Here is a 138,593-nt window from a genome sequence, read left to right as displayed (position 1 = left end):
CAGTATTATAGTAGTTATATTCTTGTACATAGGGGGCAGTATTATAGTAGTTATATTCTTGTACATAGGGGCAGCATTACAGTAGTTATATTCTTGTACATAGGAGCAGTATTATAGTAGGTATATTCTTGTACATAAGGGCAGTATTATAGTAGTTATATTCTTGTATATAGGGGCAGTATTATAGTAGTTATATTCTTGTACATAGGAGCAGTATTATAGTAGTTATATTCTTGTACATAGGAGCAGTATTATTGTAGTTATATTCTTGTACATAAGGGCAGTATTATAGTAGTTATATTCTTGTATATAGGGGCAGTATTATAGTAGTTATATTCTTGTACATAGGAGCAGTATTATAGTAGTTATATTCTTGTATATAGGGGCAGTATTATAGTAGTTATATTCTTGTACATAGGGGCTGTATTATAGTAGTTATATTCTTGTACATAGGAGCAGTATTATAGTAGTTATATTCTTGTATATAGGGGCAGTATTATAGTAGTTATATTCTTGTACATAGGGGCAGTATTATAGTAGTTATATTCTTGTACATAGGAGCAGTATTATAGTAGTTATATTCTTGTACATAGGGGGCAGTATTATAGTAGTTATATTCTTGTACATAGGGGCAGCATTACAGTAGTTATATTCTTGTACATAGGAGCAGTATTATAGTAGTTATATTCTTGTATATAGGGGCAGTATTATAGTAGTTATATTCTTGTACATAGGGGCTGTATTATAGTAGTTATATTCTTGTACATAGGAGCAGTATTATAGTAGTTATATTCTTGTATATAGGGGCAGTATTATAGTAGTTATATTCTTGTACATAGGGGCAGTATTATAGTAGTTATATTCTTGTACATAGGAGCAGTATTATAGTAGTTATATTCTTGTACATAGGGGGCAGTATTATAGTAGTTATATTCTTGTACATAGGGGCAGCATTACAGTAGTTATATTCTTGTACATAGGAGCAGTATTATAGTAGTTATATTCTTGTACATAGGGGGCAGTATTATAGTAGTTATATTCTTGTACATAGGACCAGTATTATAGTAGTTATATTCTTGTACATAGGGGCAGTATTATAGTAGTTATATTCTTGTATATAGGGACAGTATTATAGTAGATATATTCTTGTACATAGGAGCAGTATTATAGTAGTTATATTCTTGTACATAGGAGCAGTATTATAGTAGTTATATTCTTGTACATAGGAGGCAGTATTATAGTAGTTATATTCTTGTACATAGGAGCAGTATTATAGTAGTTATATTCTTGTACATAGGGGCAGTATTATAGTAGATATAGTCTTGTACATAGTAGCAGTATTATAGTAGTTATATTCTTGTACATAGGGGCAGTATTATAGTAGGTATATTCTTGTACATAGTAGCAGTATTATATTAGTTATATTCTTGTACATAGGGGCAGTATAATAGTAGTTATATTCTTGTACATAGGAGCAGTATTATAGTAGTTATATTCTTGTACATAGGGGCAGTATTATAGTAGTTATATTCTTGTACATAGGGGCAGTATTATAGTAGATATAGTCTTGTACATAGGGGCAGTATTATAGTAGTTATATTCTTGAACATAGGGGCAGTATTATAGTAGTTATAGTCTTGTATATAGGAGCAGTATTATAGTAGATATAGTCTTGTACATAGGGGCAGTATTATAGTAGTTATATTCTTGTACATAAGGGAAGTATTATAGTAGTTATATTCTTGTACATAGGAGCAGTATTATAGTAGTTATATTCTTGTACATAGGGGCAGTATTATAGTAGTTATATTCTTGTACATAGGGGCAGTATTATAGTAGTTATATTCTTGTACATAGGAGCAGTATTATAGTAGTTATATTCTTGTACATAGGAGCAGTATTATAGTAGTTATATTCTTGTACATAGGAGCAGTATTATAGTAGTCATATTCTTGTACGTAGAGGGCAGTATTATAGTAGTTATATTCTTGTACATAGGGGCAGTATTATAGTAGTTATATTTTTGTACATAGAGGGCAGTATTATAGTAGTTATATTCTTGTACATAGGGGCAGTATTATAATAGTTATATTCTTGTACATAGGAGCAGTATTATAGTAGTTATATTCTTGTACATAGGGGCAGTATTATAATAGTTATATTCTTGTACATAGGAGCAGTATTATAGTAGTTATATTCTTGTACATAGGGGCAGTATTATAGTAGTTATATTCTTGTACATAGGGGCAGTATTATAGTAGTTATATTCTTGTACATAGGAGCAGTATTATAGTAGTTATATTCATGTACACAGGAGCAGTATTATAGTAGTGATATTCTTGTACATAGGAGCAGTATTATAGCAGTCATATTTTTGTACGTAGGGGGCAGTATTATAGTAGTTATATTCTTGTACATATGAGCAGTAATATAGTAGTTATATTCTTGCACATAGGGGCAGTATTATAGTAGTTATATTCTTTTACATAGGGGCAGTATTATAGTAGTTATATTCTTGTACATAGGGGGCAGTATTATAGTAGTTATATTCTTGAACATAGGGGCAGTATTATAGTAGTTATATTCTTGTACATAGGAGCAGTATTATAGTAGTTATATTCTTGCACATAGGGGCAGTATTATAGTAGTTATATTCTTGTACATAGGGGGCAGTATTATAGTAGTTATATTCTTGTACATAGGAGCAGTATTATAGCAGTCATATTTTTGTACATAGGAGCAGTATCATAGTAGTTATATTTTTGTACATAGGAGCAGTATCATAGTAGTTATATTCTTGTACATAGGGGCAGTATTATAGTAGTTATATTCTTGTACATAGGAGCAGTATTATAGTAGTTATATTCTTGCACATAGGGGCAGTATTATAGTAGTTATATTCTTTTACATAGGGGGCAGTATTATAGTAGTTATATTCTTGTACATAGGGGCAGTATTATAGTAGTTATATTCTTTTACATAGGGGGCAGTATCATAGTAGTTATATTCTTGTACATAGGAGCAGTATCATAGTAGTTATATTCTTGTACATAGGGGCAGTATTATAGTAGTTATATTCTTATACATAGGAGCTGTATTATAGTAGTTATATTCTTGTACATAGGGGGCAGTATTATAGTAGTTATATTCTTGTACATAGGGGGCAGTATTATAGTAGTTATATTCTTGTACATAGTAGCAGTATTATAGTAGTTATATTCTTGTACATAGGGGCAGTATAATAGTAGTTATATTCTTGTACATAGGAGCAGTATTATAGTAGTTATATTCTTGTACATAGGGGCAGTATTATAGTAGTTATATTCTTGTACATAGGGGCAGTATTATAGTAGATATAGTCTTGTACATAGGGGCAGTATTATAGTAGTTATATTCTTGAACATAGGGGCAGTATTATAGTAGTTATATTCTTGTATATAGGAGCAGTATTATAGTAGATATAGTCTTGTACATAGGGGCAGTATTATAGTAGTTATATTCTTGTACATAGGGGAAGTATTATAGCAGTTATATTCTTGTACATAGGAGCAGTATTATAGTAGTTATATTCTTGTACATAGGGGCAGTATTATAGTAGTTATATTCTTGTACATAGGGGGCAGTATTATAGTAGTTATATTCTTGTACATAGGGGCAGCATTACAGTAGTTATATTCTTGTACATAGGAGCAGTATTATAGTAGTTATATTCTTGTACATAGGAGCAGTATTATAGTAGTTATATTCTTGTACATAGGGGCAGTATTATAGTAGTTATATTCTTGTACATAGGAGCAGTATTATAGTAGTTATATTCTTGTACATAGGGGCAGTATTATAGTAGTTATATTCTTGTATATAGGAGCAGTATAATAGTAGTTATATTCTTGTACATAGGGGCAGCATTACAGTAGTTATATTCTTGTACATAGGAGCAGTATTATAGTAGTTATATTCTTGTACATAGGAGCAGTATAATAGTAGTTATATTCTTGTACATAGGGACAGTATTATAGTAGTTATATTCTTGTACATAGGAGCAGTATAATAGTAGTTATATTCTTGTACATAGGGACAGTATTATAGTAGTTATATTCTTGTACATAGGAGCAGTATTATAGTAGTTATATTCTGGTACATAGGGGCAGTATTATTGTAGTTATATTCTTGTACATAGGGTCAGTATTATAGTAGATATAGTCTTGTACATAGGGGCAGTATTATAGTAGTTATATTCTTGAACATAGTAGCAGTATTATAGTAGTTATATTCTTGTACATAGGAGCAGTATTATAGTAGTTATATTCTTGTACATAGGAGCAGTATTATAGTAGTTATATTCTTGTACATAGGAGCAGTATTATAGTAGTTATATTCTTGTACATAGGGGCAGTATAATAGTAGTTATATTCTTGTACATAGGAGCAGTATTATAGTAGTTATATTCTTGTACATAGGAGCAGTATTATAGTAGTTATATTCTTGTACATAGGGGCAGTATTATAGTAGATATAGTCTTGTACATAGTAGCAGTATTATAGTAGTTATATTCTTGTACATAGGAGCAGTATTATAGTAGTTATATTCTTGTACATAGGAGCAGTATTATAGTAGTTATATTCTTGTACATAGGGGCAGTATTATAGTAGTTATATTCTTGTACATAGGAGCAGTATTATAGTAGTTATATTCTTGTACATAGGGGCAGTATTATATTAGATATAGTCTTGTACATAGTAGCAGTATTATAGTAGTTATATTCTTGTACATAGGAGCAGTATTATAGTAGTTATATTCTTGTACATAGGGGCAGTATAATAGTAGTTATATTCTTGTACATAGGAGCAGTATTATAGTAGTTATATTCTTGTACATAGGGGCAGTATTATAGTAGTTATATTCTTGTACATAGGGGCAGTATTATAGTAGATATAGTCTTGTACATAGGGGCAGTATTATAGTAGTTATATTCTTGAACATAGGGGCAGTATTATAGTAGTTATATTCTTGTATATAGGAGCAGTATTATAGTAGATATAGTCTTGTACATAGGGGCAGTATTATAGTAGTTATATTCTTGTACATAGGGGAAGTATAATAGCAGTTATATTCTTGTACATAGGAGCAGTATTATAGTAGTTATATTCTTGTACATAGGGGCAGTATTATAGTAGTTATATTCTTGTACATAGGGGGCAGTATTATAGTAGTTATATTCTTGTACATAGGGGCAGCATTACAGTAGTTATATTCTTGTACATAGGAGCAGTATTATAGTAGGTATATTCTTGTACATAAGGGCAGTATTATAGTAGTTATATTCTTGTATATAGGGGCAGTATTATAGTAGTTATATTCTTGTACATAGGAGCAGTATTATAGTAGTTATATTCTTGTACATAGGAGCAGTATTATTGTAGTTATATTCTTGTACATAAGGGCAGTATTATAGTAGTTATATTCTTGTATATAGGGGCAGTATTATAGTAGTTATATTCTTGTACATAGGAGCAGTATTATAGTAGTTATATTCTTGTATATAGGGGCAGTATTATAGTAGTTATATTCTTGTACATAGGGGCTGTATTATAGTAGTTATATTCTTGTACATAGGAGCAGTATTATAGTAGTTATATTCTTGTATATAGGGGCAGTATTATAGTAGTTATATTCTTGTACATAGGGGCAGTATTATAGTAGTTATATTCTTGTACATAGGAGCAGTATTATAGTAGTTATATTCTTGTACATAGGGGGCAGTATTATAGTAGTTATATTCTTGTACATAGGGGCAGCATTACAGTAGTTATATTCTTGTACATAGGAGCAGTATTATAGTAGTTATATTCTTGTATATAGGGGCAGTATTATAGTAGTTATATTCTTGTACATAGGGGCTGTATTATAGTAGTTATATTCTTGTACATAGGAGCAGTATTATAGTAGTTATATTCTTGTATATAGGGGCAGTATTATAGTAGTTATATTCTTGTACATAGGGGCAGTATTATAGTAGTTATATTCTTGTACATAGGAGCAGTATTATAGTAGTTATATTCTTGTACATAGGGGCAGTATTATAGTAGTTATATTCTTGTACATAGGGGGCAGTATTATAGTAGTTATATTCTTGTACATAGGGGCAGCATTACAGTAGTTATATTCTTGTACATAGGAGCAGTATTATAGTAGTTATATTCTTGTACATAGGAGCAGTATTATAGTAGTTATATTCTTGTACATAGGGGCAGTATTATAGTAGTTATATTCTTGTACATAGGAGCAGTATTATAGTAGTTATATTCTTGTACATAGGGGCAGTATTATAGTAGTTATATTCTTGTATATAGGAGCAGTATAATAGTAGTTATATTCTTGTACATAGGGGCAGCATTACAGTAGTTATATTCTTGTACATAGGAGCAGTATTATAGTAGTTATATTCTTGTACATAGGAGCAGTATAATAGTAGTTATATTCTTGTACATAGGGACAGTATTATAGTAGTTATATTCTTGTACATAGGAGCAGTATAATAGTAGTTATATTCTTGTACATAGGGACAGTATTATAGTAGTTATATTCTTGTACATAGGAGCAGTATTATAGTAGTTATATTCTGGTACATAGGGGCAGTATTATTGTAGTTATATTCTTGTACATAGGGTCAGTATTATAGTAGATATAGTCTTGTACATAGGGGCAGTATTATAGTAGTTATATTCTTGAACATAGTAGCAGTATTATAGTAGTTATATTCTTGTACATAGGAGCAGTATTATAGTAGTTATATTCTTGTACATAGGAGCAGTATTATAGTAGTTATATTCTTGTACATAGGAGCAGTATTATAGTAGTTATATTCTTGTACATAGGGGCAGTATAATAGTAGTTATATTCTTGTACATAGGAGCAGTATTATAGTAGTTATATTCTTGTACATAGGAGCAGTATTATAGTAGTTATATTCTTGTACATAGGGGCAGTATTATAGTAGATATAGTCTTGTACATAGTAGCAGTATTATAGTAGTTATATTCTTGTACATAGGAGCAGTATTATAGTAGTTATATTCTTGTACATAGGAGCAGTATTATAGTAGTTATATTCTTGTACATAGGGGCAGTATTATAGTAGTTATATTCTTGTACATAGGAGCAGTATTATAGTAGTTATATTCTTGTACATAGGGGCAGTATTATATTAGATATAGTCTTGTACATAGTAGCAGTATTATAGTAGTTATATTCTTGTACATAGGAGCAGTATTATAGTAGTTATATTCTTGTACATAGGGGCAGTATAATAGTAGTTATATTCTTGTACATAGGAGCAGTATTATAGTAGTTATATTCTTGTACATAGGGGCAGTATTATAGTAGTTATATTCTTGTACATAGGGGCAGTATTATAGTAGATATAGTCTTGTACATAGGGGCAGTATTATAGTAGTTATATTCTTGAACATAGGGGCAGTATTATAGTAGTTATATTCTTGTATATAGGAGCAGTATTATAGTAGATATAGTCTTGTACATAGGGGCAGTATTATAGTAGTTATATTCTTGTACATAGGGGAAGTATAATAGCAGTTATATTCTTGTACATAGGAGCAGTATTATAGTAGTTATATTCTTGTACATAGGGGCAGTATTATAGTAGTTATATTCTTGTACATAGGGGGCAGTATTATAGTAGTTATATTCTTGTACATAGGGGCAGCATTACAGTAGTTATATTCTTGTACATAGGAGCAGTATTATAGTAGGTATATTCTTGTACATAAGGGCAGTATTATAGTAGTTATATTCTTGTATATAGGGGCAGTATTATAGTAGTTATATTCTTGTACATAGGAGCAGTATTATAGTAGTTATATTCTTGTACATAGGAGCAGTATTATTGTAGTTATATTCTTGTACATAAGGGCAGTATTATAGTAGTTATATTCTTGTATATAGGGGCAGTATTATAGTAGTTATATTCTTGTACATAGGAGCAGTATTATAGTAGTTATATTCTTGTATATAGGGGCAGTATTATAGTAGTTATATTCTTGTACATAGGGGCTGTATTATAGTAGTTATATTCTTGTACATAGGAGCAGTATTATAGTAGTTATATTCTTGTATATAGGGGCAGTATTATAGTAGTTATATTCTTGTACATAGGGGCAGTATTATAGTAGTTATATTCTTGTACATAGGAGCAGTATTATAGTAGTTATATTCTTGTACATAGGGGGCAGTATTATAGTAGTTATATTCTTGTACATAGGGGCAGCATTACAGTAGTTATATTCTTGTACATAGGAGCAGTATTATAGTAGTTATATTCTTGTATATAGGGGCAGTATTATAGTAGTTATATTCTTGTACATAGGGGCTGTATTATAGTAGTTATATTCTTGTACATAGGAGCAGTATTATAGTAGTTATATTCTTGTATATAGGGGCAGTATTATAGTAGTTATATTCTTGTACATAGGGGCAGTATTATAGTAGTTATATTCTTGTACATAGGAGCAGTATTATAGTAGTTATATTCTTGTACATAGGGGGCAGTATTATAGTAGTTATATTCTTGTACATAGGGGCAGCATTACAGTAGTTATATTCTTGTACATAGGAGCAGTATTATAGTAGTTATATTCTTGTACATAGGGGGCAGTATTATAGTAGTTATATTCTTGTACATAGGACCAGTATTATAGTAGTTATATTCTTGTACATAGGGGCAGTATTATAGTAGTTATATTCTTGTATATAGGGACAGTATTATAGTAGATATATTCTTGTACATAGGAGCAGTATTATAGTAGTTATATTCTTGTACATAGGAGCAGTATTATAGTAGTTATATTCTTGTACATAGGAGGCAGTATTATAGTAGTTATATTCTTGTACATAGGAGCAGTATTATAGTAGTTATATTCTTGTACATAGGGGCAGTATTATAGTAGATATAGTCTTGTACATAGTAGCAGTATTATAGTAGTTATATTCTTGTACATAGGGGCAGTATTATAGTAGGTATATTCTTGTACATAGTAGCAGTATTATAGTAGTTATATTCTTGTACATAGGGGCAGTATAATAGTAGTTATATTCTTGTACATAGGAGCAGTATTATAGTAGTTATATTCTTGTACATAGGGGCAGTATTATAGTAGTTATATTCTTGTACATAGGGGCAGTATTATAGTAGATATAGTCTTGAACATAGGGGCAGTATTATAGTAGTTATATTCTTGAACATAGGGGCAGTATTATAGTAGTTATAGTCTTGTATATAGGAGCAGTATTATAGTAGATATAGTCTTGTACATAGGGGCAGTATTATAGTAGTTATATTCTTGTACATAAGGGAAGTATTATAGTAGTTATATTCTTGTACATAGGAGCAGTATTATAGTAGTTATATTCTTGTACATAGGGGCAGTATTATAGTAGTTATATTCTTGTACATAGGGGCAGTATTATAGTAGTTATATTCTTGTACATAGGAGCAGTATTATAGTAGTTATATTCTTGTACATGGGAGCAGTATTATAGTAGTTATATTCTTGTACATAGGAGCAGTATTATAGTAGTCATATTCTTGTACGTAGAGGGCAGTATTATAGTAGTTATATTCTTGTACATAGGGGCAGTATTATAGTAGTTATATTTTTGTACATAGAGGGCAGTATTATAGTAGTTATATTCTTGTACATAGGGGCAGTATTATAATAGTTATATTCTTGTACATAGGAGCAGTATTATAGTAGTTATATTCTTGTACATAGGGGCAGTATTATAGTAGTTATATTCTTGTACATAGGAGCAGTATTATAGTAGTTATATTCATGTACACAGGAGCAGTATTATAGTAGTGATATTCTTGTACATAGGAGCAGTATTATAGCAGTCATATTTTTGTACGTAGGGGGCAGTATTATAGTAGTTATATTCTTGTACATATGAGCAGTAATATAGTAGTTATATTCTTGCACATAGGGGCAGTATTATAGTAGTTATATTCTTTTACATAGGGGCAGTATTATAGTAGTTATATTCTTGTACATAGGGGGCAGTATTATAGTAGTTATATTCTTGAACATAGGGGCAGTATTATAGTAGTTATATTCTTGTACATAGGAGCAGTATTATAGTAGTTATATTCTTGCACATAGGGGCAGTATTATAGTAGTTATATTCTTGTACATAGGGGGCAGTATTATAGTAGTTATATTCTTGTACATAGGAGCAGTATTATAGCAGTCATATTTTTGTACATAGGAGCAGTATCATAGTAGTTATATTTTTGTACATAGGAGCAGTATCATAGTAGTTATATTCTTGTACATAGGGGCAGTATTATAGTAGTTATATTCTTGTACATAGGAGCAGTATTATAGTAGTTATATTCTTGCACATAGGGGCAGTATTATAGTAGTTATATTCTTTTACATAGGGGGCAGTATTATAGTAGTTATATTCTTGTACATAGGGGCAGTATTATAGTAGTTATATTCTTTTACATAGGGGGCAGTATCATAGTAGTTATATTCTTGTACATAGGAGCAGTATCATAGTAGTTATATTCTTGTACATAGGGGCAGTATTATAGTAGTTATATTCTTATACATAGGAGCTGTATTATAGTAGTTATATTCTTGTACATAGGGGGCAGTATTATAGTAGTTATATTCTTGTACATAGGGGGCAGTATTATAGTAGTTATATTCTTGTACATAGTAGCAGTATTATAGTAGTTATATTCTTGTACATAGGAGCAGTATTATAGTAGTTATATTCTTGTACATAGGGGCAGTATAATAGTAGTTATATTCTTGTACATAGGAGCAGTATTATAGTAGTTATATTCTTGTACATAGGGGCAGTATTATAGTAGTTATATTCTTGTACATAGGGGCAGTATTATAGTAGATATAGTCTTGTACATAGGGGCAGTATTATAGTAGTTATATTCTTGAACATAGGGGCAGTATTATAGTAGTTATATTCTTGTATATAGGAGCAGTATTATAGTAGATATAGTCTTGTACATAGGGGCAGTATTATAGTAGTTATATTCTTGTACATAGGGGAAGTATTATAGCAGTTATATTCTTGTACATAGGAGCAGTATTATAGTAGTTATATTCTTGTACATAGGGGCAGTATTATAGTAGTTATATTCTTGTACATAGGGGGCAGTATTATAGTAGTTATATTCTTGTACATAGGGGCAGCATTACAGTAGTTATATTCTTGTACATAGGAGCAGTATTATAGTAGGTATATTCTTGTACATAAGGGCAGTATTATAGTAGTTATATTCTTGTATATAGGGGCAGTATTATAGTAGTTATATTCTTGTACATAGGAGCAGTATTATAGTAGTTATATTCTTGTACATAGGAGCAGTATTATTGTAGTTATATTCTTGTACATAAGGGCAGTATTATAGTAGTTATATTCTTGTATATAGGGGCAGTATTATAGTAGTTATATTCTTGTACATAGGAGCAGTATTATAGTAGTTATATTCTTGTATATAGGGGCAGTATTATAGTAGTTATATTCTTGTACATAGGGGCTGTATTATAGTAGTTATATTCTTGTACATAGGAGCAGTATTATAGTAGTTATATTCTTGTATATAGGGGCAGTATTATAGTAGTTATATTCTTGTACATAGGGGCAGTATTATAGTAGTTATATTCTTGTACATAGGAGCAGTATTATAGTAGTTATATTCTTGTACATAGGGGGCAGTATTATAGTAGTTATATTCTTGTACATAGGGGCAGCATTACAGTAGTTATATTCTTGTACATAGGAGCAGTATTATAGTAGTTATATTCTTGTATATAGGGGCAGTATTATAGTAGTTATATTCTTGTACATAGGAGCAGTATTATAGTAGTTATATTCTTGTACATAGGGGGCAGTATTATAGTAGTTATATTCTTGTACATAGGGGCAGCATTACAGTAGTTATATTCTTGTACATAGGAGCAGTATTATAGTAGTTATATTCTTGTACATAGGGGGCAGTATTATAGTAGTTATATTCTTGTACATAGGACCAGTATTATAGTAGTTATATTCTTGTACATAGGGGCAGTATTATAGTAGTTATATTCTTGTATATAGGGACAGTATTATAGTAGATATATTCTTGTACATAGGAGCAGTATTATAGTAGTTATATTCTTGTACATAGGAGCAGTATTATAGTAGTTATATTCTTGTACATAGGAGGCAGTATAATAGTAGTTATATTCTTGTACATAGGAGCAGTATTATAGTAGTTATATTCTTGTACATAGGGGCAGTATTATAGTAGATATAGTCTTGTACATAGTAGCAGTATTATAGTAGTTATATTCTTGTACATAGGGGCAGTATTATAGTAGGTATATTCTTGTACATAGTAGCAGTATTATAGTCGTTATATTCTTGTACATAGGGGCAGTATAATAGTAGTTATATTCTTGTACATAGGAGCAGTATTATAGTAGTTATATTCTTGTACATAGGGGCAGTATTATAGTAGTTATATTCTTGTACATAGGGGCAGTATTATAGTAGATATAGTCTTGTACATAGGGGCAGTATTATAGTAGTTATATTCTTGAACATAGGGGCAGTATTATAGTAGTTATAGCCTTGTATATAGGAGCAGTATTATAGTAGATATAGTCTTGTACATAGGGGCAGTATTATAGTAGTTATATTCTTGTACATAGGGGAAGTATTATAGTAGTTATATTCTTGTACATAGGAGCAGTATTATAGTAGTTATATTCTTGTACATAGGGGCAGTATTATAGTAGTTATATTCTTGTACATAGGGGCAGTATTATAGTAGTTATATTCTTGTACATAGGAGCAGTATTATAGTAGTTATATTCTTGTACATAGGAGCAGTATTATAGTAGTTATATTCTTGTACATAGGAGCAGTATTATAGTAGTCATATTCTTGTACGTAGAGGGCAGTATTATAGTAGTTATATTCTTGTACATAGGGGCAGTATTATAGTAGTTATATTTTTGTACATAGAGGGCAGTATTATAGTAGTTATATTCTTGTACATAGGGGCAGTATTATAATAGTTATATTCTTGTACATAGGAGCAGTATTATAGTAGTTATATTCTTGTACATAGGGGCAGTATTATAATAGTTATATTCTTGTACATAGGAGCAGTATTATAGTAGTTATATTCTTGTACATAGGGGCAGTATTATAGTAGTTATATTCTTGTACATAGGGGCAGTATTATAGTAGTTATATTCTTGTACATAGGAGCAGTATTATAGTAGTTATATTCATGTACACAGGAGCAGTATTATAGTAGTGATATTCTTGTACATAGGAGCAGTATTATAGCAGTCATATTTTTGTACGTAGGGGGCAGTATTATAGTAGTTATATTCTTGTACATAGGAGCAGTATTATATTAGTTATATTCTTGCACATAGGGGCAGTATTATAGTAGTTATATTCTTTTACATAGGGGCAGTATTATAGTAGTTATATTCTTGTACATAGGGGGCAGTATTATAGTAGTTATATTCTTGAACATAGGGGCAGTATTATAGTAGTTATATTCTTGTACATAGGAGCAGTATTATAGTAGTTATATTCTTGCACATAGGGGCAGTATTATAGTAGTTATATTCTTGTACATAGGGGGCAGTATTATAGTAGTTATATTCTTGTACATAGGAGCAGTATTATAGCAGTCATATTTTTGTACATAGGAGCAGTATCATAGTAGTTATATTTTTGTACATAGGAGCAGTATCATAGTAGTTATATTCTTGTACATAGGGGCAGTATTATAGTAGTTATATTCTTGTACATAGGAGCAGTATTATAGTAGTTATATTCTTGCACATAGGGGCAGTATTATAGTAGTTATATTCTTTTACATAGGGGGCAGTATTATAGTAGTTATATTCTTGTACATAGGGGCAGTATTATAGTAGTTATATTCTTTTACATAGGGGGCAGTATCATAGTAGTTATATTCTTGTACATAGGAGCAGTATCATAGTAGTTATATTCTTGTACATAGGGGCAGTATTATAGTAGTTATATTCTTATACATAGGAGCAGTATTATAGTAGTTATATTCTTGTACATAGGGGGCAGTATTATAGTAGTTATATTCTTGTACATAGGGGCAGTATTATAGTAGTTATATTCTTGTACATAGGGGGCAGTATTATAGTAGTTATATTCTTGTACATAGATAGGGGCAGTATTATAGTAGTTATATTCTTGCACATAGAAGCAGTATTATAGTAGTTATATTCTTGTACATAGGAGCAGTATTATAGTAGTTATATTCTTGTAATTCTGGCAGGAATCTTGTATTTACCTTTTCCCATAGATCGGGAACCAGTTTTGCAGTGATGTTCTGGTACTTGAGAGGCTGAATTACAGTATTTATGTGTGTAGTAGTTAAGTTTCTGTAAAGTTTTACATTACATTTCTCTGCTGAACCTGTATTGCGTTTAGAGTTTTTTCGATCTTCTCTTTTGCTCCATCTACCTGTGCTTTATACAACTTAATGGGATGGACAAAAAAAGGAAGAAAAGGATCCACATAGCCGCATGGATATAAAATATGTACCTTTAGTTCACATGATTAAATAAAATTGTCCAGAAAATAAAAAAAGTATTGCTCATTCTGAAGTACGTTTCTGGACGAAGCCCTTAGTCATAAATTATTGTTATTATGAACAGTTAAGCAAGTTGAAGATGATATGATCTCTAAAAGGCCTAAAGTTAAAGATGACATATTGTATTTTAGACAGATGTGTATATATATATATATATATATATATTTATCTTTTAGATTTTAAAAATTACATAAAAAGAAAATGCAAAGTTTTGGGCACCCTGCATGGATAGTACCTAGTTGCGCCTCCTTTTGGAAGGGTCACAGCTTTTTGTAGCCAGACAAGAATCTTTCAATTCTTGTTTGAGGGATTTTCATCTATTCTTCCTTGGAAAGTTCTCCCAGTTCTGTGAGATTCCTGGGCTATGTTGTATCCTCTGCTATTTGGAGATCTAGCCACGGATTCTCAATGATGTTCAGACCAGGGGACTGTGAGGGCCATTGTAAAACCTTCAACTTGCGCCTTTTGAGGTCGTCTATTGTGGATTTTGATGTAAGTTTAGGATCATTACCCATTTGTAGAAGCCATTTGTAATGACACTGATGATGTCACTGGCGCAGCCTAGGGGGCGCTATCAGAGGGCACGGGAATGAGCGCAGGGAGTGGGGGAACAAGGCACGAAGTGCGCAAGGACCTGCGACTGAGTAGTGAGCACAGGACCTGAAACAGAGCAGTCACGTGATAACAGGGGGTGGAGTCACCATGCGTGCGGTCAGGGAAGGCAGCTGGGAGCGCAGAGTACAGGGCACAGAATGTAAACATAGTCAAAGGAGAGCTGAGGTTCAAAAAACAAGATGGGAGCGTGGTACCTAGGGATTAGACAGAGAGTAAACCGAGAAGAGCCAAGGGGTCAGAACCAGGAAGGACAGGACAGTACAATGCTGGATACAGAGGCAAAAGTCAGGGGAAAAACCAGGTCATACACAGCAAAAACTCACACACACAGAGGCAGAACGATTACGGATGGGTAACCTGGGTCAGCAACCACAAACCGAGTATATGGAAGAGTGGCACCCCAGGGGTTCGGGTACCATAGTGGTACTGCCTTCCTCTTGGGGAGGGTGATGCCATGCTTGTAAGCAAGGAGGATCCCTTTGACAGGTAACCTGGACTTGCAGCATGTTCTGACTCCAGGCCAGAAGGGGAGCTCTAGACCCGATTTCAGGGGAGCTTCCCTAGATATATATGTATTCTGGCTTGGAGGAGGAGTTAGTTCAGTCTAGAGAGACAGTGAAGGAGCACAGAAGTGAGGAGCTGGAGGAAAGCTGCGATTGGGCTTCCTCCAAGCTGAGGCGAAGAAACTGGGCACCGGGAGCCCGAGGCTGTGTGGGACTTCATGCCTGACAGCAGAAACCGGAGGGCAGGAGATTGAAAGTAACTTGCCCACATCTACACCCTGAGGTATAGCAACATCCAGAGCCTGGAGTCCCTGTGGATAGAGACCCCTATAATACGGCTCGCGTTGCCTACCATGCAGGTACTGTCCCAGGACAGAGAGTAAGGAAGGATCTTGAAAGAAGCCATAGGCAGCAAGGGAATATTAAACAGCGTGAAGTGGAAGGCTCCCAATCTGATCTGACAAGGGGAATTCAACTCGTTTTCAGGCTGCCTGGACTCCACCATCACCTGTTGCTGGTACCCTGGACTGTGGCCGTAAACCACCAGTAAACCAGATAAAGAGACTGCAACCCTGTGTCCTCTGATTATTTCCGGCACCACACCATCTTTGCCCCATACACCGGGAGCCCTGGGGACCCAGCTTCACCTGTGGGAAGAAATACCGTCCTTGCTGCAGTGCCATCACTCCCCAGATGACCCCTTTAAGCAGCGTCAGTCACCCCTAACCGAGTACCACAGGTGGCATCATGAATTTTCTTATTTCAATAACCCCTTTAAAGACCATCCCTTTAATTTGGACTCCCAGGGCCATGGACCGGGTCGCTGCCACCATGACCACCCCTTTAATGAGGACCGGACGTGATACCGAGTACCCCTGGGCCCTGTCGGGTGCTCCAGAAGTATCACCGACACCAAAACCAGGAACTACCAACATTAAATAGCCACCCCAGAACCAAAGAGAGTGGACTAGAATTAACCCTGACCTGACCCCGAAACAGCTGTCTGTGGATGGATACCATGCTTGGCATAGGTGGCTTTCCTTCATAGGATGCTGCCCTTCCCGTGGTTGTTCCTTCCCGGGGAAAGGCCTGGCTATTCACTGCTTGCGTCGAGAAACATGTGATGGTGTCTCCGCAGCTTCTTTACATGCATCTACATATTTCCCATAAGGGATGGGGGCAGTGTTCTGGAATCACTGCGTTGAGAAACACGTGATGGTGTCTCCGCGGTGTTGGATGTTTTGGTCTCCCCGAGGCCAATCATCTGTGCCTTTATAGCCTTTTTACTAGGCACTGCTCCTAATAGCCAGATTCCTATTCCACACTGATGAGGGGCAAAAACCCCGAAACAGCTGTCTGTGGATGGATACCATGCTTGGCATAGGTGGCTTTCCTTCATAGGATGCTGCCCTTCCCGTGGTTGTTCCTTCCCGGGGAAAGGCCTGGCTATTCACTGCTTGCGTCGAGAAACACGTGATGGTGTCTCCGCAGCTTCTTTACATGCATCGGCATATTTCCCATAAGGGATGGGGGCAGTGTTCTGGAATCACTGCGTTGAGAAACACGTGATGGTGTCTCCACGGTGTTGGATGTTTTGGTCTCCCCGAGGCCAATCATCTGTGCCTTTATAGCCTTTTTACTAGGCACTGCTCCTAATAGCCAGATTCCTACTCCCCACTGATGAGGGGCAAAAACCCCGAAACAGCTGTCTGTGGATGGATACCATGCTTGGCATAGGTGGCTTTCCTTCATAGGATGCTGCCCTTCCCGTGGTTGTTCCTTCCCGGGGAAAGGCCTGGCTATTCACTGCTTGCGTCGAGAAACACGTGATGGTGTCTCCGCAGCTTCTTTACATGCATCTGACCAGGATGGAGTCGGAACCATCCTGTCAGAGTTATGACACCATCCTCTTTTCATCTTCAGCATTTTTACAGACGGTGTTATGTTTGCATCAAGAATTTGTTGAGATTTCATTGAATCCATTCTTCCCTCCACCCGTGAAATGTTCCCTGTGCCATTGGCTGCAACACAACCCCAAAGCATAATTGATGCACCCCCATGCTCAATGGTTGTCGAGATGTTGTTTTCCTGAAATTCTGTGCCCTTTTTTTTCCACATATACCTTTGATCTTTGTGGCCATACAGTTCTATTTTAGTCTCATCGGTCAACAGGACTTGTTTCCAAAATGCATCAGGCTTGTTTAGATTTTTTTTTTGCACGCTTCTGATGCTGAATTTTATGGGGAGGATGCAGGAGAGGTTTTCTTTTGATGACTCTTCCATGAAGGCCATATTTGGGCAGGTGTCTCTGAACAATAGAACAATGTGCCACAACTCTAGAGTCTGCAAAATCTTTCTGAAGATCTTTTATAGACAAGCGTCGGTTCTGACTTGCCTCTCTAGCAATCCTACCAGCAGCTCTCACTGAAATTTTGCTTGGTCTTCCAGACCTTGTCTTGACCTCCACTGTTCCTGCCATTTCTTAATTACATTTTGAACTGAGGAAAGGCCAACTTGAAAACACTTTGTTATCTTCTTATAGCCTTCTCCTGCTTTGTGGGCCTCCACCATTTTCATTTTCAGAGTGCAGTAGGCAGCCGCTTAGAAGAATCCATGGCTGCTGTTTTTGTGGCACAAGGTTAGAGGAGGCTGGGTTTCTATAAAGTCGGGATATCTGCATCACCTGGCCTTTCCTAACGATGATTGTGAACGAGATATAACCCTAACAGACTAAGTAAGGTCTGAAACCTTGGTCAACGTTATCTGAGCGCACAAATCTCCAAGGGTACCAAAACTTTTGCATCCGCCCATTTACCTTTTTGTAATTTTTAAAATGTAGAAGATGACATTTTTAGCCTAAAATACAAAGGAAATTAATTGTTTGCAACTATAGGCCGTGCTTAACAGTGATTATGGCCGGGGGTGCCCAAATTTGACATGCCACTGTATACATATGATAGTCTGCGCATTGCTATCATTAGTAGCTGGCGCTGCTCTGCATGTGCCCCCGCCAGATGGTGACCTTGTACTTCCATGGACATGCAGAATCCCCTCTTCTCCTGCAGTGTAATGTGTTCTCAGCGTCTCCTTCTGTCTCTGTTTTATTTTTTTCCTTCCTCGGTTCTCTTGTCACAATTCTCTTGCAGATTTCACGCCCTCGTATATTCCCTGCGCAGTTTTCCGTGAGTCATTCGCCCGCTGCTCCCGCCCTCCCTGTCCTGTCTCCCTTTCTCTACACACTTGTCCATAGATCTGATGTCTTCCATCTATTCTTCCTTCCGCCTCCTCTGACTCCCAGAACCGTTCCGAATTCCTTCCCCCCCCCCCTCCAATCTATACATTTGGGACCGATGCCCTGCACCTCGCTGCATACCCCCGAAATATCCTACGTGAGTGCGGCAGTGGAGGGTGGGGGTGACGATCCGCGTCAGGCGACGCTGCGGACCACCTGCTACCTGGAGAGCGTCACATCTGCTGACACTATGCAAATTCTTTATTTGCATCGTTAACATCTGCTTCCCAAACCGCGAGGACGGCTCACGGCACCGCCACGTCTTGGAAAAGTACTGTGGCCATAGGGCTCGCAAATAAAGGTAACCGGGCGAGCGCTGCAGTGTTAACCCCAAATGTGCTGCCTGCACAACCGAACAATAATCACAGTATTTATCAAATGGATATTCCAGATCGTTCTGGAGCTACGGTCACTATTTTCTGGGGCACTGAGTGCACAGCACCCCCTTCTTGTTCACCATCTTGGCTCTGTTCTCCTGGCACCGGCTAGTGCGGCTGAATGCAGGACCTATCATTGTATCCTGCTGGTTCACTGCGAGCAGACTGGAGATGCATGCACCATTTTATAGTGTACTGAGTGCACAGCACCCCCTTCTTGTTCAGCATCTCGACTTTTTGCTTTCTGAAATGTTTTCTTATGACAGCAGCTGTTAATATTATAGTGTATCAATTGCTTCAAGCCCTAATCTCTTACTACATCCTCCATAGCTCCCGACCGTCCCGGATTCAGCGGAATTGTCCGGATTTGGGAGATCGGGCAATGTCCCATCTTTCACTCACACTGTCTGTGTTGTACCCTGCAGAGAAGCCTTCACTCACATCTTCTCTGCATATGTCCATGGCTCCTCTATTGGAGGGCTGGACCGGCATCTGTTGTGAATTCTGTGGCCAAGCTCCCTCCTGTGGTCGAGAGTGGTACTTCGGCTGGTTCTATCTATGAGCTTCCTTTGGTGGATGAGAGTGGTACTGCGGCTTCTGAGTTTCCTTCCTCAGGTGATGAGGTTAGGTCGTTAGGTGCTGCTCTATTTAACTCGCACCAGGAGGATATTCGCTTTCTGGTGTTGCATAATCTGCATGATGTGGTCGTGTTGGGGTTGCCATGGCTACAAGTCCATAACCCAGTATTAGATTGGAAATCAATGTCTGTGTCCAGCTGGGGTTGTCAGGGGGTACATGGTGATGTTCCATTTCTGTCTATCTCATCATCCACCCCTTCTGAGGTCCCAGAGTTCTTGTCTGATTACCGGGATGTATTCGATGAGCCCAAGTCCAATGCCCTACCTCCGCATAGGGATTGTGATTGTGCTATCGATTTGATTCCTGGTAGTAAGTTTCCTAAGGGTCGACTGTTTAATTTATCTGTACCTGAGCACGCCGCTATGCGGAGTTACGTGAAGGAGTCTTTGGAGAAGGGTCATATTCGCCCGTCATCGTCGCCATTGGGAGCGGGGTTCTTTTTTGTGGCCAAGAAGGATGGTTCGCTGAGACTTGTATTGATTACCGCCTTCTAAATAAAATTACGGTCAAATTTCAGTACCCCTTGCCGCTGCTGTCTGATTTGTTTGCTCGGATTAAGGGGGCTAGTTGGTTCACCAAGATAGATCTTCGTGGTGCGTATAATCTTGTGCGTATTAAACGGGGCGATGAATGGAAAACAGCATTTAATACGCCCGAAGGCCATTTTGAGTACCTGGTTATGCCATTCGGACTTTCTAATGCTCCATCAGTATTTCAGTCCTTTATGCATGACATCTTCCGAGAGTACCTGGATAAATTCCTGATTGTATACTTGGATGATATTTTGGTCTTCTCGGATGATTGGGAGTCTCATGTGAAGCAGGTCAGAATGGTGTTCCAGGTCCTGCGTGCTAATTCTTTGTTTGTGAAGGGGTCAAAGTGTCTCTTTGGTGTTCAGAAGATTTCATTTTTGGGGTTCATTTTTTCTCCTTCTACTATCGAGATGGACCCTGTTAAAGTTCAGGCCATTTATGATTGGACTCAGCCAACATCTCTGAAGAGTCTGCAGAAGTTCCTGGGCTTTGCTAATTTTTATCGTCGCTTCATCGCTAATTTTTCTAGCATTGCGAAACCGTTGACTGATTTGACCAAGAAGGGTGCTGATGTGGTCAATTGGTCTTCTGCTGCTGTGGAAGCTTTTCAGGAGTTGAAGCGTCGTTTTTCTTCTGCCCCTGTGTTGTGCCAACCAGATGTTTCGCTTCCGTTCCAGGTCGAGGTTGATGCTTCCGAAATTGGAGCAGGGGCTGTTTTGTCGCAGAGAAGTTCTGATTGCTCGGTGATGAAACCATGCGCCTTCTTTTCCAGGAAATTTTCGCCTGCTGAGCGAAATTATGATGTTGGCAATCGAGAGTTGCTGGCCATGAAGTGGGCATTCGAGGAGTGGCGTCATTGGCTTGAAGGAGCTAAGCATCGCGTGGTGGTCTTGACTGATCACAAAAACTTGACTTATCTCGAGTCTGCCAAACGGTTGAATCCTAGACAGGCTCGTTGGTCGCTGTTTTTCTCCCGTTTTGACTTTGTGGTTTCGTACCTTCCGGGCTCTAAAAATGTGAAGGCGGATGCCCTGTCTAGGAGTTTTGTGCCCGATTCTCCAGGTTTGTCTGAGCCAACGGGTATTCTCAAAGAGGGGGTAATTTTGTCTGCCATCTCCCCTGATTTGCGGCGGGTGCTGCAAAAATTTCAGGCTAATAGACCTGACCGTTGCCCAGCGGAGAAACTGTTTGTCCCTGATAGGTGGACGAATAAAGTTATCTCTGAGGTTCATTGTTCGGTGTTGGCTGGTCATCCTGGAATCTTTTGTACTAGAGATTTGGTGGCTAGATCCTTTTGGTGGCCGTCTCTGTCACGGGATGTGCGTTCTTTTGTGCAGTCCTGTGGGATTTGTGCTCGGGCTAAGCCCTGCTGTTCTCGTGCCAGTGGGTTGCTTTTGCCCTTGCCGGTCCCGAAGAGGCCTTGGACACATATCTCTATGGATTTTATTTCGGATCTCCCCGTCTCTCAAAGAATGTCGGTCATTTGGGTGGTTTGTGATCGCTTCTCTAAGATGGTCCATTTGGTGCCCTTGTCTAAATTGCCTTCCTCCTCTGATTTGGTGCCATTGTTTTTTCAGCATGTGGTTCGTTTACATGGCATTCCAGAGAACATCGTTTCTGACAGAGGTTCCCAGTTTGTTTTGAGGTTTTGGCGAGCCTTTTGTGCTAGGATGGGCATTGATTTGTCTTTTTCCTCGGCTTTCCATCCTCAGACAAATGGCCAAACTGAACGAACCAATCAGACCTTGGAAACATATCTGAGATGTTTTGTTTCTGCTGATCAGGATGATTGGGTGTCCTTTTTGCCGTTGGCTGAGTTCGCCCTTAATAATCGGGCCAGCTCGGCTACTTTGGTTTCGCCGTTTTTCTGCAATTCTGGTTTCCATCCTCGTTTCTCTTCAGGGCAGTTTGAGTCTTCAGAATGTCCTGGTGTGGATACTGTGGTGGATAGGTTGCAGCAGATTTGGACTCATGTAGTGGACAATTTGACATTGTCCCAGGAGAAGGCTCAACGTTTCGCTAACCGCAGGCGCTGTGTGGGTCCCCGACTTCGTGTTGGGGATTTGGCATGGTTGTCGTCTCGTTATATTCCTATGAAAGTTTCCTCTCCTAAGTTTAAGCCTCGTTTCATTGGTCCGTATAGGATTTCTGAGGTTCTTAATCCTGTGTCTTTTCGTTTGACCCTTCCAGCTTCTTTTTCCATCCATAATGTATTCCATAGGTCATTGTTGTGGAGATACGTGGCACCTGTGGTTCCATCCGTTGATCCTCCTGCCCCGGTTTTGGTTGAGGGGGAGTTGGAGTATATAGTGGAGAAGATTTTGGATTCTCGCATTTCAAGACGGAAACTCCAGTACCTGGTTAAGTGGAAGGGTTATGGTCAGGAAGATAATTCCTGGGTCTTTGCCTCTGATGTTCATGCTGCCGATCTGGTTCGTGCCTTTCATTTGGCTCATCCTGGTCGGCGTGGGGGCTCTGGTGAGGGTTTGGTGACCCCTCCTCAAGGGGGGGGTACTGTTGTGAATTCTGTGGCCAAGCTCCCTCCTGTGGTCGAGAGTGGTACTTCGGCTGGTTCTGTCTATGAGCTTCCGTTGGTGGAGGGAAGTGGTACTGCGGCTTCTGAGTTTCCTTCCTCAGGTGATGAGGTTAGGTCGTTAGGTGCTGCTCTATTTAACTCCACCTGGTGCTTTGATCCTGGCCTCCAGTCAATGTTCTAGTATTGGTCTTGCTTCCTCCTGGATCGTTCCTATGGCCTGTCTATCCTGCATAAGCAAAGTTTTGCTTGTGTTATTTTTGCTATTTTTTCTGTCCAGCTTGCTATATTGGTTTTTCTTGCTTGCTGGAAGCTCTGAGACGCAGAGGGAGCACCTCTGTACCGTTAGTCGGTGCGGAGGGTCTTTTTGCCCCTCTGCGTGGTTGTTTGTAGGTTTTTGTGTTGACCGCAAAGCTATCTTTCCTATCCTTGGTCTATTCAGTAAGTCGGGGCTCACTTTGCTAAATCTATTTCATCTCTGTGTTTGTATTTCATCTTACTCACAGTCATTATATGTGGGGGGCTGCCTTTTCCTTTGGGGAATTTCTCTGAGGCAAGGTAGGCTTATTTTTCAATCTTCAGGGCTAGTTAGTTTCTCAGGCTGTGCCGAGTTGCATAGGGAGCGTTAGGCGCAATCCACGGCTAACTCTAGTGTGGTGTGTTAGGATTAGGGATTGCGGTCAGCAGAGTTCCCACGTCTCAGAGCTCGTCCTTTGTTTTTGTTAATTGTCAGGTCACTTTGTGTGCTCTGAACTTCAATGTCCATTGTGGTTCTGAATTACTTGTTCATAACAGGCATCTCTCTGCTAGGTTTAGGCTTCATGTCTGCTTTCTTGAAGTCTGTTCTCCCCGGGAGCCGAACTCTCGACCTGCAACATTGCAGGCAGCAGCAAAACCACTGTATGCATTGTAACGTGTAGGAGAATGGTTTATAGCTGAAAGTGCAATGTACGCTCCATCAATACAGTCTATTGGGGCGCATAGAGACACATGTCTACATACCTGTGCATTTCTATGTGACATGGAGCCTAAATGCTGTGTTTTTCTGCATGTTTTCAGCAGGTGTCTGCACAACACAATACCAATCTGTGTGCACTATTGCATGGTGTTTTATGTATTTTCCCCCTTATTTGATGCATTTTTGTTGCAGATGTGAAACAGCGGTTTCAATGTTTTGATTCTGCACTTAATAACGCAACTGCATTTTTTACATGCATTTTTTAGGCTCCACATCGAAGCCTATAGTGAAGGTAAAAAAGCCCCAAAACCGCTAAGTCCATCAGCACCTTTAGACGTAATGAGGGCGCAGTTTTCCACTTTGCTTAAATAGTTAGACCATGTTCACACATGGCATTCGTCAGGAAATTATTTTGGGTAGTTCTGGATTTTTTCTCGTGGTCTCCACCGAGATTCTAAATGCAGCTCTGAGTCTTACTGGAGACAAATGACCGTACTGTACAATATCTGCAATATCTTCCTTCTCACAGTGTCTTTCTGCTGAATCAATAGCTGCGTTCAGATACCATCTCTCAAAGGAAACATATTATATGAAAATCTACAGTCCAAAAACCTACTTACAAAGCAATTTGTGTAATTCTGAAACCACCACTAGAGGGAGATAAGTAGCTCACTGCATACTAAGTACATTGTGTAAGTTGTATGCATGGAGCTCCCCCTGGTGGTGGCTGCAGGAAGTTACAATTTTATCTCTTCGCAGAGGATTTAGCGCTTTGCATCTGTACAATATCTTTACAACCTACAGTTGAAACCAGAAGTTCACATGCACTATATAAAAAGACACATACACTTCTGATAGGTTTTTTGACAACATCTGAGTTTATTAGAGACACACCCGTGAATGTATTTTAATGCACACCTGAAACACACTGCTTCTTTGTGTAGCATCATGGGAAAGTCTTAAGAAATCACCCAAGATATCAGGAAGAGAATTGTGAACTTGCACAAGTCTGGCTCATCCTTGGGTACAATTTAAAGATACCCGAAGGTACCTCGTTCATCTGTACAAACAATTATACGTAAGTACAAACAAGATGGGAATGTCCAGCCATCATACCGCTCAGGAAGGAGATGGGTTCTGTGTCCCAGAGATGATCATGCTTTTGTCCAATATGTGCAGATCAACCCAAGGACAAAAGCAAAAGACCTTGTGAAAATGATGGCGGAAGCTGATTGTGTCAATATCCACACTGAAATGAGTACTATATTAGCATGGGCTGAAAGGCCACTCTGCCAAGAAGAAGCCATTACTCCAAAAGAAACATAAAGAAGCCAGATTAATGTTCGCAAATGCACACAGGTACAAAAGCCTTAATTTTGGGAGACATGTCTGTGGTCTGAGGAAACTAAAATTGAACTTTTTGAACATAATGACCATCGTTACGTTTGGAGGAAAAAGGGAGAAGCTTGGAAGCCTAAGAACACCATCCCCACTGTGAAACACGGTGGTGGCAGCATCATGTTGTGGGATTGTTTTGCCGTAGGAGGGACTGGTGCACTTCACTGTTGTGAGTTCTGTTTTTGGGCTCCCTCTGGTGGTTACTGATGGTACTGGGTGATTTGTGTTCTGCTGTCTCTGGTGTCCACCTGTTCTATTAGGATTTGGGAGTTTCCTATTTAACCGGGCTTTCTTGTCATTTCCCCGCCGGCTATCAAGGTTATCAGAGTGTTTTGTTACCTCAGCTTCTGGCTTCAGTAATCTTCAGGACAAGCTAAGTTTTTGATTTTCTTGTTCCACGTTTTGCTTTATTTTTGTCTTGTCCAGCTTGCATATTATTGTTTCTTTGCTGCTGGTTGCTCTAGCGGGCTGTAATTGCTCCTCATGTTCCATGAGTTGGAACATGAGTTCAAGTAATTACAGGATGGTTTTTTTGAAGGAAGGGTTTTTTGCTGACCGCGCAGTTTACTTTTGTATCCTCTGCTATCTAGTTTTAGTGGGCCTCATTTTGCTGAATCTGATTTCATACTGTCTATGTGCCTTCCTCTCATTTCACCGTCATTATATGTGGGGGGCTGCTATTTCTGTGGGGTATTTCTCTGGAGGCAAGAGAGGTCTGTGTTTCTTCTAATAGGGGAAGTTAGATCTTCGGCTGGTGCGAGACGTCTAGGATCAACGTAGGCACGTTCCTCGGCTATTGTTATTTGTGTGTTCAGGTTTAGGGTCGCGGTCAGCTCAGGTTCCATCACCCTAGAGCTCGTTGGTGCTTGTCCTTTTGCGATTCCCTGCCATTGGAATCATGACAGTATAGCCGGCCACAAAATGTTTGGGCTGAAGTAGGAGGAAAAGTAGTCTGAGGAAGTTTTTTTTTTTTTTTTCTCCTCTGAGGTTGCTGCCTAGCCCTAATTGCAGCCAGGCTGATTTCTTTTTTTTTTTTTCCTACTCTTAATCCTTGAATGGCTCTGACCTTAGCTGTTTATCATGGACGTCCAGAGTTTAGCTTCCAGCTTGAATAATCTTGCTGCTAAGGTTCAAAATATACAAGATTTTGTTGTACATGCTCCTATGTCTGAACCTAGAATTCCTATTCCAGAGTTCTTTGCTGGAGATAGATCTAGTTTTCTGAATTTTAGGAACAATTGCAAGCTGTTCCTTTCTTTGAAATCTCGCTCTTCTGGAGACCCTGCTCAGCAGGTTAAGATTATTATATCTTTCCTGCGGGGTGACCCTCAGAATTGGGCATTTGCATTGGCACCAGGGGATCCTGCGTTGCTTAATGTGGATGCGTTTTTTCTGGCATTGGGTTTGCTCTATGAGGAACCTAACCAAGAGATTCAGGCTGAAAATGCTTTATTAGCTCTCTCTCAGGGGCAAGATGAAGCAGAAATATATTGTCCAAAATTTCGGAAATGGTCAGTGCTTACTCAGTGGAATGAGTGCGCCCTGGCTGCAAAGTTCAGAGATGGCCTTTCTGAGGCCATTAAAGATGTTATGGTGGGGTTCCCTGCGCCTACGGGTCTGAATGAGTCTATGACTATGGCTATTCAGATTGATCGGCGTTTACGGGAGCGCAAACCTGTGCACCATTTGGCGGTGTCTTCTGAACAGGCACTTGAGACAATGCAATGTGATAGAGTTCAGTCTAGAAGTGAACGGCAAAACTATAGGCAGAAAAATGGGTTGTGCTTTTATTGTGGTGATTCAGCTCATGTTATATCAGCATGCTCTAAACGCACAAAAAAGGTTGATAAGTCTGTTGCCATTAGTACGTTACAGTCTAAGTTCATTCTGTCTGTGACTCTGATTTGCTCATTATCATCCATTTCCGTCGATGCCTGTGTAGATTCAGGCGCTGCCCTGAGTCTTATGGATTGGTCATTTGCCAAGCGATGTGGGTTTAGTCTTGAGCCTCTGGAAGTCCCTATTCCTTTGAAGGGAATTGACTCTACACCCTTGGCTATGAATAAACCTCAGTACTGGACACAAGTGACCATGCGTATGACTCCCGTTCATCAGGAAGTGATTCGCTTCCTGGTGTTGTATAATTTACATGATGTTCTAGTACTTGGTCTGCCATGGTTACAAACTCATAATCCAGTCCTTGACTGGACAACAATGTCTGTGTTAAGCTGGGGATGTCAGGGGGTTCATGATGATGCACCTCCGATTTCTATCGCTTCATCTACTCCTTCTGAGGTTCCTGTATTTTTGTCGGATTATCGGGATGTTTTTGAGGAGCCTAAGCTCAGTTCGCTTCCTCCTCACAGGGATTGCGATTGTGCTATAGATTTAATTCCTGGTAGTAAATTTCCTAAAGGTCGTTTGTTCAATCTGTCAGTGCCAGAGCATACTGCTATGCGGGATTATGTTAAGGAGTCCTTGGAAAAGGGACATATCCGTCCATCTTCGTCCCCTTTGGGAGCAGGTTTTTTTTTTCGTGGCCAAGAAAGATGGGTCCTTGAGACCTTGTATAGATTATCGTCTTTTGAATAAGATTACCGTAAAATATCAGTATCCTTTGCCTTTGTTGACTGATTTGTTTGCTCGCATTAAGGGGGCTAAATGGTTCACTAAGATTGATCTCCGGGGTGCGTATAATCTTATACGAATAAAGCAAGGTGATGAGTGGAAAACCGCATTTAATACGCCTGAGGGCCATTTTGAGTATTTGGTAATGCCTTTCGGACTTTCTAATGCTCCTTCAGTCTTCCAGTCCTTTATGCACGATATTTTCCGTGAATATCTGGATAAATTTATGATTGTGTATTTGGATGATATTTTCGTTTTTTCTGATGGCTGGGAGTCTCATGTTCAGCAGGTCAGGAAGGTGTTTCAGGTCCTGCGGGCTAATTCCTTGTTTGTAAAGGGCTCAAAGTGTCTCTTTGGAGTCCAGAAGATTTCTTTCTTGGGGTATATTTTTTCCCCTTCTACTATTGAGATGGATCCCGTCAAGGTTCGGGCTATTTGTGACTGGACGCAGCCTGCATCTCTTAAGAGTTTGCAGAAGTTCTTGGGCTTTGCTAATTTCTATTGTCGTTTTATAACTAATTTTTCTAGTGTTGTTAAGCCTTTGACGGATTTGACTAAGAAGGGTGCTGATGTTGCTGATTGGTCTACTGCGGCTGTGGAGGCCTTTCAGGAACTTAAGCGCCGGTTTTCTTCTGCTCCTGTGTTGCGTCAGCCTGATGTTTCGCTTCCTTTCCAAGTTGAGGTTGATGCTTCCGAGATTGGAGCGGGGGCGGTTTTGTCGCAGAGAAGCTCCGATTGCTCGGTGATGAAGCCATGTGCGTTCTTTTCTAGAAAATTTTCGCCCGCTGAGCGGAATTATGATGTGGGTAATCGGGAACTTTTGGCCATGAAGTGGGCATTTGAGGAGTGGCGTCATTGGCTGGAGGGTGCTAGACATCGTGTGGTGGTCTTGACTGATCACAAAAATCTGATTTACCTTGAGTCTGCCAGGCGTCTGAATCCTAGACAGGCTCGTTGGTCACTGTTTTTCTCTCGTTTCAATTTTGTGGTTTCATACCTGCCAGGTTCAAAGAATGTGAAGGCGGATGCTCTTTCTAGGAGTTTTGTGCCTGACTCCCCTGGAAATTCTGAGCCCACTGGTATCCTTAGGGATGGGGTGATTTTGTCGGCCGTATTCCCAGACTTGCGACGTGCTTTGCAGGAGTTTCAGGCGGGTAAACCTGATCGTTGTCCGCCTGAGAGACTGTTTGTTCCGGATAGCTGGACCAGTAGAGTCATTTCTGAGGTCCATTCTTCTGCGTTGGCAGGTCATCCTGGAATATTTGGTACTAGAGACTTGGTGGCCAGGTCTTTTTGGTGGCCTTCCTTGTCTAGGGATGTGCGTTCTTTTGTGCAGTCTTGTGAGGTTTGTGCTCAGGCTAAGCCTTGCTGTTCTCGAGCCAGTGGATTGTTGTCACCTTTGCCTATCCCGAAGAGGCCTTGGACGCACATTTCCATGGACTTTATTTCGGATCTCCCTGTCTCTCAAAAAATGTCCGTCATCTGGGTTGTGTGTGACCGCTTTTCTAAAATGGTTCATCTTGTACCCTTGCCTAAGTTGCCTTCCTCCTCTGAGTTGGTCCCTCTGTTTTTCCAGAACGTGGTTCGTTTGCATGGGATTCCGGAGAACATCGTTTCTGACAGGGGATCCCAGTTTGTGTCTAGATTTTGGCGGACGTTCTGTGCTAAGATGGGCATTGATTTGTCCTTTTCGTCTGCATTCCACCCTCAGACGAATGGCCAGACGGAGCGAACTAATCAGACCTTGGAAACGTATTTGAGGTGTTTTGTTTCTGCTGATCAGGATGACTGGGTTACCTTTTTGCCGCTGGCCGAGTTTGCCTTTAATAATCGGGCTAGTTCTGCTACCTTGGTTTCTCCTTTCTTTTGTAATTCGGGGTTTCATCCTCGTTTTTCCTCTGGTCAGGTGGAGCCTTCTGATTGTCCTGGAGTGGACATGGTGGTGGATAGGTTGCATCAGATTTGGAGTCATGTGGTGGACAATTTGAAGTTGTCCCAGGAGAAGGCTCAGCAGTTTGCTAATCGCCGTCGCCGTGTGGGTCCTCGACTTCGTGTTGGGGACTTGGTGTGGTTGTCTTCTCGTTTTGTTCCTATGAAGGTCTCTTCTCCTAAGTTCAAGCCTCGGTTCATCGGTCCTTATAGGATCTTGGAAATTCTTAACCCTGTGTCGTTTCGTTTGGATCTCCCGGCATCGTTTGCTATTCATAATGTGTTCCATCGGTCGTTGTTGCGGAGGTATGAGGTACCTGTTGTTCCTTCGCCTGAGCCTCCTGCTCCGGTGCTGGTGGAGGGAGAATTGGAGTATGTTGTGGAGAAGATCTTGGATTCTCGTGTTTCCAGACGGAAACTCCAATATTTGGTCAAGTGGAGGGGTTATGGTCAGGAGGATAATTCTTGGGTGGTTGCCTCTGATGTTCATGCTGATGATTTGGTCCGCGCTTTTCATGGGGCTCATCCTCGTCTATGTGACATGGAGCCTAAATGCTGTGTTTTTCTGCATGTTTTCAGCAGGTGTCTGCACAACACAATACCAATCTGTGTGCACTATTGCATGGTGTTTTATGTATTTTCCCCCTTATTTGATGCATTTTTGTTGCAGATGTGAAACAGCGGTTTCAATGTTTTGATTCTGCACTTAATAACGCAACTGCATTTTTTACATGCATTTTTTAGGCTCCACATCGAAGCCTATAGTGAAGGTAAAAAAGCCCCAAAACCGCTAAGTCCATCAGCACCTTTAGACGTAATGAGGGCGCAGTTTTCCACTTTGCTTAAATAGTTAGACCATGTTCACACATGGCATTCGTCAGGAAATTATTTTGGGTAGTTCTGGATTTTTTCTCGTGGTCTCCACCGAGATTCTAAATGCAGCTCTGAGTCTTACTGGAGACAAATGACCGTACTGTACAATATCTGCAATATCTTCCTTCTCACAGTGTCTTTCTGCTGAATCAATAGCTGCGTTCAGATACCATCTCTCAAAGGAAACATATTATATGAAAATCTACAGTCCAAAAACCTACTTACAAAGCAATTTGTGTAATTCTGAAACCACCACTAGAGGGAGATAAGTAGCTCACTGCATACTAAGTACATTGTGTAAGTTGTATGCATGGAGCTCCCCCTGGTGGTGGCTGCAGGAAGTTACAATTTTATCTCTTCGCAGAGGATTTAGCGCTTTGCATCTGTACAATATCTTTACAACCTACAGTTGAAACCAGAAGTTCACATGCACTATATAAAAAGACACATACACTTCTGATAGGTTTTTTGACAACATCTGAGTTTATTAGAGACACACCCGTGAATGTATTTTAATGCACACCTGAAACACACTGCTTCTTTGTGTAGCATCATGGGAAAGTCTTAAGAAATCACCCAAGATATCAGGAAGAGAATTGTGAACTTGCACAAGTCTGGCTCATCCTTGGGTACAATTTAAAGATACCCGAAGGTACCTCGTTCATCTGTACAAACAATTATACGTAAGTACAAACAAGATGGGAATGTCCAGCCATCATACCGCTCAGGAAGGAGATGGGTTCTGTGTCCCAGAGATGATCATGCTTTTGTCCAATATGTGCAGATCAACCCAAGGACAAAAGCAAAAGACCTTGTGAAAATGATGGCGGAAGCTGATTGTGTCAATATCCACACTGAAATGAGTACTATATTAGCATGGGCTGAAAGGCCACTCTGCCAGGAAGAAGCTATTACTCCAAAAGAAACATAAAGAAGCCAGATTAATGTTCGCAAATGCACACAGGTACAAAAGCCTTAATTTTGGGAGACATGTCTGTGGTCTGAGGAAACTAAAATTGAACTTTTTGAACATAATGACCATCGTTACGTTTGGAGGAAAAAGGGAGAAGCTTGGAAGCCTAAGAACACCATCCCCACTGTGAAACACGGTGGTGGCAGCATCATGTTGTGGGATTGTTTTGCCGTAGGAGGGACTGGTGCACTTCACTGTTGTGAGTTCTGTTTTTGGGCTCCCTCTGGTGGTTACTGATGGTACTGGGTGATTTGTGTTCTGCTGTCTCTGGTGTCCACCTGTTCTATTAGGATTTGGGAGTTTCCTATTTAATCGGGCTTTCTTGTCATTTCCCCGCCGGCTATCAAGGTTATCAGAGTGTTTTGTTACCTCAGCTTCTGGCTTCAGTAATCTTCAGGACAAGCTAAGTTTTTGATTTTCTTGTTCCACGTTTTGCTTTATTTTTGTCTTGTCCAGCTTGCATATTATTGTTTCTTTGCTGCTGGTTGCTCTAGCGGGCTGTAATTGCTCCTCATGTTCCATGAGTTGGAACATGAGTTCAAGTAATTACAGGATGGTTTTTTTGAAGGAAGGGTTTTTTGCTGACCGCGCAGTTTACTTTTGTATCCTCTGCTATCTAGTTTTAGTGGGCCTCATTTTGCTGAATCTGATTTCATACTGTCTATGTGCCTTCCTCTCATTTCACCGTCATTATATGTGGGGGGCTGCTATTTCTGTGGGGTATTTCTCTGGAGGCAAGAGAGGTCTGTGTTTCTTCTAATAGGGGAAGTTAGATCTTCGGCTGGTGCGAGACGTCTAGGATCAACGTAGGCACGTTCCTCGGCTATTGTTATTTGTGTGTTCAGGTTTAGGGTCGCGGTCAGCTCAGGTTCCATCACCCTAGAGCTCGTTGGTGCTTGTCCTTTTGCGATTCCCTGCCATTGGAATCATGACAGTATAGCCGGCCACAAAATGTTTGGGCTGAAGTAGGAGGAAAAGTAGTCTGAGGAAGTTTTTTTTTTTTTTTTCTCCTCTGAGGTTGCTGCCTAGCCCTAATTGCAGCCAGGCTGATTTCTTTTTTTTTTTTTCCTACTCTTAATCCTTGAATGGCTCTGACCTTAGCTGTTTATCATGGACGTCCAGAGTTTAGCTTCCAGCTTGAATAATCTTGCTGCTAAGGTTCAAAATATACAAGATTTTGTTGTACATGCTCCTATGTCTGAACCTAGAATTCCTATTCCAGAGTTCTTTGCTGGAGATAGATCTAGTTTTCTGAATTTTAGGAACAATTGCAAGCTGTTCCTTTCTTTGAAATCTCGCTCTTCTGGAGACCCTGCTCAGCAGGTTAAGATTATTATATCTTTCCTGCGGGGTGACCCTCAGAATTGGGCATTTGCATTGGCACCAGGGGATCCTGCGTTGCTTAATGTGGATGCGTTTTTTCTGGCATTGGGTTTGCTCTATGAGGAACCTAACCAAGAGATTCAGGCTGAAAATGCTTTATTAGCTCTCTCTCAGGGGCAAGATGAAGCAGAAATATATTGTCCAAAATTTCGGAAATGGTCAGTGCTTACTCAGTGGAATGAGTGCGCCCTGGCTGCAAAGTTCAGAGATGGCCTTTCTGAGGCCATTAAAGATGTTATGGTGGGGTTCCCTGCGCCTACGGGTCTGAATGAGTCTATGACTATGGCTATTCAGATTGATCGGCGTTTACGGGAGCGCAAACCTGTGCACCATTTGGCGGTGTCTTCTGAACAGGCACTTGAGACAATGCAATGTGATAGAGTTCAGTCTAGAAGTGAACGGCAAAACTATAGGCAGAAAAATGGGTTGTGCTTTTATTGTGGTGATTCAGCTCATGTTATATCAGCATGCTCTAAACGCACAAAAAAGGTTGATAAGTCTGTTGCCATTAGTACGTTACAGTCTAAGTTCATTCTGTCTGTGACTCTGATTTGCTCATTATCATCCATTTCCGTCGATGCCTGTGTAGATTCAGGCGCTGCCCTGAGTCTTATGGATTGGTCATTTGCCAAGCGATGTGGGTTTAGTCTTGAGCCTCTGGAAGTCCCTATTCCTTTGAAGGGAATTGACTCTACACCCTTGGCTATGAATAAACCTCAGTACTGGACACAAGTGACCATGCGTATGACTCCCGTTCATCAGGAAGTGATTCGCTTCCTGGTGTTGTATAATTTACATGATGTTCTAGTACTTGGTCTGCCATGGTTACAAACTCATAATCCAGTCCTTGACTGGACAACAATGTCTGTGTTAAGCTGGGGATGTCAGGGGGTTCATGATGATGCACCTCCGATTTCTATCGCTTCATCTACTCCTTCTGAGGTTCCTGTATTTTTGTCGGATTATCGGGATGTTTTTGAGGAGCCTAAGCTCAGTTCGCTTCCTCCTCACAGGGATTGCGATTGTGCTATAGATTTAATTCCTGGTAGTAAATTTCCTAAAGGTCGTTTGTTCAATCTGTCAGTGCCAGAGCATACTGCTATGCGGGATTATGTTAAGGAGTCCTTGGAAAAGGGACATATCCGTCCATCTTCGTCCCCTTTGGGAGCAGGTTTTTTTTTTCGTGGCCAAGAAAGATGGGTCCTTGAGACCTTGTATAGATTATCGTCTTTTGAATAAGATTACCGTAAAATATCAGTATCCTTTGCCTTTGTTGACTGATTTGTTTGCTCGCATTAAGGGGGCTAAATGGTTCACTAAGATTGATCTCCGGGGTGCGTATAATCTTATACGAATAAAGCAAGGTGATGAGTGGAAAACCGCATTTAATACGCCTGAGGGCCATTTTGAGTATTTGGTAATGCCTTTCGGACTTTCTAATGCTCCTTCAGTCTTCCAGTCCTTTATGCACGATATTTTCCGTGAATATCTGGATAAATTTATGATTGTGTATTTGGATGATATTTTCGTTTTTTCTGATGGCTGGGAGTCTCATGTTCAGCAGGTCAGGAAGGTGTTTCAGGTCCTGCGGGCTAATTCCTTGTTTGTAAAGGGCTCAAAGTGTCTCTTTGGAGTCCAGAAGATTTCTTTCTTGGGGTATATTTTTTCCCCTTCTACTATTGAGATGGATCCCGTCAAGGTTCGGGCTATTTGTGACTGGACGCAGCCTGCATCTCTTAAGAGTTTGCAGAAGTTCTTGGGCTTTGCTAATTTCTATTGTCGTTTTATAACTAATTTTTCTAGTGTTGTTAAGCCTTTGACGGATTTGACTAAGAAGGGTGCTGATGTTGCTGATTGGTCTACTGCGGCTGTGGAGGCCTTTCAGGAACTTAAGCGCCGGTTTTCTTCTGCTCCTGTGTTGCGTCAGCCTGATGTTTCGCTTCCTTTCCAAGTTGAGGTTGATGCTTCCGAGATTGGAGCGGGGGCGGTTTTGTCGCAGAGAAGCTCCGATTGCTCGGTGATGAAGCCATGTGCGTTCTTTTCTAGAAAATTTTCGCCCGCTGAGCGGAATTATGATGTGGGTAATCGGGAACTTTTGGCCATGAAGTGGGCATTTGAGGAGTGGCGTCATTGGCTGGAGGGTGCTAGACATCGTGTGGTGGTCTTGACTGATCACAAAAATCTGATTTACCTTGAGTCTGCCAGGCGTCTGAATCCTAGACAGGCTCGTTGGTCACTGTTTTTCTCTCGTTTCAATTTTGTGGTTTCATACCTGCCAGGTTCAAAGAATGTGAAGGCGGATGCTCTTTCTAGGAGTTTTGTGCCTGACTCCCCTGGAAATTCTGAGCCCACTGGTATCCTTAGGGATGGGGTGATTTTGTCGGCCGTATTCCCAGACTTGCGACGTGCTTTGCAGGAGTTTCAGGCGGGTAAACCTGATCGTTGTCCGCCTGAGAGACTGTTTGTTCCGGATAGCTGGACCAGTAGAGTCATTTCTGAGGTCCATTCTTCTGCGTTGGCAGGTCATCCTGGAATATTTGGTACTAGAGACTTGGTGGCCAGGTCTTTTTGGTGGCCTTCCTTGTCTAGGGATGTGCGTTCTTTTGTGCAGTCTTGTGAGGTTTGTGCTCAGGCTAAGCCTTGCTGTTCTCGAGCCAGTGGATTGTTGTCACCTTTGCCTATCCCGAAGAGGCCTTGGACGCACATTTCCATGGACTTTATTTCGGATCTCCCTGTCTCTCAAAAAATGTCCGTCATCTGGGTTGTGTGTGACCGCTTTTCTAAAATGGTTCATCTTGTACCCTTGCCTAAGTTGCCTTCCTCCTCTGAGTTGGTCCCTCTGTTTTTCCAGAACGTGGTTCGTTTGCATGGGATTCCGGAGAACATCGTTTCTGACAGGGGATCCCAGTTTGTGTCTAGATTTTGGCGGACGTTCTGTGCTAAGATGGGCATTGATTTGTCCTTTTCGTCTGCATTCCACCCTCAGACGAATGGCCAGACGGAGCGAACTAATCAGACCTTGGAAACTTATTTGAGGTGTTTTGTTTCTGCTGATCAGGATGACTGGGTTACCTTTTTGCCGCTGGCCGAGTTTGCCTTTAATAATCGGGCTAGTTCTGCTACCTTGGTTTCTCCTTTCTTTTGTAATTCGGGGTTTCATCCTCGTTTTTCCTCTGGTCAGGTGGAGCCTTCTGATTGTCCTGGAGTGGACATGGTGGTGGATAGGTTGCATCAGATTTGGAGTCATGTGGTGGACAATTTGAAGTTGTCCCAGGAGAAGGCTCAGCAGTTTGCTCATCGCCGTCGCCGTGTGGGTCCTCGACTTCGTGTTGGGGACTTGGTGTGGTTGTCTTCTCGTTTTGTTCCTATGAAGGTCTCTTCTCCTAAGTTCAAGCCTCGGTTCATCGGTCCTTATAGGATCTTGGAAATTCTTAACCCTGTGTCGTTTCGTTTGGATCTCCCGGCATCGTTTGCTATTCATAATGTGTTCCATCGGTCGTTGTTGCGGAGGTATGAGGTACCTGTTGTTCCTTCGCCTGAGCCTCCTGCTCCGGTGCTGGTGGAGGGAGAATTGGAGTATGTTGTGGAGAAGATCTTGGATTCTCGTGTTTCCAGACGGAAACTCCAATATTTGGTCAAGTGGAGGGGTTATGGTCAGGAGGATAATTCTTGGGTGGTTGCCTCTGATGTTCATGCTGATGATTTGGTCCGCGCTTTTCATGGGGCTCATCCTCGTCTATGTGACATGGAGCCTAAATGCTGTGTTTTTCTGCATGTTTTCAGCAGGTGTCTGCACAACACAATACCAATCTGTGTGCACTATTGCATGGTGTTTTATGTATTTTCCCCCTTATTTGATGCATTTTTGTTGCAGATGTGAAACAGCGGTTTCAATGTTTTGATTCTGCACTTAATAACGCAACTGCATTTTTTACATGCATTTTTTAGGCTCCACATCGAAGCCTATAGTGAAGGTAAAAAAGCCCCAAAACCGCTAAGTCCATCAGCACCTTTAGACGTAATGAGGGCGCAGTTTTCCACTTTGCTTAAATAGTTAGACCATGTTCACACATGGCATTCGTCAGGAAATTATTTTGGGTAGTTCTGGATTTTTTCTCGTGGTCTCCACCGAGATTCTAAATGCAGCTCTGAGTCTTACTGGAGACAAATGACCGTACTGTACAATATCTGCAATATCTTCCTTCTCACAGTGTCTTTCTGCTGAATCAATAGCTGCGTTCAGATACCATCTCTCAAAGGAAACATATTATATGAAAATCTACAGTCCAAAAACCTACTTACAAAGCAATTTGTGTAATTCTGAAACCACCACTAGAGGGAGATAAGTAGCTCACTGCATACTAAGTACATTGTGTAAGTTGTATGCATGGAGCTCCCCCTGGTGGTGGCTGCAGGAAGTTACAATTTTATCTCTTCGCAGAGGATTTAGCGCTTTGCATCTGTACAATATCTTTACAACCTACAGTTGAAACCAGAAGTTCACATGCACTATATAAAAAGACACATACACTTCTGATAGGTTTTTTGACAACATCTGAGTTTATTAGAGACACACCCGTGAATGTATTTTAATGCACACCTGAAACACACTGCTTCTTTGTGTAGCATCATGGGAAAGTCTTAAGAAATCACCCAAGATATCAGGAAGAGAATTGTGAACTTGCACAAGTCTGGCTCATCCTTGGGTACAATTTAAAGATACCCGAAGGTACCTCGTTCATCTGTACAAACAATTATACGTAAGTACAAACAAGATGGGAATGTCCAGCCATCATACCGCTCAGGAAGGAGATGGGTTCTGTGTCCCAGAGATGATCATGCTTTTGTCCAATATGTGCAGATCAACCCAAGGACAAAAGCAAAAGACCTTGTGAAAATGATGGCGGAAGCTGATTGTGTCAATATCCACACTGAAATGAGTACTATATTAGCATGGGCTGAAAGGCCACTCTGCCAGGAAGAAGCTATTACTCCAAAAGAAACATAAAGAAGCCAGATTAATGTTCGCAAATGCACACAGGTACAAAAGCCTTAATTTTGGGAGACATGTCTGTGGTCTGAGGAAACTAAAATTGAACTTTTTGAACATAATGACCATCGTTACGTTTGGAGGAAAAAGGGAGAAGCTTGGAAGCCTAAGAACACCATCCCCACTGTGAAACACGGTGGTGGCAGCATCATGTTGTGGGATTGTTTTGCCGTAGGAGGGACTGGTGCACTTCACTGTTGTGAGTTCTGTTTTTGGGCTCCCTCTGGTGGTTACTGATGGTACTGGGTGATTTGTGTTCTGCTGTCTCTGGTGTCCACCTGTTCTATTAGGATTTGGGAGTTTCCTATTTAACCGGGCTTTCTTGTCATTTCCCCGCCGGCTATCAAGGTTATCAGAGTGTTTTGTTACCTCAGCTTCTGGCTTCAGTAATCTTCAGGACAAGCTAAGTTTTTGATTTTCTTGTTCCACGTTTTGCTTTATTTTTGTCTTGTCCAGCTTGCATATTATTGTTTCTTTGCTGCTGGTTGCTCTAGCGGGCTGTAATTGCTCCTCATGTTCCATGAGTTGGAACATGAGTTCAAGTAATTACAGGATGGTTTTTTTGAAGGAAGGGTTTTTTGCTGACCGCGCAGTTTACTTTTGTATCCTCTGCTATCTAGTTTTAGTGGGCCTCATTTTGCTGAATCTGATTTCATACTGTCTATGTGCCTTCCTCTCATTTCACCGTCATTATATGTGGGGGGCTGCTATTTTTGTGGGGTATTTCTCTGGAGGCAAGAGAGGTCTGTGTTTCTTCTAATAGGGGAAGTTAGATCTTCGGCTGGTGCTAGATGTCTAGGATCAACGTAGGCACGTTCCCCGGCTATTGTTATTTATGTGTTCAGGTTTAGGGTCGCGGTCAGCTCAGGTTCCATCACCCTAGAGCTCGTTGGTGCTTGTCCTTTTGCGATTCCCTGCCATTGGAATCATGACACTTCACAAAATAGATGGCATCATGAGAAAAGAAGATTATGTGGCAATACTGAAGCAATATCTCAAGACATTAGGCAGGAAGTTAAAGCTTGGGCAGAAATGGGCCTTCCAAATGGACAATGGCCCGAAGCATACTGCCAAAATGGTAACAAAATGGGATAAGGATAACAAAGTCAATGTGTTAGAGCCGCCATCACAAAGCCCTGATCTCAGTCCTATTGGAAATTTATGGGCGAAGCTGAAAAGGCTGGTGAGATCAAGGTGACCTACAAATCTGGATAAATTACACTAGTGTTGTCAGGAGGAATGGGACCAGATTATGACCAACTATTGTGAGAAGCTTGTGGAAGGAGATCCCAAACGTCTTACTGAAGTCATTCAGTGAAAGGGCAATGGTAACAAATAATAATGAAATGGATGGAAACTTTTGACTTTGCAGTAAAGGCAATCTGACTGGACATACGTCTTGTGTAAGAAGCCTTAGGGCCCATTCAGACATCAGTTTTTTTTCTCATGCAAGTTCTGTGATTTTCACAGACAGGTAGGGGTACCTATGATCGTCTGTGGGGTGGTTCACCTCTCTGATTTTTTTCTTGGACTTAAGCACAATCTCAGATCAAAATTGCTAATGTGAATCTATGGCCAGGTTCACACCAGTGTATAAAACATTGCTGTAAAATTTGTACAATTTCTTTTCTCACTTGTCATCCGTGTGATTTTTTTTTAAATTTTACAGCAGCAGCTATTAACCCCTTCCTGACATGTCCCTGACTTTGATGCGGGCTCGCTGGCAGATGATGGCTGATTCGACGATCGCAACTTCCAGTCCCCTAACGGAACTATTAAATACAGTAAAAAGTGGTAGAAAAAATTAAGTTTAAAAAAAAGAGAAAAAACACAATTGTTCAAATCACCCCTTTTTTCACCCCATTAAAAATAAAACAATAACAAAATACACATATTTGCTATCTCTGCTTTCATAAATGTCCACTCTGTCAAAAAATAGCGTAAATTAATCCGATCGGTAAAAGGCATAACGAGAAAAAAAATAAAAAATTCACAATGACAGTTTTTTGGTTGCTGCAACTGGATCGCCCCCAAGGGCCGTGGGGTACTCGGTACCGAGTCCTGCGGTTCACAGGGGGATGTCACGGTGGCTCACCCGGTCCGTGGCCCTGGGACGTCCGCATAAAAGGGAAAGGTCATTAAAGGGATAAAGTTTGTGTTCGTGACGCCACCTGTGGTATTCAGTCAGGATAACCGACGCTGCTTTAAGGGGTCCGCTGGGGTGATGTTATGGCAGCTAGATGGTATACCTTCCCACAGGTGAAGTGTATCCCCAGGGCTTCCCGGTGTGTAGATCGTGGTATGGTGAGAGGCGCAGAGAAGAACAAGGACACAAGGTTGCAGTCTCTTTACCTTTACTGAAGACTTCAGCATCCACAGTCCAGAGCACCAGATCACAGGGCAGGCAGAGTCCGGCCGGTTTGGAGACAAGTCCAGAGTTCCCTTGTCCAGGTGGAAATCAGTAGCCTTCCCTTGCGCTGCGGTGGTGTAGTCCCTTACTGCCTAAGGCTTCACATAAGGGTCTCACAGATGTGGTGTTTCGTTCTCTCTGTCCCCCATATGGAATAGGACAAAACCCATATGACTGGTGACTTGAGCCTGTTTATAGGGTCTCTTAGATAACCCGGCTCTCTAGGTGTCACCGTGCCTCCTGGGTGTAGGTGCGGACAGGTAACCTGCAATTAGCTGTCCTGCCGGTCTCTGAAATAAGGCGTAGAGATCCTTACTCCCTCGGTTTTCTGGCTACCGGGGTTCTGCGCCTCAGAAGGAGACAACCTGAGCAGGGCTAGTCCCCTTCTGGTATCCTCTCCTTTGCCTCGACTTCATTCACGCTTGCGGCAATACAATTCTGCCTTTCAATGTCTCTTTCTGGGAGCTGCAGCTCTGAGGGCATGCACATCTCCTTTAACCTTCCATCCTCCTCAGACTCTGGTCTGGAACTAACAGAACTCCTGTCTGGAGCTCTGTCAGGAACTAACTCTTGCCTGGAACTGACTAACTTTCCCTACAGACTACCAGTTATATATATATATGTGGGGAGTCACCTAATAAATAGGAGCAGAAGCTCCCCCTGGTGGCCTGGAGTGTGAATATGTGGCATGTTTGTGATACCTGGATGCAGTTATCCTTCTTTGCCTCTAAACGTAGCATCACTCTCCTCAAGAGGAAAGCAATACCACTGCGATGACCAGGACCCTGGGGCACCGCACAACATTGCAATAAAATGCAATAACAGATTATATAGGTCGCCAGTCTATATACACAATCAAAAACATCAAAAAATACAGACTCAAAAAGATCAATTTAAGTATGAGGAGAACTTGAGCCATACTGTATCTCAAAATATAAACATTTTATTAACCCTTTTACGCCCAAGGGTGGTTTGCACGTTAATGACCGGGCCAATTTTTACAATTCCACTGTCCCTTGGTTATAACTCTGGAACGCTTCAATGGATCCCGGTGATTTTGACATTGTTTTCTCGTGACATATTGTACTTCATGATAGTGGTAAAATTTCTTTGATAGTACCTGCGTTTATTTGTGAAAAAAAGGAAATTTGGCGAAAATTTTGAAAATTTCGCAATTTTCCAACTTTGAATTTTGATGCAATTAAATCACAGAGATATGTCACACAAAATACTTAATAAGTAACATTTCCCACATGTCTACTTCACATCAGCACAATTTTGGAAACCAAAATATTTTTTGTTACGGAGTTATAAGGGTTAAAAGTTGACCAGCAATTTCTCATTTTTACAACACCATTTTTTTAGGGACCTCATCACATTTGAAGTCACTTTGAGGGGTCTATATGATAGAATATACCCACCTGTGACACCATTCTAAAAACTACACCCCTCAAGGTGCTCAAAACCACATTCAAGAAGTTTATTAACCCTTCTGGTGTTTCACAGGAATTTTTGGAATGTTTAAAAAAAAAAATGAACATTTAACTTTTTTTCACAAAAAAATTACTTTAGCTCCAATTTGTTTTATTTTACCAAGAGTAACAGGAGAAATTGGACCCCAAAAGTTGTTGCACAATTTGTTCTGAGTATGCTGATACCCCATATGTGGGGGTAAACCACTGTTTGGGCGCATGACAGAGCTCGGAAGAGAAGGAGCGCCGTTTGACTTTCAATGCAAAATTGATAGGAATTGAGATGGGACGCCATGTTGCGTTTGGAGAGCCCCTGATGTGCCTAAACATTGAAACAACCCACAATTGACACCATTTTGGAAAGGAGACCCCCTAAGGAACTTATCTAGAGGTGTGTTGAGCACTTTAACCCACCAAGTGCTTCACAGAAGTTGATAATGTAGAGCTATAAAAATAAAAAATCATATTTTTTACACAAAAATGATATTTTGGCCCAATTTTTTATTTTCCCAAGGGTAACAGAAGAAATTGAGCCCCAAAAGTTGTTGTCCAATTTGTCCTGAGTACGTGGATACCCCATATGTGGGAGAAAACTACTGTTTGGGCGCATGACAGAGCTCCGAAGGGAAGGAGCGCCATTTGGAATGCAAACTTAGATGGAATGGTCTGCAGGCATCACATTGCGTTTGCAGAGCCCCTTATGAACCTAGAGAGTAGAAACCCCCCACAAGAGACCCCTTATTGGAAACTAGACCCCCCAAGGAACTAATCTAGATGTGTTGTGAGAACTTTGAATCCCCAAGTGTTTCACTACAGTTTATAACGCAGAGCCGTGAAAATAAAAAATCATTTTTTCCCACAAATATGATTTTTTAGCCCCCAAAATTTTTATTTTCCCAAGGGTAACCAGAGAAATTGGACCCCAAAAGTTGTTGCCTAATTTGTCCTGAGTACGCTGATACCCAATATGTTGGGGTAAACCCCTGTTTGGGCACACAGGAGAGCTCGGAAGGGAAGGAGCACTGTTTTACTTTTTCAACGCAGAATTGGCTGGAATTGAGATCGGACGCCATGTCGCGTTTGGAGAGCCCCTGATGTGCCGAAACAGTGGAAACCCCCCAATTATAACTGAAACCCTAATCCAAACACACCCCTAACCCTAATCCCAACTGTAACCCTAAACACACCCCTAACCCTGACACACCCCTAACCCTAATCCCAACCATAACACTAACCGCACCCCTAACCCTAACCCAACCGTAAATGTAATCCAAACCCTAACCCTAACTTTAGCCCCAACCCTAACTGTAGCCCTAACCCTTACTTTAGCTCCAACCCTAAACCTTACTTTAGCCCCAACCCTAAACCTTACTTTAGCCCCAACCCTAACTGTAGCCCCAACCCTAACCTTAACTTTAGACGTAACACTAACTTTAGCCCCAACCTTAACCCTAACCCTAATGGCAAAATGGAAATAAATACTATTTTTTATCATTTTATTATTTTTCCCTAACTAAGGGGGTGATGAAGGGGGGTTTGATTTACCTTTATAGCGGGTTATTTAGCGGATTTTTATGATTGGCAGCCTTCACACACTAATAGACGCTTTTTATTGCAAAAAATAGTTTTTGCATCTCCATATTTTGAGAGCTATAATTTTTCTATATTTTGGTCCACAGAGTCATGTGACGTCTTGTTTTTCGTAGGATGAGTTGATGTTTTTATTGGTACCATTTTCAGGAACGTGACATTTTTTTATCGCTTTTTATTCTGATTTTTGTGAGGCAGAATGAACGAAAACCAGCTATTCATGAATTTCTTTTGGGGAGGGCGTTGATATAAATGAGGTATCGCTGTAATCATACTGACTCGAAGAATAAAACTGCTTTATTAATTTTATCAAATGTGGAACGGTATGTTCCACATTTCATAAAATTGATAAAGCAGTTTTATTCTTCGGGTCAGTATGATTACAGCGATACCTCATTTATATCATTTTTTATGTTTTGGCGCTTTTATACGATAAAATCTATTTTATATAAAAAATAATTATTTTTGCATCGCTTTATTCTGAGGACTATCACTTTCTTAATTTTTTGTTGATGACGCTTGTTTTTTGCGGGACAAGATGGCATTTTCAGCGGTACCATAGTTATTTATATCCGTCATTTTGATCTTGTGTTATTCCACTTTTTGTTCGGCGGTATGATAACAAAGCGTTGTTTTTTGCCTCTTTTTTTATGATGATCACTGAAGGGGTTAACTAGTGGGACAGTTTTATAGGTCGGGTCGTTACGGATACGGCGATACTAAATATGTGTACTTTTATTTATTTTTTTTATTTATACAAAGAAATGTATTTATTGGAACAATATATATATATATACAGTTAGGGCCAGAAATATTTGGACAGTGACACAAGTTTTGTTATTTTAGCTGTTTACAAAAACATGTTCAGAAATACAATTATATATATAATATGGGCTGAAAGTGCACACTCCCAGCTGCAATATGATAGTTTCCACATCCAAATCGGAGAAAGGGTTTAGGAATCATAGCTCTGTAATGCATAGCGTCCTCTTTTTCAAGGGACCAAAAGTAATTGGACAATGGACTCTAAGGGCTGCAATTAACTCTGAAGGCGTCTCCCTCGTTAACCTGTAATCAATGAAGTAGTTAAAAGGTCAGGGGTGGATTCCAGGTGTGTGGTTTTGCATTTGGAAGCTGTTGCTGTGAGCAGACAACATGCGGTCAAAGGAACTCTCAATTGAGGTGAAGCAGAACATCCTGAGGCTGAAAAAAAAGAAAAAATCCATCAGAGAGATAGCAGACATGCTTGGAGTAGCAAAATCAACAGTTGGGTACATTCTGAGAAAAAAGGAATTGACTGGTGAGCTTGGGAACTCAAAAAGGCCTGGGCGTCCACGGATGACAACAGTGGTGGATGATCGCCGCATACTTAATTTGGTGAAGAAGAACCCGTTCACAACAACAACTGAAGTCCAGAACACTCTCAGTGAAGTAGGTGTATCTGTCTCTAAGTCAACAGTAAAGAGAAGACTCCATGACAGTAAATACAAAGGGTTCACATCTAGATGCAAACCATTCATCAATACCAAAAATAGACAGAAAAACACCTCAAGAAGCCAGCTCAGTTCTGGAAAAGTATTCTATGGACAGATGAGACAAAGATCAACCTGTACCAGAATGATGGGAAGAAAAAAGTTTGGAGAAGAAAGGGAACGGCACATGATCCAAGGCACACCACATCCTCTGTAAAACATGGTGGAGGCAACGTGATGGCATGGGCATGCATGGCTTTCAATGGCACTGGGTCACTTGTGTTTATTGATGACATAAGAGCAGACAAGAGTAGCCGGATGAATTCTGAAGTGTACCGGGATATACTTTCAGCCCAGATTCAGCCAAATGCTGCAAAGTTGATTGGACGGCGCTTCATAGTACAGATGGACAATGACCCCAAGCATACATCCAAAGCTACCCAGGAGTTCATGAGTGCCAAAAAGTGGAACATTCTGCAATGGCCAAGTCAATCTCCAGATCTAAACCCAATTGAGCATGCATTTCACTTGCTGAAATCCAGACTTAAGACGGAAAGACCCACAAACAAGCAAGACCTGAAGGCTGCGGCTGTAAAGGCCTGGCAAAGCATTAAGAAGGAGGAAACCCAGCGTTTGGTGATGTCCATGGGTTCCAGACTTAAGGCAGTGATTGCCTCCAAAGGATTTGCAACAAAATATTGAAAATAAAAATATTTTGTTTGGGTTATGTTTATTTGTCCAATTACTTTTGACCTCCTAAAATGTGGAGTGTTTGTAAAGAAATGTGTACAATTCCTACATTTTCTATCAGATATTTTTGATCAACCCTTCAAATTAAACGTTACAATCTGCACTTGAATTCTGTTGTAGAGGTTTCATTTCAAATCCAATGTGGTGGCATGCAGAGCCCAACTCGCGAAAATTGTGTCACTGTCCAAATATTTCTGGCCCTAACTGTATATATATATATATATATATATATATATATATATATATATATATATATATATATATATATATATATCATTATTAAGGATTTTTTTTTCCACAAGTGTAAATATTTTTTTTTTACTTTGTAACATTGCCCCAGGTGGGGGCATCATGTTATAGGGTCAGATCGCTGATCTGACACTTTGCACAGCACTGTGTCAGATCAGCGATCACACAGGCACTGAAGGAGGCTTGCCGGCGATGGATATGTAAGAAGAAGGACCGCGCTGCGGATACCTGTTCTGTGTCGGTTGCGGAACTGTCGGCGCTGTCTCCTCTGTGTGTCGGGGGAAAGGTTAAGGGACCGGACCAATCCTTGCAGGCGGAAGCAGGGGGTGTGGTTAACGGTACACAGAGTCAACGAGCACTGAAACAGGGAGATTTGGCGGGAGTGCCCGCGAGTATCGGTACAGCGCTGACAGAGGCTGTGAGGAGAGGAGTGCAGTGTGCCCGTTGGTCACCACGAAGCGAGGTGCCAAATGCTCCGGGTCCATGAATACTGTGCGTGTGCCACCTAATCTGTGCCCTGATTCCCCAGTGTATGTCTGCCGGAACACGGTGAGCTCAGTGGCCACGCTCTCCCGGCCATATCAGTATATGGACTAGGGGCTCAGCGGAAGGTACCGGAGACCAACCAGTGCCGCAAGAAGATGGACCGTCGCTGCCTTCAGGACCTCATCGGACAAGCGCTGCTCCATCCATTGTGGGCGCCATCACCTGCTCTGTGATCCACCACGTTTTAAGAAAAGATTGATAGGATAAGTTGACCCAACAAGAACTGTTAATACCTTTTCTACTGTTCTTTAACCCTGCATACTATCTACATTTTGAACTATCTACCCCTCTGGTAACTGTTTATGTAACACCCCAGGTAACCGGTTGTTACAGGGATGTTGCCTTCCCTTTGGGGAGGGTAATATCATGCTCAGAGGCAATGGAGTTCTCTTCAAATGGTAACGCACCAGCATGCAACACATTCCGAATCCAGGCCAGGAGGGGGAGCTCAAGACCCGGATTTAGGGGAGCTTCCCTCAAATATGGATATATGTCCTGGTCTGGAGGAGGAGTAGTTATCCAGTCTCATAGAGACATTGAAGGAGAAGGAAGTCTGAGAGAGCAGACAGAGAGGCCTGGCAGCCACAAGGGAGCTGCAGCCTATGAAAGGACAGATAATCCGAGGGGTGGTATGTGGTGGAGCTTGAGAGGAAAGGAGCAAAGGAGAGGAACAGGGCTCAGAGGGGAACTGTGACCAGGCACCCTCAGAGCCGAAGCGCAGTACCGGGCACCGGGAGCCCGAGGCCTTAGTGAAACTGTAGGACACTTGGCAGAACCAGAGGGCTGAGAACTTTATGGGATTGTCCCACACCACACCTGAGACGCAGCAGCACCTGAGGAGCCCGGGGCATGATATTGTCCCTATAAAAAGGCTCAAACTGCCCGTCACGTAGGTACCTTTCTCAGGACAGGGAGAATAGAGGACTCTACAGGAAGCTTTAGGCAGCAGGGACTTAATATACAGCAAGCGCTAGTTGGAAAGGCTCACGGACCTCTACTGGAACAAGGGAACCCTCCATTGCCTCCGAGCCGGCCGAGCCATACCATCACCCATGCCTGGTATCCTGGACTGTGGCCTGCTAACTACAGTAAGCCAGGTAAAGACTTACAGCTTGTGTCCTTTACTCATTTTACTGGCCTACACCATCATCGTTATACACTTCAGGACCTCTGGGGACCCCGTTTCACCTGTGGGAAGCATTACCATCATTGCTGCAACAACATCCCCCAGAGGACCCCTTTAACACAGCATCGGTCCTGCTATTGACTGAACACCACTGGTGGCTGTTGTGAATTCTGTGGTCAAGCTCCCTCCTGTGGTCATGAGTGGTACTTCGGCTGGTTCTGTCTATGAGCTTCCTCTGGTGGATGTGAGTGGGGCTGCGGCTTCTGAGTTTCCTTCCTCAGGTGACGAGGTTAAGTCGTTAGGTGCTGCTCTATTTAACTCCACCTGCTGCTTTGATCCTGGCCTCCAGTCAATGTTCCAGTATTGGTCTTGCTCTCTCCTGGATCGTTCTTGTGGCCTGTCTGCCCTGCATAAGCTAAGTTTTGCTTGTGTTACTTTTGTTTGTTATATTTTCTGTCCAGCTTGCTTTATTGGTTTTTCTTGCTTGCTGGAAGCTCTGAGACGCAGAGGGAGCACCTCCGTACCGTTAGTCAGTGCGGAGGGTCTTTTTGCCCCCTCTGCGTGGTTGTTTGTAGGTTTTTGTGCTGACCGCAAAGCTATCTTTCCTATCCTCGGTCTATTCAGTAAGTCGGGCCTCACTTTGCTAAAATCTATTTAATCTCTGTGTTTGTATTTTCATCTTTACTCACAGTCATTATATGTGGGGGGCTGCCTTTTCCTTTGGGGAATTTCTCTGAGGCAAGGTAGGCTTATTTTTCTATATTCAGGGCTAGCTAGTTTCTCAGGCTGTGCCCGAGGCGCCTAGGGTCTGGTCAGGAGCGCTCCACGGCTACTTCTAGTGTGGTATGATAGGATTAGGGATTGCGGTCAGCAGAGTTCCCACGTCTCAGAGCTCGTCCTATGTTAGTAACTATCAGGTCACTTTGTGTGCTCTTAACCACTAGGTCCATTGTGGTTCTGAATCACCTGTTCATAACAGGTGGCATCACGACAGACTCATTTACAATTTCCCTTTAAAGACCTATCCCCTTTTATTGGACGCCCAGTGCTGCCATAACATCCCTTTTAAGAGAGACCGGACCCGGTGCCGAGTACCCTACTGCCCTGGTAGGGTGCTCCATTTATCTCCTTGCAAGGAGTATTCCAGTGTTAATTAAAGTTGTTAACCCTTGCTCTACCTTCTGTCCGTCACCGCATCCTGCAACCTGCTCACAGATACATTTGTGTTTTGTCCTGTGTGTTGTGTCCTGTGTGTTGTGTCCTGTGTGTTGTGTCCTGTGTGTTGTGTCCTGTGTGTTGCATTGTATCAGTACATGATTGTCGCTTTGCACCATTTTGGGGTTTGTTTTACTTTCTTACATTTCTTGGCACCTGCTTTTTCTTTGCCCTTCATCTTTACCCTTCATCCTGGGTACCAGAGGAGAATGCCGTCCCGGCCCCCTGCCCCTCATGGATGCCTGATACAGACATTCCCTTTATGTCAGGATCTACAATGCAGGGGTCGGACACGTGCGATCACAGAAAAAAGTGACAGATGAATGATCATGATCTCAGAAGCTGGCATCTCTCGCCATCCATGTGCCCATGTCACGCCGGGCCTCTGAATGGAAGCTGGATGTGGGAGGGATGGAGGGATAGTGAGAGAGATGGAGGGAGGGTGAGAGAGATGGAGGGAAAGTGACAGAGGTGGAGGGATAGGGAGAGAGATGGAGGGATAGGGAGAGGGATGGAGGGATAGGGAGAGAGATGGAGGGATAGGGAGAGAGATGGAGGGAAAGTGACAGAGATGGAGGGATAGGGAGAGAGATGGAGGGATAGGGATAGAGATGGAGGGAGGGTGAGAGAGATGGAGGGAAAGTGACAGAGATGGAGGGATAGGGAGAGGGATGGAGGGATAGGGAGAGAGATGGAGGGATAGGGAGAGAGATGGAGGGATAGGGAGAGAGATGGAGGGAGGGTGAGAGAGATGGAGGGAACGTGACAGAGGTGGAGGGATAGGGAGAGGGATGGAGGGATAGGGGGAGAGATGGAGGGAGGGTGAGAGAGATGGAGGGAAAGTGACAGAGGTGGAGGGATAGGGAGAGAGATGGAGGGAGGGTGACAGAGATGGAGAAAAAGTGACAGAGATGGAGGGATAGGGAGAGGGATGGAGGGATAGGGAGAGAGATGGAGGGAGGGTGAGAGAGATGGAGGGAAAGTGACAGAGATGGAGGGATAGGGAGAGGGATGGAGGGATAGGGAGAGAGATGGAGGGAGGGTGAGAGAGATGGAGGGAAAGTGACAGAGGTGGAGGGATAGGGAGAGGGATGGAGGGATAGGGAGAGAGATGGAGGGAGGGTGAGAGAGATGGAGGGAAAGTGACAGAGGTGGAGGGATAGGGAGAGGGATGGAGGGATAGGGAGAGAGATGGAGGGAGGATGAGAGAGATGGAGGAAAAGTGACAGAGGTGGAGGGATAGGGAGAGGGATGGAGGGATAGGGGGAGAGATGGAGGGAGGGTGAGAGATGGAGGGAAAGTGACAGAGATGGAAGGATAGGGAGAGGGATGGAGGGATAGGGGGAGAGATGGAGGGAGGGTGAGAGAGATGGAGGGAAAGTGACAGAGATGGAGGGATAGGGGGAGAGATGGAGGGATAGGGGGAGAGATGGAGGGAGGATGAGAGAGATGGAGGAAAAGTGACAGAGATGGAAGGATAGGGAGAGGGATGGAGGGATAGGGGGAGAGATGGAGGGAGGGTGAGAGATGGAGGGAAAGTGACAGAGATGGAAGGATAGGGAGAGGGATGGAGGGATAGGGGGAGAGATGGAGGGAGGGTGAGAGAGATGGAGGGAAAGTGACAGAGATGGAGGGATAGGGGGAGAGATGGAGGGATAGGGGGAGAGATGGAGGGAGGATGAGAGAGATGGAGGAAAAGTGACAGAGATGGAAGGATAGGGAGAGGGATGGAGGGATAGGGGGAGAGATGGAGGGAGGGTGAGAGAGATGGAGGGAAAGTGACAGAGATGGAGGGATAGGGGGAGAGATGGAGGGATAGGGGGAGAGATGGAGGGAGGATGAGAGAGATGGAGGAAAAGTGACAGAGATGGAAGGATAGGGAGAGGGATGGAGGGATAGGGGGAGAGATGGAGGGAGGGTGAGAGAGATGGAGGGAAAGTGACAGAGATGGAGGGATAGGGGGAGAGATGGAGGGAGGGTGAGAGAGATGGAGGAAAAGTGACAGAGGTGGAGGGATAGGGAGAGGGATGGAGGGATAGGGAGAGGGATGGAGGGAGGGTGACAGAGATGGAGGGGGCGCTTTTCTTTCTTCCATAGAAGGGGAGGGGAGCAGAGAAGGTTTTCACATTGGGGAGGGCGCATAGAGATGATATAGGCAGAAGCACGGAAACCAGGAGGGAGAAGGAGATAGGAAGAAACCCAAGGACAGACGCCCTCCCTTATCGGTAACACTGCCTATATTCTATGTACCTGCACTGCATATAGGGGGCCGAGCACTGAGTATAGGGATGTGGGGGGGGGGGGGGGGGTATGAGCGCTGGGGGTCCGGGGTATGACACCTGCACAGAGGACAGGCGTGGATCCGGACAGGTGACAGATCTACAAATGATGCTAATATAGCGAGTGTAATAGGAGAAGGTGAGAGCAGCGGAGAGGAGAGGACAGGTGAAGGCAATGTCAGGGGATGAGGTGACAGGGAGGACAGAATATCTGTATGAGGAGGAGAGGTCTGTGTATTAGGAGGAGGAGAGGTCTGTGTGCCCTGATGTCTGTGTATTAGGAGGAGGAGAGGTCTGTGTGTCCTGATGTCTGTGTATTAGGAGGAGGAGAGGTATGTGTGCCCTGATGTCTGTGTATTAGGAGGAGGAGAGGTCTGTGTGTCCTGATGTCTGTGTATTAGGAGGAGGAGAGGTCTGTGTGTCCTGAGGTCTGTGTATTAGGAGGAGGAGAGGTCTGTGTGTCCTGATGTCTGTGTATTAGGAGGAGGAGAGGTCTGTGTGTCCTGATGTCTGTGTATTAGGAGGAGGAGAGGTCTGTGTGTCCTGATGTCTGTGTATTAGGAGGAGGAGAGGTATGTGTGCCCTGATGTCTGTGTATTAGGAGGAGGAGAGGTCTGTGTGTCCTGATGTCTGTGTATTAGGAGGAGGAGAGGTCTGTGTGTCCTGAGGTCTGTGTATTAGGAGGAGGAGAGGTCTGTGTGTCCTGATGTCTGTGTATTAGGAGGAGGAGAGGTCTGTGTGTCCTGATGTCTGTGTATTAGGAGGAGGAGAGGTCTGTGTTTCCTGATGTCTGTGTATTAGGAGGAGAGGTCTGTGTGTCCTGATGTCTGTGTATTAGGAGGAGAGGTCTGTGTGTCCTGATGGCTGTGTATTAGGATGAGGAGGAGAGGTCTGTGTGTCCCGATGCCTGTGTATTAGGAGGAGGAGGAGAGGTCTGTGTGTCCTGATATCTGTGTATTAGGAGGAGGAGAGGTCTGTGTGTCCTGATATCTGTGTATTAGGAGGAGGAGAGGTCTTTGTGTCCTGATATCTGTGTATTAGGAGGAGGAGGAGAGGTCTGTGTGTCCTGATATCTGTGTATTAGGAGGAGGAGAGGTCTGTGTGTCCTGATATCTGTGTATTAGGAGGAGGAGAGGTCTGTGTGTCCTGATATCTGTGTATTAGGAGGAGGAGGAGAGGTCTGTGTGTCCTGATATCTGAGTATTAGGAGGAGGAGAGGTCTGTGTGTCCTGATGCCTGTGTATTAGGAGGAGGAGAGGTCTGTGTGTCCCGATATCTGTGTATTAGGAGGAGGAGAGGTCTGTGTGTCCTGATATCTGTGTATTAGGAGGAGGAGAGGTCTGTGTGTCCTGATATCTGTGTATTAGGAGGAGGAGAGGTCTGTGTGTCCCGATATCTGTTTATTAGGAGGAGGAGAGGTCTGTGTGTCCTGATGTCTATGTATTAGGAGGAGGAGAGGTCTGTGTGTCCTGATGTATGTGTATTAGTAGGAGGAGAGGTCTGTGTGTCCCGATGTCTGTGTATTAGGAGGAGGAGGAGAGGTCTGTGTGTCCTGATATCTGTGTATTAGGAGGAGGAGAGGTCTGTGTGTCCTGATATCTGTGTATAAGGAGGAGGAGAGGTCTGTGTGTCCTGATATCTGTGTATAAGGAGGAGGAGAGGTCTGTGTGCCCTGATGTCTGTGTATTAGGAGGAGAGGTCTGTGTGTCCTGATATATGTGTATTAGGAGGAGGAGAGGTATGTGTGTCCTGATGTCTGTGTATAAGGAGGAGGAGAGGTCTGTGTGCCCTGATGTCTGTGTATTAGGAGGAGGAGAGGTCTGTGTGCCCTGATGTCTGTGTATTAGGAGGAGGAGAGGTCTGTGTGTCCTGATATCTGTGTATTAGGAGGAGGAGAGGTCTGTGTGTCCTGATGTCTGTGTATAAGGAGGAGGAGAGGTCTGTGTGTCCTGATGTCTGTGTATTAGGAGGAGGAGAGGTCTGTGTGTCCTGATATCTGTGTATTAGGAGGAGGAGAGGTCTGTGTGCCCTGATGTCTATGTATTAGGAGGAGGAGAGGTCTGTGTGTCCTGATATCTGTGTATTAGGAGGAGGAGAGGTCTGTGTGCCCTGATATCTGTGTATTAGGAGGAGGAGAGGTCTGTGTGTCCCGATATCTGTGTATTAGGAGGAGGAGAGGTCTGTGTGTCCTGATGTCTATGTATTAGGAGGAGGAGAGGTCTGTGTGTCCTGATGTATGTGTATTAGTAGGAGGAGAGGTCTGTGTGTCCCGATGTCTGTGTATTAGGAGGAGGAGGAGAGGTCTGTGTGTCCTGATATCTGTGTATTAGGAGGAGGAGAGGTCTGTGTGTCCTGATATCTGTGTATAAGGAGGAGGAGAGGTCTGTGTGTCCTGATATCTGTGTATAAGGAGGAGGAGAGGTCTGTGTGCCCTGATGTCTGTGTATTAGGAGGAGAGGTCTGTGTGTCCTGATATATGTGTATTAGGAGGAGGAGAGGTATGTGTGTCCTGATGTCTGTGTATAAGGAGGAGGAGAGGTCTGTGTGCCCTGATGTCTGTGTATTAGGAGGAGGAGAGGTCTGTGTGCCCTGATGTCTGTGTATTAGGAGGAGGAGAGGTCTGTGTGTCCTGATATCTGTGTATTAGGAGGAGGAGAGGTCTGTGTGTCCTGATGTCTGTGTATAAGGAGGAGGAGAGGTCTGTGTGTCCTGATGTCTGTGTATTAGGAGGAGGAGAGGTCTGTGTGTCCTGATATCTGTGTATTAGGAGGAGGAGAGGTCTGTGTGCCCTGATGTCTATGTATTAGGAGGAGGAGAGGTCTGTGTGTCCTGATATCTGTGTATTAGGAGGAGGAGAGGTCTGTGTGCCCTGATATCTGTGTATTAGGAGGAGGAGGAGAGGTCTGTGTGTCCTGATATCTGAGTATTAGGAGGAGGAGAGGTCTGTGTGTCCTGATATCTGTGTATTAGGAGGAGGAGAGGTCTGTGTGTCCTGATATCTGTGTATTAGGAGGAGGAGGAGAGGTCTGTGTGTCCTGATATCTGAGTATTAGGAGGAGGAGAGGTCTGTGTGTCCTGATGCCTGTGTATTAGGAGGAGGAGAGGTCTGTGTGTCCTGATATCTGTGTATTAGGAGGAGGAGAGGTATGTGTGCCCTGATGTCTGTGTATTAGGAGGAGGAGAGGTCTGTGTGCCCTGATGTCTGTGTATTAGGAGGAGGAGAGGTCTGTGTGTCCTGATGCCTGTGTATTAGGAGGAGGAGAGGTCTGTGTGTCCTGATGTCTGTGTATTAGGAGGAGGAGAGGTATGTGTGCCCTGATGTCTGTGTATTAGGAGGAGGAGAGGTCTGTGTGCCCTGATGTCTGTGTATTAGGAGGAGGAGAGGTCTGTGTGTCCTGATGTCTGTGTATTAGGAGGAGGAGAGGTCTGTGTGTCCTGAGGTCTGTGTATTAGGAGGAGGAGAGGTCTGTGTGTCCTGATGTCTGTGTATTAGGAGGAGGAGAGGTCTGTGTGTCCTGATGTCTGTGTATTAGGAGGAGGAGAGGTCTGTGTTTCCTGATGTCTGTGTATTAGGAGGAGAGGTCTGTGTGTCCTGATGTCTGTGTATTAGGAGGAGAGGTCTGTGTGTCCTGATGGCTGTGTATTAGGATGAGGAGGAGAGGTCTGTGTGTCCCGATGCCTGTGTATTAGGAGGAGGAGGAGAGGTCTGTGTGTCCTGATATCTGTGTATTAGGAGGAGGAGAGGTCTGTGTGTCCTGATATCTGTGTATTAGGAGGAGGAGAGGTCTTTGTGTCCTGATATCTGTGTATTAGGAGGAGGAGGAGAGGTCTGTGTGTCCTGATATCTGTGTATTAGGAGGAGGAGAGGTCTGTGTGTCCTGATATCTGTGTATTAGGAGGAGGAGAGGTCTGTGTGTCCTGATATCTGTGTATTAGGAGGAGGAGGAGAGGTCTGTGTGTCCTGATATCTGAGTATTAGGAGGAGGAGAGGTCTGTGTGTCCTGATGCCTGTGTATTAGGAGGAGGAGAGGTCTGTGTGTCCCGATATCTGTGTATTAGGAGGAGGAGAGGTCTGTGTGTCCTGATATCTGTGTATTAGGAGGAGGAGAGGTCTGTGTGTCCTGATATCTGTGTATTAGGAGGAGGAGAGGTCTGTGTGTCCCGATATCTGTGTATTAGGAGGAGGAGAGGTCTGTGTGTCCTGATGTCTATGTATTAGGAGGAGGAGAGGTCTGTGTGTCCTGATGTATGTGTATTAGTAGGAGGAGAGGTCTGTGTGTCCCGATGTCTGTGTATTAGGAGGAGGAGGAGAGGTCTGTGTGTCCTGATATCTGTGTATTAGGAGGAGGAGAGGTCTGTGTGTCCTGATATCTGTGTATAAGGAGGAGGAGAGGTCTGTGTGTCCTGATATCTGTGTATAAGGAGGAGGAGAGGTCTGTGTGCCCTGATGTCTGTGTATTAGGAGGAGAGGTCTGTGTGTCCTGATATATGTGTATTAGGAGGAGGAGAGGTATGTGTGTCCTGATGTCTGTGTATAAGGAGGAGGAGAGGTCTGTGTGCCCTGATGTCTGTGTATTAGGAGGAGGAGAGGTCTGTGTGCCCTGATGTCTGTGTATTAGGAGGAGGAGAGGTCTGTGTGTCCTGATATCTGTGTATTAGGAGGAGGAGAGGTCTGTGTGTCCTGATGTCTGTGTATAAGGAGGAGGAGAGGTCTGTGTGTCCTGATGTCTGTGTATTAGGAGGAGGAGAGGTCTGTGTGTCCTGATATCTGTGTATTAGGAGGAGGAGAGGTCTGTGTGCCCTGATGTCTATGTATTAGGAGGAGGAGAGGTCTGTGTGTCCTGATATCTGTGTATTAGGAGGAGGAGAGGTCTGTGTGCCCTGATATCTGTGTATTAGGAGGAGGAGAGGTCTGTGTGTCCTGATATCTGTGTATTAGGAGGAGGAGAGGTCTGTGTGCCCTGATGTCTATGTATTAGGAGGAGGAGAGGTCTGTGTGCCCTGATGTCTATGTATTAGGAGGAGGAGAGGTCTGTGTGTCCTGATATCTGTGTATTAGGAGGAGAGGTCTGTGTGTCCTGATATCTGTGTATTAGGAGGAGGAGAGGTCTGTGTGTCCTGATGTCTGTGTATAAGGAGGAGGAGAGGTCTGTGTGTCCTGATATCTGTGTATTAGGAGGAGGAGAGGTCTGTGTGCCCTGATGTCTGTGTATTAGGAGGAGAGGTCTGTGTGTCCTGATATCTGTGTATTTGGAGGAGGAGAGGTATGTGTGTCCTGATGTCTGTGTATTAGGAGGAGGAGAGGTCTGTGTGTCCTGATGTCTGTGTATTAGGAGGAGGAGAGGTCTGTGTGTCCTGATGTCTGTGTATTAGGAGGAGGAGAGGTCTGTGTGTCCTGATATCTGTGTATTAGGAGGAGGAGAGGTCTGTGTGTCCTGATGTCTGTGTATTAGGAGGAGAGGTCTGTGTGTCCTGATGTCTGTGTATTAGGAGGAGGAGAGGTCTGTGTGTCCTGATGTCTGTGAATTAGGAGGAGGAGAGGTCTGTGTGTCCTGATATCTGTGTATTAGGAGGAGGAGAGGTCTGTGTGCCCTGATGTCTGTGTATTAGGAGGAGGAGAGGTCTGTGTGTCCTGATATCTGTGTATTAGGAGGAGGAGAGGTCAGTGTGTCCTGATATCTGTGTATTAGGAGGAGGAGAGGTCTGTGTGTCCCGATATCTGTGTATTAGGAGGAGAGGTCTGTGTGTCCTGATATCTGTGTATTAGGAGGAGGAGAGGTCTGTGTGTCCTGATATCTGTGTATTAGGAGGAGGAGAGGTATGTGTGTCCTGATATCTGTGTATAAGGAGGAGGAGAGGTCTGTGTGTCCTGATGTCTGTGTATTAGGAGGAGGAGAGGTCTGTGTGCCCTGATGTCTGTGTATTAGGAGGAGGAGAGGTCTGTGTGTCCTGATATCTGTGTATTAGGAGGAGGAGAGGTCTGTGTGCCCTGATGTCTATGTATTAGGAGGAGGAGAGGTCTGTGTGTCCTGATATCTGTGTATTAGGAGGAGGAGAGGTCTGTGTGTCCTGATGTCTGTGTATTAGGAGGAGGAGAGGTCTGTGTGCCCTGATGTCTGTGTATTAGGAGGAGGAGAGGTCTGTGTGCCCTGATGTCTGTGTATTAGGAGGAGGAGAGGTCTGTGTGCCCTGATGTCTGTGTATTAGGAGGAGGAGAGGTCTGTGTGTCCTGATATCTGTGTATTAGGAGGAGGAGAGGTCTGTGTGCCCTGATGTCTATGTATTAGGAGGAGGAGAGGTCTGTGTGTCCTGATATCTGTGTATTAGGAGGAGGAGAGGTCTGTGTGTCCTGATGTCTGTGTATTAGGAGGAGGAGAGGTCTGTGTGCCCTGATGTCTGTGTATTAGGAGGAGGAGAGGTCTGTGTGCCCTGATGTCTGTGTATAAGGAGGAGGAGAGGTCTGTGTGTCCTGATGTCTATGTATTAGGAGGAGGAGAGGTCTGTGTGCCCTGATGTCTGTGTATTAGGAGGAGGAGAGGTCTGTGTGCCCTGATGTCTGTGTATTAGGAGGAGGAGAGGTCTGTGTGCCCTGATGTCTATGTATTAGGAGGAGGAGAGGTCTGTGTGTCCTGATATCTGTGTATAAGGAGGAGGAGAGGTCTGTGTGTCCTGATGTCTGTGTATTAGGAGGAGGAGAGGTCTGTGTGCCCTGATGTCTGTGTATTAGGAGGAGGAGAGGTCTGTGTGCCCTGATGTCTGTGTATAAGGAGGAGGAGAGGTCTGTGTGTCCTGATGTCTGTGTATTAGGAGGAGGAGAGGTCTGTGTGCCCTGATGTCTATGTATTAGGAGGAGGAGAGGTCTGTGTGTCCTGATATCTGTGTATAAGGAGGAGGAGAGGTCTGTGTGTCCTGATGTCTGTGTATTAGGAGGAGGAGAGGTCTGTGTGCCCTGATGTCTGTGTATTAGGAGGAGGAGAGGTCTGTGTGTCCTGATATCTGTGTATTAGGAGGAGGAGAGGTCTGTGTGCCCTGATGTCTATGTATTAGGAGGAGGAGAGGTCTGTGTGTCCTGATATCTGTGTATTAGGAGGAGAGGTCTGTGTGTCCTGATATCTGTGTATTAGGAGGAGGAGAGGTCTGTGTGTCCTGATGTCTGTGTATAAGGAGGAGGAGAGGTCTGTGTGTCCTGATATCTGTGTATTAGGAGGAGGAGAGGTCTGTGTGCCCTGATGTCTGTGTATTAGGAGGAGGAGAGGTCTGTGTGTCCTGATATCTGTGTATTAGGAGGAGGAGAGGTATGTGTGTCCTGATGTCTGTGTATTAGGAGGAGGAGAGGTCTGTGTGTCCTGATGTCTGTGAATTAGGAGGAGGAGAGGTCTGTGTGTCCTGATATCTGTGTATTAGGAGGAGGAGAGGTCTGTGTGCCCTGATGTCTGTGTATTAGGAGGAGGAGAGGTCTGTGTGTCCTGATATCTGTGTATTAGGAGGAGGAGAGGTCAGTGTGTCCTGATATCTGTGTATTAGGAGGAGGAGAGGTCTGTGTGTCCCGATATCTGTGTATTAGGAGGAGAGGTCTGTGTGTCCTGATATCTGTGTATTAGGAGGAGGAGAGGTCTGTGTGTCCTGATATCTGTGTATTAGGAGGAGGAGAGGTATGTGTGTCCTGATGTCTGTGAATTAGGAGGAGGAGAGGTCTGTGTGTCCTGATATCTGTGTATTAGGAGGAGGAGAGGTCTGTGTGCCCTGATGTCTGTGTATTAGGAGGAGGAGAGGTCTGTGTGTCCTGATATCTGTGTATTAGGAGGAGGAGAGGTCAGTGTGTCCTGATATCTGTGTATTAGGAGGAGGAGAGGTCTGTGTGTCCCGATATCTGTGTATTAGGAGGAGAGGTCTGTGTGTCCTGATATCTGTGTATTAGGAGGAGGAGAGGTCTGTGTGTCCTGATGTCTGTGTATTAGGAGGAGGAGAGGTCTGTGTGTCCTGATGTCTGTGTATTAGGAGGAGGAGAGGTCTGGGTGTCCTGATGTCTGTGTATTAGGAGGAGGAGAGGTCTGTGTGCCCTGATATCTGTGTATTAGGAGGAGGAGAGGTCTGTGTGTCCCGATATCTGTGTATTAGGAGGAGGAGAGGTATGTGTGTCCTGATATCTGTGTATAAGGAGGAGGAGAGGTCTGTGTGTCCTGATATCTGTGTATTAGGAGGAGGAGAGGTATGTGTGTCCTGATATCTGTGTATAAGGAGGAGGAGAGGTCTGTGTGCCCTGATGTCTGTGTATTAGGAGGAGAGGTCTGTGTGTCCTGATATCTGTGTATTAGGAGGAGGAGAGGTATGTGTGTCCTGATGTCTGTGTATTAGGAGGAGGAGAGGTCTGTGTGTCCTGATATCTGTGTATTAGGAGGAGGAGAGGTCTGTGTGCCCTGATGTCTGTGTATTAGGAGGAGGAGAGGTCTGTGTGCCCTGATGTCTGTGTATTAGGAGGAGGAGAGGTCTGTGTGCCCTGATGTCTGTGTATTAGGAGGAGGAGAGGTCTGTGTGTCCTGATATCTGTGTATTAGGAGGAGAGGTCTGTGTGTCCTGATGTCTGTGTATTAGGAGGAGGAGAGGTCTGTGTGTCCTGATGTCTGTGTATTAGGAGGAGGAGAGGTCTGTGTGTCCTGATATCTGTGTATTAGGAGGAGGAGAGGTCAGTGTGTCCTGATATCTGTGTATTAGGAGGAGGAGAGGTCTGTGTGTCCTGATGGCTGTGTATTAGGAGGAGGAGAGGTCTGTGTGTCCTGATGTCTGTGTATTAGGAGGAGGAGAGGTCTGTGTGTCCTGATATCTGTGTATTAGGAGGAGGAGAGGTCTGTGTGCCCTGATATCTGTGTATTAGGAGGAGGAGAGGTCTGTGTGTCCTGATATCTGTGTATTAGGAGGAGGAGAGGTCTGTGTGTCCTGATATCTGTGTATTAGGAGGAGGAGAGGTCTGTGTGTCCTGATATCTGTGTATAAGGAGGAGGAGAGGTCTGTGGGCCCTGATGTCTGTGTATAAGGAGGAGGAGAGGTCTGTGTGTCCTGATATCTGTGTATTAGGAGGAGGAGAGGTCTGTGTGTCCTGATATCTGTGTATTAGGAGGAGGAGAGGTCTGTGTGTCTTGATGTCTGTGTATAAGGAGGAGGAGAGGTCTGTGTGCCCTGATATCTGTGTATTAGGAGGAGGAGAGGTCTGTGTGTCCTGATATCTGTGTATTAGGAGGAGGAGAGGTCTGTGTGTCCTGATATCTGTGTATAAGGAGGAGGAGAGGTCTGTGTGCCCTGATGTCTGTGTATTAGGAGGAGGAGAGGTCTGTGTGTCCTGATATCTGTGTATTAGGAGGAGGAGAGGTCAGTGTGTCCTGATATCTGTGTATTAGGAGGAGGAGAGGTCTGTGTGTCCTGATGACTGTGTATAAGGAGGAGGAGAGGTCTGTGTGCCCTGATATCTGTGTATTAGGAGGAGGAGAGGTCTGTGTGTCCTGATATCTGTGTATTAGGAGGAGGAGAGGTCTGTGTGTCCCGATATCTGTGTATTAGGAGGAGGAGAGGTCAGTGTGTCCTGATGTCTGTGTATTAAGAGGAGAGGTCTGTGTGTCCTGATGTCTGTGTATTAGGAGGAGAGGTCTCTGTGTCCTGATATCTGTGTATTAGGAGGAGAGGTCTCTGTGTCCTGATATCTGTGTATTAGGAGGAGGAGAGGTCTGTGTGTCCTGATGTCTGTGTATTAGGAGGAGGAGAGGTCTGTGTGTCCTGATATCTGTGTATAAGGAGGAGAGGTCTGTGTGTCCTGATATCTGTGTATTAGGAGGAGGAGAGGTCTGTGTGTCCTGATATCTGTGTATTAGGAGGAGGAGAGGTCAGTGTGTCCTGATATCTGTGTATTAGGAGGAGAGGTCTGTGTGTCCTGATGTCTGTGTATTAGGAGGAGAGGTCTGTGTGTCCTGATATCTGTGTATTAGGAGGAGGAGAGGTCTCTGTGTCCTGATATCTGTGTATTAGGAGGAGGAGAGGTCTGTGTGTCCTGATATCTGTGTATTAGGAGGAGGAGAGATATGTGTGCCCTGATGTCTGTGTATAAGGAGGAGGAGAGGTCTGTGTGCCCTGATGTCTGTGTATTAGGAGGAGGAGAGGTCTGTGTGCCCTGATGTCTGTGTATAAGGAGGAGGAGAGGTCTGTGTGCCCTGATGTCTGTGTATTAGGAGGAGAGGTCTCTGTGTCCTGATATCTGTGTATTAGGAGGAGGAGAGGTCTGTGTGTCCTGATATCTGTGTATTAGGAGGAGGAGAGATATGTGTGTCCTGATATCTGTGTATTAGGAGGAGGAGAGATATGTGTGCCCTGATATCTGTGTATTAGGAGGAGGAGAGGTATGTGTGTCCCGATATCTGTGTATTAGGAGGAGGAGAGGTCTGTGTGTCCCGATATCTGTGTATTAGGAGGAGGAGAGGTCTGTGTGTCCCGATATCTGTGTATTAGGAGGAGGAGAGGTCTGTGTGTCCCGATATTTGTGTATTAGGAGGAGGAGAGGTCTGTGTATAAGGATGCGTCCATATCTGCATGAATCCCCAATTATCCCCATAGTTGCACATAACAGTGAGCTCCCTCTAGTGGTGGCTGCAGGACCCCAGAATGTTATTATGTCCTGTTAGTGTGCAGTGTTGTGGGGGTACGGGGTGGTGCGGTGGGATTCTGACCCCTCTGTCCTGGGTGCTGTCACCTGCTTATATTCTCTGGTTGTAAGCTGTCAGCCTTTTCCCAATTTGCAGTATCGTTTCCTGGGAATCAGGTTGGACAATATTCTGGAGGTCCCAGCCTTTTGTGGGGGATGAGAGTGTCAAGAGGCGACATTTGGTGATTGTTGGCAGCGCTGCAGAGCGTGTGTCTGTGGCAGTGTGACATGGTGAGGTGTGGTAGTGTGGGGCGACACATCCCGGGGTTTATGTATTAGTCCGTGGAGGACATAATTATCGTCTTCTGTATGTCATGTGCTGTCCAGCTGCGGCGGGGTGGGGGTGACAGCGGGGTCCGGGTGACAGCGGGGTCCGGGTGACAGTGGGGTCCGGGTGACAGCGGGGTGGGGGTGACAGTGAGGTCCGGGTGACAGTGGGGTCCGGTTGACAGCGGGGTCCGGGTGACAGCGAGGTGGGGGTGACAGTGAGGTGCGGGTGACAGTGGGGTCCGGGTGACAGCGGGGTTGGGGTGACAGCGGGGTCCGGGTGACAGTGGGGTCGGGGTGACAGCAGGGTCCGGGTGACAGCGGGGTCCGGGTGACAGCGGGGTCCGGGTGACAGCGGAGTCCAGGTGACAGCAGGGTTGGGGTGACAGCGGGTTCTGGGTGACAGCGGGGTCCGGGTGACAGCGGGGTCCGGGTGACAGCAGGGTGGGGGTGACAGCGGGGTCCAGGTGACAGTGGGGTCCTGGTGACAGTGGGTTCTGGGTGACAGCGGGGTCCGGGTGACAGCGGGGTCCAGGTGACAGCGGGGTCCGGGTGACAGCGGGGTCCGGGTGACAGCGGGGTCCGGGTGACAGTGGGGTCCCTCCACTGAATCCACATATCACCTCTCACTGTGAACAGATTTCCTCCTCCATCCATATGTCCTTCGTTACTACTGTGTCATCTGTCATTCATTCTCCATCACGCTTTCTATCTACAGTGCTTTGAGAAAGTTTTCATACCCTTTCCACATATTTTCAGATTACTCCCACAAACTCAGTGGGATTTTGGTCTGGACTCTGTAGCTCTGGCAGGATATTTAGGGTTATTGTCCTGCTGGAAGGTGAACCTACGCCCCAGTCACGTCTTTTCCAGCCTCTAGCAGGTTTATATTCCAGGATTGTCCTGCATTTAGCTCCATCAATCTTCCCATCAACTATGAAGAGCTTCCCTGCCCCTGCTGAAGAAAAGCCTCTCCACAGCAGGATGCTGCCACCACCATGTGTGATGGTGGGGATGGTGTTTTTAAGGCGATGTGAAGTGTTAGTTTTCGACCGCACATAGTGTTTTGCATTTCGTCCAAATAGTTCTCCTTTGGTCTCATCTGACCACAGCACCTTTTTCAACATGCGCCCCTACAAGGCTTTTTGCATACTGCAAACAGGACTTCTTATAGCTTTATTGTTTTTTAAAAAATTTCTTCTTGCCATGCTACCGTAAAGATCAGATTTGTGAAGTTTATGTCTAATAGTCATCCTGTAGACAGATTCTCCCACCTGAGCTGTGGATCTCTGCAGGTCCTCCACAGTGACCACGGGCCTCTTGGCTGCTTCTCTAGTTAGTGATCTCCTTGCTTGAGATGTCAGGTTAGGTGGACGGCCATGTCTTGGTAGGTTTGCAGTTGTTCCAAACTCCGTCCATTTTTGGATGATCGATTGAACAGGGCTCCGTGAGATGCTCAGAACTTGGGCTGCTTTTTATAACCTAACCCTGCTTTACTCTTCTCCATAACTTTATCCCTGACCTGTCTGGTGGGCTCCTTGCTTTTCATGATGCTGTTTGATCCTTAATGTTCTCACACAAACCTCTGAGGCCTTCACACAACAGCTGTAGTTACACTGAGAAGAAATCACACAAGGGTGGACTCAGTGTACTAATTATGTGACTTCAGGAGGCACCCAGGATTTTATTTAGGGGCATCAGACTACAGGGGGATGAATATCAATGCAAGTCTCAATTTTCAGATTTATAATTTTAAATAATTAGTAAACCATTTATTATTTCCTTTACACTTCACAAATACTTGCTACTTTATGTTGGTATTATATAAAATACATATAAATTTATGGGTGTAATGTGAAAAAATGTGGAAAGAAGGGTATAAAGACTTTTTCTAGGCATTGTATCTATCTAGCTATTATCTATCAATCTATCTATCTATCTATTATCTATCTGTCTATTATATATCTATTATCTATCTGTCTATTATATACTATCCATTTATTATCTATCTATCTGTCTATTATCTATCTATTATCTATCTGTCTATTATATATCTATTATCTATCTGTCTATTATATACTATCCATTTATTATCTATCTATCTGTCTATTATCTATCTATCTATCTATCTATCTATCTATCTATCTATCTTTTCTCTCTCTTTTATCTATCTATGTTAAATGTCTCTGTTCTGTTATTAATTTGTACTAGAAAACATGAAAAGTCAGTCTGATGAGACACTGCCAGCAGCAGCTGCTTTGTTCTCCAACTTCACAGCATTTCTAATTACCGTACATCAAAAATAGCAGCCAGTAATATACTAACGGTACAGGAAGATATAGAATAATACGTGGGCAATCACTGCAACACTAGGATATAACTAAGTAACAAGCAATTAGTGTTAAGAATATATAGGGATCATGTCACATCCATGTCTTGTACATAGTAGCAGTATTATAGTAGTTATATTCTTGTACATAGTAGCAGTATTATAGTAGTTATATTCTTGCACATAGTAGCAGTATTATAGTAGTTATATTCTTGTACATAGGAGCAGTAATATAGTAGTTATATTCTTGTACATAGGGGCAGTATTATAGTAGTTATATTCTTGTACATAGTAGCAGTATTATAGTAGTTATATTCTTGTACATAGGAGCACTATTATAGTAGTTATATTCTTGCACATAGTAGCAGCATTATAGTAGTTATATTCTTGTACATAGGAGCAGTAATATAGTAGTTATATTCTTGTACATAGGGGCAGTATTATAGTAGTTATATTCTTGTACATAGTAGCAGTATTATAGTAGTTATATTCTTGTACATAGGAGCAGTATTATAGTAGTTATATTCTTGTACATAGTAGCAGTATTATAGTAGTTATATTCTTGCACATAGTAGCACTATTATAGTAGTTATATTCTTGTACATAGGAGCAGTATTATAGTAGTTATATTCTTGTATATAGGAGCAGTATTATAGTAGTTATATTCTTGTACATAGGGGGCAGTATTATAGTAGTTATATTCTTGTACATATGGAGCAGTATTATAGTAGTTATATTCTTGTACATATGGAGCAGTATTATAGTAGTTATATTCTTGTACATAGGGGGCAGTATTATAGTAGTTATATTCTTGTACATAGGGGGCAGTATTATAGTAGTTATATTCTTGTACATATGGAGCAGTATTATAGTAGTTATATTCTTGTACATAGGGACAGTATTATAGCAGTTATATTCTTGTACATAGGAGCAGTATTATAGTAGTTATATTCTTGTACATATGGAGCAGTATTATAGTAGTTATATTCTTGTACATATGGAGCAGTATTATAGTAGTTATATTCTTGTACATAGGGGGCAGTATTATAGTAGTTATATTCTTGTACATAGGGGCAGTATTATCTACTATATAAAGCTGAATGTGTGTGTGTATGTGTGTATGTCCGGGATTGGCATCTGCACCGTCGCAGCTACAGCCACAAAATTTTGCACAGTCACACGTCTGGACCCCGAGAGCGTCATAGGCTATATTGTGAGGCGAAATTTTAACCCTGCGCGTTCCAATTCACCAAACAATTTTGCCCCTATCTACATAATGGGGAAAAAAGTGAAAGGAAAAGTGTTGCAAGCGTCGCAGCTACAGTCACAAAATTTTGCACAGTCACACGTCTGGACCCCGAGAGCGTCATAGGCTACGTTGTGAGGTGAAATTTTAACTCCGCGCTTTCCAATTCACCAAACTATTTTTCCCCTATCTACAGAATGGGGAAAAGTGAAAGGAAAAGTGTTGGAGGCAAATTGACAGCTGCCAGATGTGAACAAGGGGGACTTAAAGAATGAGAGCGATGGCGCCAAAGAGTATATACCGTACAGATGCTAAGGTGGGGCCCCGACATGGGATACTCACCACACACGGGGATATGAACACACACACAAAATGCGCCACACACTACCACGTGCTTGAACACATATACCACCCTCAGCACACATTTCACCACACATACACCAACCTCGCCACATAAAAGTCGAAACACAAAAGTCGCCGCTCAAAACTCACCACGCGCAAAACTCGCCACATGCAAAAAATAGGCTCACGCAAAACTCGCCACAAGTGCAAAACTCACCTCATTGAAAACTCGCCACACGCAAAACTTGCACATGCGGAAAAATTGCCACATGCACAAAATTTTGCAACACATGCTAAAGTTGCCTCACACAAAACTTGCACATACTCAAAAGGCACCACACATAAAACTCACCACGCGCAAAACTCGCCATGCGCAAAACTTGCTGCACACAACTTGCTACACTAACCTGTCACATGCAACTCGACACACAAAAAGTTGCTACACGCATGTTGCCACACAAAACTCATCTCACAAAAGTCGCTACATGCATGTCTCCACACGCAACTCAACACACACAACTTGACAAACGAAACTCGCCCTAAAACACACACAAGTCTGGTATTATCCTTCAAAAATTAAAATCTGATTAATAAGCAGACAAACTACAAGAGCAACAAATGTACCATATAGGAAATACGGCAGCTGTCAGTCACATGACCTGTCTATTATGTGTATGTGTGAGCTAATATATACTGCCAGGGGGAGGGCTTCCTGTTGGCTGGGGATTTATCAGGCTGCCAATTTATCTTACAAATACTGAGGTAAAAATACTGAGCAAATAACGTGTTAACGAGGTCTAATACAGGAGATCACACAGGTATATACTATATACAGGGGAGATGACACACAGATATACACTATATACAGGAGAGATGACACACAGATATATACTATATAAAGGAGGAGATGACATACAGGTACATACTATATACAGGAGGAGATGACATACAGGTATATACTATATACAGGAGGAGATGACACACACGTATTTACTATATACAGGAGCAGATTACCTACAGGTATATACTATATACAGGAGGAGATGACATACAGGTATATGCTATATATAGAAGATGACATACAGGTATATACTATATACAGGAGGAGATAACACACAGATATATACTATATACAGGGGAGATGACACACAGGTATATACTATATACAGGAGGAGATGACATACAGGTATATACTATATATAGAAGGAGATGACATACAGGTATATACTATATATAGGAGGAGATGACATACAGGTATATACTATATATAGGAGGAGATGACATACAGGTATATACTATATATAGGAGGAGATGACATACAGGTATATACTATATACAGGGGAGATGACACACAGCAGGTATATACTATATACAGGGGAGATGACATACAGGTATATACTATATACAGGAGATGACATACAGGTGTATACTATATATAAGGGAGATGACAAACATGTATATACTGAGGTGAAAATGAGAGGTGTGAGGTGAAAATGAAAAGGTGTGAGTGCAAAATGAGAGGAGTGAGGGAAAATAGTGTAGTGATCGGAAAATGACAGATGTGAGGTCGAAATGACAAGTGTTAGGCGGGAATGAGAGGAGTGAGGGAGAAAATGAGAGGTGTGAGGGAGAAAATGAGAGATGTGAGGGGGAAAATTAAAGATTTGATTGGGAAAATGAGAGGCGTGATGGGAAAATAAGAGAAGTGAGGTGCTATAACTAACCACAGATATTTACTATGCCCAGGCAATGCCGGGCTCTTCAGCTAGTAGTAGTTATATTCTTGTACATGGGAGCAGTATTATAGTAGTTATATTCTTGTACATAGTGGCAGTATTATAGTAGTTATATTCTTGTACATAGGGGCAGTATTATAGTAGTTATATTCTTGTACATAGGGGGCAGTATTATAGTAGTTATATTCTTGTACATAGGAGCAGTATTATAGTAGTTATATTCTTGTACATGGGAGCAGTATTATAGTAGTTATATTCTTGTACATAGTGGCAGTATTATAGTAGTTATATTCTTGTACATAGGGACAGTATTATAGTAGTTATATTCTTGTACATAGTGGCAGTATTATAGTAGTTATATTCTTGTACATAGTGGCAGTATTATAGTAGTTATATTCTTGTACATAGTGGCAGTATTATAGTAGTTATATTCTTGTACATAGGACCAGCATTATAGTAGTTATATTCTTGTATATAGGGAGCAGTATTATAGTAGTTATATTCTTGTACATAGGGGGCAGTATTATAGTAGTTATATTCTTGTACATAGGAGCAGTATTATAGTAGTTATATACTTGTACATAGGAGCAGTATTATAGTAGTTATATTCTTGTACATAGTGGCAGTATTATAGTAGTTATATTCTTGTACATAGTGGCAGTATTATAGTAGTTATATTCTTGTACATAGGGGCAGTATTATATAGCAGTTATATTCTTGTACATAGGAGCAGTATTATAGTAGTTATATTCTTGTACATAGGGCAGTATTATAGTAGTTATATTCTTGTACATAGTGGCAGTATTATAGTAGTTATATTCTTGTACATAGGAGCAGTATTATAGTAGTTATATTCTTGTACATAGGGGCAGTATTATAGTAGTTATATTCTTGTACATAGGGGCAGTATTATAGTAGTTATATTCTTGTACATAGGAGCAGTATTATAGTAGTTATATTCTTGTACATAGGAGCAGTATTATAGTAGTTATATTCTTGTACATAGGAGCAGTATTATAGTAGTTATATTCTTGTATATAGGGGCAGTATTATAGTAGTTATATTCTTGTACATAGGGGCAGTATTATAGTAGTTATATTCTTGTACATAGAAGCAGTATTACAGTAGTTATATATTTTTTTCTGTTTCATACATTTAGTTTTTGTCATTTCTTACCTAATACTTGACAACTTGTGATGTCCCATCTTCTGTAACTCTATCTTATAACTACCATATGTTGCCCAATGTATTATTAATGATCTTCTGGATCGCAGAATATTCCAATTTCATTGCACATAACAGCATGAGTTTTACTTAAAAAAAAAAAAGATTACCGGTATGTTCCGAGTTGATTATTCTCTTTATCAGCCGATATGGAAATGTAAATTTCCCTAAATTTTCTTCCTTTCATCCTATGTCCGGAGTCTCGGCCTTGGAATTACTCGTGACCCGTCTTTGTTTGCAAACATTTTAGTATAATTTCCAGGAATTCCAGAAGTTTATTTGCTGATTGTGTACTGTGTCCAGAAGTGTCCTGTACTGTATATTAATGTCTCCGGTGACACTATGTGTATATATATATGTATATTTTTATGTATGTATATGTATATAAACCTGCAGCCAATACACTGAGTGTGAACATAGCCTATCAGCTCTTAGGAAAAGCGTTCCTGCATTTGAGGGTGACGGCAGAGAGAGCTGTCGGGCATTGGACAACTATCTACTGTATATTATTTGGTATAAATGGCAAAATAAACCCGTTATCTAAAACACAGAGACACTTCTTACATAAGATGTAATGTGCATAGATATTAGGTAATTACCTGTGCACAAAAGAAAGAAAATAAAGCACAGAGAATGTAAGACAAAAAGAAAAAGTACATAAAGGACTTTATTATTATTTATTATTATTATACATTTTTATAGCGCCATTTATTCCATGGCGCTTTACATGTGAATACGGGGCAAATATAGACAAATACATTAAACATGAGCAGATAACAAGGCACACGGGTACATAAGGAGGGAGGACCCTGCCCGCGAGGGCTCACAGTCTGCAGGGGGTGGGTGAGGATACACTAGGAGAGGGTAGATCTGGTTGTGTGGTGGTTCAGTAGGTTGAGGATCACAGCAGGCTGTAGGCTTGTCAGAAGAGATGAGTCTTCAGATTCTTTTTGAAGGTTTCTATGGTAGGCGAGAGTCTGATGTGTTGGGGTAGAGAGTTCCAGAGTATGGGGGAAGCACGGGAGAAGTCTTGGATGCGGTTATGGGAAGAAGAGATGAGAGGGGAGTAGAGAAGGAGGTCTTGAGAGGATCGGAGGTTGCGTGTAGGTAAGTACCGGGAGACCATGTCACAGATGTATGGAGGAGACAGGTTGTGGATGGCTTTGTATGTCAGTGTGAGGGTTTTGAACTGGAGTCTCTGGGCGATAGGAAGCCAGTGAAGGGCTTGACACAGGGGAGAGGCTGGGGAATAGCGGGGGGACAGGTGGATTAGTCGGGCAGCAGAGTGTAGGATGGATTGGAGTGATGCCAGAGTGCTAGAGGCGAGTCCAGAGAGTAGGAGGTTGCAGTAGTCGAGGCGGGAGATGATAAGGGCATGCACTAGCGTTTTTGCAGTGTTGCGGTCAAGGAAAGCACGGATCCGGGAAATATTTTTGAGTTTGAGACGACAGGAGGAGGCAAGGGCTTGGATATATGGCTTGAAAGAGAGGGCAGAGTCGAGGATCACCCCGAGGCACCGGGCGTGTGGGACTGGGGATAGTGAGCAGCCATTGACATTGATGGATAGGTCTGGTGGAGGGGTAGAGTGAGATGGGGGAAAGATGATGAATTCTGTTTTGTCCATGTTCAGTTGTAGAAAGCGAGCAGAAAAGAAGGCTGAAATGGCAGACAGACAGTGTGGGATTTTGGTAAGTAAGGAGGTGAGGTCAGGTCCGGAGAGGTAGATCTGCGTGTCATCAGCGTAGAGATGGTACTGCAAACCGTGGGATTCTATGAGCTGTCCCAAGCCGAAAGTGTAGATGGAGAAGAGTAGGGGTCCTAGAACAGAGCCTTGAGGAACACCGACTGACAAGGGGCGAAGTGAGGAGGTGGTGTGGGGGAGGGAGACACTGAATGTTCGGTCTGTCAGATATGACGAGATCCAGGATAGGGCCAAGTCTGTGATGCCAAGAGATGAGAGAATTTGTAGCAAAAGGGAGTGGTCTACAGTGTCAAAGGCAGAAGACAAGTCCAGGAGAAGGAGGACAGAGTAGTGTCGCTTGCTCCTGGCAGTTAGTAGGTCATTGGTGACTTTAGTTAGGGCAGTTTCAGTTGAGTGATGGGAACGGAAGCCTGATTGTAACCGATCAAAGAGGGAGCAGGAGGAGAAGTGGGAGGACAGTTCAAGATGGACGTGTTGCTCCAGCAATTTGGAGGCATAAGGGAGAAGAGATATTGGGCGATAGCTAGACACAGAGGATGGGTCGAGGGAGGGCTTTTTGAGGATGGGTGTGATCTTGGCATGCTTGAAGGATGAGGGAAAGACACCTGTTGTGAGTGAGAGGTTGAAGAGGTGCGTTAGGGTTGGGATGAAGACCGTGGAAAGGTTAGGGATGAGGTGGGATGGGAGCGGGTCAAGCGTGCAGGTGGTGAGGTGTGATCTTGACAGGAGAATGGAGAGCTGATCTTCTGCCATGGTGGAGAAGCAGGTTTTTGAGGAGCAGGGTTGAGCAGCTAAGAGGGGCATTGGGCGCTGTGGGCCAAAGCTTTCTCTGATCGTATCGATCTTCTGTTTAAAGAAAGAGGCGAAGTCATCAGCAGAAATGAGGGGGGAGGGAGGAGGTGCGGGGGGACGGAGTAGAGAATTGAAAGTGTTGAAAAGCTGTTTAGGGTTGTGGGACAGGGAGGATATGAGAGATGAGGACTTAAAAGAAAATACAATAATAAAAAGGAAATAAAAAAATTAAAACGTTAAAAAAAATAAAGCAGCTAGAAGTAATACAAAGAATGAGATGTAAAAACATTTAATCCAATATATCTTCTATATAATTGTCTAAGGGTCACTTCCGTCTTTCTTTCTGTCCTTCTGTCTGTCTGTCACGGATATTCATTGGTCGTGGAAATCCAAGTCGCTGATTGGTCGCGGGAAAACAGCCATGACCATTCCGAAGTCCAGAAGAAAATGGCCGCTCCTTACTCCCTGCAGTCAGTGCCCGGCGCCCGCATACTCCCCTCCAGTCACCGCTCACACAGGGTTAATGCCGGCGGTAACGGACCGCGTTATGCCGCGGGTAACGCACTCCGTTACGGCCGCTATTAACCCTGTGTGTCCCCAACTTTTTACTATTGATGCTGCCTTTGCGGCATCAATAGTAAAAAAAATGTAATGTTAAAAATAATAAAAAAACAAAAAACTGCTATACTCACCCTCCGTTGTCCGCCGAGCCGAGCGCGGCCTCTGCCATCTTCCGTTCCCGGTGATGCATTGCAAAATTACCCAGAAGACTTAGCGGTCTCGCGAGACTGCTAAGTCATCTGGGTAATTTAGCAATGCATCCTGTGAACGGAAGATGGCGGCAGCTGTGCGCGTATCGCAGGAGCTTCGGTGGATCCCAGGGGTGAGTATATAACTGTTTTTTATTTTAATTATTTTTTTAAACAGGGATATGGTACCCACACTGCTGTATACTCCGTGGGCAGTGTTATATACTATGTGGGCTGTGTGATATACTCTGTGGGCTGTGCTATATATTACTGGCCACTGTTATATACTACGTGGCTGGGCAATATACTACGTGGCTCTGTGCTGTATACTACATGGGCTGTGTTATATACTATGTGTGATATACTCCGTGGGCTGTGCTATATACTACGTACCCTGTGTTATATGTTACGTGACCAGTGTTATATACTGCGTGGGCAGTGTTATATACTACGTGGCTGCTATATACTTCGTGGGCAGTGTTATATACTACGTGGCTGCTATATACTGTATGGGCTGTGCTATATATTACGTGGCCAGTGTTATATACTGCGTGGCCTGTGTTATATACTACGTGGCTGCTATATACTGCGTGGGCAGTGTTATATACTACTTGGCTGCTATATACTGCGTGGGCTGTGCTATATATTACGTGGCCAGTGTTATTTACTACGTGGCTGCTATATACTGCGTGGGCTGTGTTATATACTACGTGGCTGCTATATACTGCGTGGGCAGTGTTATATACTACATGGCTGCTATATACTGCGTGGGCTGTGCTATATATTACGTGGCCAGTGTTATTTACTACGTGGCTGCTATATACTGCGTGGGCAGTGTTATATACTACGTGGCTGCTATATACTGCGTGGGCTGTGCTATATATTACGTGGCCAGTGTTATTTACTACGTGGCTGCTATATACTGCGTGGGCAGTGTTATATACTACGTGGCTGCTATATACTGCGTGGGCAGTGTTATATACTACATGGCTGCTATATACTGCATGGGCTGTGCTATATATTACTTGGCCAGTGTTATATACTGCGTGGCCTGTGTTATATACTACATCGCCTGTGTTATATACTGCGTGGCTGCTATATACTGCGTGGGCTGTGGTATATAGTACGTGGCCTGTGTTATATACTACGTCGCCAGTGTTATATACTGCATGGCTGCTATATATCGCGTGGGCTGTGTTATATAGTACGTGGCTGTGTTATATACTGCGTGGCCACTGTTATATATTGCGTGACCTGTATTAATGCATCGGGTATTCTACAATATGTATGTATATAGCAGCCACATAGTATATAGCACAGACCACGTATTATTTATCTGCTATATACTACATGGCTCCTATATACTACGTGGCCTGTGCTACATACTATATGGCTGCTATATACATATATAAATACATATTCTAGAATACCCAATGCGTTAGAATCGGGCCACCATCTAGTCTATATATATATATATATATATATATATACAGTATATATCTATATATATCTATATATATATCTATATAGACATATAAATATATATATATATATATATATATATATATATATATATATATATATATATATATATATATATATATACATATACAGTGGGGGAAATAAGTATTTGATCCCTTGCTGATTTTGTACGTTTGCCCACTGACACAGATATGAACAGTCTATAACTTTAAGGGCAGGTTAATTTTAACATTGAGAGACAGAATATCAAAAATAAAATCCAGAAAATCACATTGTATGAATTAAATAAATTTATTTGCATTTTGCAGTGAGAAATGATTATTTGATTCCTCTGGCAAACAAGACTTAGTACTTGGTGGTAAAACCCTTGTGGGCAAGCACAGCAGTCAGATGTTTTTGGCAGTTGATGATGAGGTTTGCGCACATGTCAGAAGGAAGTTTGCTCCACTCCTCTTCGCAGATCATCTCTAAATCATTAAGATGTTGAGGCTGTCGCTTGAAAACTCAGAGCTTCAACTCCCTCCATAAGTTTTCTATGGGATTAAGGTCTGGAGACTGGCTCGGCCACTCCATGACCTTAATGTGCTTCTTTTTGAGCCACTCCTTTGTTTCCTTGGCTGTATGTTTTGAGTCATTGTCTTGCTGGAAGACCCAGCCACGACCCATTTTTAATGTCCTGTTGGAGGGAAGGAGGTTGTCACTCAGGATTTTACAGTACATCGCTCCATCCATTCTCCCATTGATGCGGTGAAGTAGTCCTGTGCCCTTAGCAGAGAAACACCCCCAAAACATGTTTCCACCTCCATGCTTGACAGTGGGGATGGTGTTCTTTGGGTCATAGGCAGCATTTCTATTCCAAACACTGTGAGTTGAGTTAATGCCAAAGACTTCAATATTTGTCTCATCTGACCACAGCACCTTCTCCCAATCACTCACAGAATCATCCAGGTGTTCATTGGCAAACTTCAGATGGGCCTCCACATGTGCCTTCTTGAGCAGGGGGACCTTGCGGGCACTGCAGGATTTTACACCTTTTAGGCGTAATGTGTTACCAATGGTTTCTTGGTGACTGTGGTCCCAGCTGTCTTTAGATCATTAACCAGTCCCCCCGTGTAGTTTTAGGCTGATCTCTCACCTTCCTCATGATCAAGGATACCCCACGAGGTGAGATTTTACATGGTGCCCCAGATCGATGTCGATTGGCAGTCATTTTGTATTTCTTCCATTTTCTTACTATTGCACCAACAGTTGTCTCCTCACACAGCGTCTTAGTTATGGTTTTGTAGCCCATTCCAGCTTTGTGCAGGTCTATGATCTTGTCCCTGACATCCTTATAAAGCTCTTTGGTCTTGCCCATGTTGTAAAGGTTAGAGTCTGACTGATTGAGTCTGTAGACAGGAGTCTTTTATAAAGGTGACTATGTAAGACGGCTGTCTTTAATGCAGGTAAAGAGTTGATTAGGAGTCTAACTGGTCTGTAGGAGATAAAACTCTTAACAGTTGGTAGGGGATCAAATACTTATTTCTCACTGCAAAATGCAAATACATTTATTTAATTTATACAATGTGATTTTCTGGATTTTATTTTTTATATTCTATCTTTCAATGGTAAAGTTAACCTACCCATAAATTTATAGACTGTTCATGTCTTTGTTAGCGGGCAAACTTATAAAATCAGCAAGGGATCAAATACTTATTTCCCCACTGTATGTGTACATACTGTATATACATAGGAAAACTTGTGAAAATGAAAAAACACAAGATTATCTCATCTGCAAACGATGAAAAAAATGGCCCAAACCTGCTCCCATGGCTGCAGCGTCTCCAGACTTGTCTCCCATCGAGCACATCTGGGACGTCATTGGTCAGCGATCGCATAGCAGCTGCTAGCAGCGGATCTTGATGATCTGTACATTCAGAACCATCCTCAGACGATGATTAATAACCTCATTGATAGCAGCCGAGGCTGGAAGTGTTGGGATTTCTTCTCGTGGCTCAGACTCCATTCTGAAGAAATCCAGAGATTTTTTAAAGTTTATTTCCCTGTTTCCATCATCATGCAACATCTCAATTCTGTGATTTACATCACTCAACAGAGAACAAAGAATTATAGAAAAAAACTAAAAAGGACAAAATAAACTAAAAAAGATTAACACAAATTATAAGAAACGACAAAAAACAATAAAAGGAAAAACAATAAATGAAATTCAATGAATGTAGAATTAATTACCATGTGCCTTCCTTTCTAATGAGTTGGCTAAGTTCAGACCCAACTGTTAATTTGTTTCCGGTTCTGTGAACTGATAATTAGTATATTTTATATTCATGAGATTTTTTTTTTTTTTTACCATTTTCGTGTTTTCTCTGCTCTTCAATTGCCAGGTCTCTTATTTTATCCTATTCAGCCACCACCAAAGTAGAACATCTTGTTCTGAATATTATTTCTTTTTTTTTTTTTTGATCATTTTGCTCAGTTGGCAAATTAATCGACCTCACTTTCAACACCCACTCTCGGATCATAATGAATAAATTAAAAATAAAAATCCCGTGAGGCCACACCGAGAGCTTCGAAAGGTTTATGTAGATAATGTATTCCGTCGCGATCCTCGCGCTCGACACTTCAGTCATTAGGCGGTAGAATATTTAGACTTGTTTACACGATGTCAGTCTTCTGTTAAATATAGTCGGAAAATCATCATGTAGCGAAATCTCATGGTGACAACTAATAATGAAGGTCGTCAATCTCTCGAAATGTCGGTAATTTGTTCTCTACTGAAGAAGAGGTAGATAACCTAAATATCTAATGCATCTTTGATCCAGTTTTTTTTTAACTTTTTTGATAGCCTGTAATTATCATAATTAAAATATTTAAAAGGAAACATGTTATCAGAAAATGATTTACTGTTTAAATCAACTTTTTGTGTTTTTTTTCCATATTGTAATTTAAAAATCAGAAATCTAAAAATGTTCACATTGGACATTGCGGCTTTTTTCTAACAATCGAACTTCCTGTTGTTTCAGGAAACAACATATGTACATGGCCACAAAGGTCAGTCCCTGACACTAGTTTTGTATTGAAAGAAGTAATGCCATTAAAGCTTTTATCCTCTTAATATATTGGAATAATCATATTCTATAGCACTGTGTTCTTAGAATTACTCATTTTTGCATTCGACCCAGTTATTTATGCTTTTTTCTCTGCCCTATGTAGAAACAGAAAGCCTCTTGTACCTGCATGACTCATTCCCTTCTACAACTACTGACCCACTAATGCTCCGCACCTCCCCTACCATAGAGTTTTGCAGTGACTCATGACTTGTGCAGAGAAAATTGACCTCCTGTGTCTACATAGAGCTTAGAAGGATTCAGCTGGTCAGGTTTTAATCACGTGATGTCATAGACCTAATTAAAAACAGAAGAATAAACTGGGTAGAAGGGTAAAATGAGGGACTGTATGTACACAATGCTATATAATATGATGACTAAACTAACTTTGATGGGAGTGCTTATTTCACAAAGATTAGATAAAGTATTTTTAATGGGGCATAGGTAAATAAATTTAAGACTATTTTTTTTAAACTAGCATCATTGCTTCCATCAAAGAAAATATAAGGAATAAACACATTCGAAAAAATCCATAATCTCGTTTTGACTTCTAATGGGGTCAGTTTGGTTCCCATCGCGGTTCCGGTATTTTTAATGGTAAGATTAATGGCGCAGACTTTTACAAAAAGTAATGGATTATAGTAGCAAATTCCAAAGGGGATCCAAACAACTTGAAATATTGTCAGCAATGATAGATATGTGTAAGATAACTAAAACCTAAATTGTAAAGGTAAAAAAAAAAGCTAAGAGGGGCCTGACATAACACATGTACAACCCAACACACACACAATAACGCAAAAATATATACAAGGTGCACAAAAACCACCAGTGCAAGATAAAAATGGTTTGGTCTCACTCTGTTAATGAGTAGAGTCCATAAGTCAGAAACAAGTGAGAATCAACAGGATATTGTAAACTCCCTGCCGTGCCCTGTGTAGAGTCTCCCATTGGCAACACTGCATATCTGGATCACTTCTATCTTAGGCATTGGCACACATACACTTGTCCCCATGATGTTTTTGGGGTCTTTACATTAATATCCACCCATACTCATTCCCTTTATTATCCTTACTCCCTTGCTAAATCCCCAGTTACTGGAGGCCGAAGCGGGGTCGGGAGGGTAATTAGGGACATTTTAGTAGGACAGAACCACATTTGGGCACTGTCCTTGTCTGTATGGGAGACTCTACATGGGGCATGACATCTTGGCTTATGGACGGCACACACTCTACTCATCAAAAGGGTGAGATCAAACCATTTTTTATCTTGCATTGGTGGTTTTTGGGCGCCTCGTATACATTTTGCCTTATTGTGTGTGTTAGTTTGCACATGTGTTATATCAGGCCCTTCCTAGTTTTATCTTTTTACCATTATGAGTTAGGTTTTACCTATCCTACACATATCTATTCCTGCTGACAATGGATCTGAAATCAAGTTAACAAGTCCATTAAAACCAGTGACGTAGCTATGGCTTCCAGTCAAATGTATTAACGAGTATTCGTATATGACCACATAATATTGTATGTCACAAAATCCCATGATTTAATACACTCACTCAACAACGCTCAAACGTGAAAACTTTTAGATTCCCACAGGCTAAAATATTGATTAGACTTCTTGATTAATTGATGTTTTCAAGGCCGAGAGAACAAACATAGATGAGAGTTGTGGCATGACTAGATGACGGAAAATCATCTCTTAACACATAAAGAGGCCATGTAATGTATAGATAAAAATAAAAATCGCTCTGCCATGTCCATGGACTTGGCATGAGTAATACTTTATCATTAACAGTTACACTATTACACGGCATGTTCAAATGTATGAAAAGATCTAGTTGAAAATACACAGTAAAATGTTAATAATATTAAGTATTTTTATTTTGCATACTGTATTTGCTTTTTTTTTTGTCTTTCTGTGACATTTTCTCCATAGATCTCCTGTGATATCTTATTACAAAGATCGATCTTACTCAACATCTCCTCATCAAGTGTCTTCTGCTTGTTTGGCTTACTGGTGGCATTGGTCTCCTTCACCACTTTCGTGGCTTCCTCACTCTCTTTTCTTTGGCGCTCCTGGCTCTTCTGGCCTCCATATGAAGATTGAAGCTATACCCGGTGCTCCTCAGGATGGTGATTTGGAATTTGTGCTAGCCACCGAGAAGGAATTTGAAGAAGTTATCTCTATGTCTCATGGGATCTATGCAGGCCTGGACTATCTGCCAAGTCGATACCACAGTTGGGTCAATGAGAAAGATCGAATGGTTGTGCTAGCCAAGAAGGAAGGAGATGTTGTAAGAAAACACAATGGTTCAAAGAAACCTCTACCTTTCATAAACTTTTTGACCAACTGGGCTTCCATCTTGCCCTACTGGTCTAATATATTGCTTATGCCCATGGGTATATGTTGACTAACACCACTGTCTGCTGTCTCTGTCCATGGATACTGCCCTGTCCCTGAGCTCCTCGCTTCATGCATTGATATGGACTTTAGGACGCCTCAAGGGCCATTCACACAGCCGTTGGTGCCATGCAAAGAACTTGTTGTATGATCCATTGAACTTTGATAATGAATTCGCCCGATTTGCTGTGTCAATGGTCCTTTCCAGTCAACAGGCGCCAGTAAATGGCATTAAACCCAACGAATGAACAGGAAAGACTGAAAGCCCAAATTAATCAACATGAAAAATTGAACGAAAATTGCACTTCCTCAATTTTTCTTTATTTTTATGTCAAAACTAAAGTCATCTGGATTAACAAGGGAAAACTTGGATTCCCTACCCAGCACCAACCACCCTTTTCCTGGTGGAACTTAATGGACTTAATGTAATTATCTATATGTGCACAAAAAAAGGCTCATAAAAATGTTGGTGGTTGGCAAATTCATATTCACCTTTTCATTGAAATATCAACCATGATGGAACATGTGACCATAAAGTTGCGTATATACACGTAGGGTTGATAAAACCTAAAGGGTGGTTCAGAATTTTAACATATATGCTATCTTTGGATCAAGCCTCCGTATCCTGGACACCCCATTGGTCACCAAAAGAATACGCAACACTGTAATGTATATCCTCAATTGCTTGCAGTGCCCTCTACGGGAGAATTAGAGCCATCTTTAATAAATCAGTAAATCGCTTGAATTCTATAGCCTTCCATGGATGGAACATGGACTTAGCTTGGATGTCACCTTTGAATTGCCTCTAGTTGGGAGAAGAGGGTGGCCCACGAAAAGGCGATTCTAGAGTTATATGGTATAAAGGGGTCACAAGGAAGCTTTAGAAGAAAATAATCACCATAATTCTAATCAATCCCATTATCAACCTTTTAGAGTACTAGAGCTTTTGCATACTTTTTAAGAACCAGATTGAAAAAGATTAGATTAGCAACCATTGCGAAAGTCCAAAAGGGGGTATGGTGTACTAGAATCATAAAATAAGGGAGGGGGCACAAATAAAGCATATGGAACGTGTATGCACCCTGTCAACGAGATGTGCTGCCGATGGTTCCAAGTAGTAGCAGCTTGAGTTTATATATACCATTTGAAGCCTCTCCCAAGATGCTGTTATAGGGCCTTAAGAAGATCAGTTTTACATATAACATAGGTCTTCCTGTGTTGCATGGAGATGCTAATTTTTTTCCCTTCCACTTTATCCATAGATTGGCCTCCTTTCCATGTTTGTGGTAGATGGTGGGGAGACTGCTCTACTTGAAGGACTGCGAGTGGCACCATGGGAGCGAGGCAGAGGTGTGGCGGGGGTTCTTCAGAGGTTCTGCTGCCAATTGGTGAAACATCGATACCCAAGTGTCAAAGTCATGAGGTTGACGCGGGATGACAAGCTGTCTCCAAAGGAGCTTAACAAATATAGAGTCATTGATAAACAGGTATGGTCATGACATGTTGGGACATGGCGGTGGTGGTGGACAAGACTTGATGTGTTAAGATTTCTGCTTGGAATTCTGCAGTGGAATATTAACGATACTTTCTCTCTTTTCTTTTTTTCCCTCCTTTCTGTCCATGTTGACATTTACATGCAATCTTACATTCATCACACAGGGCATACTGCTTGTCCGTTTCAATGCTCCCGAGTTTTCCTCTCGTTTGTCCTCTATACCACTGCCTGCCGGGCCATCTCGTTCATCTCCACCTACCCTCTTGTCTCCTGACGAGGTCCATGCAGTTTTCCTGGAACGTGGTGGCCTACTGAAAGACCTACTTCCCAACCAGACTCTAATCCAGGACTGGCAACCATTTCAGGCGCTTCCTGGGAATTATGACCTGCTACGTCGCAAGTCACTTCGTTGGATGACTGATGATAGAGTTCGACCTCGGGTGGCTTCTCTTTGCACCCCACCATTCCCAGTTCCGGCAGGGCCGCTCTGCTTCTACCTCAACATTGATGTCTTTGGTTCTGGTTTGAGAGGGGCCCAGGAGCAGTTATTATCTCATCTAGCTGCTCATGTTCCCTTGCTTCCAGGAGATGTAAAATGTCAGCTTTTCCTGCCCCCAAATATGTGGAGGCCCATGGCTGATTTTTGCACCTCCGTGCTGGGCTTTCAGCTGGAGAAAGGTTACACAGAGCAATATCTTCTAGAAGCAGATATATAGAGGGACTTAGAGGCCCCTAAAAGTCCCACCTTATATAAAATCAGGGTGGGAAGCAAACCCAATCTACATTATAGTAGCCACTTCCTATAGCTGAGCCCACCCATTAGATGTAAAACTCATATAGACCCTTACTCATCACTACAGATATGTTTCCCCTTATATGTGAAAACGAAATCCTATATTACCTATACTTTACTCAATATATATATATATATTGAGCAAGATGGATCATAGGATATTGACCATTATTATATATTGTCCTAACTGGCTCCTCGTGGGTGAGGCTTTAAAGCGTGGGTGTGGCTAAATGTTGATTGGGTAGAGCTTGGGCAGTTCATCCCCAATGTATTGTCGATCTATATGTATATATAAACATATATATAAGCATATATATGTATATATATTTAGAGAGACCTTTCCTTTTCGAACTGTTCTGCTAACATTGCACTATACGTATGAGTGTACGTGTGTGTATATATATATATTTAATGATATATATACACAATATATATTTCTACAGGGGGCTAGGGGGGAGTGTAAGGTATAATAAGGGGAGGGGTAGGGATTTTATACTCTGCACTGAGTTTTTCGAGTGTGTGTGATAAAATATTTCTATATTTATTGCACTTTTTTCAGACGGAGGGTGAGGCCGATGCCATGGACTGTGTATATATACATACACATACACGGTTTATATAGTGTAACCGCAGCTGTTTAGATGTGATACATGAGAGATAGTTAGACTTATGCAATAATTTGCACTGCACATGTTGACGTTAAAATGGACCTGACTTTCTCACATACCGGATGGTTGCCATTTTGTGGACCAAAATGACTTCCGATAAATTAGTAGAGGCAAAGAGATATATTTTAACGCAACTGCCGACAGCTCTGGGGGGGATAATTTGGAGTGTCTACTAACCCTAGGTTTGGGGATAGGCTGTCGGCAGGGGTTATATTATATTGATGGGTAGTATTAGTATAATATATGATTATAGAGTTCATGGTGTACTAATACGCAGTGGCCATTGATGGCGTTCTGTAGCCTCTCAATGACGATACCAGCACTTATTACTCTTTATACTGTAGGTTAAGACCACCGTTTTCAGTTTGGAGGATCCCTGAAGATGCCATCATCATGAGCGGTCACCTTCTTGGGACCACAGCTGCTTTCCAAGCACTTTTTTGCTGCAGGGGTAGGTAAGCAGGGAAACAATGGGTGCCCAGTGGTGGCGTAGCGGGACAAGGCCGGTATTGCTTTATTGTTCTGAGTACTCCCTTAAATCAAATATGTGCCCTTATAAAATTTAATAAAGCCCACCTCAAAAGGGCTGTCCACTGGTAGGACAACCCTTTCTTGAACAAAATGTTTGGCCCCATTTAATAATAAAGCTTATACTCACCTTCTGTGCCTGGGCCTTTCCCGCGGTGTTGGCATTCTATCTCCCAGGGCTCCCGCGTGGTTGTTGTGACCCCAATGGCCAATAACCGCTGGCGTCACTGTCTCTGCCTTCAGACAAATTGAAGAGGAAGTCTGGGCTGAAGAGAAAGTCCAGGCTGAAGAGGAAGTCTGGGCTGAAGAGAAAGTCCGGGCTGAAGAGAAAGTCCAGGCTGAAGAGGAAGTTCGGGCTGAAGAGGAAGTTCGGGCTGAAGAAGAAGTTCGGGCTGAAGAGGAAGTCCAGGCTGAAGAGGAAGTCCGGGCTGAAGAGGAATTTCGGGCTGAAGAGGAAGTTCGGGCTGTAGAGGAAGTTCGGGCTGAAGAGGAAGTCCGGGCTGAAGAGGAAGTCCGGGCTGAAGAGGAAGTCTGGGCTGAAGAGGAAGTTCGGGCTAAAGAGGAAGTCCGGGCTGAAGAGGAAGTTCGGGCTGAAGAGGAAGTCCGGGCTGAAGAGGAAGTCCAGGTGTCACGATTCACACCGTGACCGTCACCCCTATGCCATGGGTCGGGGTGACTTTAGGCCAACAGACGGCTATCACATGTGCAGGGGGGCTTATCTTAGTTATCCCTCCACTCCACAATGTGATGAAAAAACACACACAAGGCTATTGACCTCTTAGTTTACAGCAGAGGCTTATTCTAGGTACCCCACTGCTCTTCAATATACCACAAACTGCAGGGATTTATGTATATCCCGCTTACAGTTCCACTTAAAACTTGCAGCTCTCTGGCGCCCCCTTATTCTCAGGTCAGATTAGGCACTGCACCTGGGGTAATTAGTCGCCAGAAAGGCTGCCTGCTATGTACTGGCTATTGGGCACGCTGCAGCGACACGATAAATTACTCCCACTCAGGCAGGAACCATATTTATCAACGCCGCAGTCGCTACAACACCCAACTACCCAGTACAAAACGTATGCTGCCACCAGCTTCGATTAAACAGGTCCGAAGCTAACCCAAAACAGTAGCGTAATTCCCTTCAGAAGACAGGGTACGTTTTAGAACAGGAGAACGAATCTAGTATATTAATTATTATACTCCATAAAGTTTATGCAGTGTTTTATCAAAATATTTTACAAGGATGTTACAAAAGAGACAATTGCATATATGTACAGGGTAATTATAAAAAAACAAGGATTACGTGAGAATAACACTTACATGTGTTCAAAGCATTGCAGGCAACCAGGCTAGTGGAGTTTCCATCTGTCCCAATGCATGAGATACAGATCTTCAGATCAGACTCACATGTCCTTCCAGCGGCAGACTGACTGCTGGGGTCTGGGCAGACAGTTATAGCTGCAGCCTGTGACATCCCAGAAAGGGGTTGGATCACCTCGCCCCTCCTACCTCTTCAGTAAACTAATTTTACCTTAAATTTGTCTAATTTCTATAACTTCGCTACAAAACATGTCATAGTCATAACAAACCCAGCATTCATCTCGGATTAACGTGGGCATTCTAATGAGATCAAATATGTCCTGGGATACATATTTACAGAGAAATCCCTACTTCTTTACCAGATGGAGTTAGAAGCCCGTGTTTAGAGTGATGGGTAGATCCACCGAGGGAGATTAAGAATATATATTTTCGTGTTCTTAACTTAAATGGTTTGCGTAATATCTTACAAAAACAGAACAAAGAACTTCCATGGATTCTAGAGACTTATAATCCAGTTCTAGCCAGTCACTTTCCACTGCAGGGATGCCGGTCGTAAATACCTTTGCTCTCCGAGCTAGAGGTAATAAACTCTTCTTCCCCCATACCTTGGAAAGGAAAGCTCTTGGCTGAGTGAAAGGGAAGGGGGCTTTTTAGCCCACAGCCTGCTAGCAAGAGAAACTACTTATATGATATTTCATACCATATCGTGACACCGGTCTGAAGTGGAAGTCCGGGCTGAAGAGGAAGTTCGGGCTGAAGAGGAAATTTGGGCTGAAGAGGAAGTTCGGGCTGAAGAGGAAGTCCGGGCTGAAGAGGAAGTCCGGGCTGAAGAGGAAGTTCGGGCTAAAGAGGAAGTCCGGGCTGAAGAGGAAGTCCAGGCTGAAGAGGAAGTCGAGGCTGAAGCTGATCTCTCACTTCCTCTTCCTGCTCAATTCGACAGGGGGCGGAGACAGTGACGCCAACACTGATTGGGCGCCTGCATCACGTGTCACAAAAACCACATGGGAGCCCCGGGAGATGGAGTGCCGACACTGTGGGAATGGCACCACCATATATTATTTTACGGGGACCAAGCGAGGGTTAAAAAAAGAAGTTGTCCAAGTTGTCCAACTTCTTATTTCCTACTTTTTGTCACCTCTGCCCCCCAAAAATTAAGTTTATACTCTCCTAATCCGAACAACCGAGTCCACTTCTCCCCGGAAAGCGGTGCACTGCAGGGACGTCATTACGCTGCCTGCGTGATAAGGGGGAGGAGCAAAGAGAGTTTTTCGAGTGCGCGATGAAATATTTCTAATGTTATTGGAATTTTTTTCTATCGTCGCTTTATTTTTTTGGGGGGGGTGAGGGAGAATTTTGCACCTTTAACAATTTTATGCCTAAGACAACCTCTCCTTTACCCGCCTCCGGTCCCACGCTACGCCATGGGTGCCCACTATCAGTAGTCGAATTCTCCCTGACAGTTACATACCGTCACCTCTAGATGTCAGTACACTTTATTCCTCATGGTAGAAACCACTGACCTTTCCCCAATCCCCGATCGATGACTTTTCTCTCTGATGCAGCTACGTGACGCATTATACTCTATGTGCGCTTGAATATTGTGTTGTTTTGTACGATAATACGATTGTACGATAATACTGATTTACTTGACGTGCTACTAATATATTTTGCTTTGGATCCTTAAGCAGCTATTGCTCTCTGCAATCTCCAGACGGTTTTGTCTTCCAGTCTTCCCACAGAATGGATAGGCTACTGTCCGCAGGAAAATGCTCCCGTCATCCCCAGCTTTTTCTCATGCCCCACCCATTTCCTCATCTCATTTGCGTGGACAGACCATTAAATGGTTTTTCCACCTTAAAATAATGGCACCTTTAACTCTATGAAAATGGTTAAAAAAAATATTAAAAAATTAGCATTATATGCAAATTAGCACTTTTTTTTTAAAGGGACCAGATATGACATAAGCACAGGCCATGTGACATAGAGGTGCCCACCAAAGATTTCCTATAGACTTAGTGGAGATTATACATTTAAAGGGGAACTCCACCCAAAATTGAAAATCCCCAGGCTCTTAAAAAATGCACTTAGTTATGTCAAGTTTACTTGGCTAGACATTTTAATTTTGGTATTCATCAACACACCTCTTAAAGATAAGGAAAAATGAATACAAATTAGGTAAGTTAGGAAAAAAAGTTGTTATAATGGAATAAAATATGGTTATGCTGTATACAATAGGCAGTGCCCTATTGGTAGGTAAAGGAAACCCCAGTCTTTTAATAGCCAAGGTAATTGGCTATAAAAAAAAATAAAAATAAAAAATTGTGGCGCTATTGCATAGGGGCCTATGGAATATTGATGCAAATAATGTAGTGGTGAAAAATGGTACTGCAAGCTGAGTACGAAAACAGAAATGTAAATTGCAATAACTATTGAACGAAGCATTAGTAAGAAATAAAGGAGGACTCATTTTCATCAGCAGGGGGGTATAAAAAGGCAAAAATCATGTCTGTATTAAATAATGATTGTATACTTTGCATTTAGTATAAAGTCTGTTGTAGTGTATTTTCCATATTTCTAAGCTGGCACAATTATAATATTATGTGTAATCGGTAAAATGATTTCTGTCTATTCATCTGCACCGCAATGTCTGTAAACTGCTGTAAGATTGAACCCCAAGTTCTGCAGTAATATAAAACAACAAATCCGGCTCCGCATAATAACTGAATCTGTCCATCTCCTGTGTATGACCCGACCGACCACATAAACCGCCCCTGCCAAACCGGCACCGCTCTAATGGTTCTATCTATATCCATAATATCTATGGTCTGCGAGGCATCATGTGATCAATGATCTGTACAGGTATGTATTACTGACTCTAGGGGACAGTATTATAGTAGTTATATTCTTGTACATAGGGGCAGTATTATAGTAGTTATATTCTTGTACATAGGACCAGCATTATAGTAGTTATATTCTTGTACATAGGGGCAGTATTATAGTAGTTATATTCTTGTACATAGGAGCAGTATTATAGTAGTTATATTCTTGTACATAGGGGCAGTATTATAGTAGTTATATTCTTGTACGTAGGGGCAGTATTATAGTAGTTATATTCTTGTACGTAGGGGCAGTATTATAGTAGTTATATTCTTGTACATAGGGGGCAGTATTATAGTAGTTATATTCCTGTACATAGGAGCAGTATTATAGTAGTTATATTCTTGTACATAGGAGCAGTATTATAGTAGTTATATTCTTGTACATAGAGGGCAGTATTATAGTAGTTATATTCTTGTACGTAGGGGCAGTATTATAGTAGTTATATTCTTGTACATAAGAGGCAGTATTATAGTAGTTATATTCTTGTACGTAGGGGCAGTATTATAGTAGTTATATTCTTGTACATAAGAGGCAGTATTATAGTAGTTATATTCTTGTACATAGGAGCAGTATTATAGTAGTTATATTCTTGTACGTAGGGGCAGTATTATAGTAGTTATATTCTTGTACATAAGAGGCAGTATTATAGTAGTTATATTCTTGTACATAGGAGCAGTATTATAGTAGTTATATTCTTGTACATAGGAGCAATATTATAGTAGTTATATTCTTGTACATAGGGGCAGTATTATAGTAGTTATATTCTTGTACGTAGGGGCAGTATTATAGTAGTTATATTCTTGTACATAGGAGCAGTATTATAGTAGTTATATTCTTGTACATAGAGGGCAGTATTATAGTAGTTATATTCTTGTACATAGGGGCAGTATTATAGTAGTTATATTCTTGTACGTAGGGGCAGTATTATAGTAGTTATATTCTTGTATATAGGGGGCAGTATTATAGTAGTTATATTCTTGTACATAGGGGCAGTATTATAGTAGTTATATTCTTGTACATAGGGGCAGTATTATAGTAGTTATATTCTTGTACATAGGAGCAGTATTATAGTAGTTATATTCTTGTACATAGGGAGCAGTATTATAGTAGTTATATTCTTGTACATAGGAGCAGTATTATAGTAGTTATATTCTTGTACATAGGGGCAGTATTATAGTAGTTATATTCTTGTACATAGGGGCAGAATTATAGTAGTTATATTCTTGTACATAGGGGCAGTATTATAGTAGTTATATTCTTGTACATAGGGGCAGTATTATAGTAGTTATATTCTTGTACATAGGAGAAGTATTATAGTAGTTATATTCCTGTACATAGGAGCAGTATTATAGTAGTTATATTCTGGTACATAGGAACAGCATTATAGTAGTTATATTCTTGTACATAGGGGCAGTATTATAGTAGTTATATTCCTGTACATAGGAGCAGTATTATAGCAGTTATATTCTGGTACATAGGAACAGCATTATAGTAGTTATATTCTTGTACATAGGAGCAGTATTATAGTAGTTATATTCTTGTACATAGGGAGCAGTATTATAGTAGTTATATTCTTGTACATAGGGGCAGTATTATAATAGTTATATTCTTGTACATAGGAGCAGTATTATAGCAGTTATATTCTTGTACATAGGGGCAGTATTATAGTAGTTATATTCTTGTACATAGGGGCAGTATTATAGTAGTTATATTCTTGTACATAGGGGCAGTATTATAGTAGTTATATTCTTGTACATAGGAGCAGTATTATAGTAGTTATATTCTTGTACATAGGGGCAGTATTATAGTAGTTATATTCTTGTACATAGGGGCAGTATTATAGTAGTTATATTCTTGTACATAGGAGCAGTATTATAGCAGTTATATTCTTGTACATAGGAGCAGTATTATAGTAGTTATATTCTTGTACATAGGAGCAGTATTATAGCAGTTATATTCTTGTACATAGGAGCAGTATTATAGTAGTTATATTCTTGTACATAGGGGCAGTATTATAGTGGTTATATTCTTGTACATAGGGGCAGTATTATAGTAGTTATATTCTTGTACATAGGAGCAGTATTATAGTAGTTATATTCTTGTACATAGGGAGCAGTATTATAGTAGTTATATTCTTGTACATAGGGAGCAGTATTATAGTAGTTATATTCTTGTACATAGGAGCAGTATTATAGTAGTTATATTCTTGTACATAGGAGCAGTATTATAGTAGTTATATTCTTGTACATAGGGAGCAGTATTATAGTAGTTATATTCTTGTACATAGGGGCAGTATTATAGCAGTTATATTCTTGTACATAGGAGCAGTATTATAGTAGTTATATTCCTGTACATAGGAGCAGTATTATAGTAGTTATATCCTTGTACATATGAGCAGTATTATAGTAGTTATATTCTTGTACATAGGGAGCAGTATTATAGTAGTTATATTCTTGTACATAGGAGCAGTATTATAGTAGTTATATTCTTGTACATAGGGAGCAGTATTATAGTAGTTATATTCTTGTACATAGGGGCAGTATTATAGCAGTTATATTCTTGTACATAGGAGCAGTATTATAGTAGTTATATTCTTGTACATAGGAGCAGTATTATAGTAGTTATATTCTTGTACATAGGGAGCAGTATTATAGTAGTTATATTCTTGTACATAGGGGCAGTATTATAGCAGTTATATTCTTGTACATAGGAGCAGTATTATAGTAGTTATATTCTTGTACATAGGGGGCAGTATTATAGTAGTTATATTCCTGTACATAGGAGCAGTATTATAGTAGTTATATCCTTGTACATATGAGCAGTATTATAGTAGTTATATTCTGGTACATAGGGGCAGTATTATAGCAGTTATATTCTTGTACATAGGGGCAGTATTATAGTAGTTATATTCCTGTACATAGGAGCAGTATTATAGTAGTTATATCCTTGAACATATGAGCAGTATTATAGTAGTTCATACAGAAGTTGCTGTAGATGAGCAACCAGTGAGGATGTCCAGATAGCATGCTTTTTTTTACCAATTCATTTTTAGGTTTAGTGGTCCTTTAGCTACTTAGCTGTTACGAGTCCTGTTGTCACACAGTCACCCTACTGTGTATTGATATGCACATGCTCTCCCTCTCTCCTCTTCTACTTTCTCCATGTTTTTCTTTGATTTATTTTTTCCTTAGCTATTTTCTTATATCTTGGATGTCTACTTGGTCCAGTAGTGAAGAGAAAGACTTCAACCCTAAAGGAGAGATATCTTAATTCTGAATTACTGAACTGATCTTTGCTTCCATTCTTTTCCATGTAAATTACTGCCTTAAAAAAAAACAGATGGCGTTCTATGGCAACATATGCAATCCTTCATCACAGAACAATTATATTAGTTGATACAAGAGACACCTGAATGAAAGAATCTCCAAGAAATGATGAAAAATAACAGGAGGAAGAAAAGACGAAGAATGTATGCAAGAACGGTCAACGATTGTTTGCCAGTGGTGATATTTGAGGATGGTGATTATCACACATGATGATACATTGATTATGTCAGGGTACTCCAAGGACTGCAGTCTGGGGACTTTTAGATTAGGTGACACTTCAGTCCATATTTTTCTCCCTACCCAACCATGACATATAAAATGTTCCACTTTGATATTTTAAGTTACCCCTCACAAAAAGTCCACAATGTAGTGACAGCCAAGCAATGTCAAAATAATTAGCAGGAAATCGTTTCATATTGAGAAACCTGAGATTGTCTTTTAGGGTTGTGGTGACACAATATCTTGGGGCCAGTGGAGAGTAGAAAAAGGCCTACAAATATAAGAATACAATATAAGAAATCGTTTCACTCTCAATGTGAAAGCAACCTTTCCAGTCTCCACTTTCTGACAAACTTCAGACCATAAAGAATAAAGCACCAAAGACACCATCAGTACATAAATACAGCACCAGAACCATTATTAATACATGAAAACTGCTCCTGAACGAATATAATTGCAAGAATAAAGCATCGTAACCATCAACACTGCATGAATTCAACACTAAGGCTACGTTCAGATTAGCGTTGCGCGCCGCTGCGTCGGCGACGCAACGCACGACGCACGAAAAAACGCCTGCAAACGCGCGCAAAAACGCTGCGTTTTGCGACGCGTGCGTCGTTTTTTGACGAAAATCGGACGCAAGAAAAATGCAACTTGTTGCATTTTCTTGCGTCCGACGCTAGCGTCAAAAACGACGCACGTGTCGGAAAACGCAACAAGAAAAACGCATGCGTCCCCCATGTTAAACATAGGGGCGCATGACGCGAGCGTCGCCGCTGCGTCGCCCGACGCAGCGTCGGGAAACGCTAACCTGAACGTAGCCTAAAACCACTATCAGTGCAAGAACACTGCACTAGAACCATCAAAAGAACATGAATACAGCACCAAAGCCACAAGTAGTACATAAATACAGCACCAGAACCAACATTAAAATATGAATGTAGTATAGTGCTAGTCAGTCTCTTGCCATCAGTCATATAGTACCAGAACCATCAGCAGTTTATGAATACAGCACCAAGCTCATTGCAGCAATCAATTGAAACGTCAGAATGTCTTTATCAATGGTAAGCAGAGATGTACTGATTTGACATTTGATTTCATCAAATTTTTCCTCAAATTTAGATTTATGACAAATAAATTTGTGTGAATCTCAGTACTGGAAAACTTGTAGTTGCTTAGAAAATAAACATGGGGAGAGGAGAGAGAGAAAGCGAACTCTGCTAACCATAAGAGCTTACATTCTATAATCAAGAGAAATGACCCTTCTGACCATAGGAGCATACAGACTACGGGAGAGTTGGAAAGAGATCCCAGCTGACCATAAGATTTTACATTCTACAGGAAAGAGAGAGAGAGAGGGTGGACTCTGCTGACCATAAGTGTGATTGGACCTCGCTGACCATAGAGCTTACAGACTACAGGCAAGAGAGAGAACCCTGCTGATCATAAGAGCTTACAAACTACAGAAGAAAAATAATCCCACTGACCATAAAAGCTTACACTCAACAGGGGAGAGAGAGGACCCCGCTGACCATAAGAGCTTATACTCTACAGGAGAGAGAGGACCCCACTGACCATAAGAGCTTACACTCTACAGGAGAGAGAGGACCCCACTGACCATAAGAGCTTACACTCTACAGGGGAGAGAGAGGACCCCACTGACCATAAGAGCTTACACTCTATAGGAGAGAGATCACCCCACTGACCATAAGAGCTTACACTCTACAGGAGAGAGGACCACACTGACCATAAGAGCTTACACTCTACAGGAGAGAGAGAGGACCCCGCTGACTATAAGAGCTTACACTCTACAGGAGAGAGAGGACCTCACTGACCATAAGAACTTACACTCTACAGGAGAGAGAGAGGACCCCACTGACCATAAGAACTTACACTCTACAGGAAAGAGAGGACCCCACTGACCATAAGAGCTTACACTCTACAGGAGAGAGAGGACCCCACTGACCATAAGAGCTTACACTCTACAGGAGAGGGAGGACCTCACTGACCATAAGAGCTTACACTCTACAGGAGACAGAGGACCCCACTGACCATAAGAGCTTACACTCTACAGGAGAGAGAGGACCCCACCGACCATAAGAGCTTATACTCTACAGGAGAGAGAGGACCCCACTGACCATAAGAGCTTACATTCTACAGGAGAGAGAGAGAGGACCCCACTGACCATAAGAGCTTATACTCTACAGGAGAGAGAGGACCCCGCTGACTATAAGAGCTTATACTCTACAGGAGAGAGAGGACCCCACTGACCATAAGAGCTTATACTCTACAGGAGAGAGAGAGGACCCCACTGACCATAAGAGCTTACACTCTACAGGAGAGAGGACCCCACTGACCATAAGAGCTTACACTCTACAGGAGAGAGAGGACCCTGCTTACCATAAGAGCTTACACTCTACAGGAGAGAGAGGACCCCACTGACCATAAGAACTTACACTCTACAGGAGAGAGAGGACCCCACTGACCATAAGAGCTTACACTCTACAGGAGAGAGGACCACACTGACCATAAGAGCTTACACTCTACAGGAGAGAGGGAGGACCCCGCTGACTATAAGAGCTTACACTCTACAGGAGAGAGAGGACCTCACTGACCATAAGAACTTACACTCTACAGGAGAGAGAGAGGATCCCACTGACCATAAGAGCTTACACTCTACAGGAAAGAGAGGACCCCACTGACCATAAGAGCTTACACTCTACAGGAGAGAGAGGACCCCACTGACCATAAGAGCTTACACTCTACAGGAGAGGGAGGACCCCACTGACCATAAGAGCTTACACTCTACAGGAGAGGGAGGACCCCACTGACCATAAGAGCTTACACTCTACAGGAGAGGGAGGACCCCACTGACCATAAGAGCTTACACTCTACAGGAGAGAGAGAGGACCCCACTGACCATAAGAGCTTACACTCTACAGGAGAGAGAGAGGACCCCGCTGACTATAAGAGCTTACACTCTACAGGAGAGAGAGGACCTCACTGACCATAAGAACTTACACTCTACAGGAGAGAGAGAGGACCCCACTGACCATAAGAACTTACACTCTACAGGAAAGAGAGGACCCCACTGACCATAAGAGCTTACACTCTACAGGAGAGGGAGGACCCCACTGACCATAAGAGCTTACACTCTACAGGAGAGGGAGGACCCCACTGACCATAAGAGCTTACACTCTACAGGAGAGAGAGGACCTCACCGACCATAAGAGCTTACACTCTACAGGAGAGAGAGGACCCAACTGACCATAAGAGCTTACACTCTACAGGAGAGAGAGGACCCCACTGACCATAAGAGCTTACACTCTACAGGAGAGAGGACCCCGCTGACCATAAGAGCTTACACTCTACAGGAGAGAGAGGACCCTGCTTACCATAAGAACTTACACTCTACAGGAGAGAGAGGACCCCACTGACCATAAGAGCTTACACTCTACAGGAGAGAGAGGACCCCACTGACCATAAGAGCTTACACTCTACAGGAGAGAGAGAGGACCCCACTGTCCATAAGAGCTTACACTCTACAGGAGAGGGAGGACCCCACTGACCATAAGAGCTTACACTCTACAGGAGAGAGAGGACCCCACTGACCATAAGAGCTTACACTCCACAGGAGAGAGAGGACCTCACTGACCATAAGAGCTTACACTCTACAGGAGAGAGAGGACCCCACTGTCCATAAGAGCTTACACTCTACAGGAGAGGGAGGACCCCACTGACCATAAGAGCTTACATTCTACAGGAGAGAGAGGACCCCACTGACCATAAGAGCTTACACTCTACAGGAGAGGGAGGACCCCACTGACCATAAGAGCTTACACTCTACATGAGAGAGAGAGGACCCCACTGACCATAAGAGCTTACACTCTACAGGAGAGAGCGGACCTCACTGACCATAAGAACTTACACTCTACAGGAGAGAGAGGACCCCACTGACCATAAGAGCTTACACTCTACAGGAGAGGGAGGACCCCACTGACCATAAGAGCTTATTCTCTACAGGAGAGAGCGGACCTCACTGACCATAAGAACTTACACTCTACAGGAGAGGGAGGACCCCACTGACCATAAGAGCTTACACTCTACAGGAGAGGGAGGACCCCACTGACCATAAGAGCTTACACTCTACAGGAGAGAGAGAGGACCCCACTGACCATAAGAACTTACACTCTACAGGAGAGGGAGGACCCCACTGACCATAAGAACTTACACTCTACAGGAGAGAGGACCCCACTGACCATAAGAGCTTACACTCTACAGGAGAGGGAGGACCCCACTGACCATAAGAACTTACACTCTACAGGAGAGGGAGGACCCCACTGACCATAAGAACTTACACTCTACAGGAGAGAGGACCCCACTGACCATAAGAGCTTACACTCTACATGAGAGAGAGAGGACCCCACTGACCATAAGAGCTTACACTCTACAGGAGAGAGAGGACCCCACTGACCATAAGAGCTTACACTCTACAGGAGAGAGCGGACCTCACTGACCATAAGAACTTACACTCTACAGGAGAGAGAGGACCCCACTGACCATAAGAGTTTAAACTCTACAGGAGAGGGAGGACCCCACTGACCATAAGAGCTTACTCTCTACAGGAGAGAGCGGACCTCACTGACCATAAGAACTTACACTCTACAGGAGAGAGAGGACCCCACTGACTATAAGAGCTTACACTCTACAGGAGAGGGAGGACCCCACTGACAATAAGAGCTTACATTCTACAGGAGAGAGAGGACCTCACTGACCATAAAACCTTATACTCTACAGGAGAGACAGAGAACCCTGCTGGCCATATGAGATTATACTCTACAGGAGAGAGAGAGGTCCCTGTTGACCATAAGAGCTTACACTCTATAGAAAAGAGAGAGGACTCTGCTTTCATTTTAAGCTTACACTCTACAGGTGAGAGAGAAGGCCCTGCTGACCATAAGGGCTTACACTCTACAGAAGAGAAGTCTGCAGAGATGAGCTCTGGGTGTGAAATTTCAATATAGTGTTTGTGCTACAAAAGGGATGGGAAGGACATCAGAGAAGATGTCATCTATAAAGTACTTGGATGTAAATGTTTACGTGTGATCCTGCCTGTGTTTCCTGAATACTGTCGTTCCTATATGGTCCGCAGTCTGATGAGGGCTGCTATCAGCAACTCCCAACATCTCCATACCATAGTGAAAGACATACTGGAAGTTATAGTTTCATGTGATACAATTGTATTTGGGGCTGACTTGACATTGCAATTGACCGATGTACTAAGCTTGGTGATTTATTTATGTACTGACGGTGGGTCTGGCACTGCATTCATGTACTGATGGTAGTTCTGGTGTTGCATTCATGTATTGATGGCAGAGGCGTAGCTAGAGCTTTTGCCGCCCCGGGGCTGTTCCCGAGTTTGGCGCCCTTCCCCCCCCCCGGCTCAATACACACAAAGGTTACCAAAAATGGTTTTCCTGTTTTGTAGAACTTAAACTGGGCCTAATGGTGTCACCCCCACATGCCAAACCTGTGACTTTTCTTAATGACAATGAACGATATGGTTGCCCATAATCATCACTGTGTCATAACATCACAGGTGCACTCCATCGGTCTAACCGCTTAGGTACAGCAGACCATGTAGGTTGCAGCATCTGACAGGTTGAATGACTGGTGATGGGGGGGCGACTTTTGCGCTTATGCCACCTGTGTGCTGAGCATATGCTATGCACAATACGCTAAATGTATAGGCGCCAGGGGGGTAAATCCCCAATTGTAATGCAAATTTTCACTCAGTGCTTACCTGACCGTGCTCCTGCTCTCTCCACGCAGCTGAAGCGTGCACTCGCCGGCGACTGACAATGACGTCAGACGCCGGCGACATGCACGCTGGGACTGACGTCAGCTCCCAGCCTCAGATTGGCTGGCGGCTGTTAACTATTGACGTGCGGGCCTGCACGTCAATAGCGTTAAACAGCTGCAGCCAGGGTCGGACTGGGGTGTCTGGGGCCCACCAGGGGAATGGACTCTAGGGGCCCACCCTACAGCTATATGCAAATATCTGTCATTATAGTGGAGCATCGGCTATAAAACACCGGCGGCTGCTGCACATCTACCGTGTGCCCCAATAACTGGGATGTATAATTACGGTAGTTTACATTAATGGGGTTCTTGGTTAAAACAAGTTATCACCGATCCATGGGCTCCACAGGATAGGTGATCGCTTAGATCCGACCATTAGAAATTGCACCGATCGGAAGAATGGGGAAGTTTTATCCCTGACAGGACACTTTTATCACTATTTTAAAATGCAGCGGCAGGTGGGATGTCTGACCGCAGCTCCATTTATTCTCTTTGGGGCTTCCAGAAAAAGACAATGCAGCCACTGAGGGAATGAATGGATCAGTGATCTAGTCGGACATGCCACTCCAGTCTAATGGGGATAAAAAGTTCCACATTTTGCTGAATGGGTCCAAGCTGTCAGACCCCCACCAATCAATACGTTATCGCTTATCCTGTGGAGAGGTGATTACTTTTTTCCACAGGAAACCCCCTGTAAATGCATCTCCGCCGCTGTGTACAAAGCATTAAAACTAATGGAAATAAAGAATCTTCTCCTAATTAATATCAGAGAGAACAAATGACCGTGATACACAACACAATCCACTATACCAAGACCAATAATATCACATACAGGAAGAAACACCACCACACCATGACCAGACCACATAGTGACCGAATAATACTACATACAAGGGACAAATACCACCGCACCATGTCAAGACCACATATTACCACCACTTGGTGACCAAATAACACATACAAGGGACAAATACCACAACACCATTTTCAGACCACATATTACCACCACATAGTGACTGAATGCTACAATACTGATCAGTATTAAAAAAAAACACAATACTATCACCATAAGTGCCAGTATTCACAGGAGATCTGTACTTAGTATGCAGTGTCTGTGTAGAGGTAATACAGAGATCACTGGTGGTATTATACACAGGAACTCTGTATATAATGTATAGGTAATACAGTGATCACTGGTGACATTGTACACAGGACCGCTGTATATAGTATACAGTGTATAGTGTCAGTGTATAGGTAACACTGACTCACCAGTGACGTCTCTAGGTGAAGTCCTTCATCTTTCATCCAGCACAGACCACCATCATTTCTTCCAGCCAGGACTCGTTTCTGCAGGAAATAACAGTTATCTCGAGCTCCGCTTGCAGAACACATTATTTAATTTTTCACAACTTCTACATTACACCACATGAAGAAAAAAAGGCGATATAGTGTCACTCTGCACAGTAACAGGACCGCCCCCACATTTAAAACAGTATACTCAAAAAATAAAATAAATACATCACTGCAGTAATAATATCCCTTAATTAGCCCCTATGGTAATACTATTCCCCACCCTGGCCCTGTTTATCTCATTCTTGGCTCCAGCCATATGTTCTCGCATCCTGCACTCATGAGTATCCATTCTACCCCATATGATCTCCCCATCCTGCCCCATCAGTTTCCATCGTATCCATCCTGCCCCATGATCCAATCCTGCCCCATGTCTCCAATCATGCCCCGTATCTACATTCTGCCCATGCCTCAAGTCCTGCCCCCAGTGTGTCTAGCAATCTGCCCCAGTGTGTCCAGCATATTACCCCTAGTGTGTCCAGCATATTACCCCAGTGTGTCCAGCAACCTGTCCCAGTATGGCCAGCATATTGCCCCAGTGTCCAGCAATCTGCCCCAGTGTGTCCAGCATTGCCCCCAGACAGTGTGTCCAGCAATCTGCCCCAGTATGTCAAGCATATTGCCCCAGCGTGTCCAGTATTGCCCCTGGACAGTGTGTCCAGCAATCTGCCCCAGTGTGTCCAGCATATTACCCCCAGTGTGTCCAGCATATTACCCCCAGTGTGTCCAGCAATCTGCCCCAGTATATCCAGCACTGCCCCCAGTGTGTCCAGCAATCTGCCCCAGTGTCCAGCATTGCCCCAGTGTGTCCGGCATATTACCCCCAGTGTGTCCAGCAATCTGCCCCAGTGTCCAGCATTGCCCCAGTGTGTCCAGCATTGCCCCCAGTGTGTCCAGCATATTACCCCCAGTGTGTCCAGCAATCTGCCCCAGTGTCCAGCATTGCCCCAGTGTGTCCAGCTTATTACCCCCAGTGTGTCCAGCATATTACCCCCAGGTTGTCCAGCAATCTGCCCCAGTGTGTCCAGCATATTACCCCCAGTGTGTCCAGCAATCTGCCCCAGTATATCCAGCACTGCCCCCAGTGTGTCCAGCAATCTGCCCCAGTGTCCAGCATTGCCCCCAGTGTGTCTGGCATATTACCCCCAGTGTGTCCAGCAATCTGCCCCAGTGTCCAGCATTGCCCCAGTGTGTCCAGCATTGCCCCCAGTGTGTCCAGCATATTACCCCCAGTGTGTCCAGCAATCTGCCCCAGTGTCCAGCATTGCCCCAGTGTGTCCAGCTTATTACCCCCAGTGTGTCCAGCATATTACCCCCAGGTTGTCCAGCAATCTGCCCCAGTGTGTCCAGCATATTACCCCCAGTGTGTCCAGCAATCTGCCCCAGTATATCCAGCACTGCCCCCAGTGTGTTCAGCAATCTGCCCCAGTGTCCAGCATTGCCCCAGTGTGTCCAGCATTGTCCCCAGTGTGTCCAGCAATCTGCCCCAGTGTGTCCAGCATATTACCCCCAGTGTGTCCAGCAATCTGCCCCAGTGTCCAGCATTGCCCCAGTGTGTCTAGCATATTATCCCCAGTGTGTCCAGCATATTACCCCCAGTGTGTCCAGCAATCTGCCCCAGTATGTCCAGCACTGCCCCCAGTGTGTCCAGCAATCTGCCCCAGTATGTCCAATTGTCCAGCATTGCCCACAGTGTGTCCAGCAATCTGCCCCAGGGTCTCCAGCATTGCCCCCAGTGTGTCCAGCAATCTTTCCCAGTGTCCAGAATTGCCCACAGTGTGTCCAGCAATCTGCCCCAGTGTCCAGCTTTGCCCCAGTGTGTCCAGCAATCTGCCCCAGGGTCTCCAGCATTGCCCCCAGTGTGTCCAGCAATCTGCCCCAGTTTCCAGCATTGCCCCAGTGTGTCCAGAAATCTGCCCCAGGGTCTCCAGCATTGCCCCAGTGTGTCCAGTATTGCCCCTGGACAGTGTGTCCAGCAATCTGCCCCAGTGTGTCCAGCATATTACCCCCAGTGTGTCCAGCATATTACCCCCAGTGTGTCCAGCAATCTGCCCCAGTGTGTCCAGATTATTACCCCCAGTGTGTCCAGCATATTACCCCCAGGTTGTCCAGCAATCTGCCCCAGTGTGTCCAGCATATTACCCCCAGTGTGTCCAGCAATCTGCCCCAGTGTGTCCAGCAATTTGCCCCAGTGTCCAGCATTGCCCCAGTGTGTCCAGCATATTACCCCCAGTGTGTCCAGCAATCTGCCCCAGTGTCCAGCATTGCCCCAGTGTCCAGCATTGCCCCAGTGTGTCCAGCATATTACCCCCAGTGTGTCCAGCAATCTGCCCCAGTGTGTCCAGTATATTACCCCCAGTGTGTCCAGCAATCTGCCCCAGTGTGTCCAGCATATTACCCCAGTGTGTCCAGCCATCTGCCCCAGTATGTCCAGCACTGCCCCCATTGTGTCCAGCAATCTGCCCCAGTATGTCCAATTGTCCAGTATTGCCCACAGTGTGTCCAGCAATCTGCCCCAGTCTCCAGCATTGCCCCAGTGTGTCCAGCATTGCCCCCAGTGTGCCCACCAATCTGCCCCAGTGTGTCCAGCATATTACCCCCAGTGTGTCCAGCAATCTGCCCCAGTATGTCCAGCAATCTGCCCCAGTATGTCCAATTGTCCAGCATTGCCCACAGTGTGTCCAGCAATCTGCCCCAGTGTCCAGCATTGCCCCAGTGTGTCCAGCAATCTGCCCCAGTGTGTCCAGCATTGCCCCCAGTGTGTCCAGCAATCTGCCCCAGTGTCCAGCATTGCCCCAATGTGTCCAGCAATCTGCCCCAGTGTCCAGCATTGCCCCAGTGTGTCCAGAAATCTGCCCCAGGGTCTCCATCATTTCCCCAGTATGTCCAGAAATTGCCCCAGTGTGTCCAGAAATCTGCCCCAGGGTCTAAAGCATTGCCCCAGTGTGTCCAGAAATCTGCCCCAGTGTGTCCAGAAATCTGCCCCAGGGTCTCCAGCATTGCCCCAGTGTGTCCAGCATTGCCCCCAGACAGACAGAGTCAGACATAAAGACAAAAAAAAAAGTAAAATCCTCACCTCTCCCGTTCCCAGCGCAGGTCCGGAGCACTCAGCGTCTCTCCGGCTCTGCAACGCTCAGGACAGAGAGGCTGAGCGGCGCGCACAGTGATGACGTCATCGCGCCCTCTGCCCTGAGACGTCGCAGAGTCAGAGGGCGCTGAAGACGCTGCAGCTGCCGCAGGAACCAGGAGAGGTGAGTATTAGGCCGGCTTCACACTTGCGAGTTTTACGGGCGTAAGAGCGCAGAAACTACGTCCGTAAAACTCGCAAAAAATACGGCACAATTATTCTCTATGCCCCTGCTCCTATCTGCCGTATTAAACTGATCAGTATTATACGGCTTTCTACGGCCGTAGAAAATCGCAGCATGCGACAACCAGCAGAGGGCGCCTCTTATGATCTCGAGCCAGGGAGCTTTCTAGGAAAATTCCCACGATCTAGGAACAGCCAGCAGAGGGCGCCTCACCGCAAATGCAGGTAAATATAGGTCAATGACCTACTTTACCTACGTTCTCTGGGGTTTTGCAGACATGAGCAGCTGCATTAGCAAAGCTCGTGGCTGCAAAATATTTTAACCCCTTCAGATGGATTTACATCGTTGGGCTTTACAGATCTGCGGAGGGTAAGGATATTGTTGGTTTATTATGTTTTTTTTGTTACAGAACGAGGGTCTTCAGTGATTGGATTGGGCGTTCAATAAAATATTAAAACAACCTTTGTTTTTATTTCATTAAAATAATGTTTAATAATGTGTTTGTGTATTTTTTTAACCCTTTACTACTATTGGATTAATAATGGATAGGTGTCATAATTGACGCCTCTCCATTATTAATATGGCTTAATGTCACCTTACAATAGCAAGGTGGCATTAACCCTTCATTACCCCATATCCCACCGCTACACGGAAATGGGAAGAGAGTGGCCAAGTGCCAGAATAGGCGCATCTTCCAGATGTGCCTTTTCTGGGGTGGCTGGGGCAGATGTTTTTAGCCAGGGGGGGCAATAACCGTGGACCCTCTCCAGGCTATTAATATCTGCCCTCAGTCACTGGCTTTACTATTCTGGCAGAGAAAATTGTGTGGGAGCCCACGCCAATTTTTTCCGCCATTTAACCCCTTAATTTACTAGCTAGAACGGCCAAATTTTGCATAGACACACTACTAACATTAGTAGTGTGGAGTATGCAAAAAAAATGGTGATATGAGATGGTTTATTGTATGTAAACCAGGTCTCATATCATGTCGGGTTTAGGAAGGAGAAAGCAAAAGCCGGCAATTGAATTACCAGCTTTAAAGCTATCTCGCGCTGGATGAAATATTAATATATATACATATATGTGTCTACTGACATATACATATATATAGACAGTATATATGTTTTTGTTTTTTTTTAACACATGGATCCCTTGTATATCCGTATGTCGGTTTTGCAAGCCTGCGATAAAAACACGCAGTATGGATGCCATACGGATTACATACAGAGGATGCCATGCGCAAAAAACGCTGACACACCCTGCCTACGGAGGAGCTACGGACCACTATTTTCGGGACTTTTCAGCGTAATACAGCCGTAATATACGGACCGTATTTTCATACGCTGAGTGTGAAGCCGGCCTTATAGAACGGGGGCCCCGGGGGCCCGATGCCAGCGCTGGCACCGGGGTGGGGGGGCCGTGGTCGTGGCGGCAGATGGCGCCGCCTGCAGATTTAAAGGGCCCGCGTCTCTTTTTTTTTTCTTCCTCCTGCAGCGCCGGCCGCGGCCCGGTGACCCGCCCCCCGCATTGTGCCGCCCGGGGCGGCCCGCCCCCCCCCTTCCTACGCCACTGATTGACGGTGGTTCTGGCATTGCATTCATGTACTGACAGTGGGTCTGACACTGCAATCATATACTGACAGAGGTTCTGGCGCTCATTCATGTGACGGTGGGTCTGACTGCATTCAAGTGCTGATGGTGAGTCTGTCAATGCATTCATGTACAGACGGTAGTTCTGATGTTGCATTCATGTACTAAAGGTGGGTCTCAGACTGCATTCCTATACTGACAGAGATTTTGGTGCTCATCATGTGCTGACAGTGGGTCTGTCTCTGCATTCATGTGCTGATGGTGTGTTTGTCACTGTATTTGTGTGCTGATGGTGGATCTGTTGCTGCATTCATGTACTGTTGGTGGATCTGTCAGTGCATTCATGTACTGATGGTGGGTCTGTCACTGCTTTCATGTACTGACAGTGGTTCTGGCGATGCATTCATGTGCTGACTGCTGCCGGTAGTTATGACGCTGCATTCATTTGATGATGGTGGTTCTGGCGATGCATTCATGTGCTGATGGTGGTTCTGGCACTACATTGATATGCTGGTGGAGGTTCTAGTGCTGCATTCATGTGCTGACGGTGGTTCTGGTGCTGCATTCATGTGCTAATGGTAGTACTGGAGCTGCATTCATGTGATGACTGTGGTTCTGGCGATACATTCACATGCTGATGGTAGTTCTGGCATTGCATTCATTTACTGACAGTGGTTCTGGCACTGCAATCATGTGCTATTGGAGGTTCTAGTGCTGCATTCATGTGCTGAGGGTGGTTCTGTCACTGCATTTATGTGCTGATGGTGGATCTGTTGCTGCATTCATGTACTGATGGTGGATCTGTCAGTACATTCATGTACTGTATGGTGGGTCTGTCACTGCATTCATGTACTGACAGTGGTTCTGGCAATGCATTCATGTGCTGACTGCTGACGGTAGTTATGACGCTGCATTCATTTGATGATGGTGGTTCTGGCTCAGCATTCATGTGCTGATGGTGGTTCTGGCACTACATTGATGTGCTGGTGGTCCGGTGGAAGTTCTAGTGCTGCATTCATGTCCTGACGGTGGTTCTGGCGCTGCATTCATGTGCTAATGGTAGTTCTGCAGCTGCATTCATGTGATGACTGTGGTTCTGGCGATACATTCACGTGCTGATGGTAGTTCTGGCATTGCATTCATTTACTGACAGTGGTTCTGGCAATGCAATCATGTGCTATTGGAGGTTCTAGTGCTGCATTCATGTGTGATGGTGGTTTTGATAGCAATATAAACTGTTCTTTATGGCTATCTAAATAAATGAAAAATCCTCGAGATTTTGAGTCTTGACATTAGGACATTTGTTTCTTGCTTCAGTTGTGGCAAAAATGCACTGTCTTGACACAATTTTAAAAACTTATATACAAAGTCACAGTGGCGCTTAAACTGAATACAATACTGTTAAAAAGCCGCTGGCATCTTGGAATGTGGCGTGTGCAGCCCTCCTAAGGAGCAATCAACACAAAATAAATTAAGGTGCCGCGCTAGATGGCAGATTAGGACTGGTGCTGCAAGATCTATCTCCGTGCAATGTGGCTGGTATATACAAAAGGCACCTACTGGTGCGTGCCTGAGGTTGTCACTCCTTTTCCAATAGTTCAATCCATGCCGATGAGGTGAATCTTCTGCATACAGTCCAAAATGAGGCACTTTAATTTATTTTGTGCGAATTTTAAAAACTTTCAGCGAAAAACAATGCATTGTGTGAACGCACCCTATAAAGGTGGCTGACTTCTGCATCAAGAGGTGGGTAGTGCTGGTAATGTCATGTTTGCACATACCTACAATAACACATGAACAATAGGCATGTCTTAATTTGCATGTATAGATATGACGTCATTAGTAGAGATGAGCGAACCTTTCGAGGTTAGCTTAGGTTCGATTCGTCGAATGTTTAGATGTTTGACAAACGTACATGAACCCCATTAAATTCAATGGTGGGCCAAACCAAACACATACACAACACCTCAAGGGGTGACAAAAAGCTTCCCAAATAGCTAAATTTAGGGGCAGACACCATGAAAAATGGCATCAATTGACCCTCAGTAGAAATTTTCAAATGGCACAGCAGCAGTCAGCAATGGGCCATACAGGGGTATCAGGGTCTGGGCCAGAATTTACAGGTTTGAAGTTTCAATGAGGACCTGTTGGCTAAGGGAAAGGCGTAAGAGTTCATAGCTGGGAGCTTTGATACCTCATGCAACGCCTCCAATTTTTTTTTTACACAAACATCAGTTTCATACATTACTATTGGTAGAAAAATGTAAGGAAAGCAACACAGGTAGTTGGCTGAAAGTAAGGACAGGCATGCCTGCTAGGAGACCTTCTTACACAGGCAACTCACCAGATGGAGACCCAACTTGGAATCTCCACATTTCAAAAAATTGTTTGTAACATCAGCAGCAGTAGCAAAAGCAAGCAGAGAAGCCACCACAAAGATAGCACAGACTGCAAAAAGGAGAGAGCAATGCATCATACTAAAAACTATACAATCGCCCAGTCTGCGATTGGCTGTAGAAGTCGTTGGAAATCTATGACTTGTTCATTTTGATGAATGTTAGGCGGTCTACAGTTTCAGGGGACTGCTGGATGTGCTAATCTGTCAGACCTGCTGAAGATAGGTTCTGATTGAATGCTGGCTGCCAGGCATGACAAAACCTCCAAGGTGTGAGAGGCGAGCTTAGGCCACTCTATCATTCGTGAAGAGTAAAATGCAAAAGGGTCCAAACTCCTCCCTCCACCGATGGCATTGATGATGAGCTCCAGACACCCCTGCACCATCCTCTCCTTGTTCACAACGTGTGCTCTGTTCTGCAGGTGCATGGGTTGGTCTAAAAAAAATGTGTGAAAACGACTCAAAGAAATTGCTTATGCCACGAATACTGCTGCTGCTAATGTTTTGCAATGATGCCTTGACGTTCCTGGGGTTGGACATCTAGAACTGGGATGCACACTGGGTGCCTCACTGCTGTCTTGGAGAAAATCATCTACGAACATGTTTTGATGCTCCAGAATGCACATGTCCTTTTCCAGGGAGGGAAGCATCTGGCTAAATTCACTCTTGTACCGTGGATCTAAGAGAGTGGCAACCCAGTAGCCATCAATATTTCTAATCCTAATAATATAGGCACCCACCATGTTGAATACAGTGCTGCAAGAAGGCGCTCACGTGTCGAGTGCTTCCATGAGATCCAAGTCCATGGTGTGTTGATGGAGAGGTAACACTCAAGGTTGCTTCCTCCATCCCCTCCTGCCAACCATGGACAACAGAGAGGAGATCATTATCCTCTTTATCTCCTGCGCATCCATCACCACGTCCTCTGTTATGACCCCAATGGCGAGGGTCTCAGAGGAACGTGGAAGTCTGCAAGATACAAAAATCCAGCTCATAGGGCAGTGGTAACTGGGTTGACCATATATCTACTCCTAACGCCAACACTAGAAGTAGCCGGGGGTCATACCTACGTTGATCCTAGATGACTCGCGCCAGCCGGAGAATCTAAATACCCCTAGTAGAGGAAAACAAAGACCTCTCTTGCCTCCAGAGAAAGGGACCCCAAAGCAGGATAGAAGCCCCCCACAAATAATAACGGTGAGGTAAGAGGAAATGACAAACACAGAAATGAACCAGGTTTAGCACAGAGAGGCCCGCTAACTAATAGCAGAATATAGAAAGGTAACTTATATGGTCAACAAAAAACCCTATCAAAAATCCACACTGGAAATTCAAGAACCCCCGAACCGTCTAACGGTCCGGGGGGAGAACACCAGCGCCCTAGAGCTTCCAGCAAAAGTCAGGATACAGATTAGGAACAAGCTGGACAAAAATACAAAACCAAAAACAAATAGCAAAAAGCAAAGTAAATGACTTAGCTGAATAACCGGACCAGGATCAGTAGACAAGAGCACAGCAGATTAGCTCTGATAACTACGTTGCCAGGCATAGAACTGAGTGTCCAGGGAGCTTAAAAAGCAACGCCCCTAACTAACGACCCAGGTGCGGATAAAAGGAAAGACAGAAAAACCAGAGTCAAAAAACTAGTAACCACTAGAGGGAGCCAAAAAGCAAATTCACAACAGTACCCCCCCCTTAGTGAGGGGTCACCGAACCCTCACCACGACCACCAGGGCGATCAGGATGAGCGGCATGAAAGGCACGAACTAAATCGGCCGCATGAACATCAGAGGCGACCACCCAGGAATTATCCTCCTGACCATAGCCCTTCCACTTGACCAGGTACTGAAGTCTTCGCCTGGAGAGGCGAGAATCCAAGATCTTCTCCACCACGTACTCCAACTCGCCCTCAACCAACACCGGAGCAGGAGGCTCAGCAGAAGGAACTACAGGCACAACGTACCGCCGCAACAAGGACCTATGAAATACATTGTGAATAGCAAACGACACAGGAAGATCCAGACGAAAAGATACAGGATTAAGGATTTCCAATATCTTGTAAGGACCAATAAAACGAGGTTTAAATTTGGGAGAGGAGACCTTCATAGGAACAAAGCGGGAAGAAAGCCATACCAAATCCCCAACGCGTAGTCGGGGACCCACACCGCGGCGGCGGTTGGCAAAGCGCTGAGCCTTCTCCTGTGACAACTTCAAGTTGTCCACCACATGATTCCAGATCCGCTGCAACCTATCCACCACAGAATCCACCCCAGGACAGTCAGAAGACTCCACATGACCTGAAGAAAAGCGAGGATGGAAACCAGTGTTGCAGAAAAAAGGCGAAACCAAGGTGGCGGAACTAGCCCGATTATTAAGGGCAAACTCAGCCAACGGCAAGAATGTCACCCAATCGTCCTGATCAGCAGAGACAAAACACCTCAAATAAGCCTCCAAAGCCCTAACTAGAAACTGACATAGCCTTCCAGTCCAGGACGGGATTATGGGTCTGTAACCATGGCAGCCCTAAAACAACCAAATCATGCATTTTATGTAAAACAAGAAAACGTATCACCTCGCGGTGTTCAGGAGTCATGCACATGGTAACCTGTGTCCAATACTGCGGTTTATTTGCTGCCAATGGCGTAGCATCAATACCCCTAAGAGGAATAGGATTTTCTAATGGTTCAAGAGTAAAACCACAGCGCTTAGCAAATGACAGATCCATAAGACTCAGGGCAGCACCTGAATCTACAAACGCCATGACAGGATAAGACGACAGTGAGCAAATCAAAGTTACAGACAGAATAAATTTAGGTTGCAAATTTCCAGCGGTGACCGGACCAACAACCTTAGCTATACGTTTAGAGCATGCTGAGATAACATGTGTAGAATCACCACAGTAGTAGCACAAGCCATTCCGGCGTCTATGAATTTTCCGCTCATTTCTGGTCAGGATTCTATCACATTGCATTAAATCAGGTGTCTGTTCAGACAACACCATGAGGGAATTTGCGGTTTTTCTATCACATTGCACCGAATTAGGTGTCTGTTCAGACAACACCATGAGGGAATTTGCGGTCTTGCGCTCCCGCAATCGCCGGTCAATTTGAATAGCCCGTGCCATAGCATCATTCAGACCTGTGGGAATGGGAAAACCCACCATAACATCTTTAATGGCATCAGAAAGACCATTTCTAAAATTAGCGGCCAGTGCACAGTCGTTCCAATGTGTCAGCCTCGTCCTGCCCCTGAGACATAGCCAGCAGGGCCTTTTCTGCCTGAATCTCAAGATTGGGTTCCTCATAAAGTAAACCGAGCGCCAGAAAAAACGCATCAATATCAGCCAATGCCGGATCTCCTGGCGCCAGCGAAAAAGCCCAATCTTGAGGGTCACCCCGTAAGAACGAAATAACAATTTTTACTTGCTGAGCGGAGTCTCCAGATGAACAGGGTCTCAGGGACAAAAACAATTTACAATTATTCTTGAAATTCCTAAACTTAAACCTGTCTCCGGAAAACAGTTCAGGAATCGGTATCTTAGGTTCTGACCCAGGACTTCTGATAACATAATCTTGTATGCCCTGCACACGAGTAGCCAGCTGGTCCACACTTGTAATCAAGGTCTGGACATTCATGTCTGCAGCAAGCATAAGCCACTCTGAGGTAAAGGGGATGAAGAAAAAAAAAAAAAAAAAAATGAGAGAGGAGAAAAAAAAAAAAACTCAGAATCTTCTTTCTTATAATCCCTCTTTTGCAATGCATTAAACATTTAATATAGGCCTGGCAAACTGTTATGACCCCAATGGCGAGGGTCTCAGAGGAACGTGGAAGTCTGCAAGATACAAAAATCCAGCTCATAGGGCAGTGGTAACTGGGTTGACCATATATCTACTCCTAACGCCAACACTAGAAGTAGCCGGGGGTCATACCTACGTTGATCCTAGATGACTCGCGCCAGCCGGAGAATCTAAATACCCCTAGTAGAGGAAAACAAAGACCTCTCTTGCCTCCAGAGAAAGGGACCCCAAAGCAGGATAGAAGCCCCCCACAAATAATAACGGTGAGGTAAGAGGAAATGACAAACACAGAAATGAACCAGGTTTAGCACAGAGAGGCCCGCTAACTAATAGCAGAATATAGAAAGGTAACTTATATGGTCAACAAAAAACCCTATCAAAAATCCACACTGGAAATTCAAGAACCCCCGAACCGTCTAACGGTCCGGGGGGAGAACACCAGCGCCCTAGAGCTTCCAGCAAAAGTCAGGATACAGATTAGGAACAAGCTGGACAAAAATACAAAACCAAAAACAAATAGCAAAAAGCAAAGTAAATGACTTAGCTGAATAACCGGACCAGGATCAGTAGACAAGAGCACAGCAGATTAGCTCTGATAACTACGTTGCCAGGCATAGAACTGAGTGTCCAGGGAGCTTAAAAAGCAACGCCCCTAACTAACGACCCAGGTGCGGATAAAAGGAAAGACAGAAAAACCAGAGTCAAAAAACTAGTAACCACTAGAGGGAGCCAAAAAGCAAATTCACAACAGTCCTCCTCCATTTGTTCCTCAGCTTCTGCACCTTCACTAACAGTTTTTCTGGTACCATGAGCCCCCCTCAATTTCTGTAAGCCACCCTCCCATGGCACCTGCCTGTGCGATGACTGTCCGGATATTTGAGATATTGTTATCCCTTCTGCATCCTCCTCTGCTTCCACCTCTTCCTCTGGGACCACCACCTCCTCATGCAGAATATTCAAAGTGTGCTCCAGCATGTAGATGACCGGAATAATGATGCCGCTGATGGCATCTTCAGAGCAAACCATCTTGGTAGATATTTCAAAACTGTGCAGAAGGGTGCAGAGGTCCTTCATCTGTGCCCACTCCACAAGCATGATTTGCACCACGTCCGTACTGCATTGGCCTAGGCTATGCAAAACGACATGCTGCACTAGGGTTCATCTCTGCTGCCACAGGTGCTGCAACATGCGCAGAGTGGAATTCCACCATGTCGGAACATCTCAAATCAAATGGTTAACCGGTAGGCCAATGGACCTCTGTAGGTTGATGACCTGCGTGGTGTGATTGTTGGAAGTGAGCACACACAGGGACTGTTCTTTCTGCAGCAGCGCGTCCATGCTGGAATAGTAGTGGAGAAGTTGCTGTACCACCAGGTTGAGGATGTGAGCCATGAAAGGCACGTGTGTGAGGTTGCCCCGATGTAGGACATCCACCAGGTTCACACGCCTTCCCTGGTTTCAGGTTCAGTGGAGACAGCCTTTGCTTTAACTCAGTATGGATAGCAGTCCATAACTCTTGAGCTGTGTGACTGCGATCTCCAAGCACATTAATTTTAACACTTACATGTGATTGCAGTGAGCCCTGGCTGCCCAGTACAGAGGTGGGGGGAGTCTCAGCACTGCTGGAATGTGTACCTGATTAAGGGAGAGGTTGAGGGCATGAGAGGAGGCCCTAGAGAAGGTGGAGAAACCAGAAGCAGTGGAGGAACTGTTAGATAGACAGGTTTGTCCAACAAGCCTTGGGAATTCAAAGACTTGTGAAGCAGCCCCTTTACTGCATGTACCCACAGCCACCAGAGTCACCCAGTGCCCAGTCAGTGAGATGTAACGCCTCTGCCCATGTTTGCTCCTCCAGGAGTCAGTGGTGAAATGCACCCTGGCAGACACAGATTTGGGGTGCATTATACTACTATGGGGGAGCATTATGCTACTATAGGGGTGCATTACACTGCTATAGGGATGCATTAAACTGCTACATATGACTATGGGGGTGCATTATAGTACTATGGAGGTGCATTATACTTCTATATATGTCTATGGGGTGCATTATACTACTATGGAGGTGCATTATACCACTATCAGGTGCATTATACTTCTATATATGACTATGGGGTGCATTATACTACTATGGGGGGTGCATTATACTACTATGGGGTGCATGATATTTCTATATATGATTATGGAGGTGGATAATACTACTGTGGGGGTGCATTACACTGCTATAGGGATGCATTAAACTGCTACATATGACTATGAGGGTGCATTATACTACTATGGGATGCATTATACTACTATCGGGTGCATTATACTTCTATATATGACTATGGGGTGCATTATACTACTATGGGGTGCATTATACTTCTATATATGACTATGGGGTGCATTATACTACTATGGGGGTGCATTATACTACTATCGGGTGTATTATACTTCTATATATGACTATGGGGTGCATTATACTACTATGGGGTGCATTATACTTCTATATATGACTATGGGGTGCATTATACTACTTTGGATGACTATGTGGTGGATTATACTAATACAGCTCTGGCAAAAATTAAGAGAACACCACATCAAAACCCTGTCATGGGCAGCCCAATCTCCAGACCTGAACCCTATTGAAAACCTCTGAAATGTAATCAAGAGGAAGATGGATAGTCACAAGCCAGCAAACCAAGAAGAACTGCTCATATTTATGTACCAAGAGTGGCATAAGGTCACCCAGAAGCAGTGTGACAGACTGGTGGAAAGCTGCCAAGATGCATGAAAGCTGTGATTAAAAATCATGGTTATTCCACAAAATATCAATTTCTGATTCCGAACTCTTCCTGAGTTAAGACATTAGTATTGTTGTTTCTAAATGATTCTGAACTTGGTTTCTTTGCATTATTTGAGGTCTGAAAACACAGTTTTTTTCTTTAATTTTGACCAATATCTTTGTCAGAAAAAAATGCAAAAATTATTTCTTAGAACTTCAGAGACATGTTGTCAGAAGTTTATAGAATAAAAGAACTATTTACATTTTACTCAAAAATATATCTATAAAGAGAAAAATCAGACAAACTGAAAGGTTTGCAGTGGTCTCTTAATTTTTGCCAGAGCTGTATAAATGACTACCTGTATTACCTGTACACTATACACTATATACAGAGCTCCTATGTATAATGTCACTGGTGATCACTGTATTACCTGCACTCTGACACTATATACAGAGCTCCTATGTATACGGTAATGTCACAGGTGATCAAAAAGTGTAGTTCCACAGTTGTTTGTTTTTTTCTTTTTTGCTACCATGTTCACCAAATATAAAACTGACCTGCCATTATGATTCTCCAGGTCATTATGAGTTCATAGACACCAAACATGTCTGGGTTCTTTTTTATTTAAGTCATGAAAAAAAAATCCATAGTTTTTAAAAAACAAAAACAAATTGTACCTGTAGTATCTCCATTTTTCATAATCTCAGGTTGGTTGAGGGCTTATGCCGTTTAGCGATCAGGTTAATCTTTTTTTTTATTGATAGATCGGGCGATACCAAATATGTGTATGTTGGATTTTTTTTATTGTTTTATTTTTAATGGGGCGAAAGGGGAGTGATTTGAACTTTATATATTTTTACTTATTTATTTATTTTTTTTACTTTTAGCATGCTTCAATAGTTTCCATGGGAGACTAGAAGCTGCCATAATCCAATCGGCTCTGCTACATACAAGCCATGATGAGATCACCTGTATGTAGCAGAATTGCTCACTTGCTATGAGAACTGACCATAGAGACTATTGGCGCTCATAGCAGTGATAACCATAGAGGTCTGCTGGAAACCTCTGGTTGTCATGCCAACCCATTTGTGACCCGCGATCACTTAACGGGGTCACTAATGGGAGGGATTTCTAGTGTGCTTGCTGGAATCGCAAGTTAAATGCTGCTGTCAGAGATTGACAGTGGCATTTAACGGGTTAACACCCGCGGGTGGATCGCGATTCCACCCGCGGCTGTTAGAGGTACATGTCAGCTGTTCAAAACAGCTGACGTGCCAGAAAGATATGGGCTCAGCATCGAAGCCCACATCTAAGGGAGGAAATTCGACATCGGCATACTATTATGCCCGATGTCGGAAAAGGGTTAATGATCAGTATTGTAGTATTCGGTCATTATGTGCTGGTAATATGTGGTCAGGTCATGGTGTGGCGGTATTTTTCCCTTGTATATGGTATTATTCGGTCACTATGTGGTGGTAATATATGGTCTGGTCATGGTGTGGTGGTATTTGTTCCTTGTATGTGGTATAATTTGGTCACTATGTGGTGGTAATATGTGGTCTGGTCATGGTGTGATGGCATTTGTTCCTTGTATGTGGTATTATTGTTCATTTTTAAAAAATGTATGTGACACATTCCCTTAAAAGAAACATAAATAAAAACGTGCCTAAAAAGAGAAAAGAATATTTTATCAAATTTTAATAGTTTAGAGTAGAGCAGGGCTCGGCCAAAAGAATCTACCTTGTCATGGTGGACAAGCCTAAAAAAATCTTCTGGCCAAATCAAAAGCTGATGGCTATGTATGTGATCTGGTGTTAGATGGGAACTATTATTGCGTAATTGGTGCAAGATTGGGTGGTGAAACTGTGGAAGGTTGGAGGCGGAGCTAGGATTGAGTCTCAAGGGGGAAAGAATGTTTTGCCAATATGGGACCCTGAAATTCCTGTTGGCAGCCCTTGTTTAGGAATACTATGGAGACTGTCAGGGCATCATACTGTGTGGGGCTGTGAGGGCATCATATGGTGTGTGGGCCTGTAACTGTATAATACTAAGGGGGAGCATCATACTGTGTGGGGGGGCTGTGAGGGCATCATATTGTGTGTGTGGGGCTGTAACTGTATAACACTGTGAGGGAGCATCATACTGTGAGGGTATAATACTGTGTAGGGGCTGTGAGGGTATAATACTCTATAGGGGGCTTTGTGTTGGAAGTTTGTGGGGGCACCATACTGTGCATCCGGCCCGCCTGATGATTTTAAGCGGCCCGCCAGCTAGCTGTCACTTCTGACAGCCGCCCCCGGCACCGCTCGGTCAGCTGCCAGCCGCTTCTGAGGAGGACCACTGGCGGCTGGAGTGAAAGCCGGGTTGATTACCTGTTTATCGGTGGCGGCGGCCATCTTCCCGAGGCCGCGCATGCGCAGATGGAGTGCTCTGCTTCACCGGGCTTCAGGAAAATGGCCGCGGGAGGCCGCACGTGTGCAGATGGAGATCGCGGTGGCCATTTTCCTGAAGCCCAGTTTGCAGATTTAGATCTCGGCTTCAGGCCATACCGCACCTCTGCCGCCGCACCACCACTGCTGCAACCCCCTCATGGATACCAGGCCGTGGCGTTGCCCGCCTAAGCAGGAAGGGACCCTGCTCAGGTGCACGCCACACCGCATCACCCAACCTCTGCCGACACCATGCCTCCTGTGACCCTGCTCTGCCACCGCCAGCCCTCAGGTAAGAATCTTACCGTAAGATACTGTAAATTTGGACAATAAGACTGACCCCCATCTTATAAAAAAATATTTTTCTGCAATTTTCACCCCAAGTTTGGGGTGCGTCTTATGGTCCGGTGCGTCTTATAGTCCGAAAAATACGGTAATTATATTAGTTCGGCCCTCTAAAACCATCCCACTTTCTCATGCGGCCCCATGGCAAAATTAATTGCCCACCCCTGGTCTAAGTGTAAAACAAAGATTGCTGCAGTACGTGTCCCTCTTTCCCAAAGCTCAAAGTTGGGGAATGTGCTCAGAATATTCATTTTATAATCAAGGGACACATTGTCTCAACTTTACATCCATCCAATGACTTTCTATTGAAGAAACGAGAATTGACAATGTATCTTTCAAAAATCAGGCTGCGGATTCAAGCCTTGTGCAAGAAGAAGCTAGCCCGGGTGTCACACTGAAAATGTAAGCCTTGCTCAACTCAGGACCTTTTCTGACCTCCCATTCTACATCCATAGGTGTTAATTAATATGGAGTCCACCATCTGTACATCGGGCACAATGCACTCGGGGAAACGTCCACCTGGAATCACCAAACCCAGCCTCCTCCATCAGACGCAGCTAGAGAAGTGCGATCCGTCACTGCACAGAACACGTCTCCACTATCGGCTACTGCACATTTTGGCCACATTTTACTGTATTTACCCTAAATATAACTGATATCCCAATACAAGACTAATAAAATAAAAAGGGCAAAATAAAATATTGAAAAAAATCTACTAAAATAGAAAAAATAGCAAAGGAGAGATTTGTAAAACAAATGTAGACACAAAAATGTCAAAGCAGCATATACAATATGCAAACGGAAAACTCAAAAATATTGATGGTGGTGTGCTGCCATCTACTGACAGACTGAGGGATTTAGAAATAAATAGAGCCGGTATAACCTGGGCATCTTCTGTATATAACTATACATGTACAGTTGGTACAACCTGGGCATCTTCTGTATATAACTATATATGTACAGCTGGTACAATCTGGGCATCTTCTGTATATAACTATACATGTACAGCTGGTACAACCTGGGCATCTTCTGTATATAATTATATATGTACAGCTGGTACAACCTGGGCATCTTCTATATATAATTATATATGTACAGCTGGTACCACCTGGGCATCTTCTATATATAATTATATATGTACAGTTGGTACCACCTGGGCATCTTCTGTATATAATTATATATGTACAGCTGGTATAACCTGGGCATCTTCTGTATATAATTATATATGTACAGCTGGTACCACCTGGGCATCTTCTATATATAATTATATATTTACAGCTGGTATAACCTGGGCATCTTTTATATATAATTATATATGTACAGCTGGTATAACCTGGGCATCTTCTATATATAATTATATTTGTACGGCTGGTATAACCTGGGGATCTTCTGTGTATAATTATATATGTACAGCTGGTATAACCTGGGCATCTTCTATATATAATTATATTTGTACAGCTGGTATAACCTGGGCATCTTCTATATATAATTATATATGTACAGCTGGTACAACCTGGGCATCTTCTGTAAATAACTATATATGTACAGCTGGTACAACCTGGGCATCTTCTATATATAATTATATTTGTACAGCTGGTATAACCTGGGCATCTTCTATATATAATTATATTTGTACAGTTGGTATAACCTGGGCATCTTCTATATATCATTGTACAGCTAGTACAACCTGGGCATATTTATATACTGTAGAGGTTTGTACTCACTCAGCTGCTCTTGAGGTAGGCACGGGATGCGGTTTTCATGCAATAGTCCTGGAATGTTTATTTAACTACATAAATTGTTCCGGTGACAAAACAAAATAGAGCTGTTTCTGGCACAAAGTGAAAAATAGTCCATGTGGTATTGCCGGTCCTCCCGCTCAGGTCAGTGTCTCTAGCAACACACACTGAAGGTAAAAACGAACTACAGGTAAATAGTCCATATAGCCCTGCGGGTCCACCCGCTCAGGTCAGTGTCTTTACTGTAGGTCTCCACACCTCCAGCTACAGACCCTGTGTGAGATACTTGGTCTCCATTTTATCTGCCAAACCACACCCATGGGGTTGGGATTTGTGAGCAGTCATTCCCACCCATCTCTTATGACCGCTCGTAAAACCCGGCCCTGGAATGGCCCAAATAACTTTCTCAGCACTATAGGTGCTGGCGCTTACTTCCGAGCTCATATCACCACAGTTAATAGCCGACACATATCTCCCCTCAAGAACTTGTCCAGCGGCCATCTTACATACCCTCCCCCTCTGCCCAATGTCGAGGTGCTTGGGACTTTCTGCCAATAAACAGTGGACTCTTGACAGAGTGTCAGCATTGCCATGCAGCTTCTCTGACCTATGCTCCACATGGAAGTTAAAATCCTGAAGTGCTAGGAACCACCTGGTTACTCAGGCATTGTTCCTTTTATCTCTCTCATCCACTTCAGTGAGGGGGGCATGGTCTGACACCAGTCTGAACTTCCTGCCCAAGAGGTAGTACCTTAGAGAGTCCAACTTGCTGGCTAAACATTCCTTCTCCAATATGGAATAGTTTTTCTCCCAGGATGACAACTTCCAGCAAAGATACGTGATGGGGTGCTCTTCCCCGTTCACCTCTTTACATAAGAGTGCACAGCCTGACAACCGATGCATCCATCTGGACCACAAATTCCTTGGAGAAATCGGATGCTTCCAGCACCGACTGTTTGCACAGCGCCAGCTTCAATTCCTGGAAGTCCGTCTCAGCTTCTGGAGACCACTTAGCCATAGCCGACTTTGTCCCTTTAAGGAGCTCTGTTTGAGAGGCAGCTACCATGGCGAAGTTTGGGATAAACTGGCGGTAATAGCCCACAATGCCCCAGAACGCCCTGACCTGATTCTTTGAGAGGGGTTCTGGCCATCCTGGATTGCCTGAACTTTAATTATCTGGGGCTTTATTTCGCCACTGCCTACAACATAGCCCAAGTATCTTGTTTCCTCCATTCCCAAGGCACACTTCTTCGACTTTATGGAAAACCCCACCTTCCGTAGAGCATTAAATATCGCCTGGACCTTGCTCAGATGGCTTCCCCAATCCTGGCTGAAGATCACAATATCGTCTAGGTAGGCCGCTGCATACCTCTTGTGGGGAGCTAGGATCCGGTCCATGGCTCTCTGGAATGTAGCTGGAGCGCCTTGTCACCCAAAAGGCATCCTTGTGTAATGTAAGCACCTATCTGGCATTGAAAAAGTAGTCTTCTCCTTTGCATCTTGCGACATAGATATTTGCCAATACCCTTTTGTGAGGTCAAGGGTAGTAATATACCGAACAGGCCTTAGCCTCTCAATTAGTTCATCGACCCGGGGTATTGAGTAAGAATCACACCTGATTTCAGCACTAAGACTATTGGGCTGGACCATCCACTTTTGGACTCTTCGATAACTGCCAGGCTCAGCATCCACTTTACGTCCTTCGAGATTACCTCTCGACCAGCTTCAGGAATCCGATATGGCTTCACATTGACCCAGACATGAGGCTCCGTCAGGACCTCGTGCTCTATAATATTCGTACACCTTGGAAGTTCTGAGAACAGGTCTCTGTTCTGCTGCAGCAACTCCCGGCACTGCTGCTCCTGCAAGCGGGATAAGGTGTCTGCCACCTTGACATCCTCTGCACTGACATTGAACTTGGCCAACAGACAAGGCGCTTCCTCAGGTTCTCTGTCTTGTCATGGTTTGATTAGGTTCACGTGGTATACCTGATAGGGCTTCCGCTTCCCCAGTTGGTGGATTTTGCAGTTAGCCTCCCCAACCTTCTCCACTACCTCAAGGGGACCCTGCCACTTGGCCAGGAATTTATTCTCCACCGTAGGTACCAACACCAATACTCGATCGCCAGGTTTGAAGTGTCACACCATTGCTGACTTATTGTAGTCCCTTGACTGTGCCTCTTGTGCTTTGAGGAGATGTTCTTTCATGAAAGGCATCACCTTGGTGATTCTCTCTTGTATCTGGGCCACATGCACTCCGGTAGGGTGTAGACTCCACCTCCCACGTCTCTTTTGCTACGTCGAGGAGTCCACGAAGGTGTCGGCCAAAAGGGGAGAACCCCGTAGAGGCCTGCTGGAGTTCTCTGATAGAGAATAGAAGGTACGGTAGTAGACAGTACCAGTCCCAGTCGTCCTTATCCGCGACCTTCTTCAACATTGCCTTCAAAGTTTTATTGAACCTTTCTACCAAGCCATCCGTCTGAGGATGATACACTGAGTTCTGGAGTTGTGTGATTTGCAGGGTTTTGCATAACTCCTTCATCACATTTAAAATAAACGGGGTCCCTTGGTCTGTCAGGATCTCTTTTCACTACCCCGTTCTAGAGAAGACCTGGACCAACACTCGGGTGATACACTTGGTGGAGGAGTTACGTAGTGGAGCGGCCTCCGGGTATCACATAGCAAAGTCCAGTATCACCAGGATATACTCATGACCTCTGGTGGACTTGACCAGGGGTCCCAATAGATCCATGGCTATGCGATCAAACTGTACCTCAATAATGGGCTACGGCACAAAGGGGCTACGAAAATGGGCCACTGGGGAAGTTAGCTGCCAGGTGGGACAGGACCTACACAAGTTCACAATATCAAAATGACACCTGGGCCAGCAGAACCTCTGGAGCATCCGTTCCTGGGTTTTCTCTACCCCCATGTGACCACCTAACACATGTGTATGGGTCATGTCTAACACTCTGCATCTGTACAGCCCTGGCACCAGTAACTGCTCAATTACCTCCCCCCTCAGCTTGGTGACGAGATATATCACCTCCCCATTCATGGCAAAATGTGGGTATCGAATGTCAGTCCCCAGCTCTTGAGCTACACTATTAAGTACCATTACATTATTACATGCCCCTTTTACAGTTAAATCCCTGAGTTGGGCGGTTCCAAAGTTTCCCCCGGACACCTCCAGCTTTGGGACGTTGGCCTCAGTGGATGCTGCCTCATCCTCATCGCCAACAAGCATACAAAATAGAAACCTGTCACCCACAGCCTGCGATGGGGTTTCTTCAGGAGCAACCCAGCTGTCGTCTGGGCAACCAGATATCCTCCCTTTTCCCCACATGTCCCAAAATAACACAAAGTCCTCCCCTATTATAATAGGGTACCAGTGGCGTATCCAGGGGGGGCAGCCGGGGCATGTGCCCCGGGCGCAGCCGGCAGGGGTGCGCCAGCGGGCCGCCTGATGATGCCGCGGTCCAAGGAGGCTCGGGTGGGACTGCACTTGTCCCGCAGCACAGAGCCCCTCCACCGCAGAGAGCTGCACACCACAGCTATTGCTGCCGCAGCTCTGTGCGCACAGGACCTGTGATGAGGTCACAGGAGAGGAGGAGTCAGGAGTCACATGATGAAGGGCCTCCGTATAGTGCAGGACTCTGCTGGTTGCCATGGTGCTGGATGAGGGTAAGCTTTTGTGTGGGGTCAGGAGTGGTTTGTGTGGATGTAGCAGAGCCGTATGTGTACGAGGTGTACAGAGTGGAAGCCGTGTGTGCAAGGTGTTTGGAGCGGAGCTGGGTATGTACGGAGCGGAGCCGTGTGTGTACGAGGTGTACAGAGCAGAACTGGGTGTGTGCAAGATGTATGGAGCTGAGCCGTGTGTGTACGAGGTGTACAGAGCAGAACTGGGTGTGTGCAAGGTGTATGGGGCAGAGCCGTGTGAGAACGAGGTGTACAGAGCAGAACTGGGTGTGTGCAAGATGTATGGAGCAGAGCCGTGTGAGAACGAGGTGTACGGAGCGGAACTGGGTGTGTGCAAGGTGTACGGAGTGGAGCCGTGTGTGTACGAAGTGTACGGAGCAGATCTGCGTGTGTACGAGGTGTACGGAGCAGAACCGCGAGTACACGAGGTGTACGGAGCAGAGCCGCGTGTGTACGAGGTGTACGGAGCAGAGCCGCGTGTGTACGAGGTGTATGGAGCAGAGCCGTGTGAAAACGAGGTGTACGGAGCGGAACTGGGTGTGTGCAAGGTGTATGGAGCGGAGCCATGTGTGTACGAGGTGTACAGAGCGGAGCCGTGTGTGTACGAGGTGTACAGAGCAGAACTGGGTGTGTGCAAGATGTATGGAGCTGAGCCGTGTGTGTACGAGGTGTACAGAGCAGAACTGGGTGTGTGCAAGGTGTATGGGGCAGAGCCGTGTGAGAACGAGGTGTACAGAGCAGAACTGGGTGTGTGCAAGATGTATGGAGCAGAGCCGTGTGAGAACGAGGTGTACGGAGCGGAACTGGGTGTGTGCAAGGTGTACGGAGTGGAGCCGTGTGTGTACGAAGTGTACGGAGCAGATCTGCGTGTGTACGAGGTGTACGGAGCAGAACCGCGAGTACACGAGGTGTACGGAGCAGAGCCGCGTGTGTACGAGGTGTACGGAGCAGAACCGTGTGTGTACGAGGTGTACGGAGCAGAGCCGCGTGTGTACGAGGTGTATGGAGCAGAGCCGTGTGAAAACGAGGTGTACGGAGCGGAACTGGGTGTGTGCAAGGTGTATGGAGCGGAGCCATGTGTGTACGAGGTGTACAGAGCGGAGCCGTGTGTGTACGAGGTGTACGGAGCGGAACTGGGTGTGTGCAAAGTGTACGGAGTGGAGCCGTGTGTGTACGAGGTGAACGGAGCAGAGCCGCGTGTGTACGAGGTGTACGGAGCAGAACCGCGTGTGTACGAGATGTACGGAGCAGAGCCACATGTGTACGAGGTGTACGGAGCCGAGCCGCGTGTGTACAAGCGGTACGGAGTGGAGCCGCGTATGCACAAGGTGTATGGAGTGGAGCCACGTGTGTACGAGGTGTACGGAGTGGATCCGTGTGTGCAAGGTATACGGAGCTCAGCCGCGTGTGGCCATTATACTGTACGCAATATGTGTGTGTTTGTGCGTGCATGCGTGGCGCTGCGGGTGAATGTGCAGAGACGTAAGTGGTTTCGTGTGTGTGTGCAGGGAGGAGAGGCGAGGGCAATGATGGAGCTGATGGGGAGAGGGCAATAATTGGGATGGAGGGGGAGGAGGAAATGATGGATGTGGTAGAATGGGCAATGATGGAGGTGGAAATTGGAATGGGCAATGATGGTGGTGGGGAGAATGCAATGATGGTGGGGAGAAGGAAATCATGGAGGTGGTGGAAAGGGCAATAATGAGGGGGGGACGAAATGATGGAGGTGGTAGAATGGACAAGAATGGTGGTGGTGGAAAGCACACTAATGTTATTGGAGGGGGAGAAAATGATGGAGGTGGTGGAATGGGCAAGTATGGTGATGGTGGCGCAAAGGACAATGATGATGGTGGTGGAAAGGGCAAAGATGGGGATGGTGGGGGAAGAGAAAATGAGGGATATGGTGGAAATGGCAAAGGAGGAAATGATGGCGGTGGTGTAATGGGAAATTATGGGGTGGTGGGGGAGAAAGCAATGATAGCGGTGGTGGAGAAGGCAAAGATGGAGGTGGGGAAGAGAGCAATGATGGGGTGGGGTAGAGGAAAATAATGGGCATATGTGAGGAAACAGTACAGGAGAATGGGGGGCATGTATGAGGAAACAGTATGGGGGAATTGGGGGCATGTATGAGGAAACAGTACAGGAGAATGGGGGGCATATCTGAGGAAACAGTATGGGGATGGGTGCAGACAGTATGAGGAGCAAACGGGGGAATGTATGCGGACACAGTATGAGTAGCGATGTGAAAAATGTATGTGGACCGAGTACAGGGAGTGAGGGTGATGGGATGTGTGCAGACACAGTATAGGGAGTCAGGTGAGCAGGCAGTATAGAAAGTGAGGGGTAAATATATGAGGAGACAGTTTGGTGAACAGGAGGGATGTGAGAGGAGACAGTATGAGGAGGGAGGGTAATAGTGTGAGGAGACAGTATGGGGAAGAAAAGTGGGTGGGCACAGAATAGAAACTGAGTAGTGGGGGCGTGGCATGGGGGGACAGTGTAAGGGCACAGCCAGAAGCGGACAGTATACCAAAGAGGGGGGGTCTGATGAGAGTACAGTGTAAATACTGGGCCCTATAGGGGGGACACAGTGTGAGAGGACAGTGTGAAGAGGGGGCCGGTATGGAAAGGAGAGGTCAGTGTGAAGAGCATGTACCATAAGAGGGACAGTGTGGGGGTCATATTTTGTGCAGACAATATAGTGAGGGGCATCATGTGGAGATTTTCTACAAAAGAGCGGAGAAGATGGAAGTCTGCAGAGACGGCTGTGGATGAGAAAACTCATCATGGGGTCTGGACAAGATGAAGAAAAAAAGAACGACTCCAGACGGGACGTCATCTATAAGGTACCTGGATGTACAGTAAATGTTATTTGTGATACTAACTCATGTTTTTATTTATGTTAGGAGCATTAAAGGGGATGTCCAGGTTTGTGATGAGTCTGCAGTCATTCTTTGTGACTTCAGACTTCTGAGTTCTCACAGTGCGCCCTGCATGCTGTCAGGATTCTCTCATGCTGGCGTTTTACATACATGCGATCATATGCTGACTAGACATATGTGGCCTCACTCAATGAAAATGAACTCAGCGAGGTCGGGCACGTCTAGCCGGAATGTGGTCAGAAGTAAACAAATCACATGCTTGTGCTGACATGACTGTCCATCGGCAAGGGAGAATACTAAAAGTGTGCAGTTTTGAGAATTCAGAAGCTGCCATGTCAGGATTCAGCTCTGCAGGTTCCAGTACTCATCATTGGACACTTCACTCACATGCGACTTTCATACTTATGGTCCTTTGACAACAAGCTTCTCTTCTGCTTCTCTCAGTTTTTCACTGAATATTGAGAGCATTAGGGAGAGGAGCTCATTGGTACATGACTAAGTGTGCAAATCACATATGTCCTGGCAATTAATTAATTAATTAAAAATTAATTTTTGCCCCGGGTGCCAGAAACCCTAGATACACCTCTGTAGGGTACAATAGGTCCTTGACCACGCCGACCTCATGGGATTTGGTGCCACAGTTTGTGTTTACTACCACTTGAGCCAAAGGGTAGCCCTTCATGGCGCCATGGATACAGCGGACACCCTCCCTTTTTCCAGGAATCAGCCGATGAGGAATTGTGGCCCTCACTAGCGTTACCAAACTTCCTGAGTCCAGCAGACCAGTTACTTGCACTCCGTTTACTGTTACGGGGCATGCCTGTGAACCCCTCTCCTGTTTGGGGCAAAATATGAGCAGCGCTGTCCTGTCCTGCAGTCCATTGGCTTGGTGGTCATGAGACAACGGGCGGTTATGTGCCAGGGGTATGACACTTTCAAGAAATTACACAATGGAAAGAGACCTTGCACACTAACTCCGGTGCTCTTGGACACCCCCCAGATGTGGCTCTAGCTCCCCTCTTTTGGGTGTCAGTCCCGCTTTGGGAACCCAGTATGGGAATGCTACAACCCCTTGCTTCCCCAAGGACCTCTCGACCAACTGGTTCTTCTCCACCAGGCTCACTAGGTCATCGGCATTACGGGGATCTCCCTGGGCGACCCAGGATTGCAGCGGCCTTGGCAGGGTGTGTATTAACCTTCTCCACCAACTGTGCTGGGGAGGAGGATTCAGGTTGCAACCATTTTTGGACCAAGTGTAGGAGATCAAACATTTGGGATTGGGGAGGCTTGTCACTGTGATACGCCCACTCTTGCACCGGCTGCACCCTGACAGTCAGAGTCACTCCTAAACCTGCCAAGATCTCAGCCTTTAACTTGTCGTACTCTTTTTCGTCCTGGAACGCCAAGTCATAATACGCCTTTTGAGGTTCACCTGTCAAATATGGCATCAGAACCTTTGCCCACAGCAATTTCTCCTGCTCCGCCACCATTTCAAACACTGCCAGGAACGCCTTGACGTTATCACCCGGGGTCATCTTTTGCAATGCTCTCCTTACCGTCTCCCTCACTTGAGAGTCATCATCTTTATTTGGGGTTGGGGCGGTCTCTCTGCAGCGGACATCTCCCAACCAGGAGTTCCATTTGCCACCGCTGCTGTTGAATTTGTTGCATCAGGTGTTTATTTGTCTCCTGCTGTATCTGCTGATGCTCATGGTACTGCTGCTCTTGGCGCTGCTGCTCTCTATGCTGCTGCTGTTGTTGCTGCCATATCTGTTGCCGCTTTCACCCAGGACATGCCATAGCTGTGCCGCAGTCACACTGCCCCTTAGGATTCATGCCCGCATTCTCCACCAATTGTAGAGGGTTGTACTCAATCAGCTGCTCTTGAGGTAGGCACGGGAGGCGGTTTTCATGCAATAGTCCAGGTAAGTTTATTTAACTTCATAAACTGCTCTGGTGGCAAAACAAAACAGAGCTTTTTCTGGCACAAAGTGAAAACAAACTGAAAACAAATAGTCCATGTGGTATTGTGGGTCCGCCCACTCAGGTCTTTGATTGTAGCAACACACACTGAAGGTAAACACAAACTACAGGTATATAGTCCATATAGCGCTGTGGTTCTGCCCGCTCTGGTCAGTGTCTTTACCAACACATACTGGAGGTCTCCTCGCCACAGACCCTGAATGAGAGACTCAGTCTCCATTTTATCTGCCAAACCACGCCCCTGGGGTGGGGATATGTGAGCAGTCATTCCCATCCATCTCTTATGACCGCTCGTAAAACCCGGCCCTGGAATGGCCCATATAACTCTATCAGCACTATAGGTGCTGGAGCATACTTCCGAGGTCACATCACTGCAGATAAAAGCCGCCATGACATATATCTCCCCTCAAGGACTTGTCCGGTGGTCATCTTACAATATATGTAACCTGGGCATCTTCTGTCTATAATTATATATGAACAGCTGGTATAACCTGGGCATCTTCTGTATATAATTGTAGATGTACAGCTGGTATAACCTGGGTGTCTCCTGTATATTATTTTATATGTACAGCTGGTAAAACCTGGGCATCTTCTGTATATAATTATAGATGTACAGCTGGTATAACCTGGGCATCTTCTGTGTATAATTATACAGATTTGGCTGGTACAAGCTGGGTATCTTCTGTATACAGCTATATTTGCTCAACTGGTACAACCTGGCCCTCTCCTGTGCATAATTATATACGTACAGCTGGTATAACCAACAAAATAAAAGCCAGCACCGCTGTAACATCTGTGGCTAGCTGGTTTAGCTGACAGTGATTTGTGCCATGCCCCTAGATGACCGGGTACAGACCATGAGAAAATAATGCCTAAAAAAGATAAATTGTTGCACTCACTGGTAATGAGCCTTCTGCGCTTCAACGAGTCCTATAAGTGCAGATGGCGCAAAACGGAGGCAAATTTGCACTCATCAGCCCGGAAGCTGCGCATGGAACGTACTTGGACATTCTGACATGACACTGATCCAAAGCACAAGGCCAAGTCGACCTGTTATTGGTTACAGCAGAACAGAGTGAAGGTTCTGGAGTGGCCATCTCAGTCTCCTGACCTCAGTATCATTGAGCCACTCTGGGGAGATCTCAAGTACGCAGTTCATGCTAGACAGCCCATGAATTTATAGGAACTGGAGGCTTTTTGCCAAGAAGAGTGGGCAGCATTACCATCTGAGAAAATAAAGAACCTCATCCACAACTACCACAAAAGACTTCATGCTGTCATTGATGTTAGAGGGGGCAATACACGGTATTAAGAAATGGGGTATGTGAACTTTTGATCAGGGTCATTTGGATGTTTTGGGTTGTCTTTATGATTATGAGAAAACACAGTGGTGTGACAATAAATGGCTTCACCCAACCACTATCCACGAGTGGCAAAAAAGTTTTGGTGTTATCATTCATATTCTCAGAAAAAAGGCCAAGAAAGCAAAAATTCTGCCGGGGAATGTAAACTTTTTGATCACAACTGTATATTTGCACAGCTGGTATAACCTGGGCTTATCCTGTATACAATGATGTATGTGCGGCTGTTCTTACCTGGGTATCTTCTGTATATAGTTATATATGTACAGCTGGTATTATCTAGGCATCTCTTTTTTATAATCATATATCTGCAGCTGGCATAACCTGTGCATTTACTTTATATAATTACTGTATGTATGTACAGCTGGTACATCCTGGGTATCTCTTGTATATAATCATATATGTACAGCTGGTATAACCTGGGTATCTCTTGTAAATAATCATATATCTACAGATAGCATATATCGCACATCGTCCTTGCGTTGCTATTGTTCTAGGTACCTTGAGGTGTCAGTGTTGTACAACAGCAAAATTGTTCCATCTTTTTTTTTATCATCAGAATACGGCTTAATAGAAAATCATTTTTGTTTTGGCCACAAATCAAAAATTGATGAAATTGATGAACTTCATTATTTTTCTATGATTTAGTCTAAATGGGCATAAAAGAGCCTTAGTTGAGAACACAGCAGAACAGAGCAGAACACAATGGACGGTAGATGGCGGCCGCTGCAGATAGTGGGCCTACGAGCTTCACGTTACCGTCTTATGGCAGGACTATGACCAGTTTCCTATTTTGTTTCCTGTTTCTTTATTTCCCTCAGACTTCTTCATCACTTCCTACTTACCTTCTTTTGTTTACCCCAGCTACCTTTCCTACTTCGTCCTCTCTGACTGCAGAGACGTTCTCCTGCCTGTTGGTAAGTATCGTGGTCCTCACCTTTGGCTTCTTTATCTTCCGGTGCATCAGTCCTCGTGACCTTCATGTGTTCCTTAGCCTTGAGTTCATTATTTGCTTTCTAGAATGTCACAAATAAAGGCCCCCATACTGTACAGATTCGATTTATGTTGTGTGAACCCGCAAATTTTAATAGTACCGGCCAACCACCTAATGTGTGTTGGAGACCTTCTTCTGACAGATGAAGTCTGGGAAAATAGCTTTTGAGCATATCACATTTCAGCACCCTGTCTTCTTGCTCCCACAGTTGATAAGCTACTTTCCCCGGATAGTTGTCGGTCGACCGAATGTTCCTTTGACTATCTAAGGTGTATGGGCAGCTTAAGACTTGACCAAGAGTAAGAAATGCATAAAGAAGAGCTAAGACATTTACATAAAGTCCACCAAGACCAGCTCTGTTTCCTCGTACGTGTTCCTAGCCCCTTGCACGTTCTTTATATGTTCCCTACTACTCTTGATTTCTTCTGTTGCTTTTTTTTCTGCCCCTTGTCATGATTTATTTATTTATTTTACTCAGTTTTATAGCGCCATTAATTCCAACAGGCTTTACAGACATTATGGGCACTGTCCCCATTGGGGCTCACAATCTAAGCCCCCTATCAGTAAGTCTTTGCGGTGTGATTCAGACCCTAATCTTTGACTTCAACTCCTTGGTTCTGCCACCTCATTTGCTCCCTCAACTTCTAAACCTCACCCTTGGCTTGTCTCCAGATCAGGTTTTAGGTCTTGTGACCCAGATCTCAGCTTTTCTCTTTACTATATAGGAGTTCTTGGTGAAGGTAACCTTAATCTTTCACAAACCACCATGTCCCTTTGTAATCTTGGACACCACAGGCTACTTAGGGTGAAAAGAAGCAATGCATCCAATTAGCATGTCTCACCAAAATGCCTTTTAGACAAACTACAGTATACACAGTGATATAGGGGACTTTACTTTTGATCCAAATGCAGAGGCTTCAGTGCACCCATGATATGGCCATAAGCTTGGTGCACTATTTTGCCCCCTCAATTTGTGTCTTTGGGACAACCCCAGCTTGTGATGAACTGCACTCAGTCCTAGTGCAATCACATTGTGCGCAAGCACACTAATACTGACTGGGTGAAGAATTAGACACCAGATAAAATTATTCAGATCATCGGCGGATGTGTACAGCTCGACATTGACGGTTCGAGTATTGGATTGATTGGAGTAAATGTAATTGTTGCCAATGCCAATTTGGTCAGGCCCAGGTAGGATTTAGAGACGAGAAGTTTTTCACATGGTGCCTGCCACTTCGGGGCTCATGATGGACACCACAGGAACACCCAGTTTGGTGCTCAAAGTTCCTCCTTTTTAATATTTGAAGAGTTCTGGCTGATTATTTCCTGATGTCCAATTATCACGTTTCGAAAGGAAAGATAATCAGCCCCAATAAGAATCAACACCTAGAACCACAAGGGTGTTTAGCTCTTGTCAGATTCCACTGGAGAAAGCTTGTAGTGACCATCCTTTTAAACGTGGAGACAGGTCTACTTCATTCCTAGGCCAAACACAACATCATGGCCTCAGGATATTGCATGATCGATAAATACAAGTCATCAAAATATGACTTTACTTGGGGGTCTGGTCTGAGGTCATAAAGGAAATCTGTCAGTACGATCAGCCCTCCTAAGTCGTCTATATGGGCCTAAAGTTCATATGAAGCTGAATAAAATTATACCTTAACATCTGCGATCCAATGACTTACTCCAGAGAAATATGAGTCGCCCCCCCAGGGCCTGAGGTACTCGGTACCAGGTCCGGTCGCACTTAAAGGGGATGTCACGGTGGCTGCGACCCGGTCCGTGGCCCTGGGCACTCAATTAAAGGGGAAAGGTCTTTAAGGGGTATTTTGGAATAAAGTCTATTCGTGACACCACCTGTGGTTCTTGGTCAGAGGGGACCGACGCTGCTTAAAGAGGTCCTCTGGGGTGATGTTGTTGCAGCAAGATGGTGGCGCTTCCCACAGGTGAAGCGGGGTCCCCAGGGCTACCAAGGTGTATGGCAACGATGGTGGGTTTCCAGTAAATAACAGAGGACACAGGGTTGCAGTCTTTACCTGGTATATTGAAGTAGTAGTCAGCCTTGGTCCAGGGTACCGGCAACAGGTGTCCAGGCAGCCCGAAAACAAGAAGAAATCCCCTTGGCAGGTCAGGTTGGGAGCCTTCCACTATGCACTGGTTTTCTGGTCCACTGCTTCCTGTAGCTTGCTGGCAAGGTACCCCTTTCTCTCTCCTGGGACAGTACCTGCACGGTAGGCAACTTGAGCTGTTCTCTTGGGGTCTCTGACATGGTGACTCCAGGCTCTAACTGCTGCTGTACCTCAGGTTTAGTATGGGCAATTTACGTATAGTCCTATGCCCTCCGGTTCGACTGTGGACCTTGTAGTTATCCACAATCTCGGGCTCCGGGTGCCCGGTTTCTGCGCTCTGGCTCACAGGAGGTCCAATCGCCACCTTCTTGAGCTCCTAATCACTCCTCTGAGCTCCTTTCCTGTCTCTTGTCTCACATAGACTGAACTGACTCCTCCTCCAGACCAAGATCTTTATTGAGGGAAGTTCCCCTAAAGCAGGCTTTTGAGCTCCCCCTTCTGGCCTGTAGTTAGAATGTGTTGTGTGTAAGATTACCTGCCAAAGGGATCTCTCTTGTCTCCAGGCATGGCACTACCCTCCCCCAGCGTAAGGCAGCACTACTGTGGTACCCAAGCTCCTTGGGTGCCACCGTTCCCCTCGTTAAATCCAGTACTCCCAGACTGGGAAAAGAAGCATAAACATACAGGTTAAACAGTGCAAAACATTTTGAAATAAATTTGAACAGGTATAAACTTTTTCTTCCTTTACGGGAGGCACTTTTGGCTTTAATGTTGCAAACATATTTACAAAATACAACTGATCTTATATCAAGATGTCTTTGTTCATAATTAACAGTACCGATGTGAGGGACCCGTCATAAACCCCCAATGTAGGGTTGTGCGGGCTACAAGGCATATCCAGTCCCAGTGTTCAGCCACACCAGACGGTTTTCTGCTTCAGGTCTGTGAAGAAACAAGGTCCTACCCACGCCGGCAAAGTGGGTAGAACCAGGGTGCACCTTGAGGGTGCCAACTATGTACAGTGATGGTTTTTTTGGGGGTAATTCACTGTCCATTACCCTATTGTCCATTTTAAACCTATAATAAACATAAGGAAACATTTTTACACAGGTAACAGCAATTATTGACATCTCATATTTTTAGTCCCTATAACAGGCTGGGATTTGGCCTCTGGTGATATGGGTTGACCAATGCAATACAGGGATTGATGGTGACCTAATGGGATTCACTGTTCTCGCTACCACTGGTGTAGTGCACTCTCTTATGGCTACACTTCTGGTGAGTCTACGTAACACAGGTATTCTAGACCTTCTAGTACTACTTCTACTCACTGTGGGCATGACAGATTCACCGATAGCAGGGGGTGGATTCTCTGGTTCCACTGCTGGTGTGACGTCTGTTGCTTGAGCCTGCTGTTGTAGAGTCTCTTCTGTGTCAGGATGGTTTTGAGCCACATCTGCTTCAGATATTTCCAACTGGGGAAAAGTGAAAACAGGCACCACTATAGCTTGATGTACTTGAGTCCAAGACTGGGGAAAATCTCCAAGAACAGTATGGATTCTCTTTTCCTCTTCTTCCATAGGTTGAGAAGTACCTGGATCTTTTTCTTTGTCTCTCACTTTGTCAGGGCATATTTTAAGATGATCCCTTGATATTGCAGTCAAGGTTTCTCCTCCATCTTTGCTTATAAGACACACTTTAGTATTGTCAAAGTTTGATGGTAAGATGGTATATGGTTCTGCTTCCCACTGGTCATCAAGTTTATGTATTCTTCTTTTTCGCTTTAACACTTGTTCACCTGGTGACAAGGGAATTGCAGGGGCATGTTTATTTGTAGTTTCTCTCTTGTTTTTGTCTTGTCTGGGACAAGCTTCTTTCTACACATTCTTGTACTTGGCGGTATTTCTGTTGTCGCTCAGTATTCCAATCTGCATCTGGTGATGTTGCTTCTGGTGTGAGGACTCCCATATCAAGATCAACAGGTAATTTGCTAGATCTTCCTCTCATCAGGTAGGCTCGAGTGCAGTTGGTGGAATTCACTGGGATGTGATTGTACAGATCTAACAAGTCTGGCAACTTCTCTGGCCATAAGTTTCTCTCTTCCAAAGGCAAGGTTTTCAGTAAGTCGATTACCACTTGGTCAATCTTTTCACAAATACCATTTGTTTGTGGGTGGTACAGTGTTGTTCTTATCTTCTTACATCCATACAGGTTGCAGAACTCCTGGAAAACTTCTGCTTCAAAGGCTGGGCCTTGGTTGGTAAGTACCTTCTCAGGGTAACCATGTGGTTGACAAAAGTGTTGGAAGGCTTTGGCTGCGGTCTTCGCTGTCTGGTCCTTGACAGGCACGACTACCAGGAATCTGGAGTAATGGTCCACAATGGCCAGAGCATAGACATAGCCTGACCGGCTTGGAGTTAGCTTTACATGATACAGAGCGACCAATTCAAGTGGCTGTTTGGTGACTATGGGCTGTAGGGGAGCCCTCTGGCTGTCACGGTCCCTTCTGCGCAGGTTGCATGGGCCACACTCTCGGCACCACTTCTCAACGGCTTTTCTCATGCCAATCCAATACAACCTTCCACGGAGTAGGATCTCTAACTTCTTCCATCAGAAGTGTCCTGCTCCATCGTGGTATGCTTCCAAGACTATTGGCGCATCTTGTCTCGTGACTACCACCTGCCAGACCAGCTCGTGAGTGCGCGGGTTGACACTCCTCCGGCACAGCTTACCGTCGTAGATAAACAATTTGCCCTTCCCCTTCCACAGCTGTTGAGTCTCTTTTGGAACATCTGGACCAAGGTGTGAATCTGCTTGCATCAGCAGCTCTTTTACCAGATGGACCGCTGGGTCACTATCCTGCGTCTCTGCCCATCCATGGTGGGGCAATTGGTTCAGCGTGGCTTCTCGCTTGTTATTGCGCTTGTTCCTAACATAATGGGAATACTGAGTCGCCCCGGGGTGATGGAAAGTTGGTAACTCAATCTCTTCAAGTGCTTCCGGATCTTCTCCCACTTCTGGTAAATGGGACATCCTGGACAGGGCATCGGCATTTGCATTCTTGTGCCCTGCACGGTACTTGTTGGTGAATTCATAGTTGGACAACCGGGCCATCCATTGCTGCTCCAGTGCACCTGGTTTTACAGTTTCCAGGTGTGTCAGTGGGTTGTTAGTGAAAACTGTGAGTCTTGCTGAGGCCAGGTAGTGTTTGAAGCGCTCTGTTACTTCCCAGACTATGGCGAGGAACTCCATCTTGAAGGAACTGTAGTTTTTGGGGTTCCTTTCAGTGGGACAAAGCTTCCTGCTGGCATAGGCAATTACTCTTTCCCTGCCTTTCTGCACCTGGGACAACACTGCTTCCAATCCCACATTGCTGGCATCCGTGTACAGCACAAACGGTTGGTCATAGTCAGGGTAGGCCAGTACCTTATCTCCCGTGAGAGCCAACTTTAACCGAGTGAAGGATCCTTCAAGCCTGTTGTTCCACTCAAATGGAGGGCCCTTGCTCTTGGTCTTCTTGGATTGGCCCACCAACAGGCCTTGCAGGGGTGCGGCTATCTTAGTGAAGTCTTTAATGAACCTTCGGTAATAGCCTACGAACCCGAGGAACTGCCGGACTTCGTGGATGTTGCCGGGCTTCGGCCAGTCCCTGATCACGTTGACCTTGTCAGGGTCTGGTGCTACTCCTTCAGAGCTTACCACATGTCCCAGGTAGTGGACTTTGGGCTTTAACAGGTGACACTTAGATGGCTTTACCTCCAGGCCAAAGTTAGACAGAGTTTCAAACACCTCTTGAGCTGTTCTCTTGGGGTATCTGACACGGTGACTCCACGCTCTATGTGCTGCTGTACTTCAGGTGTTGTACAGGCAATTTACACATAATCCTATTGCCCTCCAGTTCTACTGTGGACCATGCAGTGATCCACAATCTCGAGCTCCCGGTGCCCGGTTTCTGCGCTCTGGCTCACAGGAGGCCCAGTCACTGCCTCCTTGAGCTCCTAATCATTACTCTGAGCTCCTTTCCTGTCTCTTGTCTCAAACAGACTGGACTGATTCCTCCTGCAGACCAGGATCTTTATTTAGGGAAGTTCCCCTAAAACAGGGATTTGCGCTCGCCCTTTTGGCCTGGAGTTAGAATGTGTTTTGTGTAAGATTACCTGCCAAAGGGATCCTTCTTGTTTCAAGCATGGCACTACCCTCCCTGAGAGGAAGGCAGCACCACTGTGGTACCCAAACTCCTTGGGTGCCACAAGCACACATTTTTCCTAATATTTAAATCAGCTGTTTAGATCTATGCGCTGGATATAGATCTCCACATAATAAACCCAGGGCTGCCACTAGAAATTTCGGGGCCCCATACTGGCAAAATTTTCGGGGCCCCCTTGAAACTCCGCCCAGGCTCCACCCCAGCCCCGCCTCCAGGCTCCACCCCACGAACTGTCCACAGTCCCACCACTCTCTCTTGGAAAATCTCCACTTCTCACCTATCACACATTGACAGTTCCCATCACCAGATCACACATATAGCCGGCAGCTTTTGTTTTGGCCAAAAGATTTTTTAAGCCACCACCATAACACGGTAGACACTTTTGGCCGGGCCCTACTCTACTGTAACCTACTAAATATTTGTTAAAATATGCAATACAATTTAGGTATATTTTTATTTATTTTTCAATTTTTAAAATGACCTATAATACTACATACAAGGAACAAATACCACTGCACTATGACCAGATGACATATTACCACCACAGTGATCGAATAATATAAAATACAAGGAACAAATACTGCTACACCATGACCAGACCGCATATAACCACAAATGACTGAATACTACAATACTGATCAGTAATAAAAAAAAACCCACAATACTATCACCATCAGTGCCATTATACACAGGAGATCTGTAATTAGTAAGCAGTGTCTGTGTACAGGTAATACAGTGATCACCGGTGACATTATACACAGGAGCTCTGTATATAGTATACAGTGTATAGTGTCAGTGTATAGGTAACACTGACTCACCAGTGACGTCTCTAGGTGAAGTCCTTCATCTTTCATCCAGCACAGACCGCCATCACTTTATCCAGCCAGGACTCGTCTCTGCAGGAAATAAAACAGTTATCTCGAGTTCCGCTTGTAGAACACATTACTTAATTTTCCCAACTTCTACATTACACCACATGAAGAAGGCAACATAGTATCACTCTACACAGTAACAGGACCTCCCCCCCATTTAAAACAGTATACTCAAAAAATAAAATAAATACATCACTGCAATAATAATATCCCTTAATTAGCCCCTATGGTAATATTCGCCATCCTAGCCCCCGTGTGTCTCATTCCAGGCTCCAGCCATATGTTCTCCCATCCTGCCCTCATGGGTATCCATTCTGCCCCATATGATCTCCCCATCCTGCCCCATCTGTCTCCATCGTATCCATCCTGCCCCATCTGTCTCCATTCTGCCCCATCTGTTTCCAATCCTGCCCCATCTGTGTCCAGCACTCTGCCCCATCTGTGTCCAATCCTGCCCCATCTGTGTCCAGCACTCTGCCCAGTCTGTGTGCAATCCTGCCCCATCTGTGTCCAGCACTCTGCCCCATCTGTTTCCAATCCTGCCTCATCTCTGTCCAGCACTCTGCCCCATCTCTGTCCAGCACTCTGCCCCATCTCTGTCCAGCACTCTGCCCCATCTCTGTCCAGCACTCAGCCCCATCTCTGTCCAGCACTCTGCCCCATCTCTGTCCAGCACTCTGCCCCATCTCTGTCCAGCACTCTGCCCCATCTCTGTCCAGCACTCTGCCCAGCACTCTGCCCCCCCGTGTCCAGCTTTACTGCCCTGGGCCCCCACCCTGTGTCCAGCTTTACTGCCCCCCGGCCCCCACCCTGTGTCCAGCTTTACTGCCCCCCGGCCCCCACCCTGTGTCCAGCTTTACTGCCCCCCGGCCCCCACCCTGTGTCCAGCTTTACTGCCCCCCGGCCCCCACCCTGTGTCCAGCTTTACTGCCCCCCGGCCCCCACCCTGTGTCCAGATTTACTGCCCCCCGGCCCCCACCCTGTGTCCAGCTTTACTGCCCCCCGGCCCCCACCCTGTGTCCAGCTTTACTGCCCCCCGGCCCCCACCCTGTGTCCAGCTTTACTGCCCCCCGGCCCCCACCCTGTGTCCAGCTTTACTGCCCCCAGGCCCCCACTCTGTGTCCAGCTTTACTGCCCTCGGGCCCCCACCCTGTGTCCAGCTTTACTGCCCCCCGGCCCCCACCCTGTGTCCAGCTTTACTGCCCTGGGCCCCCACCCTGTGTCCAGCTTTACTGCCCCCCGGCCCCCACCCTGTGTCCAGCTTTACTGCCCTGGGCCCCCACCCTGTGTCCAGCTTTACTGCCCCCCGGCCCCCACCCTGTGTCCAGCTTTACTGCCCTGGGCCCCCACCCTGTGTCCAGCTTTACTGCCCCCCGGCCCCCACCCTGTGTCCAGCTTTACTGCCCTGGGCCCCCACCCTGTGTCCAGCTTTACTGCCCCCCGGCCCCCACCCTGTGTCCAGCTTTACCGCCCTGGGCCCCCACCCTGTGTCCAGCTTTACTGGCCCCCACCCTGTGTCCAGCTTTACTGCCCTGGGCCCCCACCCTGTGTCCAGCTTTACTGCTCTGGGCCATTCCCCCCCACCCCCCTTCCCCGCATCGCTGCTCTCAAAAAAAAAAAAGTTCTACTTACCTGCCGCGCTTCTCTCTCCACGCAGCTGCACCGTGCACTCGCCGGCGACTGACGATGACGTCAGACGCCGGCGACCTGCACGCTGCGGCTGGCGGCTGTTAGCGTACAGCTGTAGCGCCGGCCGCCGCTAAGGGCCCGGTTAAGCCTGCGGCTGCCGGTAGGGGCCCGGTGAGCAGGTAAGAGGGCCCCCTCTGCTCACCGGGCCCCATACGCCAGTCACGGTTGTAATGCCCTGATGGCGGCCCTGAATAAACCAAAGGGGGATTTCTCATGTAGGTCAGGAGAGCAGACTGTCAGTCATTACATATCTCACACTGGTAACTCCCCCATTCTTTTAAAAAAAATCTCTGGAGGCAGATTCTTGGGGAGATCTATGTCCAGCCCATACTGTAGATAGATATGAGATGGATAGATAGATATGGGATAGATAGATAGATAGATAGATAGATAGATAGATAGATAGATAGATAGATAGATAAATAGATAGATAGATAATAGATAGATAGATTATAGATAATAGATAGATAGATAGATAGATAATAGATAGATGATAGATAGATAGATAATAGATAGATAATAGATGATAGATAGATAGATAGATAGATAGATAATAGATAGATAGATAGATAGATAGATAATAGATGATAGATAGATAGATAGATAGATAATAGATGATAGATAGATAGATAGATAGATAGATAGATAGATAGATAGATAGATAGATAGATAGATAGATAATAGATAAATGATAGATAATAGATAGATAGATAGATAGATAGATGATAGATAGATGATAGATAGATAGATGATAGATAGATAAATAGATAGATGATAGATAGATGATAGATAGATGATAGATAGATTGATTGATAGATAGATAGATAGATGATAGATAGATAGATAGATAGATAGATAGATAGATAGATAGATAGAACAGTTTATTTACCTCAGTGCGCTGACGACGCGGGGGAGGGCTCCCAGAAGAAGACATGGCTGATGGCAGGCTGATGGCTGAGATCTTCTGTGGCTGGCAGGCTCTCTTGCTGGCTGGTAATGAGTGAGGGCCTCACTGGCATTGTTTATATATGTTTCCTGGGGGCCGGTCAATTGGTTCAGAGCATGCTCAGATTTAAAAAACGGATCAGGTCACCGGATCTGTCTTTTTCCGGATCTGGCGCATTTTGGTGCTCATAGACTTGCATTGTAGCAAAAAGCCGGAAGCGCCGGATCCGGCACTTCCGCTTTTTCGCCAGAGACAAAAAATGTTACTGTAGACGTTTTTTCCAGACGCCAGAAGGGAAATTTTCGCCGGATCCGAAAAAAATGGAAGGAACGGTGGGCCATGCGGCGCAATCCGGCGCTAATACAAGTCAATGGGAAAAAAACGGATCCGGTTTTTGATTTTGCCGGTTCCGGTTTTTCAAAAAAGAACCGGAATGGGCCAGAGCAAAAAAACCTGATGTGTGAAAGTAGCCTTGTTCGTCCAACTATTTCCTCCCCTACACCAAGCTGAGCCAACTCTGTTGCTGACCCCATGCGAAAAGTTTGACAACTGTGCAGGAAAAAGTCCTGACCCTTCCTCCAGAAAAATGCTGTAAACAGATGTGTGAACAAGTTATATCCATCCATATGAATCATTAATGACCCTGGCAAACTCCCAAGGCAGGGAGCTGGACAGACCCTTGACCCCTGAACTGGAGAGAGAACCTCCTTAAACCCTTTACCCAACTGGGCTGTTTGCGAACTTCACATTCTAAACTCCACTTAATCACTAAACGAATCACTACCTTGACCAAATGTCCCCTTGCTCTAGATGCCAAGCTGCTGAATAACTTTCCCAAATGGAACATCACAAAAACCTCCAAATATAAGGCCAACCTTAACAACCTTGCCTCCCTGTCTAACCTACAAATTTCCTCCACCTGGGATCTAAATCCTCCAACATTGCGAATGATACCAGCCTCCTCAAATCCTGCACCACCTGCCCACAACTGTATCTCTTTAGCACCTGAGATATCAGGAAGGACGTCGGAACATTCCACATCTCTGGAAACTTCTGCTCAAATGCAACACCTGCCATTAAATGATTAATGCACAAGGTCCTTGGGGTCTAAATGATAAATTAGACATGGCAGTTTTTATCTAATCCGTGTTGAATTAATGTGATAGAAGAACAAGTGATGTTGTTGTTTTTAATGCAGTATGTTTTAATTAATTATGTTTATATGTAACACTTGGGTGAAGTCCACTCCTACAAAAGGAACTGACATCACCAGCACAACTCACATGGACCCGTAGAAGCGCTTTTGCGCGAAACGGCCGTCGTCTGTCTCGTCACTGCACCCTCCCGCACCGCCCTCCTCTCATGCCGTAGCCTGTTGTACACCAAGTTTGGAACTGTGTGCCATGCCTATTAAAGGAGTTTTTTGCATCTGAAGAATCTGGGTGAGTGCTGCTTTCTTTATCTCTTTGCTTCGCAGTATAAACAATTCAGTTTGAGCAAGCACCTCCCCACCTTCAGTATAAGCTGAAACCCGTCTAGCCTACCA

At 43.8% G+C, this 138,593-nt stretch overlaps 1 protein-coding gene across 2 annotated transcripts; it reads left to right on the top strand.

Moving 5' to 3' along the window:
* Positions 1–19,303: 19,303 nt before the first annotated feature.
* Positions 19,304–87,046, top strand: NAT16 (N-acetyltransferase 16 (putative)). 2 transcript variants are annotated; one of them, XM_069767348.1, is made up of 4 exons: positions 19,304–19,396; positions 79,071–79,428; positions 80,798–81,022; positions 81,195–87,046. In XM_069767348.1, exons 2-4 carry the CDS (start codon positions 79,231–79,233, stop codon positions 81,744–81,746), a joined length of 975 nt encoding a protein of 324 aa, XP_069623449.1. In that variant the 5' UTR covers positions 19,304–19,396; positions 79,071–79,230; the 3' UTR covers positions 81,747–87,046. The 2 variants fall into 2 exon arrangements, with proteins under 2 accessions (XP_069623449.1, XP_069623448.1); XM_069767347.1 differs by lacking the exon at positions 19,304–19,396 and adding an exon at positions 51,371–51,424.
* Positions 87,047–138,593: the final 51,547 nt, after the last annotated feature.

The sequence above is a fragment of the Ranitomeya imitator genome, chromosome 4, assembly GCF_032444005.1.
Source record: "Ranitomeya imitator isolate aRanImi1 chromosome 4, aRanImi1.pri, whole genome shotgun sequence".
NCBI lineage: Eukaryota > Metazoa > Chordata > Amphibia > Anura > Dendrobatidae > Ranitomeya > Ranitomeya imitator.
This window is presented reverse-complemented; position numbering and strand designations above follow the sequence as displayed.

Coding starts and splice junctions, on each gene's coding strand:
- NAT16 (XM_069767348.1), top strand. CDS start 79,231: ATGAAGATTGAAGCTATACCCGGTGCTCCTCAGGATGGTGATTTGGAA. Junction 79,429..80,797: donor CCAAGAAGGAAGGAGATGTT/GTAAGAAAACAC, acceptor CTTTATCCATAG/ATTGGCCTCCTTTCCATGTT. Junction 81,023..81,194: donor ATAGAGTCATTGATAAACAG/GTATGGTCATGA, acceptor TTCATCACACAG/GGCATACTGCTTGTCCGTTT.